A 103,046-nucleotide genomic window follows, 5' to 3' on the forward strand; every position below is an offset into this window, starting at 1 on the left:
AGAAAATCCCAGGACTCACATCTCTTCTCTGTCGTACTCACTTTCAAGTAGGGACTCGATGATTTCACCCAGTCCCATTATTTTAATGCTACCTACACGCTCTCAATGCTCAAATACCATCTCCAACCTGGATGTTTTTCCTTAACTCCAGAGATCTGTATATCCAGTTGCCTATTTGGCATCTCTACTTGGATATGTAACAAGCATCTCAAATTAAAATGACTTAAGTTGAACTCCTGAATGTGTTCCATCTTCTCAATCTTCTTCTCCATCTCAATAAATGGCAAGTGCATCCTTTCAAATGCTCAGGCCAAAAACCATGGAGGCTTCCTTGACTCTTCTTTCACTCAATCTGACATCCAATCCATCAGAAAACACCATTGCTCTATCTACCAAGAATCCAACCACTTCTTACTACCTCCACATTTAAAAGCCCCCATCACCTCTTGCCTGGACTGTAGCCTTCTGGCCTCCTATGTTCCATCTTTACCCCCTTAACAGACTGTTCTCTTAGCAATCACTGTGATCCATTTAACTGTTAAGCCTGATTATGTCAATCTTTTACTTTAAAAAATCTGATGGTTTCCCAGGCTCTTACTCTGACCTTCAAGAGCCCTTTCATGCTCTAGTCCTTTCTCTCTCTATATAGTCCTTTCTCCCAAATATCCACATTGCTTGCTCCCTACTTAAATATCTCATTCTTGACTACAACATATAAAATAAAAATATCTCTTTCCTATTCTTCTTCCTCTGCTTTATTTTTCTTCGCAGCACTCACTACCTAGCAAAAAATATACTTAATGATTGATTTTGTTTATTGTCTCCCTCTCTCCCAAGAATGTGAGCTCTCTGAAAGCAAGGACTTCTGATTGTTTGGTTTACAGCTGTATATTCAAGAGCCTAGAACCTGGCCAATACTAGATGCCCATTAAGTATTTAACACATAAATGAAAGAACAAATGAAAAAACCCAGATAATAATTTTTTAGAATTCCTTCCTCTTTAGTAAATATAAATGATCAGTTTCAAAATACCTTTTATACCTCAATAAAACAAAAACTAAAATGAAAAATATAGAAGGCACAATATAGAATTGTGTTATTTCCCACACCTATCAAGAGTTACCACTACAATAACAAGATACAAAGGTTTTCATTGAGTGATATTATGACATATACTATTCAACTTAAGATACTTTTGTTTATTTTAAGATTGCTTCTGTCACAGCTGTTTGTCAACTTGTTTGGGGAACAGAAACAGAGGAAACAGAAAAGCAGGAAATTTTAATAAATTTTTTTCATATAATTGAAAACAATTATCCTAAAATATCTTTTATATCCTGCAAGTACTGACTTGAAAAGATTACTTTTTGTCTCACATTTCTAATCCATTTATTACTATTCCCTAGAATTAAGGAAACATTCTAATTACGAATTCAAAAACTTCTGTCCAAACTTTGGACCTGAAAGGAAATACTACCAAGAAAACCCCAAGGGAGATGTGAGGAAAGAGAAAACAGTGAGTGTTTTTTACATAAAAAGGACACTATCATCATCTAAATAAACTTTTATCTAGTTCTCACTGGGCACCTGAATTAATGATGCCATGCATAAAAGACAAAATTAAACTAGCAACATATTGTACTAATAAGTAAGCAAAGCAGACTAATGCAAAAGGAGAAAAAGAACAATGCTGAATTACAATGAACTGATATGCTCAATTTTTAAAAAATGAAAACATTCCAATTCATATATTCCTTAATTTTTTTCATCCTATAACAGCAAGTAGAAATCTCTGGGAAACCTAACAAAATAGTGAGTAACATTAGCTGAAACCTGCTTGACACACAAAGGGAGCAACATACTGAAATCCATAGCTTGCTGTTTCCTTTATGTAAGGGGAACAAAGTCTCATAAGTGGAACACTCTTAGTCTTTTGGCGTTAACTAGCCCCTGATCATAAGTCACTGGCTTCATGTTGGTTTATCCTCTCAGTTTTTAACCTTCCACTGATTATATCAAATCTCTACTGTTCATATTATACATGAGGCGTAAGGTTTAAATAAACTTAGCCTTTTCTCATGCCATTCTCAAGTCACTAAAGTTCCAAACACTTCTCCCCTCTACCCACGAGACTTCTGTATTGCATTCTCCTTTGTGTTCACTGTCTTCAGGCTCAGTCATTTTCCCATGTGTCCTCACAATGTAAGACTCCAGAGTTGCCAATCAATCAATTCTTAACATCTTAACAACTTGGGTCACATATCCCACTTTTGGAGCTGAGCTTGCTGATAATTTCTCCTTTGACCATTCCAGCATTTCTTAAACCAATTACCTCTTCACAGTTTTAATTTTAAATCCTAAACAATAATCCAATCTCTACACCAAGTTTTAGCTTTTTCTATTTCTTTTCCCCCTGGCTTCCTCGAATGATCAATTCCCAAGTGTCTCAAACTCCACGTTATTTCCTATTGTGCCCAATCCCCACAACTCTTCCCATATTCTTAACCTTCACTAAGCTATTATGTAAGATTCCAAATTCATCTCCCTGACTCTAAATTCTAAACAGCAACCCCTTCTCCATCCCAACCAGTGATGCCCGACTAAGCATCTTCAGGCTAAATCACTGATTTGAAGCCACTCCCCTACTCAACACACACACAAATAAGTACACATACATATACCTACACATATGTATAAACACACATTAGGTTTCTCCATAATCAGGCTCCAATCTATCTTTTCCATGTTTACCTTTTGCACCCTTAATACACTCTCCATTCCAGTCTTACCATACTATTGACACAGTAGGCTTAAAATGCTTTTCATATAACCATATCTTTGCTCAGACTGCTCCTTCTGTGGGGATGATCTTTTCCTCCTCTCCACATTTACTCCCTAGTCTCCCTGGCCATACCCTGTATACACTATCCTCATCAGTATTCTATTTCCTGAACAGAAGGTACTGCTTCCTGTGTCCATACCTATACTCTTGCTGTTTCCTCCTCTGCTTGTACGTCTTCCCCGTTCACATCTGTTCCTTTTCCAAGTACCACCTTTCCAGATGAACCCATAAACATCTCTTGAGACTTCTAGGAATCACTTTTGCCAGAAAGTCTTTCCTATATTCTCCTGATTAGGCTAGGTATCTAGCCTCCTCCTCCTGGGAGGAGCTCTTATGAATGTCTGTCACTATATAACATGAATTTTTAAAAAATTACTGGTTTTAAGTTCCTAGGTAAATCTTTACACCTCAAATTCTTGTTAACTTTCACAACAGCAGTATACTTGTCTTTTATATATTCTCTCTGTTCCTTTTAGGATCTGTGTTTTTCTTATTTCTTTAGTAAATCTGTAATAACATTGTTGAGTGTCAAAAAATTAAGCACATCTATTCTGCATCCTGAACAACTCAATACTAAAGCAACTGAATGTTGCAGAGCAAGTTGGGCATCCACCCGAGTGATCGTGGGAGGTGACAAATCAAAATGTCCCACAGCAGAAAGAGTCATAGCCCAAGCAGATTAAAGAGGGTATAAGTATAGAAGACCCACTGCATCTTGGATTGCAGAGCCTGGGTGAGATGAGAAAGACAATCCCACAAACGGCAGCTCAGTATACGGTATCAGAGCCTGAGCAGGACAGGGTGGATATCAACATGTACTGGTAACACACAAGAGGTATTAGAGTTCAAGTGAGGTGGGGATGGGTATCTTCATAGGGAGATGGCTCAGCATGGAGAACCAGAGTCTTATTGGGACGAGAAGAGCATCCACAGGTGGTGACAAACTAGTGTGTGATACTGGAATCTAAGAATGGTGAGGAACATGTCTACATGGAGGGGTGGGTGGTTAAGGGGTAAGGTGGCATGGCATGGAAAGTTACGAGTCCAAGCAAGGTGAAGAGGTCATCTATGCAGAGTGGTCTGACAGGGGAAATCAAAGTCTGGGTGAGGTGGGGGGTGGAGGTTTGGGAGGACTTCCAAACATGGAGGCCTGTCAGCACAGGATGTCAAAGCCAAGTGGAGGTGACATCAGAGAAAACAGTACAGTAAGTAACTGAAAATTCTCTCCTCCATAAAAACAGCAAGAAAAATGACAAAAACAGTTCGAATAAACTCTATCAGGACTCTCAAAATTAGCCAAGAGCTTGCACCCAGGATGCATTTACAAAAAGGAAGAAAGGATCTCAGTAAGAACAACAAGCTTTGTGACATTTTAACTTGCCCTAGTCCCTTCCCCTGCTCTCCAAATCCATGACAGCCTTGAAAAATTACAGTCCACATTCCCAGCTCAGCTTAGCAGACACCAGACGGAACAGAACAAAGCAGGAGCTCATTCAAAGCTTCATTCACCAACAACCCCTCCGAATTATCACTATTTGACCTGTCTTGGTGGCTCCTGGAAAGACCCCATTTGCAACACTATCTGTATTTGACTTAACTCAGAACTTACTCAGTGCAAAAGACCTTTTCCCCAAGAGGACGTTTGTTGAAAACAATTACAGGCGAGTATTTTATCCTCACAGTTGCTTAAGGCAGTGAACAACAGTTGGGGCAAACAGACTAATCAAAAAGATTGAAAGGAATATCTCAGAATGAGATATCACAGGAACTTTGAAAAGCTCCCACGTTCCTGGGAATCTAGAAGCTTATGTACACACTTAATGCTATGTGCATGGCTAGAGCTGTGTGTACACTCAGCAAAGACCTGAGAAGGCGGCAAGGTATCACTTTTGACAAACTAACTTTGGAGCTGTGTACAAGCAGAAAGCAACAGCTAAGGCAGTTAACTGCCTGGATGAGTGCTGAAGGTATGCCCTAATACACACAGAGGTCTTTGGCAAAGACTGGGAGATTTACTGGTTGCAGGTATTTAAAGAAATCTCTGCCCAATCATTAGCCAACCACTAAGCTAACCAAATAGTGACTTCAGTGGCCACATGAAACAGAATTATTTCACAAAGTTACTACACCAACAGCAACCACAATAAGCAGGAACAATAAACACCCCCAGAAAGGGGGCAAAATCTAATTTCCATAATTGCCACATTTTGTTATTTAAAGTGTCCGTTATTTGGACATTTTTATGCTATCTAAGATGCTCACGTTATTTAAATGTACATTTAGTATTTTAAATGTCCATAGTTTTTCAATAAAAAATTACAAGATAGGCAAAGAAATAAGAAAGAATAGCCCAAACACAGGAAGAAAAGCAAACAACAGAAACTGTCCCTAAGGAAATTCACGTTGGACTTACTAGACAATGACTTTAAGCCAGCTATTTTAAATATGAGCTAAAAGAAAACATGTCTATAGAACTAAAAGAAGGCAAGAGAAAAATGTCTCACCAAACAGAGAATGTGAATAAAGAGAAAAAAAGTTACTAAAAAAATTAAATTCTAGGGCTTCCCTGGTGGTGCAGTGGTTGAGAGTCCGCCTGCCGATGCAGGGGACATGGGTTCGTGCCCCGGTCCGGGAAGATCCCACATGCCAAGGAGTGGCTGGGCCCGTGAGCCATGGCCACTGAGCCTGCGCGTCCGGAACCTGTGCTCCGCAGCAGGAGAGGCCACAATAGTGAGAGGCCTGCGTACCGCAAAAAAAACACAAAAAAAAAACAAAAAAACAAAAAATAAAATTCTAGAGTTCAAAGTACAATAACTTTGAACTCTAGAAATGAAAAATTCTCTAGAAAGGTTCAACAGCTGATATAAGCAAGCAGAAGAAACAATGAACTCAAAATAGGTCAACTGATATTATCCATTGAGGAATAGAAAGAAAAAAGACAGAAGGAATAGAAAGAAAAAAGAATGAAGAAAAATACACAGAGCATCAGAGATCTGCGCACACCATCAAGTGAACATTTTAAATAACAATACACATAAATAGAGTCCTGGAAGGAGACGAGAGAAGGTGGCAGAAATACTGGAAGAAGTAAGGGCCAAAAATTTCCTTCCAAGTTTTGAAGAAAAACATTAATCTACACCTCCAAGAAGCTGAACAAACTCCAAGCAGAATAAACTTAAAGAGATCTACACATAGGCACATCCTTACCAACTGCTAAATGACAAAGACAAAAAAGAAAATCTTGAAAGCAGCAAGAGAAGCAACTCATCATGTATGAGACATAAGAAGATTAACAGTCATTTCCACAAGTCATTTCTTTTCAGAAAATATGGAGGCCAAAGGCAGTGGGAAGACATATTCAAAGTTCTGAAAGGAAAACCAGATAAACAAAAAATGTCAAGAATTCTATATGCAGCAAAACTACCCTTCAATAAAGGTAAAATTAAAACATTCCCAGATAAGCAAAAACTAAAAGAATTTGTTGCAGACCTGCCCTACGAGAAGTGCTAATGTGAGTCCTTCAGGCTGAAATGGAAGGGCACTAGACAATAACTCGAATACAAATAAAGAAAGAGCACTGGCAAAAGTAACTACAAAAATAAATATAAAAGACACTATAAATGTATTTCTTGCCCATAGCTTTTTTCTCCTATCCAATTTAAGAGAACTGCACAAAGCAGTAATTATAAATGTGTTGATGGGCACACAATGTACGAAGATGTAATTCTGTATGACAGTAACAGCAAAAGGTGGGGTGGGGGGAGTGGAGCTAGCTATATAGGCACAATGTTTAAGTAGACTGTTGAAATTAACGTGGTTTAATCCAAACTAGATTCTTATGACTTAATATGTTAATTGTAGGACAGCCACTAAAAAATGACAAAAGAATTTTTAAAGTACTCTAAAAAATATCTAACACAGAAGAAGACAGTGATGGAGGAAAAGAGAAACAAAAAACATGTGACACACAGAAAACAAAGTAGCAGGGTGCAAATTCTACCTTATCAATAACTAAATGTAAATAGATAATATTAAATCCTCAACTTAAAAGCCATTAGTTCGTAGAATGGATTAAAAAAAAAAGTGATCCAACTGTATGCTTTCTACAAGAGATAACAGTTTAGATTAAAACACATGAATAGATTGAAAGTAAAATGATGAAAAAAGGTATACCACACCAATACTAACCAGACAAAACAGACTTTAAGACAAAAATTATTACTAAAGACAAGGGACATTTTATAACAATAGAAGGGTAAATCCATCAAGCAGATAAAACAATTACAAACACATATGCACCTAACAGAGCATCAAAATATATTAAATGAAAACTCACAGAATTGAACGGAAAAAACAGATGATTCAACAATAATAGTGACTTCAATACCCTACTTTCACTACTGGGTAGAACAACTAGACAGATCAACAAGGAAACAGAAGACCTGAACAACACTATAAGCCAACTAGGCCTAAGAGACATTTATCAATACTCCACCAAACAACAGCAGAATATTCACACTCTTCTCAAGTGAACAGAAAACATTCTCTAGGACAAACTATATTTTGGAACATAAAACTTTAAGTTTCTGTAAGTAAAATGGAAAATACATTCTCCAACCACAAAGTAATAAAATTAAAAATCAACAAAAGAAAGAAATCTGAAAAATTCACAAATATGTAGAAATTAAAAACCACATTCCTAAAACAATCTATGAAGAAACCACAAAGGGAATTAGAATCCCAAGCAGATGAGAAGAGTGTCCACACAAGAGGGTGTCCAATTCCCTAGCAAAGGAAGTCAGAGCCCCTGTAAGCCAAGGACGGTGTTACTAGAAGTGGCCTGATGTGGACTATCAAACCTGAGCCAGGTAAGGAGAATACATAGCTCTGCAGACCCAGGTATTTGGCAGACATTTTCTTAAAAATGAAGCAAGTGAGCCCATCACTTAACATAAAACAACTGAGAATATTTGTTGCCAATGACAAAATGAGAGTTAAAACAAAAATCAGAACTTTGGAAAACACGTATCTTCTATCATGAGCTTGAAACGCTACTCAGTATTTAAAGACTTTTTTTTTTTTTTTTTTGCGGTACACTGGCCTCTCACTGTTGTGGCCTCTCCCACTGTGGAGCACAGGCTCCAGACGCACAGGCTCAGTGGCCATGGCTCACGGGCCCAGCCGCTCCGCGGCATGTGGGATCCTCCCGGACCGGGGCACGAACCCGTGTCCCCTGCATCGGCAGGCGGACTCTCAACCACTGCGCCACCAGGGAAGCCCTTTGAAGACTTTTCTGATGAGATCAGTGGCATTATTAACAAATGTGGATGTTTAAAATATTGCACTATAAAGTGTGCCAACATTTAGGAAATCTACATAACTCAATAAACCAGTATTTTCCAGTTGACAAATTTATGATGATTCAAAAATCACAAATGGGTAACAGAGCCACTCACATTACAAGACAAATGAATGAGCCATATTTTAATGGAATGAAAAGTCCACAGGTTGGCACTGGAAAAGCTGAACATCCATAGGCCAAAACGAAAAGAAGAGAGGAGAGAGAGGACAGGAGAGGACGAGGAGGAGGAGGAGGAGGAGGAGGAGGAGGGAGGGAGGGAGGAAGGGAGGAGAAAAATAAAAAAAGAACCTCAATCTAAATCTCACACTGTACAAAAATTAATTCAATTAATTTAAAATTAATTAAATAAAAGCGAACTCAAAATTATGATTTTTTTAGATATAAAATGTAAACCTATAAAACTTGGAGAAGTAAAGAAATGAGAAAATCTTTGGGACCTAGAGCCAGGTGAAGATCTCACAGGCATGACAACAAAAGTACAACCCATAAAAGAAAAAGATTGATAAACTGAACTTCATTAAAAATTAAAAATTTTGCACTGCAAAAGACCCTGTTAAGAGGATGGAAAGACAAGCTATGGGAGAAAATATTTGAAAACCTCATATTCAACAAAGGTCTTACATCTAAACACATAAAGAACTCTCAAAACTCAACATTAAAAAAACAACCCAACTGGAAAATGGGCAAAAGAGAGATGTAAACATTTCACCAAAGAGCAGATACATATGGCAAATAGCACAAGTAAGATGTTCAACATCATTAGCTATTAGGGAAATGAAAATTAAAACCACAATGAAATATTACTACACTCTGTCAGAGCACCTTAAATAAATAAAAATTAGTAAATTAAATGCGGACAAGAATGCAGAGAAGCCAAATATCTTATATACTGCTGGTGGGAAGGTAAAACAGAGGTGAATACAAAAATTCTGAAAAAATAGTTTAGTGATTACTTATAACTAATTAGTTATAACTTATAACTAATATGTATATGGTACATATACCTACCATATAATCCAGCATTTCACTCTTTGGCATTTACCTCAGAAAAATGAAAACTTGTGCTCACACAAAAAACCTGTACACTGGGACTTCCCTGGCGGTCCAGTGATTAAGACTCTGCACTCCCCAGTGTTTAAGAATCTGCCTGCCAATGCAGGGGACATGGGTTCGAGCCCTGGTCTGGAAAGATCCCACATGCCGCAGAAGCAACTAAGCCTAAGCACCACAACTACTGAGCCCGCGCGCCTAGAGCCCATGCTCAACAAGAAAAGCCACCGCAATGAGAAGCCCGTGCACCTCAATGAAGCGTAGCCCCAGCTCACTGCAACCAGAGAAAGCCCGCACGCAGCAACAAAGACCAAATGCAACCAAAAATATAAATAAATACTCCGCGCTCCCAATGCAGGGGGCCTGGGTTCAATCTCTGGTCAGGGAACTAGATCCCACGTGCCGCAACTAAAAGATCCCACGTGCCGCAACTAAAAGATCCCACGTGCCGCAACTAAAAGATCCCACATGCCACAACTAAACATCTCACGTGCTGCAACTAAAGATTCCACATGCCGCAACTAAATATCTTGCATGCCGCAACTAAAGATCCTGCACGCAGCAATGAAGATCCTGCACAGAGCAACGAAGAACCGGCGTGCTGCAACTAAGACCCCTGCACAGCCAAATAAATAAATAAATAATATATTTTTTTAAAAACCCTGTACACCAATGTTCATACCATTTATTTGTAATCCCCCCACCCACCCAAAAAAGGAATCAATCCAAATGTCCTTTGGTGAGTGAATGGTTAAACTCTGGTACATTCACACAAGGTAACACCACTCAGCAAAAAAAGGAATGAGCTACTGATATATGCAACAACCTGGCTGGATCTCAAGGCTATTAAGTTTAATGAAAAGGTCAATCTGAAAAGTTTATATACTTTATAATTCAATTTATGCAACATTTTTTGAACTGATGAAACTATACAGATGGAGAATGGAACAGGAATTTTCAGGGGATAAGGACAAGGTAGGGAGGGAGAGTTCCTCTGAGGTGATAAAACCATTCCATATCTTAACTGTGAACCTATACGTGGGATAAAAACATGCAGAATCATAGACACACACAAAAACACCTAAAAAAAAGGCAAAAAACCGAATATGGTCTTATAGTCCCGTATAGTATCAATGTCAATCTCCTGGTTTTCATATTGTACTCCAATTATATAAGATGCTAACATTAAGGGATGCTAAGTGAAGTGTTATTTTTGCAACTTCCTATGAGTCTATCATTATTTCTAAATAAAAAGTTAGGGGGGAAAAGTTCATTAATATAGGTTTAAATTCTACATTGCAGTTAATCTTCAAGAAGTTATTTATCACTGCCATTTTAAACCAGTTATCATTGAATATCTTCAATTATCTGAAAAGGATATTAAAATATTCCAACTACATATATGTTTGAGGACTGATTTTCTTCATATTCTTCAGCCAAAATAACATATTGCAACTGATTGAAACAATTATGAGAATTCAGCCATTATCTGTTAAAGAAGACATTAAGGAAATTTGCAAAAAATGTGAAACAAATCCACCTGTTTTGAAAAGTAATTAATTTTCATAAAAGTTTATATTACATGTAATATGTCTTTTAAAAATTAATTTTTAAATTCCTTAATTTAAATTTCTAATATAGTAAATATGAGTAAATATAACCCTTATATAAATAAGTTCTGAAGTTCCAAATAATTTTTTAAGACTGTAAAGTTGTTCTTAGGCCAAAAGGATAGAGAACTGCTGCTAAAATACTCAGAGATGATGGAGCATCAGATGAACACCTTACTCTCAATTAATTTGGAAAAAAACAGGTTATTTTACTGAACTCCAAACTTCTAAGTTTGTGAACACTTAACAACTTTTAAAATGTTAATTAGAAATAATAGAAACAAAAGAACATGCTACAGACTAGGAACAGATCTTTGTAACTCATTTCTAAAAAAGGATTTAAGTCTAGAAAACATAGCAGATTTCTAAGAAAAGGCAAATACTGCACTAAGAAGTGGGCAGGCAACTCACAGGAGATATTTAAAAGTCCATTAAATACTCAATAGCACTAGTAATTAGAGAAATATGAAAAGCTATAACTGCCATCAGGTTAGCAGGTGAAAAAGTCTGCTAAAACCAACATGGGAGAAAGTGGAGCTGTGAGAACTCACACTCTGCTGGTAAAAGTATCAATTGTCAAAACAACTTTGGAGAGTAACTTGGCAAAAATCCGATGAATTAGAAAATGTCCAGGTAAACCCATTTGATCTATCAATTCTACTTCTAGGTATTTACAGTATGAAAACTTCTATATTTGCACAAGGAGCCACTGCGGCAAGGTTATACTACCCAATGGAAAAATAAATCACTACACCTAAAGGAAGCAACAGAAACAGATCTCAGAAGAGATGGTAAACAATAAAAACAAAAAGACAAAAAACAGAAAATTCCTTCCAGAATTAGCTCAAGATGGCAGAGTAGAAGGATGTGCACTCACCCTTTTTTATGAGAACACCAGAATCACAACTAACTGTTGAACAACCATCCACAAAAAAAATGCTAGAACCTACCAAAAAAGATACCCTACATCCAAAGACAAAGAGTAAGCCACAACAAGACAGTAGGAGGGGTGCAACTGTGATGAAATCAAATCCCATACCCATGGGTGGGCAACCCACAAACTGGAAAACAATTATTCTACAGAAGTTCTCCCACTGGAGTGAAAGATCTGAGCCCCACGTCAGGCTTCCCAGTTGCCTGGGGGTCTGGCAACAGGAGGAGTCCCCGTCAGAGAATCTGGCTTTGAAGACCAGCAGGATTTGATCACAGGACTTCCACAGGACTGGGGAAAACAGAAACTCCACTCCTGGAGGGCACACACAAAGTCTCGTGTGAACCAGGACCCAGGGGAAAAAAGCAGTGACCTCTTAAGAGACTGGGCCAGACCTAACTGCTAGTACTGGAGGATCTCCTGCAGAGGCAGAGGGTGGCTGTGGCTCACTGTGGGGACAAAGACACTGGCAGCAGTAGTTCTGGGAAGTACTCATTGGCTTGAGACCCTCACCTCCCGGAGGCCACCATGAGCCCCACCAAACAGCCTGTAGGCACCAGTGCTGGGTCGCCTCAGGCCAAACAACCAACAGGGAGGGAACCCAGCCACACCCATCAGCAGACAAGTGGGTTAAAGTTTTACTGAGCACAGCCCTACCCACCAGAGGGACAAGACCCAGCTCCACCCACCACCCCTTCCTCCCAGTCAGGAAGCTTGCACAAACCTCTTAGATAGCTTCATCCACCAGAGGGCACACAGCAGAAGCAAGAAGAACTACAATCCTGCAGCCTGGGGAACAAAAACCACAATCATAGAAAATTAGACAAAATGAAACAGCAGAGGAATATGTCCCACCTGAAGGAACAAGATAAAACCCCAGAAAAACAACTAAGTGAAGTGGAGACCTGCAACCTTCCAGAAAAAGAATTCAGAATAATGATAGTGAAGATGATCCAGAAGCTTGGGAAAAAAATGAAGGCAAGGATCAAGAAGATGCAAGAAATGTTTAACAAAGACCTAAAAGAACAAAAGAACAGATGAACAACACAGTAACTGAAGTGAAAAATACACTAGAAGGTATCAATAGCAGAATAACTGAGGCAGAAAAATGGCTAAGTGACCTGGAAGACACAATGGTAGAAATCACTGCTGAACAGAATAAAGAAAAAACAATGAAAAGAAATGAAGAATATCTAAGAGACCTCTGGGACAACATTAAAACACACCAACATTTACATTATAGGGGTCCCAGAAGGAGAAGAGTGAGAGAAAGGACCTGAAAATATATTTGAAGACATAACAGCTGAAAACCTCTCTAATATGGGGAAGGAAACAGTCACTCAAGTCCAGGAAGCACAGACAGTACCAGGCAGGATAAACCCAAGGAGGAACATGCCAAGACACATAGTAATCTAAATGACAAAAATTAAAGACAAAATATATTAAAAGCAACAGGGGAAAAACAACAAGTAACACACAAGGGAATTCCCATAAGGTTATCAGCTGATTTCTCAGCATAAACTCTGCAGGGCTGAAGGGAGTGGTACAATATATTTAAAGTGATGAAAGGGAAGAAGCTACAACCAAGAATACTCTATGTAGCAAGGCTCTCATTCAGATTTGACAGAGAAATCAAAAGCTTTATAGACAAGCAAAAACTAAGAAAATTCAGCATTACCAGACCAGCTTTGCAATAAATGCTAGAGGAACTTCTCTAGGCAGGAAGAGTCCAGCAACTTTAGCAAACCTTGTACATATACAGACTGCTATATCAAAACCTCATGGAAACAGCAAACCGCAAAACTACAACAGATACACACACAAAAGGAGAAAAAGCCACCCAAACACAACACTAAAGATGGTCATCAAACCACAAGAGAAGAAAACAAAAGAGGAAAGGAAGGGGTTTCCCTGGTGGCGCAGTGGTTGAGAGTCCGCCTGCTGATGCAGGGGACAGGGATTCGTGCCCTGGTCTGGGAGGATCCCACGTGCCGCGGAGCGGCTGGGCCCGTGGGCCATGGCCGCTGGGCCTGCGCGGCCAGAGCCTGTGCTCCACAGCGGGAGGGGCCACAACAGTGAGGGGCCCGTGTACCACAGAAAAAAGAAGAAAGGAAGAAAAAAGACCTACAAAAACAAACCCAAAACAATTAAGGATATGGCAATAGGAACATACATATCAATAATTACCTTTAATGTAAACGAATTAAATGCTCCACCCAAAAGACAAAGAATAGATACAAAAACAAGACCTGTATATATACTGTCTACAAGAGATCCACTTCAGACCTAGGGACACATACAGACTGAAAGTGAGGGGATGGAAGAAGGTACTATATGCAAATGGAAATCAAAAGAAAGCTGGAATAGCAATACTCATTTCAGACAAAATAGACTTTAAAATAAAGACTGTTAAAGAGACAAACAAGGATACTACATAATGATCAAGAGATCAGTCCAACAACAAGATATAACAATTGTAAATATATATGCACCCAACATAGGAGCACCTCAATAAGGCAAATACTAACAGCCAAAAAGGGAGAAACCAACAGTAACACAACAATAGTGGGGGACTTCAACAACCCACTTCCATCAATGGACAGATCATGCAGGCAGAAAATCAAATAAGGAAACACAGGCCTTAAATGACACATCAGACCACATGGACTTAATTGATATTTATAGAAGAGCATTCTATCCAAATGCCACAGAATACACGTTCTTCTCCTGTGCACATGGAACATCCTCCAGGACTGACCACATGCTGGGCCACAAAAAGCAAGCCTCAGTAAATTTAAGAAAATTGAAATCATATCAAGCACCTTTTCCAACCTCAATGCTATGAGATTAGAAATAAACTATAAGAAAAATATGTAAAAAGCACAAACATGTGGTGGCTAAACAACATGCAACTAAACAACCGATGGATCACTGAAGAAATCAAAAAATACCTAGAGACAAATGAAAACAAAAGCACAACAATCCAAAACCTATGGGATGCAGCAAAAGCAGTTCTAAGAGGGGAGTTTATAGCAATAAAATCTTACCTCAGGAAACATGAAAAATCTCAAATTAACAACATAAACTTATACCTAAAGTAACTAGAGAAAGAACATCAAAACCTGAAGTTACTAGAAGAAATCATAAAGACAGAGCAGAAACAAATGAAATAGAGACAAAGAAAACAATAGTAAAGATCAATGAAACTAAAAGCTGGTTCTTTGAAAAGAAAAACAAAATTGATAAACCTTTAGCCAGACTCATCAAGAATAAAAAAGGAAAAGGACTCAAATCAATAAAATTGAAAATGAATAATAAGTTGCAACTGACACCACAGAAATGCAAAGGATCATAAGAGACTACTACAAGCAACTGTATGCCAATAAAATGGACAACCTGAAAGAAATGGACAACTTCTTAGAAAGGTACAATCTCCCAAGACCGAACCAGGAAGAAATAAAAAATATGAAGAGACCAATCACAAGCATAGAAATTGAAAACTGTGATTTAAAAACTTCCCTTCCGAAACTGTTCCGAGGAACGAAAACTCCCAAATTCATTCTATGATGCCACCGTCACCCTGATACCAAAACCAAAGATACCACATGAACAAAAAATTGTAGGCCAATATCACTGATGAACACAGATGCAAATATCCTCAACAAAATACTAGCAATCCAAATCCAACAATATATTAAAAGGATCATACAACAAGATGAAATGGGATTTATCCCAGGGATGCAGGGATTTTTCAACATCTGCAAATCAATCAGTGTGATACACCACATGAACAAATTGAAGAATAAAAACCATATGATCATCTCAACAGATGCAGGAAAAAGCTTTTGACAAACTTTAGCACCCGTTTATGATAAAAACTCTCCAGAAAGTGGGCATAGAGGGAACATACCTCAACATAATAAAGGCCATATACGACAAACCTACAGATAACATCATACTCAACGGTGAAAGGCTAAAAGCATTTCCTCTAAGATCAGGAATAAGACAAGGATGTCCACTCTCACCACTTCTATTCAACACCATTTAGGAAATCCTAGCTACAGCAATCAGAGGAAAAAAAAGGTATCCAAATTGGAAAAGCAGTTAAAACTCTCACTGTTTGCAGATGACATGATACTACACATCGAAAATCCTAAAGATGCTACCAGAAAGCTACTGGAGCTCATCAATGAATCTGGTAAAGTTACAGGTTACAAAACTAATATACAGATATCTGTTGCATTGCTATACATTAACAATGAAAGATCAGACAGAGTAATTCAAGAAACAATCCCATTCAGACTCTGGGAGGGCTCATGCCAAGGAGTACTTCCCAGAACTTCTGCTGCCAGTGTCCTTGTCCCCATGGTGAAACAGAGCCACCTCCCACCTCTGCAGGAGGCCCTCCAACACTAGCAGTGAATATAAATTATATTTAATAAGGAACATTAGAGATGAGGGGAAGATGGCAGAAGAGTAAGACGCAGAGATCACCTTCCTCCCCACAAATACACCAGAAATACATCTACTTGTGGAACAACTCCTACAGAACACCTACTGAATGCTGGCAGAAGACCTGAGACCTCCCAAAAGACAAGAAACTCCCCCACGTGCCTGTGTAGGGCAAAAGAAGGAAGAATAAACAGAGACAAATGGATAGGGACGGGACCGGCACCAGTGGGAGGGAGCTGTGAAGGAGGAAAGGTTTCCACACGCTAGGAAGCCCCTTTGCGGGCGGAGACTGCGGGTGGTGGAGGGGGAAAGCTTCGGAGCTGCGGAAGAGAACGCAGCAACAGGGGTGCAGAGGACAAAGCGGAGAGATTCCCGCACAGAGGATTGGAGCCGACCGGCACTCACCAGCCCGAGAGGCTTGTCTGCTCACCCGCCGGGGCGGGCGGGGCTGGGAGCTGAGGCTCGGGCTTCAGGGTCCGAGCGCAGGGAGAGGACTGAGGTTGGCGGCGTGAACACAGCCTACAGGGGATTAGTGCACCGTGGCTGGCCAGGAGGGAGTCCGGGGAAATGTCTGGACCTGCCGAAGAGGCAAGAGATTTTTTCTTCCCTCTTTGTTTCCTGGTGCGTGAGAGGGGACTGGGAGCGCTGCTTAAAGGAGCTCCAGAGATGGGCGCGAGCCGCGGCTATCAGCGCAGACCCCAGAGACAGGCGTGAGACGCTAAAGCTGCTGCTGCTGCCACCACCAAGAAGCCTGGGTGCAAGCACAGGTCACTATCCACACCCCCCTTCCGGGGAGCCTGTGCAGCCCGCCACTGCCAGGGTCCCGGGATCCAGGGACAACTTCCCCGGGAGAACGCACGGCGCGCCTCAGGCTGGTGCAACGTCACGCTGGCCTCTGCCGCCGCAGGCTCACCCCGCACTCCATGCCCCTCCCTCCCCGCCACTGGCCTGAGTGAGCCAGAGTGCCCGAAGCAGCTGCTCCTTTAACCCCGTCCTGTCTGAGCGAAGAACAGACGTCCTCCGGCGACCTACACGCAGAGGTGGGGCCAAATCCAAAGCTGAGCCCCTGGGAGCTGTGAGAACAAAGAAGAGAAAGGGAAATCTCTCCCAGCAGCCTCAGAAGCAGCGGATTAAAGCTCCACAATCAACTGGATGTACCCTGCATCTGTGGAATACATGAATAGACAGCAAATCATACCAAATTAAGGAGGTGGACTTTGAGAGCAAGATTTAAGATTTTTTTCCCCTTTTCCTCTTTTCGTGAGTGTGTATGTGTATACTTCTGTGTGAGATTTTGTCTGTATAGCTTTGCTTCCACCATTTGTCCTAGGGTTCTATCCGTCCGTTTTTTTTTTCTTTTAATTTTTTTCTTAATAATTATTTTTTATTTTAACGACTTTATTATATTTTATCTTACTGTATTTTATTTATCTTCTTTCTTTCCTTCCTTTCCTCCTTCCTCCCTCCCTCCCTCCTTCTTTCCTTCCTTCCTTTCTTTCTTTCTACTAATTCTTTCTTTCTACTTTTTCTCCCTTTTATTCTGAGCCATGTGGATGAAAGGCTCTTGGTGCTGCAGCCAGGAGTCAGTGCTGTGCCTCTGAGGTGGGAGAGCCAACTTCAGGACATTGGTCCACAAGAGACCTCCCAGCTCCACATAATATCAAAGGGCAAAAATCTCCCAGAGATCTCCATCTCAACACCAGCACCCAGCTTCACTCAACGACCAGCAAGCTACAGTGCTGGACACCCTATGCCAAACAACTAGCAAGACAGGAGCACAACCCCACCCATTAGCAGAAAGGCTGCCTAAAATCATAGTAAGTCCACAGACACCCCAAAAAACACCACCAGACGTGGACGTGTCCACCAGAAAGACAAGAGCCAGCATCATCCACCAGAACACAGGCACTAGTCCCCTCCACCCGGAAGCCTACACAACCCACAGAACCAACCTTAGCCACTGGGGACAGACACCAAACACAATGGGAACTACGAACCTGCAGCCTGCAAAAAGGAGACCCCAAATACAGTAAGATAAGCAAAATGAGAAGACAGAAAAACACACAGCAGATGAAGGAGCAAGATAAAAACCCACCAGACCTAACAAATGAAGAGGAAATAGCCAGTCTACCTGAAAAAAGAATTCAGAATAATGATAGTAAAGATGATCCAATCTTGGAAATAGAATGGACAAAATGCAAGAAACATTTAACAAGAACCTAGAAGAACTAAAGAGGAAACAAACAATGATGAACAACACAATAAATGAAATTAAAAATACTCTAGATGGGATCAATAGCAGAATAACTGAGGCAGAAAAACGAGTAAGTGACCTGGAAGATAAAATAGCGGAAATAACTACTGCAGAGCAGAATAAAGAAAAAAGAATGAAAAGAACTGAGGACAGTCTCAGAGACCAATGGGACAAAATTAAACGCACCAACATTCGAATTATAGGGGTTCCAGAAGAAGAAGAGAAAAAGAAAGGGACTGAGAAAATATTTGAAGAGATTATAGTTGAAAACTTCCCTAATACGGGAAAGGAAATAGTTAATCAAGTCCAGGAAGCACAGAGAGTCCCATACAGGATAAATACAAGGAGAAATACGCCAAGACACATATTAATCAAACTGTCAAAAATTAAATACAAAGAAAACATATTAAAAGCAGCAAGGGAAAAACAACAAATAACACACAAGGGGATCCCCATAAGGTTAACAGCTGATCTTTCAGCAGAAACTCTGCAAGCCAGAAGGGAGTGGCAGGACATACTTAACGTGATGAAGGAGAAAAACCTGCAACCAAGATTACTCTACCCAGCAAGAATCTCATTCAGATTTGATGGAGAAATTAAAACCTTTACAGACAAGCAAAAGCTGAGAGAGTTCAGCACCACCAAACCAGCTTTACGACAAATGCTAAAGGAACTTCTCTAAGCAAGAAACACAAGAGAAGGAAAAGACCTGCAATAACGAACCCAAAACAATTAAGAAAATGAGAACAGGAACATACATATCAATAATTACCTTAAATGTAAATGGACTAAATGCTCCTACCAAAAGACACAGATTGACTGAATGGATAAAAAAACAAGACCCATATACATGCTGTCTACAAGAGACCCACTTCGGACCTAGAGACACATACAGACTGAAAGTAAGGGGATGGAAAAAGATATTCCATGCAAATGGAAACCAAAAGAAAGCTGGAGTAGCAATTCTCATATCACACAAAATAGACTTTAAAATAAAGACTATTAGAAGACACAAAGAAGGACACTACATAATGATCAAGGGATCGATCCAAGAAGAAGATATAACAATTGTAAATAATTATGCACCCAACATAGGAGCACCTCAATGCATAAGGCAAATACTAACAGCCATAAAAGGGGAAATCGACAGTAACACATTCATAGCAGGGGACTTTAACACCCCACTTTCACCAATGGACAGATCATCCAAAATGAAAATAAATAAGAAACACAAGCTTTAAATGATACATTAAACAAGATGGACTTAATTGATACTTATAGGACACTCCATCCAAAAACAACAGAATACACATTTTTCTTGCTTAGAAACATTGTGCTCATGGAACATTCTCCAGGATAGATCGTATCTTGGGTCACAAATCAAGCCTTGATAAATTTAACAAAACTGAAATTGTATCAAATATATTTTCCAACCACAATGCTATGAGACTAGATATTAATTACAGGACAAGATCTGTAAAAAATACAAACACATGGAGGCTAAACAGTACACTACTTAATAACGAAGTGATCACTGAAAAAATCAAAGAGGAAATTAAAAAATACCTAGAAACAAATGACAATGGAGACACGACAACCCAAAACCTATGGGATGCAGCAAAAACAGTTCTAAGAGGGAAGTTTATAGCAATACAATCCTACCTTAAGAAACAGGAAACATCTCGAATAAACAACCTAACCTTGCACCTAAAGCAATTAGAGAAAGAAGGACAAAAAAACCTCAAAGTTAGCAGAAGGAAAAAAATCATAAAAATCAGATCAGAAATAAATGAAAAAGAAATGAAGGAAACGATAGCAAAGATCAATAAAACTAAAAGCTGGTTCTTTGAGAAGATAAACAAAATTGATAAACCATTAGCCAGACTCATCAAGAAAAAAAGGGAGAAGACTCAAATCAATAGAATTAGAAATGAAAAAGGAGAAGTAACACCTGACACTGCAGAAATACAAAAGATCATGAGAGATTACTACAAGCAACTCTATGCCAATAAAATGGACAACCTGGAAGAAATGGACAAATTCTTAGACATGCACAACCTGCCAAGACTGAATCAGAAAGAAATAGAAAATATGAACAGACCAATCACAAGCACTGAAATTGAAACTGTGATTAAAAATCTTCCAACAAACAAAAGCCCAGGACCAGATGGCTTCACAGGCGAAATTCTATCAAACATTTAGAGAAGAGCTAACACCTATCCTTCTCAAACTCTTCCAAAATATAGCAGAGGGAGGAACACTCCCAAACTCATTCTACGAGGCCACCATCACCTTGATACCAAAACCAGACAAGGATGTCACATAGAAAGAAAACTACAGGCCAATATCACCGATGAACACAGATGCAAAAATCCTCAACAAAATACTAGAAAACAGAATCCAACAGCACATTAAAAGGATCATACACCATGATCAAGTGAGGTTTATTCCAGGAATGCAAGGATTCTTCAATATACGCAAATCAATCAATGTGATCAACCATATCAACAAATTGAAGGAGAAAAACCATATGATCATCTCAGTAGATGCAGAGAAAGCTTTCGACAAAATTCAACACCCATTTATGATAAAAACCCTGCAGAAAGTAGGCACAGAGGGAACTTTCCTCAACATAATAAAGGCCATATATGACAAACCCACAGCCAACATCGTCCTCAATGGTGAGAGACTGAAAGCATTTCCACTAAGATCAGGAGCAAGACAAGGTTGCCCACTCTCACCACTCTTATTCAACATAGTTTTGGAAGTTTTAGCCACAGCAATCAGAGAAGAAAAGGAAATAAAAGGAATCCAAATCGGAAAAGAAGAAGTAAAGCTGTCACTGTTTGCAGATGACATGATACTATACGTAGAGAATCCTAAAGATGCTACCAGAAAACTACTAGAGCTAATCAATGAATTTGGTAAAGTAACAGGATACAAAATTAGTGCACAGATACCTCTGGCATTCCTATACACTAATGATGAAAAATCTGAAAGTGAAATCAAGAAAACACTCCCATTTACCATTGCAACAGAAAGAATAAAATATCTAGGAATAAAACTACCTAAGGGGCTTCCCTGGTGGCACAGTGGTTGAGAGTCCGCCTGCCGATGCAGGGGACACGGGTTCGTGCCCCGGTCCGGGAAGATCCCACATGCCGCGGAGCGGCTGGGCCCGTGAGCCATGGCCACTGAGCCTGCGCGTCCGGAGCCTGTGCCCCGCAATGGGAGAGGCCACAACAGTGAGAGGCCCGCGTACCGAAAAAAAAAAAAAAAAAAAACTACCTAAGGAGACAAAAGGCCTATATGCAGAAAATTATAAGACACTAATAAAAGAAATTAAAGATGATACAAATAGATGGAGAGACATACCATGTTCTTGGATTGGAAGAATCAACTTTGTGAAAATGACTCTACTACCCAAAGCAATCTACAGATTCAATGCAATCCCTATCAAACTACCACTGGCATTTTTCACAGAAATAGAACAAAAAATTTCACAATTTGTATGGAAACACAAAAGACTCCAAATAGCCAAAGCAATCTTGAGAACGAAAAACGGAGCTGGAGGAATGAGGCTCCCTGACTTCAGACTATACTACAAAGCTACAGTAATCAAGACAGTATGGTACTGGCACAATAACAGAAAGATAGATCAATGGAACAGGATAGAAAGCCCAGAGATAAACCCACGCACATACGGTCACCTTATCTTTGATAAAGGAGGCAGAAATGTACAGTGGAGAAAGAACACCCTCTTCAATAAGTGGTGCTGGGAATCCTGGAAAGGTACATGTAAAAGTATGAGATTAGATCACTCCCTAACACCATACACAAAAATAAGCTCAAAATGGATTAAAGACCTAAATGTAAGGCCAGAAACTATCAAACTCTTACAGAAAAAAATAGAACACTGTATGACATAAATCACAGCAAGATCCTTTTTGACCCACCTCCCAGAGAAATGGAAATAAAAACAAAAATAAACAAATGGGAGCTAATGAAACTTAAATGCTTTTGCACAGCAAAGGAAACCATAAACAAGACGAAAAGACAACCCTCAGAATGGGAGAAAATATTTGCAAATGAAGCAACTGACAATGAATTAATCTCCAAAATTTATAAGCAGCTCAATAATAAAAAAACAAACAACCCAATCCAAAAATGGGCAGAAGACCTAAATAGACATTTCTCCAAAGAAGATATAAAGATTGCCAACAAACACATGAAAGAATGCTCAACATCATTAATCATTAGAAAAATGCAAATCAAAACTACAATGAGATATCACCTCACACCAGTCAGAATGGCCATCATCAAAAAAATCTAGAAACAATAAATGCTGGAGAGGGTGTGGAGAAAAGGGAACCCTCCTGCACTGCTGGTGGGAATGTAAATTGGTACAGCCACTATGGAGAACAGTATGGAGGTTCCTTAAAAAACTAAAAATAGGGCTTCCCTGGTGGCACAGTGGTTGAGCGTCCACCGGCCGATGCAAGGGACATGGGTTCGTGCCCCAGTCCGGGAAGATCCCACATGCTGTGGAGCAACTGGGCCCGTGAGCCATGGCCACTGAGCCTGCGCATCCGGAGTCTGTGCTCCGCAACAGGAGAGGCCACACCAGTGAGAGACCCGCGTACCGCAAAAAAAAAAAAAAAAAAACTAAAAATAGATCTACCGTATGACCCAGCAATCCCACTAATGGGCATATACCCTGAGAATACCATAATTCAAAAAGAGTCATGTACCAAAATGTTCATTGCAGCTCTGTTTACAATGGCCCGGAGATGGAAACAACCTAAGTGTCCATCATCGGATGAATGGATAAAGAAGATGTGGCACATATATACAGTGCAATATTAGCCATAAAAAGAAACAAAACTGAGCTATCTGTAATGAGGTGGATAGACCTAGAGTCTGTCATACAGAGTGAAGTAAGTCAGAAAGAAAAAGAGAAATACTGTATACTAACACATAAATATGGAATTTAAGAAAAAAAAAATGTCATGAAGAACCTAGGGGTAAGACAGGAATAAAGACACAGACCTACTAGAGAATGGACTTGAGGATATGGGGAGGGGGAAGGGTAAGCTGGGACAAAGCGAGAGAGAGGCACGGACATACATAGACTTCCAAACGTAAGGTAGATACCTAGTGGGAAGAAGTCGCAAAGCACAGGGAGATCAGCTCGGTGCTTTGTGACCGCCTGGAGGGGTGGGATAGGGAGGGTGGGAGGGAGGGAGACGCAAGAGGGAAGAGATATGGGAATATATGTATATGTACAACTGATTCACTTTGTTATAAAGCAGAAACTAATACACCATTGTAAAGCAATTATACTCCAGTAAAGATGAAAAAAAAAAAGAAACACTCCCATTTACCATCACATCAAAAACAATAAAAAACCTAGGAATTAACTACCTAAGGAGACCAAAGACCTGTACTCCAAAAACTATAAGATGCTGGTGTAAGAAATCAAAGATGACACAGATGGAAAGATATACCATGTTCTTGGACTGGAAGAGTCAGTATTATCAAAATGACCATACTACGGAAGGTAATCTGCAGATTCAATGAAATCCCTATCAAATGCCATTAGCATTTTTCATAAAAGTAGAACAAAAAAATCTTAAAATTTGTATGGAGACACAAAAGACCCAGAACAGCCAAAGCAATCTTGAGAATGAAAAACGGAGCTGGAGGAATCAGGCTCCATGACTTCAGACAATACTACAGGGCTATAGTCATCAAAACAGTATGGTACTGGCACAAAAATAGAAATATAGATCACTGGAACAGGATAGAAAGCCCACAGATAAACCCACGCACCTATGGTCAATTAATCTATGACAAAGGAGACAAGACCGTACAATGTGTAAAGACAATCTCTTCAACAAATGTGCTGGGAAAACTGGACAGCTATGTGTAAAAAAATGAAATTAGAAAGATTTTTAACACCATACACAAAAATAAGCTCAAAATGGATTAAAGACCTAAATGTGAGGCTGAACACCATAAAACTCTTAGAGGAAAACACAGGCAGAACACTCTCTGACATAAATTGCAGCAATATCTTTTTCGATCCATCTCCCAGATTAATGGAAATAAAAACAAAAAGAAACAAATGGGACCTAATTAAACTCAAAAGCTTTTACACAGCAAAGGAAACCATAAATAAAATGAAAAGACAGCTCACAGAATGCGAGAAAATATTTGCAAATGATGTGACGGACGATGGATTAGTCTCCAATATTTACAAACAGCTCGTGTGGCTTAATATCATCAAAACAAGGAATCCAATCAAAAAGTGGGTAGAAGACCTAAATAGACATTTCTCCAAAGAAGATATACAGATGGCCAAGGGGCACATGAAAAGATGTTCAACATCGCTAATTATCAGAGAAATGCAAGTCAAAACTACATTGAGATATCACCTCACACCAGTCAGAATGGCTATTACCAAAAAATCCACAAACAGTAAATGCTGGAGAGGGTGTGGAGAGAAGGAAACCCTCCTACACCGTTGGTGGGAATGCCAATTGGTACAGCCACTATGGAGAACAGTATGGAGGTTCCTTAAAAACTAAAAATAGAGCTACTATATGATCCTGCAATCCCACTACTGGGCATATATCCAGAGAAAAACATGGTCCAAAAGGATACGTGCACCCTGATGTTCATTACAGCATTGTTTACAACAGCCAAGATATGGAAACAACCTAAATGTTCACTGACAGAGGAATCAATAAAGAAAATGTAGTATATATATACAATAGAATATTACTCAGCCATAAAAAAGAATGAAATAATGTCATTTGCAACAACCTGGATGGACCTAGAGATTATCATACTGAGTGAAGTCAGAAAGACAAAGTGAAATATCGTATGATATTGCTTATACGTGGAATCTAAAAAACAGATGCAAATGAACTTATTCACAGAACAGAAACAGACTCACAGACTTAGAGAACAAACTAATGGGGAAGGGTAGGGAGAAGGGACAGTTAGGGAGTTTGGGACTGACATGTACACAATGTTATATTTTACATGGATAACCAACAAGGACCTACTATATACAGAGAACTCTGCTCAATATGTAATAACCTAAATGGGAAAAGAATTTGAAAAAGAATAGATACGTGTACATGCATAACTGAATCACTTCACTGTACATGTGAAACTTACACAACATTGTTAATCAACTATACTCCAATATAAAATAAAAAGTTTTTTAAAAAAAGACAAAAAAATATAAGTTGCAGAATGGTCAAGAATGGTTCCATGTGTATAAAGCTTCAAAACATACAAATTAATGCATATGGCCTGTGAATACATACATACATACATACACAAAGGATTGAGAAACATCCAATTTGGGATGGTGGTTTCTAAGCTGTAGTTCTGGGTAAAGACAAGGTAAGATAGAACGCTAACCCAATGTTTGACAAGTGGATTTCATAGAGTCCAAAGTTATGTTTTCATTTTGAAGCAAATGCTCAAATGAACCTTGAGTTCCTCTCCTGGCTGTTTGAAAGATCTAGAAAGACATCTTCACTAGTTATTAGAAGAATATTTATTTAACAAATACAATGAGAAGTAATGTTTTATCTATCAAATTGATTAAAAAATAAAAAGGAACCATGCTGGTGAGGACACAGAGAAACTTGCACCCTCACAGACTGCTGATGGGCATACAATCCAGTAAAGACTTTCTGAAAATGTGGCGTCTTCATAATATGATTGACTTGGCACTTTTTGTTTGTTTGAAGAAAAATATAAATGTATGTGAGAGTTACACATCTGTGTAGGAACACAGAAAAAAATAAAAGAATATACTCTCAAACTGTTCATTTAAGTGCTTGCTCCTCTCTCTGGAAAAGACAATGGAGTTAGAGGTTATGAGAGAGAGATAAGAGGAAATGCCAGGGAATGAGGTAAAGTTATGTTGAGAAGTTGAGAGCAAATCATAAAGGGCCATGGATACTGAACTAAAAGAGTTTGGACTCTATCACAAATTCTTCACCTAGGATCTTACAAGCACATGGAGGACAGTGATGAAACAGCTATGCATTCTGAGCCTGACTTATCTGGAAAGGAAGTTATGTGTCTGCATGTGCCACAGTCTAGCAGTACTGAAGGAAGACAGATCTGTCATCAAGACTTCAGCTAAGCCCTTTCCCAAAAAGCAAATCTCCACTCCCTCTGCTTTTACCTGCCAAGTCCTAATGGCGTAAGACTTGTTACCTCAGCTTAGATAGGTTGAGAAGTTTATCAACTACTATCACGATTACCTTTGATTTCCCAAGTAACCCTCTGTGAAGTAGGCACCCCGAGAGTGTTATTCTCATTAACAGATGAGTTAACCAAGGTTTATGGAAGTTAAATCATTTGCCCAATAGCACGGTGGGAATCTGACAATAACACCACTAGAGGTAGCAGCAGTGCTAAATGCTTTTTAGCTCATATATCGTTAAGTCCTTGCAACAATTCTGAAGCACATTAAAGTCCATTTATAGATAAGGAAACTAAGGCTCAAGAGCAATCAAACAACTTGTCAAAGACCACACAGACCATAATTGGCAAGTCACAAGTAACATAGTTCTGACTGTAAAACCCTTGTCTTAACCAATATACTATTTCAGAATACATTAAGTGGTTATACATGATCATGTAAATAAGCAGGATTAGACACATGAACCAAGGAAAATTTCTGACAAAACAAGACTTGAAAAGGTAGGACTGCTTTCTATAGTCTGAAGAAATGCTGAATAAAAAAAGCCAAAACAGAAAATCTAAATATCTGTCTTTAAAAAATTATTGCCCCCCCCATACAGATCACACTAGTAGTTTACTTAGCAATCTGGCATTTAAAAGGTAAATGTTTTCCAATAATATATTATTATATGTCTATATGCATAATTCATATAACCTCAAGTTCAACGAGTTCAACTATTTTCTATTGGGCTTCCCTGGTGGCGCAGTTGTTAAGAATCCGCCTGCCAAAAAAAAAAAAAGAATCCGCCTGCCAACGCAGGGGACACGGGTTCGAGCCCTGGTCCGGGAAGATCCCACATGCCACGAAGCAACTAAGCCCGTGCACCACAACTACTGAGCCTGCGCTCTAGAGCCCGCAAGCCACAACTACTGAGCCCACATACTGCAACTACTGAAGCCCGTGTGCCTAGAGCCTGTGGTCTGCAACAAGAGAAGCCACCGCAACGAGAAGCCCGCGCACCACAACGCAGCGTAGCCCCCGCTCGCCACAACCAGAGAAAGCCCGCGCACAGCAACAGAGACCCAACACAGCCAAAATAAATTAATTAAAAAAAAAATATTTTTTACTGAGTGGTATCTTCTGGAAAAGTATGATAAAAGCAATATATTTTATAAATTAATTTGAATTCAGTACCTTAGAGTTTAACTCTACAACCATTTAGGCCCACTTTTCCATTAATAGAATATATAAATGTTTCAATAACTGACCACTAGGAAGTGATGATGCATCTCAATTTAGAAAAGAACCTGACTCAGGCATCCTTGGCCCATGCACTAATTATTAAAAACTAGCACTGACTATTCCCTTACAGTAATATTGTCATATAATCCAGCAATCCCACTCCTGGGCATATATCCAGAGAAAACCATAATTCAAAAAATACATGTACCCCAATGTTCACTGCAGCACTATTTACAATAGCCAGGACATGGAAGCAACCTAAATGTCCATCAACAGAGGAATGGATAAAGAAAATGTGGGGTGTGTGTGTATATATATATATATATACACACACATATATACATACACACACACACACACACACACACAATGGAATATTACACAGCCATAAAAAAGAACAAAATAATGCCATTTGCAGTGACGTGGATGGCCCTAGAGATTGTCATACTGAGTAAGTCAATGACAAATATCATGATATTGCTTATATGTGAATCTAAAAAAATGGTACAAATGAACCTATTTACAAAACAGAAATAGAGTCACAGATGCAGAACACAAACTTATTGTCACTAAGGGGGAAGGGGGGAGGGGTAAATTGGAAGATTGGGATTTGACATATACACACTACTATATATAAAATAGATACCTAAAAAGAACCTACTGTACAGCACAGGGAACTCTACTCAACACTCTGTAATGATCTATATGGGAAAAGAATCTAAAAAAGAGCGGATATATGTATAACTGATTCACTTTGCTGTACAGTAGAAACTAACAAAACATTGTAAATCAACTATACTCCAATAAATTTTTTTAGAAGAGTACATGCTTATTTTTTAACTAGCTTTCTCTTGTCTAGGATAAAGAGAATTACTCAGATAAGTGAGGGGGGAACTGGATGTCCAGAGACTTTAGGAGTTCTAGCTATATTAAATTTGACCCACCTTATAATCTAATTCAGTCTCTACCCTGTATTCTCATGTTAAATGTAGGTATCACCTAGCTAGCTTCTGTCTCTAAAGGATTTTGGTTAAAAGTACTACAGAAAAACAATTGCAATTAAAAAAAAAAAAAAGCATAAGATCCGGGGCTGTGGGTTTGGGCTCCAAATCCCTTGATTAATTACAATGTGATTTCTACTTCCCTTACATTTCTAGGCCTCAGTTTATCTGAAAAATGAGTTTGGGGAATTATATGATCTCATAGGTACCTTAAAGCTCTAAAACTCCTACTGCTACGTCTTCACAGAAAGTAGTTCCAAAGACCAATTGTGGGTGTTCAACACATAGTAGGATATTTAAGAATTACCTTCAGACTGGAAAATTCATTCTAACAAAATGTCCAGGTCAAAACCCAAACCCTTAGAATTACAGAAAAGATACTTCCAAAATTAAGTGTGTTCTGATTATATTTACATTCTGGGACAGTAGTTACCATCTATATATATTAAAAAGCTTACTTGGTCCACATGGCTATAGGTAATCATAGCTGCAAATGTTTGGAAATACCCTTACAATGTATTAATCACAATATGTCCTGTAATACAGTCTCAGCATTTCCCAAAACGTATTTCTACATCTAGTTCCATGGTCAAATAGGTTTAGAATAAAATGTGTTTCTGCTGTCTGACAGCAGAAATTATTAGTACTTTTAATATAATAATGTACTTTTTTTTTTTTTGGCTGAGTTGTGTCTTCGTTGCTGTGTGCAGGCTTTCTCTAGTTGCGGCAAGCAGGGGCTACTCTTCGTTGTGGTGCATGGGCTTCTCATCGCGGTGGCTTCTCTTGCTGTGGAGCTCGGGCTCTAGGCGCATGGGCTTCAGTAGTTGCAGCACACGGGCTCAGGAGTTGTGGCATGCAGGCCCTAGAGCATGTGGGCTTCAGTAGTTGTGGCACATGTGTCCAGCAGTTGCGGCTCACAGGCTCTAGAGCACAGGCTCAGTAGTTGTGGCTCGCAGGCTTAGCTGCTCCGCAGCATGTGGGATCTTCCTGGACCAGCAATCAAACCCATATCCCCTGCACTGGCAGGCGGATTCTTAACCTCTGTGCCACTAGGGAAGTACCTAGTATAATAATGTACTCTTGATGACGAATATAATATACAAGATTTCCCAATTTATTTGCATCAGAAAACCTTTTCTGAGGAATATCTGTATCACATAGTTTCAAGTGAAAAGCACAAATATTTAGCAGTAAATAAAGGTCACTGTTAGACAAATTAGAACACTGATAGAACTTTACAGAATTATTTTAAAATTTGATATTTAAAAAAACACTGGATCAATAATTGGAGTAACAAACACTTAAAACTGAAATCTCCAATAATCTACCAGGCATTACAATTCTCTTTAAGGATATTAGAATGAGCTTTTGTATCTGGGGCTAACAAAGTAATATATTCAGTCACACAGTCATATAGGAATGGGGTGGAAAAAATATCTACCTTCTCTGAGCTGTCACCCTGCTCCTGCTAGTAGACAAAGGGTAGGTAAAACAGAACTGGGTCAAATGAATATATGTTCAAATCAGAGAACAGAAGAAAGCTTGCCCACTAAGCTATCAAGATTTTTCAAACATATTTCTTTTAATAGAGTCATTAAGTGAGAAAATAATTGACATTTCCCTTGAAAAACAAGATGCCATTCAGAATACCGGATTATTCCAGAACTAACATGTATTATGCCAAAAGACTTAAAATAAAAAATTCTAGTGGTAGCAACTAAAGTACAAAAGTTCAATTTTCAGATTCAACTGAAAAAGGAATCAACATCTAAATAAGCTAAAGGACTAAAGAGTACTCTAATTCCTAACTACGGGCATTAGTTTCTAGTCTCATTTTTAATGCTTTGTAATGTACAAGGCTTCAGAAATATAAATTAAGTAATACAATCAAACTCAAATGTTTGTGTTTTTTTTAATTAAAAAAATGATCTAAAAGAACCTCTGTAAATGAACTGTTTTCAACTTTCAGAAAAGTACATCAGCACATATTTTATTCCTTGTACTTTTTTTTTTCAACTGACAAAATAACTTTAATGACCTCTAAGGTTAACATTTAACTCTAAAGTTTATGTTTTTTTGTTTTTGTTTTTGTTTTTTTTGCAGTACGCAGGCCTCTCACTGTTGTGGCCTTTCCCATTGCGGAGCACAGGCTCCGGACGCGCAGGCTCAGCGACCATGGCTCACGGGACCAGCCGCTCTGCGGCATGTGAGATCTTCCCAGACCAGGGCACGAACCCGTGTCCCCTGCATCAGCAGGCAGACTCTCAACCACTGTGCCACCAGGGAAGCCCTAAAGTCTATGATTTAACCACACAATGAAGGCTACTAACACTATACATATATATATATATATATCTCCCTTGACATTCAAGGAAAACCTGCCATGTTAATTTTGGAATTCCTATCTACAAATACCATGGTAAATATAATTCCCGAAGATCATAAAGTATCACAAAACCAAAACAAAAGAAAGTAGATGTATACTTGAATCTCAATGAGAATACTGTATATGCAATGGAGTAACATGTGAGCTAATGAATAAAAAGCTCATGTAGGGGGCTTCCCTGGTGGCGCAGTGGTTTAACCCCTCATTTTTGGATTTCCTTCCCATTTAGGTCACCAGCGAGCACTGAGTAGAGAGAGTTCCTTGTGCTATACAGTAGGTTCTCATTAGTTATCTATTTTAGTAGGGTATATACAGCAATCCCAATCTCCCAATTCATCCCACCCACCCCCATTCCTTGTACTTTAAAAATTATCTTAATTCTGACAAAATTGGACCTACAGCCCTTATGATTTTTGGTTTAAAATGGCAGGGTAAAAAATGATGTGACCTCTTTCTCCTCCTGAAAAAATCTCAAAACTAAGAAAACAATGAGAAACAGAAATACAAACTACACTTTCATCCTTAAGCACACCAGGAGACATCCCTAACCACATATGTGAGAATGCAATGGGTTAAAGAGGGATGCTGGATGGTCTCAAGCAAGGGAGAAGGCTTGCAGCTTCAAATCTCAAAATTATCATACCTCAGTTCTCTAAAGTACTTGGCATGGCCAGAAGGGTAAGGCCAACAATCCCTTGTTTGGCATATCGGAAGCTTTCACAGATTTCATTTTGCATCACTGAGACACAGGAAAATCAGAACTGAACAAGAAATCATAGAGTTTAAAAGGGTACATGTTTTCTGGGGGGTGGGGAAAAGACTATTATACTTCAAGGATTCAAAGAGAATTCTTTGAGAATCTACACAAACTCACTGCTACCTAAAAATGAACAGGAGAAGGAAGTCAATAGCGGATCAACATGTATAGAGTCTTCAAGGTCAAAAAATCTGACCAAGAATTAATACTGAGTCTAACAATATAGTTCAGTATAAAAACAACAGGTAAATATTATTAAATACGTAAGAACTCAAGGAATATTGTTCCTATGAACTGCTCTTGAAGAAAACACTAGTTTATAAAGTTCAATCATCCAGAAGACAAATAGAAAAACTGTGACCTCCTGGGCCTCAGCACCACCCACCAGTGGCCTAACACCAAGTCTGGGACCCCGAGGTCCCACAGCCAGAGACCCCAAGACACAGCTCCATGTACCAGTAGGCCAGCACTGGCACCAGGACTCAGCCTCATCCACTGTTGGGCAGGCACAAGCCCCTGGAACCCCTGGGCCTCAGCCCCACTCGCCAGTGGGCCAACATCAGTCCCAGAACTATTGTGGCCCCACAGCCAGCCATGTAAAGACCCAGCCCACCCACCCACAGGCCAGGACCACCCCAGGACTCCTCTGGCCAAGTAGCCAAATTTGCCAGGACCCAACCCCACCCACCAGCGGCCAGCAGCCTCCACAAAAGGCGGGGCCTGGCAACCAACTAGACTGGGGGCCAGCCATACCTGAGTGTGCCCATAGTAGGCAGCCCACCACAACATAAGTGCCGACAGAGCCCACAAAGAGGACATTCCTAGGACTTACAGCTCTGGTGACCAGAGGGGAGTGTGCTATTGGGATCCATAAGACATCTCCTATATAAGGCCACTATTCCAAGATCAGGAAATATAACCAATCTACTTAATACATAGAAATAAAAGTAGCAAATTAAGCAAAATCAGGGGAACAGAGGAATATATCCCAAATGAAGGAACAAGTTAAAACCCCAGAAGAACTAAGTGGAGGTATGGAATATACCCAATAAAGAGTACAAGGTAATGATCCTAAAGATGTTCAAAGAACTCCAGAGAAGAATCGATAAACACAGTGAGAAGTTTAACAAAGAGTTAGAAAATATGAAGAGCAACCACAGATGAAAACGATAACTGAAATAACTAATATATTAGAAGGAATCAACAGTAGATTAGATGATACAGAGGAATGGAGCAGCAAACGAAAGTCAGAGTAGAGGATATCACTGAAGCCAAAAAGAAAAAAGAATAAAAAGAAATGAGGACAGTTTAAGAAACCTCTAGGACAACATAAAGCATACTAACATTCACATTATAGGGATCCCGGAAGGGGGTGGGGGTTGGGGGTGGCACAGAGAACATATTTGAGTACATAATAGTTGGAAACTTCCCTAACCTGGGAAAAGAAACAGACATCCAGGTCCAGAAAGCACAGACAGCCCCAAACAGGACCAACCAAAAGAGGACCACACCAAGACAACTGTAATTAAAATGGCAAAAATTAAAGATAAAGGGACAATATTAAAAGCAGCAAGGGAAAAGCAACAATTTATGTACAGGGAACTCTCATAAGACTACCAGCTGTTTTTCAGCAGAAATTCCACAAGCCAAAAGGGGATGGCCTGATACATTTAAAGAGATGAAAGAGTAAAACCTACAATGAAGAATACTCAACCCAACAAGGCTTTCATTCAGATTTGGAAGAGAGATCAAAAGTTTTACAGACAAGCAAAAGCTAAAAGAGTTCAACACCACAAAACCAGCTTTACAAGAAAGGTTAAACCCACAACTAGAAATATGAAAATTACAAAAGGAAAAATCTCATTGGTAAAGGGAAATATACAATAAAGGTAGTAGATCAATAAAACTTGTAGGAAGGATAAAAGACAAAAGTAGTAAAATCATCTATATCCACAATAAGTAATTAAGGGATATGTAAAACAAGAAGATACAAAATATCTTACACCAATCAAAACAGTAAATGAGAGAGGGGGAGTAAAAATGGAGGGTTGTTAAAATGCATTCAAACTTGAGATCAGAAACTTAAAATACTCACATACATAGGTATAGATTGCTGTAATATAAACCTCATAGTAACTACAAACTAAAAATCTATAATAGATACATACACAAAAAAGAGGAAAGTATCCAAACATAACACTAAGGATAGTCACCAAACCGCAAAAGAGCAAAAGAAGGAACAAAAAGCACTACAAAAATAACCCCAAAACAAACAAAATGGCAACAGATACATACCTATCAATAAATACTTTTAATGTAAATGGACTAAATGCTCCAAACAAAAGACAGGGAGTAGCTGAATGGATACAAAAACAAGACCCATATATATGCTGCCTACAAGAGACTCGTTTCAGGTCTAAAGACACACACAGACTGAAAGCTAGGGAATGGAAAAAGGTATACCATACAAATGGAAAATCAGGGTAGCAATATTTATATCAGACAAAATAGACTTTAAAACAAAGACTGTGACCAGAGACAAAGGACATTACATGACGATAAAAGGATGAATCCAAGAAAAAGCTATAGCAACTGTAAATACATATATGCACCCAACAAAAGAGCAGCTAAATACATAAGGCAAATATTAATACATATAAAGAAAAAAACTGACAGTAACACAGTAATAGTAAGGGACTTGAATACCCCACTTACATCAATGGAAAGATCATCCAGACAGAAAAATCAATAAGGAAACACTGGCCTTAAATGACACATTTGACCAAATGGATTTAATAGCTACACAGAGAACATTCTATGCAAAAAGCAGAATACACACTCTTTTCAAGTACATATGGAACATTCTCTAGGATACATCACAAGCTAGGCTACAAAACAAGTCACAGTAAATTTAAGAAGAATAAAATCATATCAAGTTTTCCAATCACAAGGCTATGAGACTAGAAATCAACAACAAGGGAAAAAAACTGCAAAAAGCACAAACACATGGAGGCTACACAATATGCTACTAAACAGTCAATGGATCATTGAAGAAATAAAGTGAAATAAATAAAATAAATACCCAGAGACAAATGAAAATACAATGAAGCAAAATCTATGGGACATAGCAAAAGCAGTTCTCAGAGGGAAGCTTACAGTGATACAAGCATACCTCAGGAAACATTAAAAATCTCAAATAAACAACCTAACCTTACACCTAAAGGAATCAGAAGAAGAAATAACAAAACCCAATGTTAGCAAAAAAGAAAAAAAAAAAGAAATCATAAAGATCAGAGCAAAAATAAATGAAATAGAGACTAAAGAATAGAAAAGATCAATGAAACTAAAAGCAAGTTCTTGAAAAGAAAAACAAAACTGATAAGCATTTAGCCAGACTCATCAAAGAGAGGGCCCAAATAAACAAAATCAGAAATGAAAGAGAAGTTACAACTGACACCACAAAAATACAAAGGATCACAAGAGATTACTATGAACAAACATACACCAGTAAAATGGACAACACAGAAGAAAAGGACAAATTCCTAGAAATGTACCATCTCCCAAGACTGAATCAGGGAGAAACAGAAAATATGAACAGACTAATTACCAGGAATGAAATCAAATCATTAATCAAAAAACCCCCAACAAACAAAAGTCCAGAACCAAAGAGCTTCACAGATGAATATTATCAAACAATTTGAGAAGAGTTAATACATATTCTTCTAAAACTACCCCAAAAAATGGCAGAGGAAGGAATGTTTCCAAACTCATTCTATGAAGCCAGCCATCAATGATACCAAAACCAGACAAAAAACACTGAAAAAAAACAAAAAGATTACACCCAATATCACTGATAAACAGAAGCAGAAATCCTCAATGAATGAAATATTAGCAGACCAAATTCAACAACATATTAAAAAAAATCATACACCATGATCAAGCGGGATTTCTTCCAGGGGTACAACGATGATGGTTCATTATCCACAAATCAATCAGTGTGATACACCACATTCAGAAATTAGGGACTAAAAATCATATGACCACCTCAATAAGATGCAGAAAAGCTTCTGACAAAATCCAGCATCCATTTATGATAAAAACTCTCAACAAAGTGGGTACAGAGGGAACATATCCTAACATAATAAAGGCCATTATGACAACCCTAACATTACACTCAATGGTGAAAGCTGAAATCAGTTTTTCTAAGACCAGGAACAAGACTTGCTGCTTTTACTCACATATTATAGGAAGTCCTAGCCACAACAATCAGAAAATAAAAAGAAATAAAAGGAATCCAAATTGGAAAGGAAGTGGTGAAACTGTCACTGTTTGTAGATAACATGATATTATACATAGAAAATCCTAAAGACACCATCAAAAAACCCACTAGAACCCATTAATGAATTCCATAAACCTGCAAGATACCATATTTACAGACAGAAGTCTGCTGCGTTTCTATACACTAACTAAACTATCAGAAAGAGAAATTAAGAAAACAATGCCATTTACAACAGCATCAAAAAGAATAAAATACCTGGGAATAAATCTAATTAACGTGGTAAAAAAAAAAGATCTGTACCCAGAAAACTATATGACTCTGATGAAAGAAACTAAAGATGATACAAACAGATGGAAAGATACACCATGCTCATGGACTGGAAGAATTAATATTTTTCCATACTACCCAAGGCAGATTCAATGCAATTTCTATCAAAACACCAATGGCACTGTTCACAGAATTAGAATAATAAAATTTGTATGAAAACATAAAAGACCCCAAAAAGCCAAAACAATCTTAAGAAAGAAGAACAAAGCTGAAAGTATCATGCTACCTGATTTCAAACTATACTACAAAGCTATAGTAATCAAAACTGTATGGTACTGGCACAAAAACAGACACATAGATCAATGGAAACAAAGGGAGAGCTCAGAAATTAAGCCCATGGACTTATGGTCAATTAATCTACCACAAAGGAGGCAAGAATACACAGAGGGGGAAAAGACATCCTCTTCCATAAACGGTGTTGGGAAAACTGGACAGCTACAAGCAGCTACAAGCAAAAGAATCAAACTTTCTCAGACCGTATACAAAAATAAATTTAAAATGGATTAAAGACTTACATATAAGACCCTGAAAGCATAAAACTTTTCCAAGAAAACAAGCAGTACACTCTTTGACACTGGTCTTAGAAGTATTTTTTTGTATATGTCTCCTCAGGCAAGGGAAACAAAAGCAAAAACAAACAAATGGGACTACATCAAACTAAAAGTTTTTGCATTAGTGAAGGAGACTATCAATAAAATGAAAAGGCCACCTACTGAATGAGGTTAGCTATTTGCAAATGATATATCTGATAACGAGTTAATATCCAAAATATATAAAGAACTCATACAACTCAATGCCAATAAAACAAACAACCTAATTAACATGGGAAGAGAACATGAATAGATATTTTTCCAAAGAAGATACGGATGGCCAACAGGTACATGAAAAGATATTCAACATCTTCAATCATCAGGGAAATGAAAATCAAAACCACAATGAGATATCACCTCACACCTGTCAGAATGGCTGTCATCAAAAAGACAACAAATAACAAGTGTTGGAGAGGATGTGGAGAAAAAGGAATCCTTGTGCACTGTCAGAGGGAATGTATATTGGTACAGCCACTATGGAAAACAGTATGGAGGTTCCTCAAAAAATTAAAAGTAGAACTACCATGTGATCCAACAATTCCACTCCTGGGTATTTACCCAAAGAAAACTAATTTGAAAAGATATATGCATCCCTATGTTCACTGCAACATTATTTATAATAGCCAAGATATGTAAACAACCTAGGTGCCCATCAAATAGGTGAATGAATGTGGTATATACAATGGAATATCATTCAGTCTTAAAAAAGAATGAAATCTTACCATTTATGACAACATGGATGGACCTAGAGAATATTATGCTAAGTGAAATAAGTCAGAGAAAGACAAATACCATATGATTTCACTTATATATGAATCTAAGAAACAAAACAAATGAACAAACATAACACAACAGAAACAGAGTCATAGATACAGAGGACAGGTGGTTGCTTACAGGGGTGGAGGAGAAGAGAAATAGGTGAGGGAGATTAAGAGGTACAAACTTTCAGTTACAAATTAAATGAGTCACGGGTCTGAAATGTACAGTAGGTACATTATAATGTACAGTACAATTACATAATATCTTTGTATGGTGACAGATGGTAGCTCCCCTTATCATGATGATTATTTTGAAATGTACAGAAATAGTAAATCACTATGTTGTGTACCAGAACTAACACAGTCCTGTAGGTCAATTATACTTCAAAAACAAACCAAAAAAACCTGAAAGAAAAATAGATCAGATCTGTGGTTACCATAGGGGGAGGGGAGATTAGATGAAGGCAGTCAAAAGGTACAAACTTCGGGCTTCCCTGGTGGCGCAGTGGTTGAGAGTCCGCCTGCCGATGCAGGGGATACGGGTTCGTGCCCCGGTCCGGGAAGATCCCACATGCTGCAGAGCGGCTGGGCCCGTGAGCCATGGCCGCTGAGCCTGCGCGTCCGGAGCCTGTGCTCCGCAACGGGAGAGGCCACAACAGTGAGAGGCCCGCGTACCGCAAAAAAAAAAAAGGTACAAACTTCCAGTTATAAGATAAACAAGTACTAGGGATGCAATGCACAGCATGATAAACATAATTAACACTGCTATATGTTACATATGAAAGTTGTTAAGAGAGTAAATCCTAAGAGTTCTCATCACAGGAAAAAAAAGTTTTTCTATTTCTTTAATTTGTACAAATCTTTAATTCATATCTATATCAGATGATGGATGTTCACTAAATCTATTATGGTAATCATTTTATGATGTACATAAGTCAAATCATTATGCTGTAAACCTTAAACTTACACAGGGCTGTATATCAAGTATATCTTAATAAAACTGGAAGAAAAAAAAGAAAAACTACTGACAAAAGGACAAGTTTTGAGCATAAATTCCATTTCATTATTGGTCTTAGACTTTAAAAAAAAGAGAGAGATGTTTATGGCTACAGAATATAATGTATATATTACAATCCCAACAATGCTGTTATATAACCAACAAAAACTGGAGAGGAAATGGACTAAGGTGTGCTTACACCTTTATACTGTACGCTTTATACCTTTAAGTATACTTCAATTGTTACAGCTCGATCTATGTCTTAATCTCTTAGCTATAAAAGATGAGGAAATAAGCATAAATATAGATAGCATAATAAATATAGATGAACTAAATACACTCATTAAAGGAAAAAGTCTGATAGTAGATCACAAAACAAAATATAACTATGCGTACTAGATTCACCCCACCTCGCCCAAATTTGAAAGGATGAAAATGAAATACAGGCAGATTCTATATGTTCAAAATGACATAGGTATTATATAGACACAAGGATATTCACTGTAACACTATATGTAACAATATATTCAAATAACCTAAATATCCATCACCAAGGGCCTGGTTACATAAATTATTTTTTATTCAGTGAAATATTATGTAATTATTTAAAAGAATGGGGCAACAACCATGTACTGGTATTAAATAATTGAGATAGTAAAGCATACTGGCTAATAGTAAGGACTCTGCAGACAGACTGCTGGAGTTGAACTTCCAGCTCCACAACTTATTAGCATTTTACTTAAAGTTTCTATGCCTCAGTTTCTTCCTCTGTAAGAAGGGGATAAATAATATTATCACAACTCTCAAGGTTGTGAAGAAGATTAATAATGAATACCAAAATGCTTTTTAGAAAAGGGCCTAGAACATACAAAGCACTGCATAAGTATTAGATTAGTTATAGTTAAGTGAGAAAAACCCAGCTGTAGAACAGCATAGTATGCTATCATTTATGAAAAAATTAATATATTAATATATGCTTATATATATATAAATTATCTGTAGAGGTACACACAAAACTGATAGTGGTTTCCTAGGAAGGGAAACCAGGCAGAAGAGGTTTCAGAGTGGGAGAGAGATTTGCTTCACCTGTCTGTATCTTTTGGACTTTGTATCATAAGCATATACTGATCAGATAAAAATCAGTACTTAAAAATCAGTACCCTTAAAAATGTTAAGGAATCTAGGATGACTGAACACAATGCTATTTTTCTGATTAGTTCTCTGACTACTATGCCTAAGGTATGTTTACTCAGATCAAAGGTCATAAATAGCAAACTCTCAGAGACAAATGTATTTCTTCAAAGTACCTATGAAAGTTCAGATATTTAATATGTTACTACATAATATACAAAGGGTATTTATCTTTGGAGACAACACTACAAATACAAATGTTAAAAAGTGTTCATAGCAATGTGCATATAAATAGCAAAACATTAGAAATAACCTACGTGTACATCAGTAGTCTCAATAAATTATGGTGCCACACAATGGAGTATCATTTAGACATTTAAAATGACAGCATATACATGCAGTATAAATTTATGTATAAAATTATAACTTTGTTCACAAATGATAAACAGTAAATTATGGACTCTTTCTACACAAGAATACAGATATACTTCATTCCTTTTCATTGCTATAATTTGTGGTATGACTACACCATAATTTACTTAATCATTCTCATATCAACTGACATTTAGGTTGCTTCTATTAGCCTTTTTTTTTTGGCCAGTACAAACAATGCTTCAACCAACATAAATCTTCATACACAGGAACCAGTATTTCCATAAAGCAGATTCCTGAAAGCAGACTGTTTGGCCAAATCTAATGTGCATTTTAAATATTTATGGGTAGTTCCAAACTGTCTTCTTCTAAAGAGATGGCATCAATTTATACTCTCCCAATATTGCCAATTATTATTTGTTCTCGTTTTTGTCAATCTGATGTATGAAAAATGATATATTATCTAATCTATACTTCCTTGATTAGTGAGGGTGAACAAATCTTTCCATTCTTTCACTATTTGTGGTATTCAGACAAAAAACAGACCATAGCTACACTATGTTTAACACACATTGTGGTTTAAATTTTTCTTACAGTGCCAATATTTAATAAATGGGAGCTTCACATACAAATTCAGACCTCTACTTTCATTTTTAAAAATTCAAAAAAAGTGGGCACCACTGGGTTAACATTTCTTAATGACAAAAAGCAACTGGTGCTAAATAGAAGTTGTGCCCACCCAGTGCTCTCCAACTCAACAATCTCATATATTAACCTTACTGAGTTCACTTATGTTACCTGCCTGATCTCCTGTAGGAATTTAAGTTTAGCACCTCATTACTATTGAGTTATTTGTTTACATACTAGTTATCAGAATTCTTCCAATGAAGGAGATATATGTGTGTGTATATATATATATGCATATATATATACATACACATATAAATACATGTAATTATATATAATATTTTCTCTCGATTTTTTTAACTTAATCATATTGTTCATCTATTATATATATATAAATATATATAAAATCTTAAAGTCTAAAAAACACCCATCAAATGATAGCAATGTTTACCCTTGGTTATTAGGATGGCTTTCACTTTTATTTATCTCTGTATTTTTTTAATATATACAATAAGCATTCCCTCCTTTTATAATGGGGGGGGAAGATATGTTCATTTTGAAACAGAAAATGATAGTTTGGTTATGTTCACTTTTAACCTGACAAAGGATAATAAAATGTATTTATAAAGAAAACCTGAATATATAATACAAGAGGAGCTCAACATAATCAAAGCCCATTTAAATTAGTCTACAACAGCTCATGAGGAACTAAATATATTCAATACTTCCGATGTGAATTGTAATGTACATTGTTTTACAAGAGATATTCAAAAGTACCTGGAGTGATCTGATTCACATTGAAGTTATAAACCAAGTTTTTGAATATTGGCAGTTCAGAAACCAGTCTTTCCCTCCATTTATGAATATTTCAATTTTTATAAATATAAAAACTATATTTTCATCCAGTCAACATTTTATTTAATACATACTAAATGCTATGCACTGTGCAAGATGCTAAGTATGCAACAATAACAAGGCAAAGTCCTTACCTGTAAGCTCACCAACAAGTGGAAAAGGCAAAAAACATAGTGTGGTAAGAGCTGTTGAAGCACAAAGAGAAGGCACTTAAACCAGCCTTGGAGTTTGGGGGACTCAGGCTTCTTCTTAAAAGAGATAACATCTAAGAAGGAATCAACTAAAAAGAGTGGGAGGGAGTCAGGAATCCTGTAATCATCCTGACTCCTCTCTCTCCTTCAACTTTCATATCCTAACAATTACTAAATCCTACCCATTCTTCCCATAAAACTTCTCCTGACTCTTCAACTTCTCTTCATTCTCATTGCCACTACCCTGTTCCAGGGTACACTGAATACTCTCCTCTAACAGCTTTGTAACTGGTCTCACAACATGCACTCCCCATCCTGTCCCTAACCTAACCACTACACTGTAATTAGAGTGATCATTCAAATATTCAAATCTAATCAAGCAACTGTCCAATTTAGAACACTTGGAGGGGAGAGTAGGTGGCCCCACAAACACAGCCCTCAGGATAAAATCCAAAATTCTTAGCAATAACTACCAAGCCTTTCAATATCTAGCCCCTGACTTCGCCTGCCATAACTCCAACATTCCCCACCTTGTCCTCTGGTCACATGAACTTCTTTCAGATCCCATAGCAAGTCCTGCTATCTCTTGTCCCCAGGACTTTGCATGAGCTGTTTCATTCGACCAGAAACAGGTTTACAGTTCTTCATTGAGCTAACTCCATGTATCCTTCAGATCTCAGTTCAGAAGTCAGGGAAGCCTTTCTTGACTACTCAAAAGCCTTTCTGAATACTGCCTCCCCCCGCTCTGTGTTCCCATTTAAAACTCCCCCATTAGAATATTTTTCACACTGTATCATACTTGTCAGGTTAGTTGTCTGACTCTCTCATTTAAAGTAGTGGGAAAACTGGGAGCCTTTTGTCTTTTTCACAGTTGTATCCTAATAGTTATAAATAATACCTGGGAGTTATATTTACTGAAAGAATTATAAATATTTGTTAACTTGGCTTTATCTACCCTACTAAATAGCAGCCTCCTTACAATTTCTACTCTAAAGTACTTTACAACTTCAAAGATACTATTAACTTTTTATTAAGCACTCAATAAGCATGTATTAAACACTTGCTGAAGACAGTTGAACAATAAGCAAAGACAAAAACCTTGTCTCATTGCATAGTTTCCCTATACTCTACTTAAAATTAACTCTAAATCACTCCGATTTTTTAATAAATACCTAAAAATGGCAAGATTTCAACTATTTTCCTTTGTTTTTAAAGATCTGAAATGCTCCTTACTCTTTTAAGTAGTTTAAAGGACAATAAACTGCTCTCCCCTCCAAATCACATAAAGCTATATATTTTTGTAGTTCAAAAGTCAAAAAAAGGAATCTTCAAAACTGGAAGACCAAAGATCAAGAAAGCATCCAAAATTAACATGTTCAAGGGAATGTTACTGTTCAGAGAGAAATGGAAAAACACATCCTTAAACAGCATGAGTGAACATGAGGTGAGAGTACTTTTCATGGAGGCTAAAGAAATAGCTGTAAATAAAGAAATAAGATGCTCTGTATTAGTCCATGTTAATTAGAATCATGCCAAGAGTGTACAACTCATAGCACCTCTAAATTCATTCATTCAGCTTTTCCCCCTGTGGTAAAGAGGCAAGATGAAATAGTTTGGACTGACATGGACAAGGACTAAATTTTATATAGTAGCAAATACATGAGACTTTTTCAAGAAATCTGGTGTTCTTTCTTATGGGAAGGAATAAGACTTATTACATAATTTTGATTCTGAGCAAACAGAAGTTTTAAGCAAAGAACTGAAAATTCGTTTACTCAACCTAAAAGTCAATCCATAACTGAGACTACAGCCCTTTTGTATAACACTTCAACTCACTATATATATATAAATTGCAAGATTCTCCAGCAAAAGAAAAGGCAGGGGTGGGGTAGAAGGGATTTAAATGTCTCAATATGATTAAGATATAATAATAAACATCAAATATCTTGAGCAAACTTTATCTGAAAAACTCTTATGCCACACAATCTCAAAAAAAGATGTGCTTGTGAATATTTGTTTAAACTGCCTTTCTTTCCAATGAACTCAAATCGTCACACAGAACCTAAGTATTCCCAACATACACTTTACTCTTCATTTAACATGGGCTAATTGGCAATAAATCAAAAAGCTGGTTACCTAATTATCAGTGTAAAGCACAAGAGATAAAATGTAATTGCTATCTTAGGTTATAGGCACTAAGGTGACTACAGTATTCACAAAGTATTTTCAACTTAAACAAATGATTTTCAGTACTTTTAAGCTAAAACTTAATTACATTTAACTGCTTTGTTTTTGTATGTATAAACCCACACATTCTTTCACTAGGTCTTATCTGATTATAAATCCTTTCCATTACTCATTCTATAAACTATTTTTCAGAAACTGTCAGAAAAAAATATAAACAAAAAAAAATTTACTACACATAGCAAAATTAGAAGTGTGGTCTCAAAGAAGGTATCTTACATTTAAGCATCAGTATTTAGTAAGTTGCCATTATTATAAAACAAATAGCCTTTCTCACATTCACAGAGTTCATTTTTGAGATTATTTAGATGAAGACCGTATGTTCAACTAATTATTTATCTAGTCGTCCTAATAGCTGTTAAAATAGGATTTACACCGCGCATTTTGGGCCTTAAAAATATAATCTTGTTATCTCTGTATTACATTTTTTAAAATATCCCAAAGCAAAAAATCTTCCTCATACAAGATCAAAAGAAATACGTTGAGCAACCAGGCCCAATTTAACTTAGGGTTAATAAAGAATTTCTCCCATCAGAAGCTACTCTAAATATTGACAGGCATCCCTCGCTTATAGTTTTGAATATACATTTAAAAAAAACCCACACATTTATTTTTGTAATTTAACACATTAAATCTAACCAGTTCCCAACTGGTATGTACCATCTACTATTGTGTGACTATAATTGCAAAATATGATTCCCACCTACTTTACAGAAGCTGTGATGTAAAAAAATTCTTACACCACAAAGATGTAAATCCCATTTAGTAATGTGCAGGTTGCAAGTGATATAGTACTTAAATTATGCCAGAAACGAAAAACATTATTTGGCCTTAATTTCAATTACTCTCAGAAGCAACTCAAATATTATCAAATTGTTAGTTATAAAAACTGGATAATGGTATGGTCAGAAAAAAGATGTGTCAATTAATAAATTATTTGTATTTTTAGACATGAATCTACATTTGCAGATCATTCATCTTCAAAGAATTTGAATATAATAAAATATAGCAAAACTTCAATTATATGAAACAATTTCAACTTTCTTTGATAAAACAAAAATCTTCAAGATCTTACCACAGGATCATTATTATTATATCAATTATCACAGTGTGTGTGTGTGTGTGTGTGTGTGTGTGTATGGAAATGTCAGGCATAAGTGTGCTCCTGTTGAAAAAAGGTCAGATAAGTTTTTTATATTTTTGTATGCAGATAATTAGTTATGCATCAAAGTGTTGTTGACAGAGCTGACTCTATAAAAATTATATAGCTTACTTTTAAGGCAAATTTATTGTCATTCCTTTTTCATATCACAAAAATCTTTAAACTGAGACATTTAACTCTAATATCCATTTGCTTGATATTATAATTAGTGTAAATCAACTCAGTCCCTTTTTTAATTAACAAAATAAGCTGGTAAAAGTATGTTTTAGCAAATGCCTTCACAATATACTATCCTGAACAATGGATATAAACTAGTGGATTTCATTCTTTATATTTAGTTTCTAATCAGTTTCAGTATCTGGTTCTCACAGTCTGACACAATGCTGCAACGTTTGGGTTGCACAACATTCTACGGGAAATGTTTAAAATTATTTCCACTGAAATATTTAAGTCCTGTACACAAGCATCATGGAAATGTTTACATCAGTTGTCAAACTTTTTAAATAAAAATATTAAATTTTAATAGAATTTTTTTTAATGTTTGTGCTTCAAAAATAGTGACTCCATTTTTAAAAAGTCATTTTTCTCAAGCCCCAAAACAATTCTTGCTTTTCATGCCTTATTTGCAACCTAAAACATTACTACCTGATATACGTCACTCACTCACTCACTCACTGACCATCATTATATTTGATCACCTTTAGGTCCTTACTGCCCAAAGCCCGACAGTCTCACATGTTTTGGCACTTCAATACACTTTGTTCTTGTCCTAAATACTCATGTTCTGTGCGTACTACTATAAGCTATTATATAACAGGAGGTGGGAAAAATTAAAAAATATTGCAGCACTACAAACCATTTAACATGCTGAGTTTCCACAGTTGCTTAGTGGGTGTTCTGAAACTAGGCCATATTTCTAGTATTAAGAATTTCAAATCCCTACTTCCAAAGTACAGAAGTAACTATTTTCAAGATTAAATCATAAAACCTAACTATTTTAAGCTCCCTGGTATATAAGCATCCCATTTCTATGAGTTTAAAACTGTAATTAACACATGGTAGATAAACCAATATTTGTTTTAGCAACAAATAAGAAATAACTAGCTCTTTTACCCATCCTTATAATACTCAGAATTCAACAGGTTACAAAACTAAGACAAAATGCAATTTATATGAACCAGAACTAAAGCCCTTCAGTGAAATATCAAATTCTTTATCCCAGAAGATATAAAAAACAAAGTTGAATTAAATATAATCTATTTCAGGTCACCCAAGCAAAGAAGTAATTATGACCTGCAATCTAATTTTTCTAGTCCAGGTTACCAAGAAATACCAAAAATAAATAAATAAACAAAACTTACTCTCTTTAACAGTTTAAAAGTTGCAGAAATATTTATGTCATTTTGTCATATCACTGCAACAGGTATGTTTTCATTCAAAACTGATGAAAACATGTTGTTACTCAATTTTACATATTTCATACCTCAGTACATAAAGAAACACATGGTAGGTATAAAACCTACAAACTTTAAGGCAGTAATATTATACTGCACTGATTCAGTACTTTCAGACAATTATTTGCTTCAACTTGGTTTTACTCAGTAAATACTTACAATACCTATTACGTTTCGTCTCATTAAGCGAATCTTCCCAATAACAAAAGATTAACACATTAAAATTCTTAACTGTATCATTTTAGATGGAAATCTTTCTGAAATATAATACATGCTCCTGCGTCATCTTTAACAAAATTTACTAACAGCAATTGATCTCATCATGATCCTACATCATTTTTGCTACACTGTTCTCCATATAAAACAAATGACATCTTAAAAAGATTTCAAATGTTTATCCCATAAATTTGCCTTAAACTTCTATATTCTTTTAAATGTGTTATACCTGCTTTTTAAGTATTTTACCCTTGCTCTTATTTTCAACTTTCATGTGGCCTCGAGGAGTACCCCAGTCCTTTTTACATTTGGTTAACAAACTTTTTAAAATTGTACATTATAAGAGTTTAGAGAGCCCTCAATTAAGACCTAGGGGATTCTAAGAGCAGGAAATGTGTTTAAGAGCAAAAGCACTATGACAACTCTTTGTTCTTTTCAGTGGCCTGTTTGTTTGGGGGCCCGAGACTATTAAACTAATTTTCTATTAAGAGCCTACAAAGTCAAGACATTGTATACTGGAGAAATGGTAGTAAAGGCGGCGGACATACTTGATGCTCATCATGAAGCTTACAGTCTAGCAAAAAAACAGACAAACACATCATTACAAAAATAATTTAGTGTTATAAAAAGGAAATACAGGTGTGGTAAGGGACCTTAAAACAGGAGAACCTAACTAGAGATCAAAGGCCTCCCCAAGGATATGATATGGAGGCCTGAAGGGCAATTATAGGAAGTTAGCCAGGTGCAGAGAGCATGGGGTTGTATCCAAAGAGATGATACCAGAAACGTTTTAGTTTCCTAAAAAATAACCTTGAGATAAGTGAAATGTTATAATATTTATGAGGTAATTGCTAAAACGTGAACATTTAAAAAGGATTTCTCAGATTTCTATAATGAAAATAACAGGAAGAATCAAAACCAAAAAAAAAAAAGGCAACACAAGAAATTTTAAATGGGAAAACTATGGCATTTTGGAGGGAATGAAGCTTGGAATGACAAATAAGGTCCCTCATTGTGCCCTCAAATAAATATTAAATCATACTATATGAAAAATTACTTAATATTCAAGTTCAGAGAACTTTTAAATCATATAAAGCCATATAAAGACTTCTACCAGGATATAACTGCTGATCAGTCTGACTTACCTAAAGCAAACAGTGACACTTTGAAATAAGTATGAGAAGAGGTTGTTTTTGTTGTTTTGTGGGTTTTTTGTGCTTTTTTTTTTGCGGTATGCGGGCCTCTCACTGTTGTGGCCTATCCCTGTTGCAGAGCACAGGCTCCGGACGCGCAGGCTCAGCGGCCATGGCTCACGGGCCTAGCCGCTCCGCGGCATGTGGGATCTTCCTGGACTGGGGCACGAACCCGTGTCCCCTGCATTGGCAGGCAGATTCCCAACCACTGCGCCACCAGGGAAGCCCGAAGAGGTGTTTTTAATGTTCTCAGAAGAGTACATTTTAAATGCTGGTATAATAAAACCTTACCGTGAGTTCTAAGGAAGGAAATTCATAAATGTTACCTTAACGTGATGCATACATGCTGAGAAATATATATTTAAATATGATTTTGAAACATTTTATCATTATCCAAGTTCTAATTCTCAGAATTATTCCACATTAGGCTGATATGTTCTTGTATTTAATTAAAATATTAATGGAAAATATACAGTTAAAAGTTTTAAATAATAATTTGGAGCAGCTCCCCAACATTAATGGAGATCCATAGTTCAAGGCCCAAATTAAATGAGGTACACAAGACAGAACAATCTCTAAAAATGATAACTTTAATGAGAGCCTACTGTATCACTTAAAAGATTAGGTCATACATGGACTCCAAATTGTTATTCCCTGCAGTTCTCCAATGGACCTTAACATCTCTAACTTCTATGCTTTTTCTACCCTCTACCTATCCAACTTATTCCTCAAGAGTTAGTTCAGGTTGTAACCTTCAGTAAGCATTGCTGGTTATACAGGCAGTCTGAATCTTAACTCATCTGAGTTCTTCAGTGTATACTACTATCAAAGCGCTTGTCACATTGTAAAACAATTTACTGTTTGTCCCGTTCATGCGACAAACCATGAACTTACTGAAAGCAGGAAACATAGCATATTTATTCCTGTTCCCTCACAGTATGGGACACACACGGCACTCAGTAGAAGGTCTATGACATTAGTGAGTATGAAATTAGTAAGTTAGTAAGAAATAAGTTAGTAAGAAATATTTATAGAACAAAATTTTAAAGCTAACTTAAAGACTATCTGCAAAATTGTTAAAGTCCTGAAAGCAAGAAGAACTGTTGTACAACACAACAGTGGACACTGAGAAAGCCCAAATTTAACTGATGAAACTAACTCAAAATTCTAGACATTATCTGTGTCAGAAAAAGTCATTCCACTTTACCTCAAAGACATCAGAAAAACTAAAAGAAAAAAGACTTATCTGTCAACTGTGAAATTACTTAATTATATTTTCAAGATTTATAAATAGTGTTTGAGGGCAAATAAAATGCTTAAACTGTGTGTTCACAGTGCTATGAACATTAGAAGATAGACATGCCAAAATACTTCAGAAAAGTCTTTCAGGTTCATTTCACATAGGGACCAATTATACCCTCTTTTAAGATCACCTGTAATGTTTTAGCTTCAAGCAATATGTTCATTCTTTCCGATAAAAAAACCTTTACCTTTTACAGCATAAGCTACTTTTTGCAATCAGTTCTAATCTTTAGAAAAGTTGGAATGAGACATATAGTGTGAAATAATCTAATTAGTTCTTTAAATCTTGATAATGGCAATATCATACTTTCTCAAAAAGCACATATGTTACCAACATCTCAAAAGCTGAAGAGCCCTCTGTAATTAGAATACTCTTTTCACATGTTAGAACTTTGATTTGCTGAGTTAAAGATGATGTGCTGAAAAACTGGGAATCAGGAGAAAATGCCAAAGACAGAAGGAACATTAGTTTACCTTAAAATAATGCAGTTACGTATTTTAGAACATAACTCAGTTTCTTAGACTTATGCATGCTCTTTTCTACCTGCACTGGTTGACAATTAGATTTCAGAACACACTATAATATATCAAGTTCAAGCACACCATAGGTCACCTTGTAACTCAGAAATTTTTCATATTTTAAAAGTCAGTGTAGATAGTTAGGAAAATACAAACTTTATTACATTAACAGAAAAAAATATTTCCAGAAAGACCTACAGCACACAACTTTGATACAATGTAAAATTCAGAAGACAGGAATAGCAAATTTTACATATATATTCTTTAGCGGGTTAAAGATTTAACCTTAAATTATTAATTATAATATGCCTAATGTATAACATGTAATGCATGAAATGTAAGTCCAACAATAAGCAAAAATAGCAACCAATTTAGTATCTGCAGTACTCATTTCTCAAGTACCACATAAAAGTACTTTACCACTCTGCTGCTAAATGACAGCCAATTTCTAATTCATCTATAACAAAGTATGTACTAATTCCCCAATAGTCTTATAAAACTTTGACATTTCTGTATCTAAGTTTCCTCTCCTAATTGATATAAACTAGTTCAAGAACACTTCCACTTCCACCACCACCACCACCACCACCACCACCCCCAAAAAAAAGAACACTTCCACCAAGCCCAAGCTATAGACCTCAGAACTCACTGAAGGACTTGGGGTCAACTTGTTTTTCTGGGTTTTTTTTTATTGTTTTGGGGGTTTTTTGGCCTTGTTTGGGGGTTTTATTACTATAAGCATAAATTCTATGCTTTTCCATTCATGAATGATACATGAATGATATAGTGAACTGAATCCTATAAAGATATAGTCTTTCATTTAATCTTCAACCTCCAAAAAACTTCATCCTTATATCTGTATGTCAGGGTTAGTGTATATTTTTTAGTAAAAAAACACAACAGATTTTGATATTTTTTCTCATAAGATTATATATAAAATCTAAAAACTATTTAAACTGTTTTAAAGGACATCTTACAGAAATACTAAATTACACAACAGATATTGATAATCCAGCATATGTTTAAAACAAATATGAATGCAGTTTAACTGTCTGGATAACAAAGAATTTCAATTTTATTCACGCTTCCCCTCAAAATCCATATAGGTAAGCCAAGGCAAAAAAAATACCAGCAGCTATTCAGAAGCCATCTATGAGCATTCCACACAGAATTCCAGTTTATATCTCTCTTGAACGTGGGACAAGCCCTGTCCCAAGTCACTGAAGAAACAATATTTAAAAAGTATAATTCCAGCAAGCATAACAAAAGAATTTATAATTTTAGTGTTCGTTTTGAAAAGTGGAATGTTTCACATTTCTGACTGGTTTCTAGTTCACAAGTTGTTGTATGAGTCTTACTTGCTACAATTATCAAAACACAGCTCTGATCAACTTTCTGAATACAGTAGTTTAAAAACTAAAAAAAAAAAATCCATCTGCAAGTTATTAATGTATTTCTTAATATCACTCTTTAATCCACAACAATTCATAACAAATAAGAGAAAATCTTAAACAATTGAAAATTGTATTAACAATCAGAAACCAGAAAACAAGTGCCAACCTGAGATAAATGTTTTTTTCAAAAACTGAACACTTTGGGAAAATTAGTAACCTTAGAGATAGACCAAGTCCATATCTCCAAACTGGCATTTCAAGAATACAGTTTTATATGTCAGCTTTATCTTACATTTAAGCCATCTGAAAGTCACAAAACTTAAGACAAAGCCTTTATTTCTCTGCTACTTTTAAATGCATATTCATAATTAAATGAAACTTTTACAGTGTACCTGATTTCCAAATTAGTATTTAAAAGATTTATCACATTCAGTCTAAGATCCTTATGTTGGGAATGGTCATTTACATACTTATTCCTAATAATTCTTGTCACTGTCACATAGAAAACATCAACACTTGACAGATTCAAACTATGAACTAAGCTTACTGAATGTTACAAATTGTACCCAATAGCTATGTCTCTTCAAATACATAGTAACAGTTACAAGGGCTATGGCATGTAAAGCTGAGGGTAGAGGTTAGCAACTAATAAACAGGTTTTTTAAATTAAGACAATCTTTCAGTGTTGATGCTACATTTAGATAAAAAATACTTAGTTACACAAGTGTACCCTAAGATTCTGAAAAACGTAACAAAAAATAGTTTTAGATACAATTATCCATTATTCTGAGCAGATACGAGAAAGTACTGACATTTATGAAGACGTGTACAAATCTGCACAGGTGTAAGCTTAGATGTAGACTGTTGGTACTTATCGTGAGGGAGGCAAATACTATACAGTCCACATCTGCAACCCAATTTTGCTTCAGCATCCCCAAAGACTTAGAAAACATTTTTTTGGGTAGGTTGCAAAACATTGCTTCCTCTTTTATTCTCATCACCCCCATTATAATACAAAGCAACAGACAAGAAAATCAAATCACCAACTGCAAGGGTTGAAGGCTTAATTAAACACACACACTCAAAAGCATCTTCTTTTCAACTACCGAAACGGTATTCATTTCACCTGTTTGTACATCCATATTAACACAATTACACAAACCCTCTGTTGATTTTTTTAAAAAAGGAGCAATTAATGGCTTGGCGTCATTATTCTTCTACCTAGGAAAGGGGGGGAGGGGGATGGTACAAAACAATGGATACTGAGGGGCTGGGGAAAAATCGTTTTGTCCTGAAGCCTCTAGCATGGGGCGGGGGGCGGGGGGGGGAAGAAGAGTACTTTTCCTCTGTCCCTAAAATCTACCGCGGAAAGAGGGTGCCATTAGGTATGTCTAACAGAGCAGTCTTGGATGCCTACAACTCGCTTCACCAAGCAACACACCCAAAGCCGACTCACCACTCTTCAAGGAACGGAGAGGAGACGGGGAGAGTGCGGTGGGCTTTGGGGAAGGGGCGAGGAAAGACTCCACCCCATAGCACTACCGCCGCGCCAGGGCCCCCGCCAACGATTCACACGCCCACGGGGCGCCCGGCAGCTTGGGCGCGGTGACCCCGGGAGCCCAGTGGAGCAGCACCGTCCTCCGGGCGCCCCCGGCCCCGGTTCTCGAGCCGGTTTAGTCCTCGCCCGGGCGCTGTCCTGGTCGCCCGCCGCCACCGCAGGCCCGGCCCCGGACGCTGTCAGCCGGCCGGCTCGCTCTCGGTGCTCGGCTGTGGGCCCCGCACGAGAGCCGGCTACTAGGGCCCGGCCCTCCCGGCGACAGCACCCAGGAAAGCGGCGGCGGCGGCGCCTCCCAGGGCCCCGGCCCCTCGGGCCTCGCCCCGGCCCCGCCGGCTCGCGCCTGTCAGGACGCGCGGGGCCTCCCCCTATCGACAGCCCGCCCGACCGCCCGACGGGCAGGAAGGAAGGCAGGAAGAACCGGCCAACAGGCACCCTCCCGCCTCAGCGGCCCCTAGTTACCGTCAGGAGCCGCGACTCCGCCATCCTCCTCGCTCGTCCTCCTTCCTCCTCCTCCTCGGAGGCGACTCTGCCCAACCACCGCCCCCCGCCCGCCCGCCCCTCCCCCACTCGCTCCGCCCCGCCCGCCCGCCCCTATACACACTCTCGCTCCTACCGCCCCGCCCCACCCCTCCGGTGCAGGCCCGTCAATCGCTGGGGAAGAAAAACAGGCGGAGCCAGGGCAACAGACGCTGCCCAATCAGAGTGAGGCACTGTCGCCAGCGACGCTACCCAATCAGAGTAAGGTATGGGCGCCTGCTTCCCTCTCTCCGCCCTTTTCCTTTCCTCCGCTCCTCAACGCGCTCTCTCCCGCCCACAGGGCGCCGCTGGCTAGCTGGGCCACAGAGAGAGCCTCCAGCTGGGTAGAGAGACAACTCTCAATCCGAAGTTACTGTTGACGCTAAGGCAGCCATAACTGATAATGGCATCGGGAGTTTCCGGGCCTCCCGTCTCCTGTGTGACGTAGTTTTCCCTTCGCCCAATCTCATAGTTGCCCTGGGCAACAGTTGAGCCGTCTGGGAAAAGAGGCATCTGTAAGTAGGCCCAAAAGAGAACCAAACGTGACCAGACATCCCATGTTAAACAAGTTAATTCCTATTCCGGACTACCTGCCCGGGTTCGGGGATAGAGGGAGCAGGTTTCCTGGCCCTTATTCTGCTGGGACGTCTGGTCACTTACTTAGGCGGACAGGAGTTTAGGGCTCCGGAATCCCCTGTCTTTCCCGCAAGTTGCCTTTGACACTTCTGAATGGGGTCATGGCAGAAGGATGGGAATAGCTTGCGCCCCCCTTGCCCCAGGGAGTACCCATTCTGACAGGAGTGGCGAAGTTAGGTAAGTGTCCCTTGGTCCCGAACCGTGGGTCAGGCCCGAGCAGACCGAACGGCCCCTGGGAGACAAAGCGCAGATGGGGCTGGCCGGACTCAGAGCCGCTTCCGCTGGAAGAAGGTTTTCTTTCCGGGCTGGCCAGGCGGCGGCCCGCCCCCCACCCCCCTCCGCCCCTTTGAGGTTCCCTGTGGGGTGAGGCGGCTCAACCGGCTCCCGTCGCCGCGCGCTGCTGCAAGCTGGGACGGGAGGGGCCTGGGTGTGGCCCCTAACTCCGGCGAAGTGGAGCTCCTGACGACGCCCCCGCAAAGTCTGTTACGTACTTTCACCCCCTGACCTTTGAGATGGGAGAATTCTGGAGCTTGAGGAAATCATTTTCCATTCCCAGCTATAAAGGAAAAAGATGGTTACCCACCACCGCGGCAACACCTCTAAGTCTTATTTTCGCACTTCCTGTCTTCAGATTCTGAATTTTCTCCCTTTTCTTTGTTTCTCTTCTGGTGGGGGTTTGTAAGCATTGACTGCAGCTCTGGATGAAGGTATACTGCCCTAATCCTGCGTGTCTACGGTTTATTAAACAATGTGAATATTCGTAAAACTATCGTATTAGTTTTATATGGCTCTTTACCAGAATTGTCACATATTATCTCATGTAGTTCCTTCTGTAGGTTTTGAGTCAACAGCTGTGAGTCATCTTGGTAATATCGGTTTGGATGCCTAAAGCTGCGGGAAAAAGGATCAGGAGAACTTTCAGGTAAACTGAAAATTGTTTATATCCAGGCCAGTCAACAACAAGGGTGCACACCTACCTTCTTTGCTTAGTTTCTTTTTGTATCCTTAGTACTCATGCTCCAGCCAAAATGAACTATGTATTCTTTTCTCTAACAAGGTTTATCACTGAAGCACCAACCTTTTGTGATTCTGTATCCATGTCCTAGTTATAATTGGAGGTGTGTTTCCAGATTCTCCCCAGCAGGAAGTAATTTTCTCTGAGCTTACCTAGCACTTTTTGTACCTCTTTTATGACAACCACTATTTTGTATAACAGCTGCTTGTGTTCTTAGCTTCACTACCATATTTACTCCTAAATAGAATGGTTTGTATCAGATTTATCTGCCTGTTACTTTACCCTGCACATGATATTATTTTGATAAATACTGAAAAATGGAATATATTGGGTGTCTCCTGGATGCCCAAGATGTTGCCAGCAAAGTTTAAGGGAATTTCAGTTTATCAGAAATTCAGCATAGTCCCTGTTACTCAACCTTTTCTTAGGCTTCCACTCTGAAGTCTCTTCAAAATGATTTCTTCCCTCCATATTTTATTAAAGAAATATTCATAGATTAAAAATTTTAAAGAATACAATAAACATTCATGTAGGTTTCACCTAGATCCAACAGTTGTTAACATCGTGCCATATTTATTTCACTCCTTCTCATACACTTTTTGTCACTGAGACATTTGGAAATAGGTTGCAGACACCTATTGTTAAGCAGACATCTCTAAAATTCCCGACATGTATTTCCTAAGAATTATAAAGTTCTCCTGCAAAACATCATTATCACAACTAAGGAAGTTAATGATTCTGTAGTCTTTGAAATTCAATCCAAATGTATGTACATTTTCCCATTTGACCCAAGAATGTCTTTTATACCTTCTCCTCCTTGCAAAAAAAAAAACAAAACCAGGATCCAGTTATGGTTTATGTATTGTATTTGGGTATTATAACTCTTTGGCCTTAATCTAGAACAGTTCCCCCATCTCTCTTTCCCTTGTGACATTGTCATTTTGAAGTGTTCAGGCCAGGGGTCTTTTTGAATATCTCCTTTTTTCTTATTTCTTGTAAATCAGAAGTTGGTCTGGAGGTGTGATTAGATTCAGTTTAACATTTTTTGCAAGAATACTTCACAGTATTCATACTTTTCCAATCATGATTAAGTCTTCTCAAATGAAGCTACTTTTACCATACCATGAGCTGCTTGTTAAATCCATCCCACTTCTCAACATAACCACCCTTCTATGATATCCTACAAAGAAGAGTTTGGTATTTAATCCTCTTGTCTACGTAGAGTATGAGAGTGCCCTGCAATGACAACATAGACTGTCTACCTTTTAATAAAGTGTTGCTGCTACTTTGCGTACACTTGGAGCTGATGCAATGTAACCTTCAGCAAAGTGTACTGATGTCAGCATAGTTTCATGAGTTTTTAACTCCTGGCACCCCAGGGACAGTTGATGAAAGATGTGTGGGCCCTGCAATTCAAATACAGATGAATCTTGATGTTATCAAAGCAGAGACTGAGGCAACTGCTGGCCATCTGGCCACATCCAATTTCGGCAATGTTATTTTTCTCCCTGAAACTCTTGCAAGTCCTAATTAGTCCTGGTATTTCTGTGATAGGCTTTTGGTAGCATTCATCAGAGCTTATTAAAAATTGCAAAATCAAGATTATACTTAGCACTTAGTACATTAGGTACAGTCTGTGTCCAATGGATAGAGAAGTGTTTGCAGAATTTACTTCATAATCACAAGAGGAAAACTCCCCAGATTGCCAAGCTTATGTATTCCTTCTATCCTAGACTTATATTTGATCATGAAAGATAAGCAGAAGGAAGAAAATGCACTTAAGGGGACAAAAGAAAATGGTCTGGTAGGGCAAAAATTCTTAGATTGATATAGAATGTTTTTAGCCTTCATATTGAAAGTTAAGTAATGCACTCCTTCAGTTACTTCTTTTGTGTAGAAGAAAATTTGCTCATGGTGGGACTATGAAACAGTTTTAAGTTTACTCCAGATTCAAATAAGGCAAAATAATATACCAATTAAGACCACAGATTTTAGAATCAGACCTGGGTTTCAGGAACAGGCACATTCATTAGCTGGTGACTTTGGACAGTTTACTCATTCTGTTTATCATCTATTAAATGGAGCCGTAAAACCTCTTAGAATTGTTGAACAGAATGAGTCAAACACATAAAATGCTTTATTTTAGCATAGTGTATAGTATATGGTCAGTGTATGGTAGTTATTATTAGTAGCTTCTAAAGCAGTCCAATCTGAGTACATTGTAGGCATTAAATATTTACTTATTGAATGAGTGAATGACTTTAAGTTGGTTCTCCAACTTTAATGTGGGGAACTTAATTAAAAATTAGAGATTCTGATTCATGAGTCTGGGGAAGACTCCTGAAGAATCTGTATTTTTAATAATTGTCCAGGGGATTTTGATATAGGTGATCTGAGGTTCAGGCTTTCAGAAATAGTAAAGTATCAAACAATTCTTTATTTCCCCTTCCTTGAATACTATTGAAGTAGGTTTATATCTCTGATGCTGAGAATATAAAAAGTTCTTCAGATACGTTTTTTTAAAAAGGTTTAACCCTTCTTTAAAGGTTAGTAGCTAACAGTTTTAGAACCACTTTCTAGTACTGAATTTTGAAAAAACAAATTATTAGAAAAAGGTATTCTGCATGAGTAGGATATGTCATTTTCTACTAATTTAACAGTAGTGTCTGCTACTGGAATGTAACAGAACCAATGGCATCATCCAGGTTCACCCAAGAAGAGCAGTTCCTGTTCTTAGGCCTAGGCATGTTTCAGAAGCTAGACACTGCACATATTATTCACATGAGTCTGGATTAATTAGCCAAATTGAACATGTTGCAACATTTTTCTACCAGCAGATGCCAGATAGCAAAACAAAACAGAATCTACTCTAGTTTCCAACTACATGACATATGATGTTATTTGGCATCTCTGGTTGAACATTATCAATCCAAATTAAGCAGTCTGCTAGCATGCGGTCAACCACTTGAGTGAGAGTGAGCATTACTAATTTGTATCTGCTGAAAAACACGTTTTTTGGGACTCCCTCTTTCACCTTTTTTCATGTTAGTTTACATTCAGAAATCTAATATGCGTTTGAAAATTCATCTGTCAGTCAACCACACAAGTCTTGCATAAGACAAAAGATAAATTTTTTCATTTTTGTTCCTGCCATTCCTGCCACCCCCATCGACAACCTGCAGCAGGGAGATTGAACTTACTTAAAAGGAATTAATAAATAGTCACAAAAGAAAAATATCCTTTACTGTATTCTACATAAACAAGGTTGCTTCCAGTGCCTCCCTCGGTTCCCAGAGATTGTATTTTCGCTTCTTAATGCCCATTAATGATAAAAGAGGATCGTTTGGCATGTAATATATTGGCGTGGCTCTGTTTTACTGAAGTTGTGAAGTCAGGTGCCTATAGTTGCCGGGCAGGTAATGTTAAGGGAAACAATAGGCAGTGGTGGGGATTGGAGAACTCCCCATGCTCATCTAAATGGGGCATCACTTCCCAGCCCCAGCCAAATTTTGCCATCTGGGGATATGGACCTGGTGTTACCAGATTTGTCAAGAGGAACTAAAATGTGGACTTCATGTGAAATATCCTGATTTTTAAAAATTTTTTTTTTGTTTTGAAATCTCCTGACTTTTAAACATTGGCTTGAATACTTTTTAAATATTAATCAAGCCAGCAAAACATTTAACTGGGTAGCACCAAGGGCTACGAGTTTATGACCTCTGTGTTTCTTGCATAAAAACGCAATTGGTACTTTGGTTGAAAATCTCAGAATGCTTTAGAAATGTTTCCTTTTTTGCCGTATTTCAGGTGCATTTACTTCTCTAAGTAAGGTAACAAGTCACTTATCGCCTCCATCAAAAATTAAAGATAGAGGGGCTTCCCTGGTGGCACAGTGGTTGAGAGTCTGCCTGCCGATGCAGGGGACACGGGTTTGTGCCCCAGTCCGGGAAGATCCCACATGCCACGGAGTGGCTGGGCCCGTGAGCCATGGCCGCTGAGCCTGCGCGTCCGGAGCCTGTGCTCTGCAACAGGAGAGGCCACAACAGTGAGAGGCCCACATACTGCAAAAAAAAAAAAAAAATTAAAGATAGACTCTTATGTACACCAAGTGTCTATTTCCTTGATTGCAATTTAAAAGGTTTTTACTCTTTTCCACCAAATTAAAAACTTGTTCACATTTTCTCAACCTTGAATTATATTAGGAAATAAGTTTTCTTTATTATCATATCTTTAATATATTTAAGAAAAATGGGATTTCCCTGGTGGTGCAGTGCTTAAGAATCTGCCTGCCAATGCAGGGGACACGGATTCAAGCCCTGGTCCAGGAAGATCCCACATGCCGTGGAGCAGCTAAGCCCGTGCGCCACAACTACTGAGGCCACGTGCCATAGCTACTGAAGTCTGCGCACATCTAGAGCCCATGCTCCACAACAAAAGAAGCCACTGCAGTGAGAAGCCTGCGCGCCGCAACGAAGAGTAGCCTCCACTGGTCGCAACTAAAGAAAAGCCGGCATGCAGCAACGAAGACCCAACGCAGCCCAAAATTAATTAATTAAATTTAAAGAAAAGAAAGAACAATCTGGTAGCCCATGCTCTTTAAAAGTAAATAATTAAGAAAGATTTTTAAAGGAAAACATCTTTAAATAGATCATGCTCTTTTGTAGGTACTGTGGTGGTGATGAGGATTCAGAGGGTTTTTAAGTGTGGGAAGGCACTTAACAGGAAATCTACAACAAGTTTTTTATTATAGAGATATGAAAATTAGACATGGAATAATAAATGTCATACTGTATTTCTAAGCACTTTTACATTCACTTTTCATTTGAACCTTGCAACTCAAGACTGGTACTAAACATGTTTTTTATGAGAAAATCAAACCTCCAATTGGTTAGGAAATGTTTTCAATGTCACAAAGCTAATTAGCCAGAGTACAACCCATTTAAAGTATAAATATGGAATATACTGACCCGAAAAAAATGAAAACAAACAAAAATGCCAGTACAAGCTTTTGTTTTAAATCATACATTGGATTATACTGTTGCAGCTTGTTTAAAATACTTGGGATCCTAGAATACTCTGAAGCATTCAATTTCAGAATTTAAAAATGGGGTTTTGTACAATTAGGATAAGCTGGTAAGTTTAGATAAATTAATGGAGGAGAAAAAATGATGAAAAGCTAATGGTGGACTAGAAGTGGTAGGCACACCACTTGACCCACAGAATGGCTCTTTTGGGGCTCCTATCAAAGATCAAATATTAGACTAAGGAGACTTTAGTATGACCTAGGAGGAGAGTTTTTAAAACATCCAAATCCTGGCCTGAGCATTTTTAGAAGCTAAGACTTGGCTTTGGCATCCACAGTATGTTTCCATTTTGATATTTCTGATCCATATGTATATGTTTTGAGTTACCAGGAATGGAATTTGGATTTGAGTAATCTATTCCTCTTCTCTGTCTGCCCCCATCTGACTGTAGTCTACATTTTCCAGCTGGCTAGATGAAAATAGAGTACAATTTAAAGCTAACAGTCCTGTTTAGCTATTTAACCCATGATCTTGGTCTCAACAGTATGTTCTCATATAAGCTAATCTATGAAAAATATGCAGAACTTGTAAGCTTTTCAAGTGTTGCTTATTGCTGATTAAGCTTGAGATCTGACATTTCCAGTGGCAGCATCTTTTAAAAATAAGACTAATGCTATAAAACAAAACCCACAGACAAAAAGCAGTATTTTTTCCTACTAAGAGTTTTTTTTAGCCATTAACTTTATTCTTTATGCTCAGTAATTATATTATTGATGTGTAATTTATTTTTATTGATTTTCACTAATAATTGGAATAACTCAATCCAAAATATTTTAAGTTTTCATTTAAATTTATAAACATTTTTGTGGCAGAGAAGTATGGTAGGATAATTACTAAAATATGTTCAAGCATGAAAACATACATTAAAAGAAAATTAAGTGGAGTGGAAATAGAGATGTAGGGAGAAAAAAAGATACAAAATTTCTGACTTAAAAAAGAGTTCTTGGGACTTCCCTGGTGGCACAGTGGATAAGAATCCGCCTGCCAGTTCAGGGGACACAGGATCAAGCCGTGGTCTGGGAAGATCCCACGTGCCGCAAAGCAGCTAAACCCATGCGCCACAACTACTGAGCCTGCGCTCCAGAGCCCGCAAGCCACAACTACTGAAGCCTGCACGCCAAGAGCCCGTGGTCCGCAACAAGAGAAGCCACCGCAATGAGAAGCCCCAGCACCGCAATGAAGAGTAGCCCCCGCCCACCGCAACTAGGGAAAGCTCACGCGCAGCAACGAAGACCCAACACAGCCAGAAAAATAAAATCTTAAAAAAAAAATTTTTTTAAGTTCTTCATTTTTTATTAATGTATGATGGTAGCTATCAGATTGCTATGATATTTTGATTATATATATATTTTTAAGGATTATTATGTTATTTTTAAATATGCTGGAAATTTTATCCTTTGTAACTAAACTTATAACAAATTTATATGTCTATCTAGAAATGTGTAAAAGGTGACCTAATTTCTCTGCCTAGTTTTTTCAAAAGGGTTCTACAAGGATAAAATTTGAGGACTACTGAACACATTCTTAAGGTTCAGAAGGACACACTAGTGCTCTTGTCCAGTCCCACACCCATAATTTAATTTGGTTGTCAAAGTACATCTAGTTTGGTTATCAAACTAAATCTCCCCAGAGATTTCTAACTTGTCCAAGTTGTATGACTAATTTATGTTATCAACATGTGTATGATTGACTTAAAGTACTAATCCTGCCTAGACATAAATGCTTTTCAACTCTCACGCCAACAACTTAGTAAAATTTTTCATGACAAAGATTTGGTTTCCCTCTGGGTTCTTTTGTGTTAATTTTAGACATCTAACTCAAATGCTACAACAGGTTTGGTTCCTTTATCATGATTTTGAAACACATTATCCGTCAAAACCATTATCTCTGGGAGAAATTACAAACTAAAGAAACTGGGGGGAAGGGAAACAGCAGATTATTTTCTAATTACCCAGACTAAAAGCTTCAAAAAGTGACTAATTGACACTGCATTCTCTAAGCATTAAAAGTTTGGGTTCTATTACTGTAGGAATTTTCTTTTACTTTTTTTTTTTTTGCGGTACGCGGGCCTCTCACTGTTGTGGCCTCTCCCGTTGCGGAGCACAGGCTCCGGACGCGCAGGCTCGGCGGCCAAGGCTCACGGGCCCAGCCACTCCGCGGCACGTGGGATCCTCTCGGACCGGGGCACGAACCCGTGTCCCCTGCATCGGCAGGCGGACCGTCAACCACTGCGCCACCAGGAAAGCCCCATTTTACTTTTGCAATTTAATGTTTTCTCTTAAAATATGGCTTGCCCATCTGTATCATTTTAAAACCTGGCATAGTACTCCATGGTATGGTGGTTCCGTGATTTATTTGACCTGTGACATGTGCCTGAATGCAGTGCCCTAATGAACATTCTTATTATATCTTTACACACTCATGCTTTGTTTCTTTAGTGAGCATTACTAGTAGAAGGTTTGGGTCAAAGAAAATGTGCATATTTAGTTTTAGTAGATACTACAAAATATTAAAAGATACTATAAATTATCCCTCTAAAAAAGCTGTACCAACAAACTTGCCCACCAATAGAGAGTGTCCATTACCCTATACATTCCCTAACTGAATACTAGGCTTCTGATTTTCTTGCAATCTCAAAAGATACAACACACACACCAAAATGAGACCACAATGATTTTCACTTTCTTAATGAGGCTATAATGATTTTCCTGTTCAAATTGTAACCACCACAACACCCAGCCCTCCTAAATCCCCTTAAACTATTTTATTTTCTATAACACTTACTACCATTATGTTATTTGTTTCTCTCCCCATACTCTAGACTGTAAGCTCTGAAAGAGCAAACATTTTTTTCTCTTTTGTTCACTAATGAATGGTGCGTGGCACATGGTAGACACTCACATACTTATTGAATTGAATGATGTGGCACTTGAATAATACACATGAATTTCATCCCTAGCTGATATATTTCTTCTTTGGCCCATCTATCCCTGGTGGTACACACATATTACCTTACCAATTAGAAAGTACCCTTAGGGGTAGCCACAACTCCTTAGGGTGCATCACACCAGGCAAAACACCCATGCTTGGCTATTAGCAGATACCCTGGAGAAGGATATAAATGCTCCTTCCTACGCTGGGCTCCCTGGGCAGTTGATTATCAAGACAGTGTAGCCTTGGCAGTGCTGGGCATCCAACCACCACCTTGCTTATTTTAGCCCTCCCTTCCTGTTCCTCTCCTGCCAATGCCTAGGGGGGCCTAGGAACAAGAATCAACCCTAGCAAAGTAGACACTCCACCCAGGCAAGTGACAGCACTGATCTTCCCCACACCAGGCCCAACCCACTCCCTACAAGGCCTTTGGCTCCACACCCTTTCCAGTAACAATGGAAGCTTACTCAGAGAATTAAGGTTTGGTAGGCTTGTTTTCCGCAAGCCAGATTTTGGATGTGAAAGAGGTATAAAGAAGAGAGAGCAAAAGATAGTGATTAAATTCTGAGTAACTAGAGTTGCTACTCTAAAACAGCTAAGATTTAAGTATTTGTTCATCATTTTATCATTTTGGTGATTAAAAATTTGGTGATATAAAAACCCTTAGGGCTTTCCTGGTGGCGCAGTGGTTGAAAGTCCGCCTGCCGATGCAGGGGACACGGGTTTGTGCCCCGGTCCGGGAAGATCCCACATGCCGCAGAGCGGCTGGGCCCATGAGCCATAGCCACTGAGCCTGCGCGTCCGGAGCCTGTGCTCCGCAACGGGAGAGGCCACAACAGTGAGAGGCCTGCGTACCGCAAAAAAAAAAAACCCTTAGATGCTATGCATTTCTCTCACATTCATCAACATTTATAATGTCTATCCTCCCTTTCAGTAGCGTATCATGTCAGATTTGTACCAAATAAGGGCCTAATGAATATTTTCATTGTGTTATCCTTAATGGAGAGGCTAAGTATTGTTTGTTATAGTTGTATTCAGGCTACTCAGAGATCTGCAATATTACTAACCTTCAACAAAAACAAAAAAAAAGAATGATCACTAGTTATCGCTGGCAGGCCTAAGTAACAAGAAGGAAAGAATGTATCAGAAGGAGAAGCTGTGCATTCTGAGTAAATTGTATATTGCATTTATCTCAGATTCTAGGTAGTGATGAGTTGCTTTATTCCTGGTCCATTCCCTACTTCATCTTCATTCCCAGAGAGAGCAGTATAGGGGTAAGTTTCAGTGACAGTTGTGGAAAGCAGATAGAGCTTCCTCAGGAACTTTAGATCTTCCAGAATAGGAATTTGAACAAGAAGGGGAAGAGGCTTGGTGGATGGGGAGTATGAAGCTTTTTTTAGGAATGTCAAAGTAGAGGTAATGGGAATAACTAAGACCAGAAGCAGCTTCACTTGATTATAACTAATTTGCAGTGGGTGGTAAAGGCAGGCACCAAGCCAGCATCACCACATTATAAATAATCTTTCTTCTGTGGTGGTGATGTTGTGAAAGATATACAGTGAGTTGCATCAGTATGGCGAAATATCACAAAATGGGTGGGACTGTCTAGAGTAGCATCTGTGTTTGGAAAGGGGTCATGCTACAAGTTACAGTCCAGAACACCTTGAATATATATAACATGGCATAAACTGGGATGTAACACTGGGAACGGTTGTCATCAGCCAGAGATGACATATATGCTGGGATATTCATAACAAAATACTCACGTGAGGGTATTCACTGATGCTTCAGCACAGAGTATCTCTGTATTAGAGGAAAATAATAAACTGAGAGCACACCTCACTTCTGGTATTCAAGAGCCAATATCACCTGTTTGTGTTGCTTCCTTACAGATTGCAGCTGTGTAGCCAGTAACTGATCCTTAAGATGCTTTTTGTCATTATAGCAAAGGAATTAAAGTAGAAACTGGCTGTTAGTTACTGAAGGAAGTGGGGATGTTAGGCAGTATTTACATACTACCTCCTCCTTTCCCTAACAGTCTGCCTTACCCCACCTTCCAAATGGTCATGTCTTTTACATCACCCACCATTCAGGGGAGATGCTATCAGCTGCACATAAATCCCTTTGGTTTTCCTCAGCTGGATAGATAACTATTGGATAATTTACCTTTGCCTGAAAAACTTAAGCCCAATTTTCACTAGGAGGGGAAAAATTTAGAACATGCAGCCTTCCAATTACCACCACCACTTATGAATGAAAGTTGACAAGATCTGCATGCTTATATGAACTATCTCAACCTTGTTTCAATGAAAAGACTCACAGGTAATTAATGGGAAAATTATGCAAGGATAGGATAGTTCATTTTCTATAGGAATTGTGATTTTCTTAAACTACAATGGAAATATCTATCTCAAGCAATATGCTTTGGGAATTCATTCTTGAATAGTACTAATAATTGTTTTCTCATTGAAGGAAGAAACTATCCAACAATTCGGATATGGCAGAAATGAAGTCAATGTTCCGGGAAGTTCTTCCAAAACAAGGTATCTAAGTTACAAATACTTAGGTCATAGAATATTGTAGGAACCTAAAAACTAATAGGCAGTGTCATGTAGCAGGCTCAATAGCTAAATATCTGAAACTATTTTGTGTTCTATACACACATACTCTCCACCTTTACTATGCTTCTGTCATGAGTAGGTTGTAAAGGAGTAATCCATTGCCTCCCCGCCTCCACTAGTAAAAGGATGTAAAATGACGGTTGGATTGTTTCTTAAATGTAGAAATTCTGTTACACTCAAGATTGCAGATTACAATAAGGAATTTCCAGTGGAAAAAAATAGCACCATAATTTACCATAATACTAAATAAGGTCTGAAAATGGGGGAAAAGAAACCTAAATCAAACAATGTAGCAAAAGCTGAATTACAATTACATTCAGTAATTTGAGTATTCATGTTAATACCATACTTTACTACATATTTGTTGTTGTTGTATTTCCATTTCTTTTTTTTACTGAAGTATAGTTGATTTACAGTGTTGTGTTACAGGTGTATCGCAAAGTGACTCAGTTATACATACATATATATCTACTTTTTTTCAGATTCTTTTCCCTTATAGGTTATTACAAAATATTTAGTATAGTTCCCTGTGTTATACAGTAGGTCCTTGGTGTTTATTTTATATATAGTAGTGTGTCTATGTTTATTCCAAACTTCTAAGTTATCCCTCCCACACCTTTCCCCTTTGGTGACCATAAGTTTGTTTTCTGTGTCTGTGGGTCTATTTCCGTTTTGTATGTAAGTTTATTTGTATCATGATTTTTAGATTTCACATATAAGCAATATCATATGATATTTGTCTTTCTCTGTCTTACTTCACTTAGTATGAAAGTATCTAGGTCCATCCATATTGCTGCAAATGGCATTATTTCGTTCGTTTTTATGGTTGACTAATATTCCATTGTGTGTGTGTGCATGTATGTGTGTGTATATATACACACACATATATATATACACATATATATATACACACACACACACATATATATACCACATCTTTATCCATTCACCTGTCAGTGTACATTTAGTTTGCTTCCATGTTCTTGGCTATTGTAAATAGTGCTGCAGTGAACATTGGGGTGCATGTATCTTTTCAAATTATGGTTTTCTTCAGATATATGTCCAGGAGTGGGATTGCAGGATCATATGGTAGCTCTATTTTTAGTTTTTTAAGGAAACTCCATGCTGCTCTCCATAGTGGCTGTACCAATTTACATCTCCACTGTAGGAGGGTTCCTTTTTCTCGACACCCTCTCCAGCATTTATTATTTGTAGACTTTTTGATGATGGCCATTCTGAACAGTGTGAGGTGATACCTCATTATAGTTTTGATTTGCATTTCTCTAATATTAGTGAAGTTGATCATTTTTTCATGTGTCTATTGGCCATCCGTATGTCTTTGGAGAAATGTCTGTTCAGATCTTTTGCCCATTTTTTTATTGGGTTGTTTGGTTTTTTTTGATATTGAGTTGTATTAGGTATTTGTATATTTTGACGATTAATCCCTTGTCAGTCTCATCACTTGCAAACATTTTCTCCCATTCTGTAGGTTGTCTTTTTGTTTAGTTTATGGTTCCCTTTGCTGTGCAAAAGCCTTTAATTAGGTCCCATTTGTTTATTTTTGTTTTTATTTACATTACTCTAGGAGACAGGTCCAAAAAGATATTGCTGCAATTTATGTCAAAGACTGTTCTGCCTATGTTTTCCTCTAGGAGTTTTATAGAATCAGGTCTTACATTTAGATCTTTAATCCATTTTATTTTTCTGTGTGGTGTTAGAGAATGTTCTAATTTCATTCTTTTACATGTAGCTGTCTAGTTTTCCCAGCACCACTTACTGAAGAGAGTGTCTTTTCTCCGTTGTATATTCTTGACTCCTTTGTCATAGATTAATTGACCATAGGTGAGTGGGTTTGTTTCTGGGCTTTCTATCCTGTTCCATTGATCTGTATGTCTGGTTTTGTGCCATACCATTCTGTTTTGATTACTGTAGCTTTGTCATGTAGTCTGCTGTCAGGGAACCTGATTCCTCCAGCTCCGTTTTTCTTTCTCAAGATTGCTTTGTCTATTCAGGGTCTTTTGTGTTTACATACAAATTTTTAAATTTTTTGTTCTAGTTCTGTGAAAAATGCCATTGCTAATTTGATAGGGATTGCATTGACTCTGTAGATGGGCTTGCATAATATAGTGATTTTGACAATAATGACTCTCCTAATCCAAGAATATGGTATATCTTTCCATCTGTTTGTGTCGTCTTTGATTTCTTTCATCCCTGTCTTATAGTTTTCAGAGTTAGGTCTTTTGCCTCCCTAGATGGGTTTATTTTCCTAGGTATTTTATTCTTTTTGATGTGATGGTAAATTGGATTATTTCCTTATTTCCTCTTTCTGATCTTTCATTGTTAGTGTATAGAAATGCAACAAATTTCTGTGTATTAATTTTGTATCCTGTGACTTTACTGAATTCATTGATGAGCTCTAGTATTTTTCTGGTAGTGTCTTTAGGATTTCCTATGTATAGTATCATGTCATCTGCAAACTGTGACAGCTTTGCTTCTGCCTTTCCAATTTGGATTCCTTTTATTTCTTTTTCTTCCCTGATGGCTGTGACTAGGACTTCCAAAACTATGTTGAATAAAAGTGGCAAGATTGGGCATCCTTGTCTTGTACCTGACCTTAGAGGAATGCTTTCAGCTTTTCACCGTTGAGTATGTTAGCTGTGGGTTTGTCATATATGGCCTTTATTATGTTGAGGTATGTTCCCTCTATGCCCAATTCCTGGAGAGTTTTTTTTTTATCATAAATGGATGTTGAATTTTATCAGAAGCTTTTTCTGCATCTATTGAGATGATCGTGTGGCTTTTATTCTTCAATTTGTTGATGTGGTATATGGCACTGATTTGCAGATATTGAAAACACCTTGCTTCCCTAGGATGAATCCCACTTGGTCATGGTGTATGATCCTTTTAATATATTGTTGGATTCAGTTTGTTAGTATTTTGCTGAGGATTTTTGCATCTTGCTCATCAGTGATACTGGCCTGTAATTGTCCTTCTTTGTGGTATCTTTGTGATACCTGTGGTTTTGGTATCAGGGTGATGGTGGCCTCATAGAAGGAGTTTGGAAGTGTTCCTTCCTCTGCAATTTTTTGGAATAGTTTCAGAAGGACAGGTGCTAACTCTTCTCTGAATGTTTGGTAGAATTCACCTGTGAAGCCATCTGGTCCTGGACTTTTTTCAGGGGTATTTTAATCACAGATTCAATTTCAGTGCTTATAATTGGTCTGTTCATATTTTCTATTGCTTCCTGGTTGTCTTGGGAGATTGTACTTTTCTAAAAATGTCCATTTCCTCTAGGTTGTCCATTTGATTGGCATATAGCTGCTTGTAACTTCTCCTTTTTCTAGTTTTACTGATTTGGGCCCTCTCCCTTTTTCTTGATGAGTCTGGCTAAAGGTTTATCAATTTCATGTATCTTTTCAGAGAACCAGCTTTTAGTCTCATTAATCTTTTCTATTGTTTTTGTTAACGTCCCAAGCAAGATGTTAGCCTTCAGATGAGTACTCTTGTATATGTTTGCCACCTGAGAACCACAGTCACCTCACACCTCCCCAGCAGACCCTCCAAGACCAGCAGGTCCATTTTGCCCACGCTCCTATCAAGTCACTGCACTTTTGCCCTGGATCCCAGGGCACACAATACCTGGTATGTGTGTTCCAAGAGTGGAGAGTCTGTTTCCCCCAGTCCTGTGGAGCTCCTGCATTCAGGCGCTACTGACCTTCTAAGCCAAATGCCCTGAGGGCTCCCCTCCTGATGCCAGACCCCCGGGGTTGGGAGCCTGACATGGGGCTCAGAACTCTCAATCCTGTGGGAGAACAACTGCAACGTAACTGTCCTCTGGTTTGTGGGGTTTACCCACCCTGGGGGGTATGGGATATGATTCTATTGCGAGTGTGCCCCTCCTGCCATCTCACTGGGTTTCTGCCTTATGTCTTTGGATGTATCTTTTTTGATAGGTTTCAGTCTTTTTTATCGACGGTTGTTCAGCATTGTGATTTTGGTGTGCTCACAAGAGGGGGTGAGCTCAAGGTCCTTTTACTGTGCCATCTTGTTCCTCCTCTTATTTCTATGTACATTGTATTTCCCCCAAATTTTTTTTTGAGATTAAACGTTTGACACAAAAAGTTGTCTCGTTGTAGCTTAGGATCTTAAAAAATTCAATACCTTATGAACTTCCTAGTATTAAATGTTGCTTTTATATTGAAGATATGCTGTAGGGTAAATGTTGTTTTTATATTTTTATACTGAAGATACACTGTGGGGGGAACTATGAGAACAAGAGATTTTTCAACGTCAATGGATTAAGTTTTTACACCTTAATTCTAGCTGCAAATCCAAACCACCAAACAGCTGTGTTATCTCACTCCTGCTTTCTTTTTAACTTTAGGGCAGTTGTCTGTAGAAGATATAACCACAATGGTGCTGTGTAAACCCAAACTTTTACCCCTAAAATCTCTGACTCTGGAAAAACTGGAGAAAATGCAGCAAGCAGCACAGGATACAATTCGCCAACAGGAAATGGCAGAAAAGGAACCACCGCAAATAAGTCACTGAATGATAACTTAGCACTTCTGCAGAACACCCTACACCTTCCTTACTATTAACAATAGCTAGAAAATAACCTGCATCTGTATGCTGAAAGCAGTATGTATTAATAAAACAGATTTTATTCCCATAATATAAAAATAACCAAGATTAATAAAACTTGGATTGTGAATTTAAACACTCCGATTTGGGGCTTCCCTGGTGGTGCAGTGATTAGGAATCTGCCTGCCAGCGCAGGGGACATGGGTTCGTGTCCCAGTCTGAGAAGATCCCACATGCCACGGAGCGGCTAGGCCCGTAAGCCACAACTACTGAGCCTGTGCGTCTGGAGCTTGTGCTCCACAACGGGAGAGGCCGCGACAGTGAGAGGCCTGCACACCACGATGAAGAGTGGGCCCCGCTCACCGCAACTGGAGAAAGCCCTCGCACAGAAACGAAGACCCAACACAGCTAAAAACAAATATAAAATAATTAAAACAAAAAACACTCCAGTTTGTACTGAACAGAAGCAATTTTAAAACTCTGAACCCAGATTTTGGTTTTTTTTTAACCCAAGTTTTTAGAACTGCCAATTACTGTCCACCATTCCCATCAATTTTCTAGATAACATTCTTAGGCACAAGTGAGTAAATGCACCTTTTATAGTCAGAGAATCCTGTAAATGTTTATTAAAAACTGAATTTGAAGCATTTTGTGTCATGACACATTTAAGGCTATCTTGCCTGACCAACTGATACTACTAGTAATGACAAAACTGTATTTCTTAAATTTAATTTTTAAGAAACCCTCACCTATCCAGTAGTTACCTAAGCTTTTAATTATACTGATTTTACAGACTTACCTGGCCACCTTAGTCTTCCAGGTGTCAAACACAATTTTAAAACCCTAAAAATGGAAATTAATATGGACTTGAAAGAGCCCATGAAGTAAATATGAACATAAAATTGGAAGTTTTCGTTCTAAAAGACTGTAGCTAAACCTGTAATGGGTATGTTCTAAGAATACCTCTGTGAATTCTCAATGTAATTCTCGGTTGGTTTGCTGCAGTCAGTATCAGACAATTTAAATTAGTATGGACCTTGAGACCTTGCTGAGTGTTTAGGCTTGGCAAAAGAGGTCAGAAATGTGATCATTCTTTAGATAACTTATTTATTGGTAACTATTTTCTCAGACACTGGGTAAATGTAAAACTATGAGTCTTTGAAGAATAATTTTTTGTAACACAAGCATTACTTGGTAATAGAACTTAAGAATTATGAAAGGTATATATGTTTTAGAAATTTCATTAAGCTCTAGATAAGATCAAAAACAGGTAAGTGTGCAAGTATTTCCCAACAAGTATAATATTAAAATAATTCATTTACTACTGTACTCTTGTTTTAAAAGTTTGCTAGGAGCAAAGTTTAAAATTCACTAGGTTCAAACACGCTCTTTTATATGATTTAAAATTTGTTGTGTGTAATACGTTTTTTGAAAGCCCTAAAATAAAGGTACTCCCAATAAAGAATCAACACTGCTTCACATGTTTTATTTTGTCATACATTCTTCTAGAACTGGGTTCATTCGTCCAGTTTTGTAGAAAAATAGATGTTCCAGCCACCATTTACTTAACTGTCTAGTCTTTAAGACTGAGCAATGTTCCCTGGAAAGATGAATAAGTCTCATAACTAAGTCATTTTTTAAAAATTCTTTAAGACAAAGAAAGAACTTTTTTTTTTTTTTTTTTACTCCCAAAGCACAGTATTTCAACAGCAGCAGCCAACATGGGGTTTTAGCAGCTTAACTTTACCCCCTAAATAAAGCTTTGTATAAACCAGTGATTTTACTACAAAAACACTGTCCTTGAAAGAAAGGAGTGGCAGTCAGACATCAATGCAAAACTTGGAATGATTATGTCATAAACATGGCACTTAAAAAAGGTAGCTTATGAGAATATCCCACTTAAGAAGTGGTTACTTTTCTGTCCCTCCTTTACACGCTCAAAAAAAAAAAAAAAAAGAAAAGAAAAAGAAAAAACACTTACTTTAAAAATTTCCCTTAAATGTAAGTTTACAAAATTTCAAAAATGCCTTGTACCCAAAACAAGTGCTAAAAAAAAAAAAACCAAAAAACTGTGCTAACAACTCTTACAATTCAGATATATATATTTTTTATAACATCTAAGACTGCAAGAGTTCTTATATTCAGTAGCTCTCTGGTTTAAGACGACCTCCATCTCCTTCACTTACAAAACGTTTTCTGCCCCTGCAATGAAAAGAACACAAACATGAAAACAGATACAAATTCTGACTACAGTCAACTAAAAGAATTTAAAACTTCATCTTTTTTGGTTATTCATTAATTTCCAAAGCAATCCACAGATTCAGTGCAATCCCTATCAATTACCAATGGCATTTTTCACAGAACTAGAACAAAAAATTTCACAATTTGTATGGAAACACAAAAGACCCCGAATAGCCAAAGCAATCTTTAGAAACAGAGCTGGAGGAATCAGGCTCCCAGACTTCAAACTATACTACAAAGCTACAGTAATCAAGACAGTATGGTACTGGCACAAAAACAGAAATATAAATCAATGGAACAGGATAGAAAGCCCTGAGATAAACCCATGCACATATGGTCACCTTATCTTTGATAAAGGAGACAAGAATATACAATGGAGAAAAGACAGCCTCTTCAGTAAGGAGTGCTGGGAAAACTGGACAGCTACATGTGAAAGAATGAAATTAGAACACTCCCTAACACCATACACAAAAATAAACTCAAAATAGATTAAAGACCTAAATGTAAGGCCAGACACTATCAAACTCTTAGAGGAAAACATAGGCAGAACACTCTATGACATAAATCACAGCAAGATCCTTTTTGACCCACCTCCTAGAGAAATGGAAATAAAAACAAAAATAAACAAATGGGACCTAATTAAACTTAAAGATTTTGCATCGCAAAGGAAACTATAAACAAGACCAAAAGACAACCCTCAGAATGGGAGAAAATATTTGCAAATGAAGCAACTGACAAAGGATTAATCTCCAAAATTTAAAAGCAGCTCATGCAGTTCAATATCAAAAAAACAAACAACCCAATCCAAAAATGGGCAGAAGACCTAAATAGACATTTCTCCAAAAAAGATATACAGATTGCCAACAAACACATGAAAGAATGCTCAACATCATTAATCGTTAGAGAAATGCAAATCAAAACTACAATGAGATACCATCTCACACCAGTCAGAATGGCCATCACCAAAAAATCTACAAACAATAAATGCTGGAGAGGGTGTGGAGAAAAGGGAACACTCTTGCACTATTGGTGGGAATGTAAATTGATACAGCCACTATGGACAGCAGTACGGAGGTTCCTTAAAAAACTACAAATAGAACTACCATATGACCCAGCAATCCCACTACTGGGCATATAACCTGAGAAGACCATAATTCGAAAAGAGTCATGTACCACAATGTTCACTGCAGCTCTATTCACAATAGCCAGGACATGGAAGCAACTCAAGTGTCCATCAACAGATGAATGGATAAAGAAGATATGGCACATATATACAATGGAGTATTACTCAGCCATAAAAAGAAACGAAATTGAGTTATCTGTAGTGAGGTGGATGGACCTAGAGTCCGTCATACAGAGTCAAGTAAGTCAGTAAGAGATAAACAAATACCATATGCTGACACATATATATGGAAGCTTAAAAAAAGGTCATGAAGAACCTAGGGGCAAGATGGGAATAAAGACACAGACCTACTAGAGAATGGACTTGAGGACACGGGGAAGGGGAAGGGTAAGCTGGGACAAAGTGTGAGAGTGGCATGGACATATATACACTACCAAATGTAAAACTAACAGCTAGTGGGAAGCAGCCAAACAGCACAGGGAGAACAGCTCAGTGCTTTGTGACCACCTAGAGGGGTGGGATAGGGAGGGTGGCGGGGGGGGGAGGGAGACGCAAGAGGGAAGAGATATGGGGATATAATAATATGTATCACTGATTCACTTTGTTATAAAGCAGAAACTAACACACCATTGTAAAGCAATTATACTCCAATAAAGATGTTAAAAAAAAAAACCACAAACAAGAAAACAAATTCTGACTACAGTCAACTAAAAGAATTTAAAACTTCATTTTTGGTTATTCATTAATTTTTGAAGGGGTGTATTGTCATTTATATTTTTAAAAGTCAGCATTCCTCTAAGTCTTTTGAAAAGACTTCCCCTGATACATATCCTAGAACATATCAAATGAACTGCTTAATCTGAGCAGTTTTTAGTTAAATAAAAGCTTGATGACTGAAATAAGTTCACTGTCCAAATGAAGTCGTGTAAAAAAAATTAAAATATAAATAAGGCAAACATTATTATGCTGTTTGGAAATTTAATACAAACATGCCTCAAAATTATTGTGGGTTCAGTTCCAGATCACCACAATAAAGTGCTATCACATTACAATCACATAAATTTTTTGGTTTCCTGAATATAAAACTATGTTTACACAATACTGTGGCCTATTAAGTGTGCAATAAGCATTATGTCTAAAAACCCAATGTACATATCAAAATTAAAAACTACTTTATTGCTGAAAAATGCTAATTATCATCCAAGCCTTTAACAGGTCATTAATCTTTTTGCTGGTGGAGGGTTAGAAATACTGAGAACTACCAAAATGCAACACAGACACAAAGTGAGCAAATGCTTGTTGGGAAAATGGCACCAATAGACTTGTCAACGCTGGGTTGCCACAAGCCTTCAATTTGTAAAAAACACAGCATCTGCAAAGCACAATGAAATGAGGTATGCCTGTATTTATTTCTAGTATGTCATTAATATTATTTGAAAGCTAAACACTGAACCAAATAGGAAACACCAACATGATTGGGAATTATGCAAACTAGAGCTACAGAAGCTATCAAAATATCTATGTTTAAATATAGAAAAGCCATAACCTGAATGTGGAAAAACAGAGTCCAATTAATTCCAGTATATGCCCCTTTTAAAAAAAATTTACTTATTTATTTATGTTCTTTTTTTTTGGCTGTGTTGGGTCTTCATTGCGGCATGTGGACTTATCTCATTGCAGCACGCAGGCTTCTCTCTAATCGTGGCATGTGGGTTTACTCTCTCTAGTTGTGACTCGTGGGCTCCAGGGCACATCAGCTCTGTAGCTGTGCGCGGGCTCCAGGGTGCATGGGCTCCAGGGTGCATGGGCTCTGTAGTCACGGCGTGCGGGCTCCACAGCACGTGGGCTCTGTAGCTTGTGGCACGCGGGCTCTTGTTGAGGCACACGAGTTCAGTAGTTGTGGTGTGTGGGCTTAGTTGCCCCACAGCATGTGGGATCTTAGTTCCCCGACCAGCAAATGAACCCATGTCCCCTGCATTGTAAGGTGGATTCTTTACCACTGGACCTCCCATATGGAAGTCCCATATGCCCCATTTTGAGATTTCTGCTATTTCAAACTCAAGAGACCTTCCTCTATAATGTAACCACACACTAGCTACATGTAGTGACAGCAGCCCAAGAGGAACAGTTGAACAGCAGCCTAAAGCAGTAAGTGCTAAACAGAACTTGAGCAGGATTAGCCCTTATTATTCTCTGACCCTAGACCAATACACACAGGCATTCAAGGTCACACATAAATGTGCACTCCGTCCAAATAAGCAAAAGGTTAGAGATAAAAAGTGAAAGTTCTATGGAATACATAGAAGGTTTAGACATCTCTTCAAATGATCCTTGAAAGTAAAGCCACAATAGAAGTAACTAGTTAGACCTTTGAATAGAGGCTGAAAAACTTTTTAAAAGAGCCAGTGCCAAAGTGTTAACCCCTTTCCATACTAAGTCTAAATGTAAACTAGCTATATTTTCCTGAACGTAAAGGCTTCACACTATAATATTAGGAGATCAAGGCTGGAAATGAAGCAGCAAGTAGCAGAAAGCCTTGCCAAAGCTGACAGTTGTTACTGATGTATACCACTTGGCATATCAGTACATCAATGATGCCATCACCGAAGCAGAGATCTACATTTTCAAACATTTTTAACAAAGCCATTAAAATGTATATTCCACCATTATCTTTTTCTTCTCTCTTAATGGCTTCTAAACTTTGTAGAGCAAAGGACACTATCGGGAAGTATTTTTTGAGATTTAATTCTCACAGTGCACTTACATAAAAATACATAAAGACTGAAACTTCTTCATATAAAAATTACAAAAACTTAAAATATAAAACAGACCCAGACCAGAGGGTTAGCTGTTGGTAAACTTTTGTATCTATTACAATACAAACTTCATTATAAGCTTTAACAATAACAAAAAAAATTCATCAACTCCTAAGGAGTTTGAACCTAGCAGCACATATATAATACCTCCAAAAGAATCACACACACACTTTCTAGAGCGGTAAAATCCAATCAGTCCCAATTCTCCATTCTATGAGGGAGCAAAAGGAACCCACATGAAATACAGGAATGAACCTAGATCTTAAAAGCCAGAAAAAGTCTGGATCCATCCTTGGCTTCTACCGTGACCTTAGAAAAGGTACATTACACTGCCGTAAGCCTCAATTTTTTCATCTCACTGGTGATAGCTACTCTGAAATAATATTTAAACCGCTTAGAACAGAGCCTGGTACACAGAACTACTCCACAAAATTATTTTCCTTCCAATGAACTGTGGCTTCATGAGGTAGTCCTATACAGATTTACAAGAGAACAAAATAAGCTTCACCCTTGTTTCTCCATAAATTCAGATAATTTTCACTGATGAGTGACTTCAGGGAAGATACAATTATTTTTCAGACACAGCTGGAATGACAGAAAATTAGCTTAGCCCTCCCAAGCACCTCAGCCAGTATTTCACGGTGAGAAAGTAATAAACAAAGTACCTTGAGGGACAAAGATCTCTGAGTTGTCTGGAAATTATTCCAGCCTGAAAACATTCTTCTACAAATCGCTCAAGCACAGAGTATGAATGTGGGACATCCAGATTAATGTCTGGAATTTCACTGTAAATTCTCTCATAACCCTAAAAACAATGGAATTACATAGAGTTGTTAGCCCATATAAAATACATAATGCCATACAACCCATCACTATTATCAATCTATATTTAAGGCCAAATGTTCATATAATTAGACTGCAGTCAGATCCTAACCTCGAAAAGTACGAAGAGTAAGTCTATTTTTTTTTACAGAATATTTTCTTTAAAACTGTTCTCTCAAAAGAGCTTCAGGCAGACATTAGACGTTGGACACACTTCTTCCCCATCTACTTCTCTATAATACATTTACTATATTTTTAAAAAATAAAAGGCCAGTAAGAACCTCACCAATATTTAATAACAATGCATACAATTTTAAATAGGAATAAATTAAGTACTTTATAAATTTGTTAGAAATTCATGTTTCTCTCTAGATATAAAAAAGAAATTATCGTATCTTAGAACTCTTGAAGAACACATACACATCACGTTTTTCAAAATACAGGTTCAAAAATACTGGAGTATTTATTACTTTCCAGGAAATGGCTATAAGGGGTTCAAACATAAACAGTACCATTTATATATATATATATATATATATATAGGCATAATATTACTACACAAGCCTAAAAGAAAATTCATTGACAATTCGTAATCTGTATTCAATCATATATAAGATGTAAGCCTAAAAATTGTTCAAAATAATGTTATACTTACTCTTTTCATTTGGTCTAGAGTAATGGTAGAAGATTTCCAAAGAGATTTTAATAAGTCCAAAATCATTTTAAATGTACTTTCTCCAGTTGACTCTAAAACCATTACAATGGCCTAAAAATGGAATAAATGATTGAATTATTGCTCATTTTCATATAAGAAACTGCTCCTAAAATCTATCAGATCTCATCTCTAATATGTGTATATATATGTATAGATGAGGATGATTATAATTTTTGTGACTTTGTTTGAATTAAAAAAAAAATCCAACAAGGACTCAGAGGCAAAAAATATACAAATCAATTATCACTGCAAAGTAAAGGAGCTGTTGCAGTGGAGGATTACTGGACTGAAAGTCATGTGACATAATATGAGTGTGTTTCGTGTTCGGTAGTTGCAATCATTGTTGCTTTTGTTGCGATCATCCATTTACAATGCTTGGTGTCAGTTTATTTATCTCTTGTAAAAATAAAATACAGTGTGTGTGTCGGGGGGGGAAATAAATAAATAATAAAAGATGAGGAAACTAATACTTTAAAAGTTAAAATGAATCACTCAAAAGCACACAGATGAGAAGTGCAAAGCTAAGATTTAAATCTAGAACTGCTAAACATTATCTAAGTACTTTTCATTTAACTCAAACCTCATGGCATTATCATTATCTGAGATAAAATGACAGATGCTATATAGAAATTAAAGCCAATGCATTGTGTTAACATACTGCCAAACATCTAATACAATATGTTAAGGGGGCATATTCTGGAATGAAAACATTATTTTAATAAAGATATTATAAAATAAAGGAAAAATCTGGAAAGTACGTATCATGACTATGAATGTTTTTATAAAGTTAAAAATACTCTTACTGTATGATCCAGAATTTCAACACCTAGGTATTTACCCGAGAAAAATGAGAAGATATGTCCACACAAAACCTGTGAGTGAGTATTTATGACTGCTTTTTTTTAATAATCACTCAAACTGGAAACAATATGGTAGGTCTAGTCAATGGAATATCACCCAGCACTAAAAAGTGAATTTACTGTTACATAAAATGACATGGACATATCTTAAAAGCATTATGCTACCTGAAGAAGGTCAGATACACAGTATGATTCCATTTATATGACTGATAGTCTGGGAAAGGCACAACTATAGGGACAAACATTAGATTAGTGGTTACCAGGAGATGACAGTGGTAGGGGAGCAGGTTAGCCCCAAACTTTTGGAAGTGATGGAAATGTTCTATATTCTGAGACAGTGATTATGTGACTTGATACATTTGTCAAAACTTCATTGAACTGCACAGCTAAAGAGTATATTTTACTCTAAATTATACCTTGATAAAAAAAGAAAAAATTGTAAAACCCTCTCCCCCTTAATATTAAAATTTTTAAAAGAAAACAAAAATGTATGTTATTAAAGAAGCATTATGTCACTGTGGTGCAAAAAGGAACACTTAATAATTCTTTTTGGAATGTCAAAGTAATCTTACTTCATATACAAGCTCATGGTGAAAATGAGGTACTTCCAGTTCCTTAAGGCAATGTTCAGCTTCAGATATGTCTCCAGAGAGTAAATACTCTTTCAGCAGCATAACAATCTATTAGATTTAAAGATTGAGATGTGTTAGAATTCTTGATTTTTAAAAAATTCTGTTTTGCCTAAGGATTTATTTACCCTCATCTCAATATAGTACATGATAAATAGGTCACAGACAGTTGTCTAAGAATAGTCTTGACATGACACTATCATAACAGAATTTTTTAATAATTAAAAAGCAAATCCCCAAATTTTAAATGGTTCATAGTCATGAAGGTAATGCAGTGTTTCAGTGTGTTTCAATAATCCACTGCGATCGATGAGTAGACTTAAGATGTGTTTGGCCTGAGTTGTGACCATAATGCTTCAATGCTCCCTGTAAAACAAGGGACCTTAAATACCACTAGAGGGCACTAACTGAAAGTCTCAAAATGAATTTTTAAAGTGGTGCAAACCCATTTCCATCAGCATGACACTAAGTGGGAGCCCCAAAATGAGAGATAATAGGGCTTTACTAGACAGGGCAAAGATTTCCAAAGCAGTTTTCTCTTTTCTCTACAACTGAAGATTTGAGGACCATTATTTAAAACGTTCGTCAGTAATTCAGCTTCCAGTTATAGCTAAGGAGGCAAGTCTTGACTCTCCTGTTGAAAGTTGCACAAGAACATCTATGGCTCCAGAGAAAAGAAGTTTTTCAACACAAGAACTTCAACGAGGAATGTCCTCCCCTATACATCGCCTGTTAAAATAATCTTTGCACCTAGTAGACACTCAATGAATATTGGCTGACTGAAATCTCATTTAAGTATGTTCTACTTTCAACTTCTACAATGTATTTCCATTAAAAGTATAGTAAAATTTGATCAACAGAATATATCTTGATGAATAATTGCTATTATCATGCTTTAGGAAAATAAATATTTGAAGCATGTTACTTGAATAAAGTATTTTCACTTTATAATTATAAGCTAATATATTTATTAAATTACATCACTTAGTTTTTTAACTTTGTTATTAATTTAAAGTATTTAAGTGTTTCACATTGGATCCCATGCATTGTTGAGAATGATAAATTATAAATACATGTATATATTTCTAAAAGTCCTCTCTGTCCAACTCATCCTTCCATGTAAAATAAACGAATATCCAAATAACATCAACCTCATATATTGGTAGTTTTACTTCAATTTTCATCGTGACCATTTTTTGTTGTTGTGATAATTCACATACCATAAAACAGTTCGGCAGTTTCTCAAAATATTAATTTTGAGAAGCATTATCATCCTAAGAATATTAAATCTTTCAGTCCATAAACATGGGATATCTTTCTACTTATTTAGGCCTTATTTAATTTCTTTCAACAGTGTTTTGCAGTTTTTGGTGCACAAGATTTGCACTTCCTTTGTTAAATTTATTCCTTTGTATTTTAATCCTTTTTATGCTATTACAAATGCAACTGTTTCTTAATTTCATTTCAGACCATTCATTGCATTGCTAGTGTACAAAAGACCTAGAATTAAATTCTGTACACCGATCTTGTATCCTGCAACTGTGCTGAATTTGTTTATAATAGTTTGGTGGTTTTGTTTTTTTGAGAATTCACTTGGATTTTCTGTATACAGATCACGTCATCTGGGAACAGAGATAGTTTTACTTCTTCTTTTCCAACTTAGATGCCTTTATTTTATTTTCTTGCTGAACTGCTCCGGTATTTCCACTGTTTTTATACCTCAATTTTTGTAATAACTTAAAAAATTTTTAAAAACAGATATTGCAATCATGACATTACAAACACCAACTCATCTACCTTAACATATATAAAAACAAAACTGGTCAAAGCTCTAACAATATTTAGAGCTCCTTAACACTCAAACTTGGTATACATATCATTAAAATATTTATTAAATATCAAAACTATAGTCACATGAAAGATTATACTCAAAAATCAGAAGCACATGTACTATATAAATCTTCTAATTTTCTTAAAAATCTTCAAATAGGATTAACTACTTTTTCTGGTTTCTTATTATAGAATATCACTTTGCTGCCAGAAAAAAAAATCCATAGAGAATAAATCTGGTATTAATGCAAAAACCAATTACTTTTTCTTTTAAAGAATGCATACAGGTAGTGAACTTCCCTACAAAAATCTACCACTCTGATCTACTCTAGTGTTCATAATGCATAACTTACAATCTGAGACCATCCAGTTTCAAACTGCTCTTATAAATATGGACATTTACTGAATAACTACAAAACAGAAACTCAAACAGTCTGAAAAATTTTACATTCCAAGAAAAAGACTTTAGGTATTCCTTTGAGGTTCCTACACAGCCTTCTTCATGAAAACCCCTTTAACTTCATGAAAGCCCCTTTAACTTAACACAGTCTTAGTTTAAGTCAGAGAAACCATAAAAATTTAATAATGACTATATAATTATTGTATAATTTATAGCAAAAGGGCATAAATCCAAAAATATAAGGATTATTCCATTTTCTACCTGCAGCTATAAGACTGAAATTAATTTTTGTCCACAAAAATACCAGCTAGAGGGCAGAGTTTGTTTCCCTGAAGAATACATACAAATTAAGCTAAAGACAATGCCCAGTAGTTACCTCTTTAACAAGGTGGTTAAGAGACTGCTGCCCACCTCCAGAGCCCCAAACACTGTCCTTGCGCTTTCCACCTTTAGACATACTCAGAAGCACGGTAGCCTTGTCCAGAGCAGCTCTACAAAAAAAAAAAAAAAAAAAGTTAATTCTGACATATGGACATGCTTGAGATTGACCAAATTATGGATGAAGTTGGGGGAAAAAACCCCATATACACTAAAAGCTTTCATATAACATAAAGGCAACCTAAAGTTCAGAAGTCTCTTAAAAAACTATTTTTCAAGATAAAAAGTTGGGAACAAAAAAAGTTACTTCTCATATTAATATTCTCTCATTCATTTCCACTTCTTGGTCAACAAAAGTCTAATAACGTTATTTCAAAATTACTGATCTAGCCTGAGAAGGAATGTTTCACCTAAAACTAACTTTTACATAGATCCATGCCTTTCCACCAGGGCAACCATGCCACTCTGACCTGAAGTAGTCCTAGAAAATTAATATCTATACCTGTGAAAACCTAAGACATAGCTAAGTACAAGTCTAGGTTTCCAGGAAGTTATGAAAAATCACTGAGCACAACTCCCAAATATCACATTTAGCTTAAAATTATACCAAAGAAAGAAGTGAAAAACATTATTTCCTAAGATTTCTATAGCAAATAAATATAAAATTGAAAACAGGGCTCCTTTGTTAATACTGTCTATCTTATTAGAATATTAAATAATTACAGAATATTAAAACCTAAAGGGACCTTAAAAAACATTCCAAGTCCCATCCTTTCATTTTATAAATAAGGAAACTGAGGCTGAGAGAAAAGTGGTTTGACATAAAGGTAGCTAACAGTTTAGCTAAAACCCAGAACTTCTGCATTATAGTACTGTCTTCTTTCTGTTATATCATGTCAAGAATCTCTCAATTTTGTTTTAATGGTAAAGAGTACACAAAAATGACAAATAGGTGTCCACAAAGTCTGATTAATTCAAGTATCATTTCAACAGAATCCTGTAGAACTTTCCCCTATTTTGAAAGTCTAAGTAGGAAAATTAATTTACTTACCTAGCCTGTACACAATCTACAGTTCCTTTGTAACTATCAATATAGGTATTACATAAAATTCCATCTCCAACAGCTCTAGCAATAAACTGGCCCACCAACTATAATAAGAAAAAAAAAAAGAGCTATATAAAAAAATCTAAAATAAAGCTTTATAGGACACAATTTCTAAAAACATAAATGATAAAGAATGGTTGAACTACACAGTCAATACCTAAGACATGTTGGAGTGTTCAAAAAACACCTATTTAGTACCTACTGTTTATGCCTGGCATACACTCCCACATCTTAACCTTCAAGTTAAAAGCCATGGGGGCATAAAATATCTGTTTTGCTCACTACTGAATCCCTAACACATTGCACACTGCTTGAAACATAGCATATAATCAAAAATACTTGCTAGTAATTCAATGACTTAATAGTCAAGAGAAACATCTCTTCTGGAAAGAAAAAAATTGGACTATGGTCTCTCAAAACTGTTTGATTAAAGGAATTTATCTGAGGGGGAAAAGCTGTGCAGAAATATTTAACTGAAAGTATGTTCATAGCATTATTTCTTAAAAAAACTGGAAACAACTTAGTGTCTAACAGTAATTGTGTGGTTGAATGGTATATACGTAAGATGGTACACCGTGTGGCCAAATATGTTTACCACATTTTATGGTGTAAGAAAAATCAAGTTTACCAAGTAATATATACAGTATGATTCCACTTTTTATTAAAACAAAAAACGTAAGGATATGTAAAAAACATACACTGATATATACCCACAAAAAGTAGAACAGAAGATTTAAACACCAAAATGTTAACAGTTAACAGTGGTTATTTTTGCTGGCCTTTCTTCCTTTTGCCTTTTATTTTTCAAAACTTCTATAATGACTATTAACTTATGTACAGTTTTTTTTAAAGTATGGGTATTGTATAAAAAGAAAAAAAAATCATGTTTGAATCACAGTTCAATACTGACACAGACTACTTACTGTCTGTCACAGGAAAGTAAAACAGAAACAGCATTTATGTTAACCTACCTATAGTCTATACCTAAATTAATGTTTAAGTAAAGTGCTCCTACCTTGCTTTAAAACTCTGCTCAGGTAAATAGCAATGATTTCACACATTTTCAATTTCAAACCAGAAAGTCATATTATAGTGTCAAGCATGTATGAAATCTAATAAAAGTAAAAGGCTTTGAACAGAATCTAAACAACAAAAGCATACATAAGTCATGAATTTTCTAATTATTTCCCCACAAAGCTACAAAAGGGAACAATCTTATTTATCATTATTTTTATAATAAACATTAGTGAAGCAAACTCAATCCTCAATTATAACAATCTACATTTTTTAAAAATCCTAGCTCATGAAACATCTTAACTACATGTAATAGAGAATATACAGACAGCAAAAAAACATGACCTAGAAACTGTACAGAGCATGGGGGGGAAAGTAAGATATAAAATTACAGTGTGATGAAAACTATGTTGCGGGGGTGGAAACAGCTAGGGAAAAATACACTAAAACATTAGAGGCCTATGTTTGTGTGACAGGGAATATGGGCCAGTTTTTCTTCTTTCATCTAATAAAATTTCCTAGCAGTATGTATTAGTTCTATACTTGCAAGTGAAGTAGACAGAAAGAATGAACAAGAGGAAGAATCATACAAACCTGTGGTGCTCTAGGAGTATCCAATGCTAATTCAGGTAGATCTTTCAACAATTTATCAAATGATTTTTCTACATCATTTGTGCTCATTACTGTCCCACAAAGGTCAGAAAGAAGCTTAGATGTCATTTCTCTATGACTAGCTTTTCCCTCCAATGCCAATGACACTGCCAACACTGGTACTCCACTTTTCATTTCGCCAAGATTTAAATCTCTTAGCATTTCCTATTCAAAAAAAAAAAAAAGTATGTCACTGCCTATAGTTCAATTTAATTTAATTTTATTTTTGAAAAAAATCAAGATATTACCCATATATCCTTCTCTCTCCTTGACTGGAAAAAATCAGAGAAACACTCAAAATTTGGGGATAAGATAAATACATCTTTTTCTACATATAAATACTGATCCACTTTAAGCTTCAACTGTCTGAACATCACTAAAATCAAGAATGTGAACTACACCTAAAATAGTTTACTAAACTACATAGTATTGCTAAGTTTGGTGTTAGGAGTTAACTAACCCTCTGCCTTATACTCTATTACTTCTAGAAATAGTGTTTTATGAGCATTTGTAGGGAAATTCATTTTACATTATCATAAGCTGTTTATACTCTCTTCACCCAAATATTTATACTTTCATATAAAGTTTAAAATGAGATCTTAAACCACTGTTTTTAAGTGGGATTATTGTTTTAAATGCTGGGATAAAGTAAAATTTTCTCTTAAAAAATATAATAGCAGTAGCTAATACTTACTGACCACTTACAGTATATCAAGAATTATAACAGCCACCTTAGTTTATACTCTTTGAGGGATGTATTATCATCATACTCACCACACCCAAAGCACAGAAAAATTAAGTATTTGCTGAGGGCACCCAGAGGAGTGCCCAGGTTGGAAGTGGAATATAGGCAGTATGACCACAGAGACTAACTTGTAACTCAGTTACTTAAAGTAACGACTACTAACAAGGACACCGGTTAGGTAAGCTGAACAAATACTTGGTTTTATTCCTACAAAACCTCAAAGCTATCAAACCTCATATTATCAGACAAACCAAGAAAACCCAGTCTAGGGGCTGCCCGGGTGGCGCAGTGGTTGAGAGTCCGCCTGCCGATGCAGGGGACACAGGTTTGTGCCCTGGTCCAGGAAGATCCCACATGCCGCGGAGCGGCTGGGCCCGTGAGCCATGGCCGCTGAGCCTGTGCGTCCGGAGCTTGTGCTCCGCAACGGGAGAGGCCACAACAGTGAGAGGCCCGCGTACCACACACACAAAAAAAGAAAACCCAGTCTGAATTAAAAGAATCTAAATTATAAAAATCTTCTATGGAGATGCAATTTTATTACTTAAGTCAGTAATACTAAACTACTGAACTAGACCAATAATTAAAAATTTTACCCTTTTAGATTTACTTTACAAACAATTCCTAACACAGTAAATGTTCCCATACAAATTATGCTTCAAAAACACATTTGTGGGGCTTCCCTGGTGGTGCAGTGGTTAAGAATCCACCTGCCAATGCACGGGACATGGGTTCGAGCCCTGGTCCGGGAATATCCCACATGCCACGGAGCAACTAAGCCTATGTGCCACAACTACTGAGCCTGTGCTCTAGAGCCCGCGAACCACAACTACTGAAGCCCGTGTGCCACAACTACTGAAGCCCACGTGCCACAACTACTGAAGCCCACGTGCCTTGAGCCTGTGCTCCACAACAAGAGAAGCCACCACAATGAGAAGCTCGCACGCCACAACAAAGAGTAGACCCCGCTCACCACAACTAGAGAAAGCCCGCACACAGCAACCAAGACCCAAAGCAGCCAAAAATTAAATTAATTAATTAAATAAATTTAAAACAAAAAACCACCACACATTTGTTCTCTTGATTTCTGTATGCATTCTTTTCCAAACTTTTGTATCTGTGTTCTTTTCTGGACAGAGTACAAAGATAAATTTTATTCTAGTCCTAAGCATTGAAATGAATGTCAAAAAAATGGAACTGAGGCATTTTTAATGAGATCTCTAAGGACATTTCAGAAGGTCCATAAATGCCTTGAAATTGTTAATTATATTTTATAAACTATCAATTATAAAAATGCTATAATTATAAAAATTATTGTGTTGTGCCATTTTTCAGAGAAGAAAATGGCACAAAGCCCTCATCTGATCCCAAATAGGTAAGAAGTGGTCTAAATAAAATTTTAGTCCATTTCTTAGTTAGAAATTCATTTATGCATAAGAAAATGCTTAAACTTTTTCAGTGATCCAAGATCATTCTGAATACGATGTTTTGCTTTTAACAGTGTCTGCTCTCCTATATTAAATAAATTATACTTTCAACTTTAAACCTACCGCAACTTCATTAGTATCTCCGTGCTCAAAATATTCCTGTATGATTGGTGTTAAAGTCTTCTCAAATGCCGTTTCATCCAAAGGCAAAACTACAGTTTCATAAACACAGTTTTCCTGGAAAGGGAAGCGGCAGAAAGTTATAAATTAAAGAACAAAATATTCAGATGAACTGAAATTGTTTCACAGTTTTATACTCCAACTGGTTAGTAATACCCATTCAGGGCAAGATAAAGAGATGCTACATGCTTTGATCACTTATGTAATATAAAAACAGAATCTATGTCACTGTTCTTTTATAAAATCTGAATACAATAAACCAACATACAGATTAAAACCACTAACTACAGCAAATATATGACTTGCTTCTGATCCCCCATATCGTCTGTTAATTTTTTTTCTCTCTCCCACTAAACCAATACTTCAGTGACCAAAAAGCTTTAAGCTTCCTATCACACCTAGTATTTTCATTAAAACTGCACTTAAAAAAAAAACAAAACAGCAGGAGCCAAAGCCTTCATGATTAGTATTATAATAAAAAAGCCCTTATAACAAAAATCAATGTTGTAGTGACAAAAAAATCTCTTAAGGAAAAAGCATTTTTCAACTGAAATTTCAAAAAGAATAAGATGTCCAATAATCTTCTATCCCGCTTCTCTGCAAAAAAAGCCCTGAAATGTTTATATGCAACTTGTGACTGGCTTCAGTCTAACAACATACTTTCAAGTCTTTCAAGACTATATATTAAAATTAGAACATTTAGCAAAGACTATAGTACTTGAATCCTACTGGTTTTAAAATATATTTTTCATGTTCCCTTAGAAATATTTTCATGTCTAATTATTAAATTCAGAAACCAAGTGCAAATTATTCATACATTACTATCAGTTAACTTGGTTTTCTAATCCAAAATTAACCTGACAGTCTGAAAGGACTGAATATATATATGATTTAGATATACATACTAATGTGTGTAATATGTGTACACACATATATACACACTCATATACATATCAGATAATCACACAAATTATAATCACACATTATAAAATTATATATATATATGATTTGAATGGTATAGAGTATACATATAGAATACATGATTTGACAAATATATGAGTATACTACAAACATGAGGTCAAAAAGTTTATAAGTATTTTAAGTATATATTACAGAAAGTAAAACACTTCTACCTGGTCATCATCATAGTTAGGATCTTTCACATCCACCTCCTCCACATCATATACCTGTCCAGGTGTACCCCAGACACCTTTGCCTCCAGCACCACCTGAAAAAGTTTAGAACTGAGAAAGGAGAGCGCATAATGTCCATAGTTCATAAATTTTAACTGAAATCTGAAATAATTCTAGATGTTCAGGTGTTAATTCAATAGCAGTTAAAAAAACTGTATTTTAATTTCTATGCTAGTGATTTTGCCAGTTGAGAATTATATGTTAAGCCTCTTTTTATTCAGATCACTGATTTTTCAGTAATGATTAGATATTACATAGTTTATAACCTATTTCCAGAAAAACAGGTTGAAATAGCCTACAAAGTTAAAACTAAAAACGCAGATGCTTTAAAATAAAAGCAAAAACAAACAAACAAACAAACCAGAAAAATAGCTGTAGTGGTGACCTCAAGGCAAGTGATACTGCAGTGGAGCTCTAAATTCTATCTGACATATCTTGGGAACAGCAACAACAAAAAAGAAATATGCTGAGCCAGAAAGATGTGGCATGGAAAACGCCACAAGGGACAAATTATTCAAAAAAGAAGTACACTGACCACCATCAAATGTTTTAAAGTCAAATACTCTTTAGATATAAAAAGAAACAAATACTTCACAACTAGAAATACGTTACAAATAACTAATGCTATTGAAGCATTAACAGAACTAATCATCATTTCTACTTCTCTACATACAAATTCACCAGCAGAAGTTTAACAATTCCAACTTTCAAAGTTGCTTTACTAAATAAATGTATTGAAATGTTTTTATAAGCTCAGTATATTGCATTATTTTTAAAGAACTTGTACAGTATCACCAGTTTTTGGGGGGGGAGGTTTTTATTTTACACATAGAGTACAATTCTTGCCACCAGAGCAAAACAGAATCTGATAACTAGGTTTCATTTTGACCCAGCCAATGGTTGCAGAGTCATTCAACAAAAATAACAATTTCTGACAGGGCACAAAAACATTTTACAAGTATCCTAGGCCATAATTTGAAGTTCCCACCATTTAGAAGTTGGTGAAATCTCCAAATTGCATCAAAATTCTACGACAGACAGAGGCTGACAGACCCCTCATTCAACAAATATTTAAGTACCCAGATTGCTAGTCACTACTCCAGGCACTGGAGATACAGCAGTGAAACAAGATCATTCCACTCCAGTACCTAAAACAAACAGACCCGAAAAGAACTCAGAACCAGATCTACAAAATTATCAAAATTCTGACCCAGATATTACCAGTCAAATTATATTTATCATGTATTCTTAACAATGGACGTAACTAATTAGATTCATTAGATAAGAGACATGATGAATTTCTGACCCTACTTCTTTCAAGCAGAATTAGAGAATACAAGCACAATTCTTAACTGTGAAGAACACTGGTGTGTATTTTGCTGGAAATATGAGATAAAGTACTGCTCAAGAAAACTAATCTACTCAAACAAGAAAAAAAGGTTCAACTTAAAAGAAAAAGTGGTATGGTCCTCAGATTATTACTATGTAAAAACATATACAAGCCATAAAACTCTAACATTATCACTGTTTAAATTTCTCTCATTCTTAGAACAAGGAAACTGTAGTATAATAATCAGATAATATTTTTTTCATTTGTGTCTTTGGACGTGGTATATACTAACCTTTCTTTGGTAGTCCCCTTCCTTTCCCAGATCTGGATCGCCTATCTAGCAACCTTCCCTTTGGACTGGTTGGTACAGTTACTCCACTTCTAAGGCCTTCACTTCCGTTATCACTGACGGAATCGCCTCTGCCGGAGTCCCGGGACGAGTTTTTTCGTAGCCGCCTTTTCACCTTGGCATTAATTCTAGCTTCATTAATGGAGGATGCCGAAATCCAATTTCCATTTATCTCATTCTTTATTTCCTCAGTCCCAGCATTTTCTTCATCACCAGAAAAGAGAGAGTCACTTAAATTATCAGGCTCTTAAAAAGAAAATGAAGGAAAAGAATTCTAAGTATTTTAACCATCTACTGCTATACCAGTTATAGTCATAAGTTATACTAAGTTGAATCACATGAAATTATCATTTTTGTAGGTGACAGTCACATATTGGCAATTTCATATGGCCCAGTCCAATACATGACGACAAACTAGTAGTACTTTTCACATTACCATGCCAAATGAGCTAAGGCACTGAATGTTAATGAAAAATTTTACTGAAAGCATGTTATTTCATGTGTTTACATCATAAAACCTACGTTAATATAAACACCAAATACAGTACAAAACCTTTGAGACTTTTATGAGCTAAGACAGTCAAGCAATTGGAGAAAGTAAGAAAAGACTAAGGATCTTTAGGGAAGGTAGATAAACTAATATTTACAGAATGCCTATTTACCAGGCACTAGGCTGGGCACTTTGTCATTTATCCACAAGTTTGAGAGCTATTTACTACATTTATACAGATAAGGAAACTAAGGCTAAGACTGTTTAAATAACTTGCCAAATATCTCATAATTAATTGTGGACACTTAGAAAATAGTACTAATCCAAAGAGCATGAAAGGCATTTAGCAAATATGTGATCATATACGATTACTGTGCCAAACTGCTGATGCTTCACTGCTTTCAAAGAAAGCCATCATCTCAAAGTTCTAATTCATCTCTCCAAACCTGACTCACACTACTTACCATTCTCTGAAAATCTTCCAGACTGTGTTAAGATTTGTACATTATCCCCTGAAAGACAGCAACATTACGAGTTCCCAAAGGTCCTCCATTTAGAATGTCATCCTCACTGCTCTTTTCAGTTACCAAAATCCTTTAGGATATACAGCTGGAGTCTTACTTCCTCCATGAAAACTTTCCTAATAATTCTAGCCACAATAACACTCATACACTGCTCATTTACCACATCATGGAAATCACTTTATTTCTTTTTATATGTCATTGCTTTTCCAAATAAGTCATAAGCCTCAAAAGAGGAACCATGCCTATACTGTAGTTTTTGTATCCTCAGCACCTAGCAGAGTATCCTTTATACCATCAACTCCAATGTCAATGGAGATCAAATGACATGGAGACACTGGGCATTACTCCAAAAACTTTTTAAGTCAGAAAGCTACTGAATTAGTTATCCCTGGGCCCAAGTTTTGTTCATTATGGCTCACTCAACTCAGAGCTGAATCCCTCAAATGTTTTTAAATATTCCTAATAATTAGAATGTGTCAAGTCTATATGCATGGGCTTTAACATGTTTTTTTTTAAGTAATATGTAGAAACTAAAAATTTTTTAAATCAACCTATAAAAAGAAGCACAGATGTGTTAAAATCTTTACAATTCTTGACAAAAAGTATGAAAGTTAGTAACAAACCCTGTGGTAATCAAAAAAACAAACAAAATATTAAGTAGAGCCAAATTACTTCGGCAGTCTCATAAGTAGTCTACTGCCTTCAGTCTTCAAACCATTGTCCAAACTGCATGGAGACTGATTTCTCCCACTGAAAACCCTAAGTACTCCTATTGGGTCGAAATGAAGTGTAAACTCATTACATTGCAATGTTAGGTCCTTCATGATCTTGCCCCAATCACTAGAATAGCTGCTGACCACTCCCACATTCAAATGGTCAGAGCTGAGATTTGATACCGTAGGTAGATGATGGGGGAATTAGTTTGTCAGAGGAATACAGGATATACTAGAAAAAAAGAGAAATTATAAAATGAGAAACCAGCTAAGAAAATGTTGCAGTATTCAGTCACAAACTAACTGGAAAGGGCAAGGTTAATAACTTTGGGGTAAATAAGAAAGTGACACTTTCAAAGAAAAAATAAAGGGCTTTCAAAGAGAATAAAGAATAAAACAGTGTTTAAAAAATTTTTAGACTAGGGAAGGAAGCCAATGTTAGGAGGGTCAGTTTGAGACATCATCATAACTAAACTACTATGACTAGTAGTAACAGCAGTAGCAGTAGTCATAATAGTCGTATTACTTCTATCATTACCATCAGTACTGTTACCTACTGCATCAGGTTCCAAGCACTTTACATACATGGTCTATAATCCTCACAAAGCTCTATAATGAAGCTGTTTATCCTCATTTTTCAGAGAGAAGATGTTTCATAGAAAAGTTATATATCTAAAAAGGACTGTGGCCAGGATTCAAACCCACATTTGAATCTTAGATGACTATAACTATAGAAAATACAAAGCTAGAGTATAGCAGAGTGGTAACAGCTAAAGAAACAGGCAACAAGGGAATGAATACAAAGAGAGAAAAGAAGAGGAGGAAAGGGAAGGAAAGATCAAAGATCAGACAAATCAAATGGCATTTCATGTAAGAGTGGATGACTGAAGAAAACATTAAACATCTACCTCTAACATACTGCTTTCATTATTCTACAGTTAAGGTAAGCTGTCACAACTAATCCAGAAGATAAAGGTCTCTCTTAGAATGCTTTAAAATGTCCCTCAGAGTACTAAAGTATTCAAGCAATCATATTTCCTACACTTGAGTTTCTTCTCTTCAACTATTTTAATATCCTTTCAAATACACATTTATGTATCTACAACAGCAGACACATCTAGGTATATTTTATATATTAGGTCTTATAATTTTTAACCCACGTTTGTATCAATTGCTCTTTTATATTTCGCTATTCATACTCACCTAAGTTTTGGGGTTCCATAACCCCCACTGATCTGACTTTAAGAAGACCAAAATTAAAAAGATAAAAACCCTGAGTACAGAATCTGGTGACTTCTTTTCTACTGTGTACTAATTCCCTCTTTCTGAATTCTCTGATATCTCAATAACCAACCCAACTTATATTACACCACAGTACCAGATGATCACATTTTCAATTACTGGTCCACTGAGTTACATAACTATAATTAACAATATTAGCTCATTTTCATTTGTGACATACATAATATGTGCTATGGGCATGACACACATGCATGGTATCTCACTTAATCCTAACAATAAACCTATAAAGAGGGCATTTATAATCCCAGCTTTATACATGAAGAACTGAAGGTCAAAGCAAATAACCCACTTTCCCCAAGTAACAGAGATGGTAAAAGTAGAAATTGGAATTAGTACACTAGTCTGACTTGGACTATTTGTTACAGGAAGCATTTATTGCAAAGAAGGTCTGCCTTAGGCTCATCGAAGTACTGAAGTATTTAAGGAAGTACTCAGCAGAGGCATCAAGAACAAGATTAAAACAAGGACTTGTTATAGTTAGAAAACAAAAAGTATAAAACTTAGAGCTGTGCCATCTAATAGAAATATAATGCAAGCCAAATACGTAATTTTAAATTTCTCAGTATTCATATTAAAAACTAAAAAGAAACAAGTAAAATTTATTTTAATATATTTTATTTAATCTAATAGATCCATTATATCAATTCAACATGTAACCAATAGAAAAAATTACTGAGGATTTCATCTCTTTCTTTCATACCAAGTCTCTTGAAATCTGGTATGTATTTTGTACCTACGATACATCCCAATTCTAAGTCACATTTCAAGTGCTCAACAGCCATATGTGACTACTGGCTATACCAGACAGTGCAGAGAAGAAACAATTACCTATCTGTGAAATATATTCTTACATTTCATTATTACCATTCTCACCTCAATGAAGCAGGGACATGATACCAATTTGTAATCCTAAAAAACAAGTACTCATACAGCTATTGTATATAAAGCAGCACCAAAATAATCATTAATTATTGTAATTTTTTCAACTATAATTTTCTAGTACACTTTAAATCAGGTTCGTAAATAACAAAATAGCAAAAGAAGTTTCAACTTCAAAGTATGCATTCAGATCAAAGAAAACTATGTAACTGGACACAACAGTGAATTAAAGTCACTGAAAAAATGAAGCTGTAGTATTAAAAAATGAAATACGTTAAACATATTTCCAGAGATTTTTTCAATATTAATCATCAAGCAAAGAATCATCTAAAGTGTACCAACATGAAAAGTTCTCACTCTTGAGACTATTTCAAAATCCTAATTAACTCTCTACAAAGATTATTCTGAAAACTATATATACATTTTCAGTGATCTGAAGTTATTTAGCTTTTGGACATATTCCACAAAACCGTTTTTATGATAATAATGTACTACTAAAGCATTATGGAAAATCAGGGAAAATACACAGTTAATTTGTAATATACAGATTATTAGTTAGGAAAGATATCAATGATACCAATAGTTTATATTATAAAGACCACTAACAAGCTCATGTGAGAACAGTAATGAGCAGGTTCACTATTCTTCTCCTCTTCTACACCATATAGTTTATTATGAACAGTGGAGAATAAACGTATGAAATGTGAAAGGACAGGCAGAAAAATACAACATGTGATGAATTTCATAAGAATCACAAACTTGATTTTTAAAATATGACCTGTTTTCTTATAGCATGAGTAAGATGCTTTTTAAAGTAAAGAAGTTTTCATAAAATTTGGTATGGTCTGAAACTTGCTCACAATACAGTCAAGGTTCCTTCAAGATATTATTTACCTGTAGGGTTTACATTCAGTATCTGCTCGTTTTCTACATCCATCGTTCCTTAATTTCACTTGCACTGATTAAATTACCAAATGGAACTCTTCCTCTGGGATGTATTTCTTTAAAAAGAAAAAAAAAAAGCTTCAACATCTTCCAAACCAATATAATTAACGTAAATTTAATTTACTTACTCAGACTGTTAAAAAAAAAAAATCACCACATAATTCCATTTTTTTTTAAAGCATTCACTCTACTTTCAAAGAGCTTCCCCTAATTAACATTTGGTTTCAATCTTCTTGATAAGTTTATCTGTGTCAAAAAAAAAAAAAAGCCTGTATTGCTGAATGTGCCAAAGCACCCCTTTAACTTGGAATAAAAGATGTGCTTGCTACCATACGACCCAGCAATCCCACTACTAGGCATATACCCTGAGAAAACCATAATTCAAAAAGAGTCATATACCACAGTGTCCATTGCAGCTCTATTTACAATAGCCAGGACATGGAAGCAACCTAAGTGTCCATCGACAGATGAATGGATAAAGAAGATGTGGCACATATATACAATGGAATATTATTCAGCCATAAAAAGAAACGAAATTGTTTGTAATGAGGTGGATAGACCTAGACTCTGTCATACAGAGTGAAGTAAGTCAGAAAGAGAAAGACAAATACCATACGCTAACACATATATATGGAATTTAAGAAAAAAAAATGTCATGAAGAACCTGGGGTAAGACAGGAATAAAGACACAGACCTACTGGACAACTGACTTCAGGATATGGGGAGGGGAAAGGGTGAGCTATGACAAAGCGAGAGAGAGGCATGGACATATATACACTACCAAACATAAGGTAGATAGCTAGTGGGAAGCAGCTGCATAGCACAGGGATATCAGCTTGGTGCTTTGTGACCGCCTGGAGGGGTGGGATAGGGACAGTGGGAGGGAGGGAGACGCAAGAGGGAAGAGATATGGGAACATATGTATAACTGATTCACTTTGTTATAAAGCAGAAACTGACACACCATTGTAAAGCAATTATACCCCAATAAAGATGTTAAAAAAAATAATAATAAAATGAGAAAAAAAGAAAAAAAAAAGCTTCAACGTCTTCCAAACCAATATAATTAACGTAAATTTAATTTACTTACTCAGACTGTTAAAAAAAAACACCACATAATTCCATTTTTTTAAAAGTGTTCACTTTACTTTCAAAGAGCTTTCCCTAATTAACATTTGGTTTCAATCTTCTTGATAAGTTTATCTGTGTCAAAAAAAAAAAAAAGCCTGTATTTCTGAATGTGCCAAAGCACCCCTTTAACTTGGAATTAAAAGATGTGCTTGCTACCATACGACCCAGCAATCCCACTACTGGGCATATACCCTGAGAAAACCATAATTCAAAAGGAGTCATATACCACAGTGTTCATTGCAGCTCTATTTACAATAGCCAGGACATGGAAGCAACCTAAGTGTCCATCGACAGATGAATGGATAAAGAAGATGTGGCACATATATACAATGAAATATTACTCAGCCATAGAAAGAAACAAAACTGAGTTATTTGTACTGAGGTGGATGGACCTAGAGTCTGTCACACAGAGAGAAGTCAGAAAGAGAAAGACAAATACCATATGCTAACACATATATATGGAATCTAAAAAAAAAAAAAAGGTTCTGACAAACCTAGGAGCTGGACAGGAATAAAGGCAAAGATGTACAGAATGGACTTGAGGACACGGGGAGGCGGAAGGGTAAGCTGGAACGAAGTGAGAGAGTGGCATGGACATATATACACTACCAAATGTAAAACAGATAGCTAGTGGGAAGCAGCCGCACAGCACAGGGAGATCAGCTCAGTGCTTTGTGACCACCTAGAGGGGTGGGATAGGGAGGGTGGGAGGGAGACGCAAGAGGAAGGAGATATGGGGATATATGTATATGTATAGCTGATTCACTTTGTTATAAAACAGAAACTAACACCATTTTAAAGCAATTATACTCCAATAAAGATGTTAAAAAGAAAAAGATATGTTTGCTATACATGCTTATTTCAAGTTAAAGGAATATATACACATTCCAAATTTTTTAGGAATACCAGGCCTCATAATTAATCTGCTATACATAGATATTGATTAGTTTGTTACCAATGAACTCTAAGAACTAGTACTCTAACATGCAAACAACACAGTTTTGGTTTAAAAAAAAGACACGATTGACTTATTTTTCACACTAAAACATATCTGAAGGCAGATAAATCTGCCATTTCATCACGTAGGCATCTGTAATTACTGTTCTAAGACTGAGATCAGGAGAAATTTTTTAACATCTTTATTGGAGTATAATTGCTTTACAATGGTGTGTCAGTTTCTGCTTTATAACAGAGTGAATCAACTATACATATATCCCCATATGTCCTCCCTCTTGCATCTCCCTCCCACCCTCCCTATCCCACCCCTCTAGGTGGTCACAAAGCACCGAGCTGATCTCCCTGTGCTATGCGGCTGCTTCCCACTAGCTACCTGTTTTACATTTAGTAGTGTATATATGTTCATGACACTCTCACTTTGTCCCAACTTACCCTTCCCCCTCCCCGTGTGTCCTCAAGTCCATTCTCTATGTCTGCGTCTTTATTCCTGTCCTGCCCCTAGGTTCTTCAGAACCTTTTTTTTTTTTTTAAGATTCCATATATATGTGTCAGCATACGGTATCTGTTTTCCTCTTTCTGACTTACTTCACTCTGTATGACAGATTCTAGGTGCATCCACCTCACTACAAATAACTCAATTTCATTTCTTTTTATGGCTGAGTAATATTCCACCATATATATATGCCACATCTTCTTTATCCATTCATCTGTCAATGGACACTTAGGTTGCTTCCATGTCCTGGTTATTGTAAATAGACCTGCAATGAACATTGTGGTACACAACTCTTTTTGAATTATGGTTTTCTCAGGGTATATGCTCAGTAGTGGGATTGCTGGGTCCTATGGTAGTTCTATTTTTAGTTTTTTAAGGAACCTCCATACTGTTCTCCAAAATGGCTGTATCAATTTACATTCCCACCAACAGTGCAAGAGGGCTCCCTTTGGGAGAAATTTTTAAAATCAGCATTTTCTATAATGAGAGAATTACTTTTATAATCTGAAAAACCCATTCTTTTTTTTTTTTTTAAATCTTACCTATTTAAGAAAGGAATAAGTACAATGATATTAGCATCTCTATATTTTAGACCTTGGTTTCAAAATGGCTTAAAAATTATTAATGCTGGAAGGTTCTGGTTGATGAAATCAGTTACCTTTTATTTAGACAATTAGTGATAAAAATCAACTGTTATTTGTAAAAAAAAAAAAAAACTATCAAAATATATTTTCATAAAAACTATGACCAGAAGATTTAACCAAATGTGATTTCAGAATCTCTCTGGAAATATTTTTTAAATAGTGGTTTAGAGTACTTAAGTATTTAACTGTTTAAGAATTTATCTGTTTAGGTAACATAGGTTAGATGTAAGTCCTTCCAGCCATTTATAATCATTTCCCCAACAGTGTGACCTTTTTTTAAGATATAAAGTGCACAAATTAATAAGAATGACTAATAAACTAATTACAAAAAAGCATTTAGTTTTTATATAACATAACCTACTGTTAGTTGTCATTTTAGAAAGACGGTATGATGCCTCCTGAAACTCAAAGGGAAAACTGACTTTTAAATTCCTCAATATATACCATTCTAACATCTTACAAGTTTTACAGCCCTTTTCTCCAGAAAACTTCTCCTTTCTCCTACCAACTTCAGATTTAGGGGAAAAAAATGAACCTCAGAAATAAGTACATAGAGATAATGGACATATATACACTACCAAACGTAAGGTAGATAGCTTAGTGGGAAGCAGTTGCATAGCACAGGGAGATCAGCTCGGTGGTTTGTGACCGCCTGGAGGGGTGGGATAGGGAGGGTGGGAGGGAGATGCAAGAGGGAGGACATATGGGGATATATGTATAGTTGATTCACTTTGTTATAAAGCAGAAACTGACACACCACTGTAAAGCAATTATACCCCAATAAAGATGTTAAAAATTAAAAAAAGATATATATACAAAAATAGTTTGCAAACATAAACATTTAGTTTCCTCCAGGACTGAAAATGCCTTATCTGTTTCATTTCAGTATATGAATTACATGCTATAGGAAAGTGAAAATGTCACATGATACGTGTGTGAGATTTTTAAACTGGAGTTACATTTAAAAAATCATTTTCATTCTTGATACAAATATAATCTTCAAGAGAATACTTTCTGCAGAACCTAGCTAATAAAGGAAATGATTATAACTAATGTTTTAAAAGCCCTTTATAATTCAAAAAGAATTTTACATGCATTATTTCATGTACCTCTCCGAACAATCTTGAGGTAGGAACTCCACTTTGCATACAACTAAACAGATTCAGAGAAGGTAGATCACTAATCTCTCCAAAGAGAGATAGCTGCTCACTGGAAGAACCAGGATTAGAACCCAGACCTTCTAAATCCACTACTGTTTGCACAAGTTCAACGCAAGACTTTAATATCCCACAGGAAGACTTTTCTAGGGTTAACAGAGAGAAGCTTACTAAAACACAGACCCCTACTGTTAAAACAAATTTTTAAATACTGCTTTTCAAACACTAAAAATAATACCTAAACTATTACACAAAAGACAGGCAAAGAAAATTATCAGGTAATTGACTACAAATAACTTACCAGGTTTGTTTTTATTAAATATTTATCACAACAACAAGAAAAAGTCCTGTCTGGGTCTTTTGGCAATGATAACACATTCAAGAACTCAGGCACACTTGACAGCAACACAGGTGTTTTAAAAGAGTTTACAGAAAGATAAAGATGTGCTCCCTGTTTTTACTCTCTTCAAAGTAATGACGGTTTCCAGTTACTTAACAATCCTTAAAATTTTTGCCCCAAACTTAAATGTAAAGCAAAAAATCTAAACTCCACATCCTTCATACTAAACCATAAAATTAATTTTCAGTAAGAAAACAAAACTGTAAGTTAGACAAAAGACTGAAATTAAACATTGTTTTCATTTCTCCAATGTGTTTCACAGAAACATACAATCAGAAGTATTCAATTGCCAAGACATTTACTAAAAGAGTCTGGCTTTCCCACCTCACCTCCCCCCAAAAATCTATTTCCTGAAATATACCTCATAAACCACTTCGACATTTTTTTGGAGTCAAATTTAGGCCATATATTAACTACCACTTGTATTCATTCCAGGGCTACAATCATAGCTAACTAGCCATTTAAAACAAAATCAGCTAAAAGCATTCGACCACAATGATGCAAAAATAAGCAGGAAAGAAAAATATCATTTATTTTTGCACTCCTAGCAACCATGTTTCCTTTCTCATTACTACAACAGAAAAACCAATCAAAATATAACTCAAAGACGCTTGCTGAGATATTACGGAGTTTAATAAACCTGGAATAAAGTAAAGTTAAGGGCATAAATACCAATAATTTACAACACATCTGCAGTGGTCCTTTTTTTAAAAAAAAGTGAAGGGTGGTTCCTGAAAAGCCTTACATTAGCAAAAATGCCAACATTCTAAAATTTAACAGTGAAAATGCAACAAAAACACAGGCGGTGACTTTTTTTTCCCCCAGAGGAAGGTGCATTTTTAATCATCTGTAGATATCACACAGTTGCTAGCTACGCGGTCAGTTCTCACTAGGGCGTAAGGAGACAGGCGATTTTGACGTCTGCAGTTTTGAAGCTCTTGGAAAAACAAACACCCTCCCCTTGAACACTGCAGCACCAAACTGACAAATGCAGCCTATACAGCAAGCGTTTCACAGAAGGGGGCTCCCTTCCTGCCTTTGTTTTCTCCTGGAAATTTCATTTAAACTAAACAAGCGACCCTTTACCCGACGTGGGGGGGGGGGCTCTGCGAAGTACGCGCAGGGCCCGGGCGGCGGGCACGTGTCCGCCTCCCAGAAGCCACTCCCGCCGCGCAGGCCGGGACTCTCGCAGCACCCATTCAAGGCCGACCCCCGGGGGATGCTGGACCGGGGCGGCCGGAGGGCCGGGTCTGGGAAGACGGGTCGGGGCCCCAAGGAGGCCAGGGGGCGGGGAAGGCGCAAACCTTCCTCACAGGATTTCAGTCAGGCCAGAAACTCGCCTCCAGACGCCCACCCCCAGAGGAAAATGAAAACTCGGCCTTCTGGGGGACGAGGAGCCCCTCGCCGGCGAGCGCCCCGCGCGCCCCTCTAAGCCCGGAAGGGGTCCGGGAGGCGGCGGGCCGGCGCCGCCACGCTCTGGGCCCAGGCCTCCTCAGCCCGGGGCGTTGGGGCCGGCGCGGCTGGGCCTGCCGAGCTCCAACGAGGCAGCGGACCCCTCCCCGCCGGCTCGGACCAGACCTGGCCGCGGCCTCCACGCCCCCTCCCCCTCCCAACGAGCGGCTGCCTCCGAGAAGAGGCAGGGGCTGCGGGAGAGGTCGCAGTCGTCCCAAGCGCGTGAGCCGTGCCGCCGCTACTGACCCCTCAGGCCGCCGCCGCTCGTCCACGTCCCTGGTCCGCCGGCCCCGACACAGCACCTCAGACCCTGCAGCCGCCTCGAAGCGTCTCGGGCCAGTTTCGCTCTGTTTTTGTTTTGTTCTACCCAGTAACACGGAGGCGACAGGTCAGCGTTTATTGGCCGAGGTGAAGAGCTCTTCTGGCCAATCGTGACGGTAGAGCGGGAGTTGCGGAGGGAATGGGAGGGAAGTGAAACGTGGAAAGCTGGGCAAGGGCGCGGGAGGGCGCATGCGCATCGGGCTCCGGGGCCTGGCTGGAGCGGGAGCAAGAGCGGGGAGGGAAGCTGGAGTGGGGGGAGGCTGGGAGGTGCGGCGGGATAGAAGTGTGGGAGAATTGGGCTCCGGACTAGGCTGAAGCCGCTCACCCATTCTCCTCACAGGCCGGTCGGACTAGGCTGAAGCCGCTCACCCATTCTCCTCACAGGCCGGTCAGAAACTCGGCGGAAGCAAAGGCTTTGGGCTTCCTGAGGAGCCCTGCCTCAATTTCCCGACACTCCTCAAGGGGATACCCTTAACCTCTACATTTCCTTCTCCCGCTGGCCCCTGCTCTCTCCTTAGCTCCTACTGTGTGCAAACCCCATGCTAAGAAGATTTGCGAATGTGCTCTGTCCTTTGAGGTTGAAATCACTCCCATTTCGTAGATGAGGAAACAGACTCAAAAACTCTTTGAAGTCCCGTTGCTAAGTATGCCTAATCGGGTCCCTGGGGTTCAAACTCACACACGTATATGGAATCTAAAAAAAAAAAAAATGGTTCTGAAGAACCTAGGGGCAGGACAGAAATAAAGACGCAGATGTAGAGAATGGACTTGAGGACACTGGGAGAGGGAAGGGTAAGCTGGAACGAAGTGAGAGTGGCATGGGCAAATATACACTACCAAATGTAAAATGGATAGCTAGTGGGAAGCAGCCGCATTGCACAGGGAGATCAGCTCCGTGCTCTGTGACCACCTGGGGGGGTGGGATAGGGAGGGTGGGAGGGAGACGCAAGAGGGAGGAGATATGGTGATATATGTATGCATATGGCTGATTCATTTTGTTGCGCAGGTGAAACTAGCACAACATTGTTAAGCAATTATACTCCAATAAAGGTGTTAAAAAAAAAAAACACATTCCCAGCTCCAAGGTTGAGGTTTTCAACCATGGCTATAATTTCTTCATTGAACCTTTGGCCTCCCGTGGCTGTTCTGTGCATCTTTTCCTCCTGGCTGCG

At 37.3% G+C, this 103,046-nt stretch overlaps 2 protein-coding genes across 3 annotated transcripts; one reads left to right on the forward strand and one right to left on the reverse strand.

Annotated features, from left to right (window-relative positions):
* Nucleotides 1–54,279: 54,279 nt before the first annotated feature.
* BBIP1 (BBSome interacting protein 1) lies at nt 54,280–70,740 on the forward strand. The gene is made up of 4 exons (XM_065894884.1): nt 54,280–54,306; nt 54,456–54,604; nt 65,930–66,000; nt 70,463–70,740. The coding sequence occupies exons 2-4, from the start codon at nt 54,540–54,542 to the stop codon at nt 70,627–70,629; spliced, it is 303 nt and encodes a 100-aa protein (XP_065750956.1). The 5' UTR covers nt 54,280–54,306; nt 54,456–54,539; the 3' UTR covers nt 70,630–70,740.
* A 2,063-nt stretch (nt 70,741–72,803) lies between these two features.
* Nucleotides 72,804–95,312, reverse strand: PDCD4 (programmed cell death 4). Of its 2 annotated transcripts, none has more exons than XM_065894186.1 (11): nt 95,270–95,312; nt 90,411–90,671; nt 88,729–88,823; nt 87,539–87,652; nt 85,190–85,411; nt 83,528–83,625; nt 82,475–82,589; nt 79,812–79,919; nt 78,320–78,430; nt 77,508–77,647; nt 72,804–72,864 (listed from the first exon to the last, which is right to left on the reverse strand). In XM_065894186.1, exons 1-11 carry the CDS (start codon nt 95,310–95,312, stop codon nt 72,804–72,806), a joined length of 1,368 nt encoding a protein of 455 aa, XP_065750258.1. The 2 variants fall into 2 exon arrangements, with proteins under 2 accessions (XP_065750258.1, XP_065750257.1); XM_065894185.1 differs by having other exon boundaries at nt 90,411–90,713.
* Nucleotides 95,313–103,046: the final 7,734 nt, after the last annotated feature.

The sequence above is a fragment of the Phocoena phocoena genome, chromosome 16 (genome assembly GCF_963924675.1).
Source record: "Phocoena phocoena chromosome 16, mPhoPho1.1, whole genome shotgun sequence".
NCBI lineage: Eukaryota > Metazoa > Chordata > Mammalia > Artiodactyla > Phocoenidae > Phocoena > Phocoena phocoena.

Bases quoted from the DNA above. Each gene is read 5' to 3' on its own strand.
- BBIP1 (XM_065894884.1), top strand. From the start codon at position 54,540: ATGGGAATAGCTTGCGCCCCCCTTGCCCCAGGGAGTACCCATTCTGAC. The intron at 54,605-65,929 runs GTAAGTGTCCCT...TTCTCATTGAAG, and splicing joins GACAGGAGTGGCGAAGTTAG to GAAGAAACTATCCAACAATT. The intron at 66,001-70,462 runs GTATCTAAGTTA...TTTTAACTTTAG, and splicing joins GGAAGTTCTTCCAAAACAAG to GGCAGTTGTCTGTAGAAGAT.
- PDCD4 (XM_065894185.1), bottom strand. From the start codon at position 95,312: ATGGATGTAGAAAACGAGCAGATACTGAATGTAAACCCTACAG. The intron at 83,626-85,189 runs GTTTGTATGATT...TTCTTATTATAG, and splicing joins ATACTCCTAGAGCACCACAG to TTGGTGGGCCAGTTTATTGC. The intron at 82,590-83,527 runs GTAAGTAAATTA...TTTTTTTTGTAG, and splicing joins GTAGATTGTGTACAGGCTAG to AGCTGCTCTGGACAAGGCTA.